We start from the raw sequence: 144179 nt of genomic DNA on the forward strand, positions 1-144179 counted from the left end.
TGACCCGATAACATTCAGCTGTGCTCTAGCTGAGTCCAGACCAGCCCCCTCTGATGATTTGGACGTTGCTCTTGAGTGCTTCTCCAGCTGGATCAAGAGGGCGGTGGACCGTTTTTCTCCTGCGGCCACTGCTAAACTATCCAGGGATTCCCCTTCTAAGCAGTAGTTTTTGCATGAGCTTAAATTACAGAAAAAACATTGCAAAAAATTAGAACACCAATGCCGGCTGGAATATTGCCCCTTGGCGAAGCTTAACCTTAGGAAAGCCCATTAGTTGTATTATGCCTCTATAGCTCAGACTGAAAGCCTTTACTATGCAGATCGTATTGATCTAGCTAGGAACAATTCTAAAGAAATGTTTGCTATTGTCCAGAGCTTCATGGCCCCTAGAGCTGAATCCATCACCCGTCCCTCGTCCTGTCACTGAGGGTCCTTAAGGCATTGAAGTCAGGCTCCCCAACTGATCTCTGTGCAGCCAGACTTTTGACCTCGGTCGCAGAGATAGCGAGCCCTGAAGCCAACAGGCTCATCAATCTGTCCCTTTAGGATGCCCATGTTCCCTCAGTATGGAAGCAGGCCAAGATTCTTGCCCTTTTAAAAAAATCTTCACTGGATCTGCTGAGCCCAGTTAATTACTGCTCCTATCTCCCTTCTCCATTTCATGGCGAAAGCTTGGAAAAAAGTGTTCAACAAACAACTTACCAACTTTGTCAAGGGTGCTGGCCTACTTCACCCATCTCAATCCCGGTTCAGAGCCTCCTATAGCACTGAGTCAGCCTTGGTGGAAGTCTTGGAAGCTTCGGGAGTGTCTAGATTCGGGCACCAGGGAAGCTCTCATTTTGTTGGACCTCTCTGCAGCATTTGATACCGCCCCCACGCTCTGCTGCTTACCCGCCTCGCGAACTTGGGGATCTCAGGTGCTGCCCGAGTTGGCTGAAATCCTTTGTAGAGGGGCGTACAGAACAGGTTTGGCTCCCCACATTCTCCTCCTCACCTCATGAGGTGGCTACTGGAGTGCCACATGTGTCCTTTTTGAGACCCCTTCTTTTTATTCTTTGTCACCCCTCTGATTTACCTGGCTGAGGAGTTGGGAGCCAAAATGATAGCATTCAATGAGGACACCCAGCTCCTGTTTACCTGGGGAAAATCAGAGGGTTCCACTTCCGTGGCCAGAAATTGTCCGTCAACAGTCTTGCAATGGCTTTCCTCAGCACAGCTCACATGCAACGAGGATAAATCAGAAATTCTCCTCTGTGGGACTTTTTCCCCTCAGTTTAGAGAAACTTTATGGCCAGCAGAATTTCCCATGCTTGTCTCAACGGGGCAACCCACTAAGAATCTTGGAGTGTTGTTTGAGGAAAATCTTTCCTTTACCACCCAGATTAAGAAGTTAGCAGGGAATTGCTTTGGGATACTCAAAACCCTTAGGAAATTTGTCCAGCTGCTCCCCAGAGCAGCTAAGGAAACAGTGACTCGGACCCTTGTACTCTCTCGGATCGACTACGCGAACGCTTTGTATGTCAGCTTGCTGGGCTACCTTCTCAATAAACTACAGGTTCTCCAAAATGCTGCAGCGAGACTTGTTTTTAACATCTCGATGAGAAGAAGCATCAGACAGCATCTGCATTCACTCCATTGGCTGCCTTCGGCCGAACGAGTCAAGCTTAAAGCCCTGACCCTGGTCCCATTGTGCACTGCATGCCTGCGGCCCCACCTACTTACAGAAGCGTTTCCTGTTCTACACCCCACCATACTTCCCTTTCATCATCCCGGCTTCTGGCCCACATTCCTCGCTCTGGCTTACAAGAGTGGAGGGCAGTTCACTTGCTGTCAGAGCTGCTACTGCTCAGAACTCTCTGTCTTTTAAAAAAAAATGAAGACTCATCTTTTTGTTTAACATTTGCCACTTTTCCCTCTCCAGGCTCGCGCTGGACACTCCATGGAGTATCTTTGCGTGCTACAAACTCAAATAAGATAGCATAACAGTTGTTGTCTCAAAATGCCTTTATGAACATGAATGCCATGTACTTTTCTTCTTTAAATAGCCTGTATTTCGTATTCTATCCTCAATACAAATAAATGACTGGAATAAAAAAAGAGGTATCTATTTAATTCAAATATAGCACTATACACACTGGAGCAGATTCACGATGGTCATTTTAGTTCAGAGCAAGTTATGCCACACAGAAAATGTTTTCCTCTATAGGGATAAAAGAAGTGTTTCCAATACAGATTGTACTGAGTGTAAACTTCTACACTGGTGAAAGGCCTACAAAAAAAAGGTTGCATGACAGCCAGGTACAGATGTATGCCTGAAACCTGCATCATGGGCAGCTTGCCAAATGAACGATGGAATTTTCTGTGAATTAGAAAAAAATCACATATGTTCATATCTCAGAGTGCATATAAAGGTATAGTTTTAAGATTTTGTTTGTAAAGGCCAATATAGGTATAGTCTTTATGTATTAGATTTTTTTCAAATGCCATACATTATTTCTGCCATAAGCACATTGGGCAAAAAATCTTAAATGGGCATGAAGCAGGACTTTGCATCTGGGATTTGGGTTAGGTACAACCTGACTCGAATTGGGGTTCAAGATGTGTACATCTTTGAAATTCCATTTTGCGTTATATGCACATTGGGTATAGTGTCCCATTCTGGGCGATGGACATAAGAAATAGATGGAAGTTGTACACCAATAAGTACGATGCTCTAGTTAAGCATTTATTTGTGGCTTCGCTATTTGGGCAGTTTGAACCTGCGAATTGTGAGATTAAATTAATCAGGGCTTGTGTGCATGAGATACGCTCTAGGCATTATATTACTATATAAAAGGATATACTGTTGCCTTAGTCAATCAATCATTCCTTTGTTGTTGGTGCAACCACAGTTTTACTATTGGAACGGTAACCAATATTTCTTATTCATGTAGTGCACAATAAAAAACTAACCAATCACGTACTAAATGCTACCATAACCCTGGATATCCTTGTCCATGTCAAACCAGAAGTGACCCGTACTTTTCTGGGGAGAGACGCTCAGTCCTCTGAAGTATCTTACCAGCCTACCATTTAGGCTGTGCAAAACAATCACTTGCAACACATGTGAGCTACACAACTAACAGTGCTGTTTTTTAGAAGCACTAAGTCCCAAATACATCTATATCTTTGCAAGATATTTTCCTAATCTGTGCCTTGAGAGAAGTGTACCATTTGCAGAGCACAGCTTTTTCATAAAGTAAACATCTACACAACCCTTGCAAACACGTTTACCAGACCTGCAGCAAGCTTCTTCAGAACATTTACAATGCCCTCTATCACAAGTTGAAAGGTGCTCCAGTGGACCTGTGCTGTCAGACCCACAGCCTATACTTCAAAAGGAGACAAAAGACAGTTCTATCCACTTCCCACAGAATGTGAGGCCTTGGGGCGTGTAGCTTTGGTCAGGTCTCAAAATCTGCATTATTACACATAAGAAGAGACAATTCGACTTTTCCCCCAACATCTGTCTCCTTCTTTTTACAATGCTAAATAACAGTAGGTGGCATCTTTTGAAAAATGTAAAATGTAATACATTGAGGGTACTTGATATTGCCTTTTTATCTATCATAGTTAAATCACGTCAAACAAACGGACGTATAATGTTTACAAGCACTAAAACAGCAAAATTGCCTCAAGCTACACCGTGTAAAACCATATTATAATTTCGACAGCAAGAACATGCTCGTCATAATACGGCCCTACAAATCAGCTTTAAAGGAAGTTAAGAAATTAAATCTACATCCTTTCTCAGGCGACCGGTCCACGAGCAGGGCGTTAGCAGTTCCTTCTAGGCAAAGCACTTTCCTGGGCAGCCGTCAAAGTGTTAATGTATGCAGATCGCAGCCTTTGTGTTTCGGCTGATCACAGAGGTGAGCCTTTAAGTTAGAAATGAAGGGAACACCTCCCCTCCCCCAACCTCCAAACACAGGTTGATTGCAGCAACGAGAAACACTCTTGAAGCCAAGGGAGCTTATTTACAAGCCCCCTGCGCCGCCGGTACTCACTCTTTTCCATATTAAAAGTGACGCATCGGTGGCGCAAGGGCTTTGTAAAAAAAAGCCCTAAAGTGCGGACACTGAATTTAACAACGCAAACACGGAAGACCCCCTTTTAAAAAAAAGTATTTTGCATGTGACAGTTTGCGCAATTAATAGGTATTTGACAAAGGCTGCCCGATAACAAGAAACTGCAATTTGTTAATTTCTTTGCTGTCTACCAATAACCAAATGTTTATGCACTACAAAGCCCAGACTGATGACGCACAAACTAAAGTCTATAGTATTTGATACATTTTATTTTTTTAAATTTTTGTTAGTAAAGCAAACGAGAGGGAAGACGAGTGCACAACATGCTGACACATAATTCAAGACTCTAGTTATTCACCTTCAATGTAAACGTGTATTTGTTTGCAACTTGTCCACTAGCCCCTGCTCTCCGCAATTCTGGACCAACTCTCGGAAACAAAGTGATAAACAAATACATCCGGTACCCCTACAAACAGTCCCTGTGTTTCAGTGTATGTATAACACAGATATAAAGCAACTATACCCAAAGCTTTGCAGTTCTAACCTTTCAGGGATGAAACCCTTGAAGGTTTATATAGCACGAACTCGCCAGGAAGGTATTGGAGCACTTTAAATGAGCATCAGTTACGTTTAACAAGGACAAGTTCATTTTTGGTAGGCAAGGGGAGGTAATGATTTGCCCATAATTACAAGATGTTGAGCTGATGCCGAGAATCAAACCTGGCTTCCCATTTCGGCAGTCGGCAGCTCTGGCAATAATGCCACATCCTGTTCCTCTCCTTTCAGTTAGTACGAATAACCGAGCGCCTGAAAATAAAGCATTGAGCCTCTAATGTGCATTTCGCCCAAGACAGTAAGAACGGCCCAGGTAAAGGAAGATGGGGAGAGAATGGAGAGGCGAGGAAAACAGCCACATAAAGTAAGAGGAACATAGGGAGATATGGACAACATCAGAGAAAAACAGAGAGAGACGGGGAGAGAACCAAGGTGATTGAGATTTGGGTAGAGAAGGACGAGGTAAAAGACTGAGAGACAAATAAAAAGATAGGCATAGACAGGAGAGAGAGATTTAGAAATAATGAAAATCAAACAAAACCACTGAGATAGATAGACAGGGGACAGAAAGATAGAGATATAGGGGGAGACAGGGGAGGATGCAAGAATGGCAGGAGAGGCAGATATATTAAAGGTAGTGAGAGACATCGAAAGATAGATATACAAGAAAAGAAAGGGAAAAGAAAGACGGAAACAAAGAGACAAGGAAAGAGGGAAAATAGGGATAGATTGGGAGATATGAGACATATGGGTGAGAGTCAAGGATAGAGTTAGAATTGGGGAGAGATAAATAAAGTTAGACAGAGTCATAAGGAGGGAGAGACAGGAAGGGGACAGGAAAGGGGACATAAACAGTGGACAAAAGACAGAAACTGATGGAAAGATAGGAAGAGAGAAAGAGAAAGACAGGGAGAAATATGAAATAGAAATGGGAAGAGGCAGCAGGAGAGACAGGAAAAGTGTAGGACAAGGTGAGGGACAGGTTGAAGAGACATACTAGAAAAACAGGAGGAGTAAAGAAGGAAGGAAGAAAGAAAGGAAAGATAATCTGAACTGAATCTAAATGCATTTCTATTCAGAGCTATATGTCTCTCTATTTACCTCTATACCACCCTGTGTCGATCCCTCTTCATGTAACATAGCCATCTCTAAATAAAATAGATCGATCTTTGTCTATCTTTGTTTCCCCTTCAATCTATCACTAGCATTACATTTGTGCACCTGTCCATCTATGCATCCCTCTCTCTGTATGTACATCTGGCTATCCGTCTATCTATCTATCTATGTACCTGCCTGTCTGTCTTTCGTCTATCTAGCTATCTGATTTAACAAAATTGAATCCACTATTTAGCTGGATGCTAGTTCGAAAGTGAGATCCCTAGCCACACAATTGGGAAAGGGTGAATTTCACCCAGTAAGTGATGTATAAAAGGGGATGGCAATCTCCCTGAGTCGTCAGGTGCAGAGATTGTCGGAAGGGACGAACAACCAGGGTGTACATTCATACTGAGACATCTAAAATAGACAGCACCAGCTTAACACAAGGGGACTCATCATGTTATGCAGTACAATCAATAGATCTCACTATGCGTCAGTACCCTCCATCCCACTCACATGAAGCCATGCACACTCCTGCACCATCAAGTTGGCAAGACCTGTTGTTTTCAAAACATAAAATAACCTTGTAAGAAGGCATTTTATTTCTTCTTTAGAAAAAGGCTACTCTTGACCTTCTCCTAGCTTCAGAACACTATCACTCGTTTAGCAGCAGTGACTTAAAATCTGGAGAACATTTAGGGAGTTCAGAAGCGCATTATTTTGAAAAATCCTCTATATAGTTCAGCGCTATTGATGAAGCAAAGCTTCGCATATTTTGCGGACTTGCTGAAGTCATGAACCTCGTGTATGTGTAATAAGGTAACAAATGTACGTCTTACTAACATTTATATTAAGTTTTGAGTAAAGGTACGAAGCTTGCCTATGTGTATTTCTAATGCATTTAATCCGTGTACTTAAAAATGGCCGCCGCTTGTATTTTAGTTACTGCGCATGCGTCAGCCACACTCACGTGTCCTGACGCGTCTGCAGAAGTGGAGGGAAATTTATGCGCATGCGTAATGCATAGCTGTGCCCATCATGTGGTACTGCTCGTGCCACTGCTCTTGTGCCTGTATCCATGTAGCTAACATTTAAACTGCATAAGTATATTTTATGATGATAAGTAGAAAGTACAAACCCTGTGATGTGTTTTCATGATGACATTATTATGTATTAATTTGTTTTCGCTTACTTTTCATGTACCGCGGGGAATGGGGGTCTGAGAGAGAGGAGAGCCATATTGGAGGTCCCTTCTGCGCCTGCGCAACTCTCTGCGGCACAGTGGACCTTGACTGATGGAACACAGCCAGTTGGCAGTGATGGGCAAGATGCTCCTGAGAAAGTCACCTCTGCCCCGCGAGAACAGCGAATGTGGCTCCTTATATGATACAATGTAATGTTGCACTACTGTTTGCCGTGTAGCTTCTCATGGGAACCCCAATCTTAATAGGCGGTACCCAAGTATGCAAATACAGGCTTGAAATATTGTATTGTGATTGGTGTGTTACCCAAATCCTACCTTAGGACCAATCCGAATTGAAGGATTCTGACACTTTGCAACATTGGGGGGTGGTACACTGCCCTAAAACGTATATCTACCCTGGGTTCACCTAGGGAATCGTCTGACTTGTCTGGTTTAGCTGACCTGTCACTGACCCATCGCACTCAATAGGTGACTGAAGATACAGAGAGCTGCGGAGCACTCTGTCCGAAATTGACCATAGACTAAGGTTCTACTGAACCTTAAAGTGCTGGCGAAGCACTTTGCTGGGAGTTCGCTGACCCAATCGGGGTCTTGATCGATAGCTGCAGAGCGGGTGGAGCGCAGGCGTTGCTTCCGAGCTGTGGGTTCCGGTCCTGTCCTGAGCGGTCCTGTCCTGAGGGTTTGCTGTCCTGTCCTGAGGTCCTGTCCTGATTCCTATTCCGAGGGTATCCTGTCCTGTCTTGGGTGTCCATTCTGCACCTGCTGTCCTTTGAGGGGTATCCTTCCTTGAGGGTTTCCTGTCCTTAACTGACCCGTGGCCAGGGTTTGGTTTCCACACCATTCTAGGTAAATACTGTCCTGAAACTCTTAAATCTTGCACCTTCTGAATTTCTAACTTTTGCTTCAATAAAGTTTCCCATTGCATATGTTATTTTTCCATGTCTTTCCGCAACTATTGAAAGTCATTTGTATTTTTCCATAAGTTTTGTTCCTATGTCTTCTCACTTGTTAGAAATTATATTTTGCATTGCAGTTTGTCATTTTCTAATATGGTCCAGAACCTCCTTACCTAGACTATTCAAGGGCCCGTTCACTTTAAGTTTAGCGTGTTACTCTTTATAGGCCTTCCTATAGTTACCCATGCATAGTCTGTCCATGCTTGAAGATTTTGAGATTGTGTAGTATTCTTCATTTATATTCAATAGCAATTTTCAATGATTACCCTGACATTATTTCTCTATAGTTATATCATTTACATTTTATTAGTCATTGAATGTCTCATTCTCGTGTATTTGATGCAAGAAAACAATGAACTTTAGATAAACATTTTAAAACTTCCAGTTGTCCGTGGTCATTTCAACAGTATTTTGAATGTTATTGGTTGGGTTTGTATTTGGTTTGCCTTTTCTTTTACAGCTAGCTCCCTGATTCATTGTGGTCATTAGGTACCCGCATCGGTGGATGGTAAGTCGGGTGCACTGAGAAATATATGGGCTCTGAAGCCAGAAACGGCGAAACTTATTGGTCGGGTGGCCTCGCGCGCTCTATCAGTTTTACTGGTAGATCAGAGGATGGTTAGGGACTAGCTAAAGGTTAGGTAGAACTAGTTAGACTAGTTAAGTCGGAAGCTGCTAGTACATTAATGCTGCTATAAGAGCGGCTGTTCTGAGGGAACTGATCACTCTCTTGTGAATACGCTGCTGAAATTCATGAATTGTTGTATTGCCATTATTCTTGTTCTTATATTGTTATATGTATTAATCCATGCGTTAGTAAATCGTATTGTTTCGTGTTGTCCGAACTCCCCGGGGAATTGAAAGGGCAAGTGGTGAATAGAATCCATTGTCCTGAGGTCACAGGCTCGAGGAAAGTTAGGTGCAGGTTAGGATAACCGGGAAGCACTAACTAGGGTTTTCTGAATACATGTGTGAATAAATGTCAGTAACGGGGTTCATTGGCAAAATTCCCATAGTGGCGTAACCTAGTAAGGGTCACATCGGAAGAGTAGCAGGTTCCTCGGAGCTAGCGTGAAAGCAGAGGGGTCCGCTGGGAAACCTTAGACTCGGATATATCCCGGAGAAGTGGATGAGTTTAGGGGAATAACAGGTTCACCGATGCTAGAGTGAAGGGTAGGCGGAAGAGATCTACCCGCAGCGCGTGAAAAGTAAATGGAAGTAGTTTACTTGCAGTAAAATAATTCTTTCTCTGTCTAGACACTTGAGCACTGTGGCGAATGTGTATTTGTTGTAAAATAACCAAGCACTGAGCACTTTAAAAGAAAGAAAGTTTCCGTTACCTTGTGAAGGGAGCGAGTCAGTCGCGAAGCGCCTCTGACGTCACTCTGTGCCGCGCTGGGATTGGTGGAAGCAGCGGGCGGGTAGCGGAGCTGGAATTATAAAGGAGGGGTGAGCGCCGGAGCGTGGGAACTGTCTCACGAAGGGGCCGCGCACCCATTGGCAGAGATTATTTAGAGTTGCGCACCCATTGGTTGCACGGATTTCTGAAGCGCGTTCTGATTGGAGGTAGTTTGTAAACAAAGTTAAGCGTAGAAGTCGTATGTGGCACTCGCAGACTACAGGAACTAGACCTGATCCAAGGCACCTAGGGTTTGAAAGGGATCAGTGGAAGACTAATAGATACGATATTATGTACGGAACAAAGAGAAAAATGTCCCTTGTAAGTAAGGTGAAGAATTATTTCAAAACGGACAAACCGATTAAATCTAGAGAAGGTGTTCTTGTCCCACCACCTAATACTCCTGCCTCATTCATGATGTTTGACCGAGGGTACAACACCTGTGTGTGGTTGGAGAATTGGGTGAAGTACACAAAGGATGACGGAGTATTGGCTTTTCCGTTAGAAGGCACTTTCAATGGTAGGATCTTATTTAATTTAAGAACCCGAATGAATGAACTGCATCCCAGACCGAGACTAACGCAATATGAAGCATTAGAGGAATGGGAAATAGAGGCTTTTGAAAGAGAAAGACCCCCAATGGACAAAGGTCTGACCAAATGGTACCCCAGGCAAAAACAGGAGTCCAGGGATAAAAGGATGAAGCAGTGGAGGCAGAGCATGATTGTTGAGGGTCTGTTTCCCATGATGCCAGCATGTCATAACCCTGCAGCGGGTGAGAAAGGTACTGAAAAGTGTAAGCATTGGGGGGCCCTTGGGGAGTCAGATGATGAATTGTTAGATGACATCTGCACTAGAAGTCCGCCACCTTATAATGAGGGGGCCCGTCCTTCCAGTGTAGGAGATGCTCCCCGTCGCCATTTCCTAAAGGAAGAAGACCGATCCCTAGGACTGGGAGGGGGTGGTCAGGTATTGCCCTATTTTGAGAAACCCGAACCGGCGGAAACAAGGGATATATATCCCAAAGTGCCCGCAAGCCAGGAAGAAAAATATTCACGTACGAAAATTTTCTTTCCCAAACCCCTATATGAAAGCGAAGAGAAACCATCGAGTTCAGGACTGCCTTTTGTTCAACCTCCATATGAGGAAGAGCGCAGGTCCTTTAACACCGGAACCTTGTTCCCAAAACCGAATTATGGTGGGGGACCGAGTGAAACGCATCCTACTGCCCCGAGTTTTACTCCTCCATTGACCCCACAGATATTACATGACACGACTTTAAGAAGGATACTAGTGGAAAAGGAGCAAGAGGCTCTAGCTAGGCAAAGGACAGAAATAATTCAGAAAATCTCCCAGTTAAATACCAGTCCTGAGGCGTTGACCATTCCAGTAACTATTGGACCAGTGGTTCCGTTATACGGAAATGGTCAGGGAAATCCGATTACTCCAGTTATGACCCCAGTTATGGCACCCCCGAGACAGGAACCGATAATCATAGATGATCAGTCCAGTGAGTGCGAGTCTGAAGTTGCGTTCTTGGACTTGCCAAACAAACAGACCGGAAAGGGAATGCAGCAGAGGCATAACCCTTTTAATACGAAAGAAATTAAATTAGAATCAGCAACCGGTACTAGGAGTGTGTCTTTGGTAACTCCGGATGAAATTGAAAGTTGGAGTCGCGAACTAGAGAAACAGACTCCGCAAACAAAACCTTTAGACCTCTACAAGCTGAGGGTAGAAATAGAAGAATTAATGGCAGGAAATGTGGGATTGGATCGATTGAATACCTACTCTGAAGAAGAATTGTCGTTTATGTGTAAAAGCCTTACAAGGAATACCAGAGTGCTCCACGAAAAACTGACAGACACCGCAGCTAGTATGGGGGTAGATATTTCAAAATCCAAGCCCTTGCAGAAACCGTACAGAGCAGACTTCTCAGACAAAGATATAGAGCATCTGAATGTGGCAGGAAAAAAGTTGCAGATTAAAGAATTATTAGGGGTACTGCAAAAATGGGAAGATGTGGAAAGATGGAGAAGCAGGTGGGCGAGAAAGAAAGAAGAGGCTCGCTCCCGACAAGTGACTCCTGAGTTTGCTTTAAGGGAGGTAGAAAAACCTGAGCAGTTATGCCCCATGCGCGAAGTACCTGGAGGGAAATATGTGCATGTCCCTTGGTCCAGACAAGATATTGTGTCCTTTACGAATGATTTTCCAAAATTACGAGAGAAACCAGTAGACTGGTACAGGCAGGTGGAAAGGTTCGTGAAGGTACAGAAGTGTCTGTGGAAAGACCTGGATGGGTTTTTCGACATTGTGGTTCCGGTAGATTTATGGACCCAGTGTAAAATAGCCATAGACTGGCCTAGTGAAGAGTACCCAAGGAATAAAGAAACAGGGGAGCCATCGAAGGATGTCATGCGAAAATATGAGCAGGTAATTCAGCATTTGAAAGAAAAGGTGCCCGCAAAGGAAACTGATTGGACCAAGATAGATAGAACACAGGAAAGGGACGAGACAGTGCACTCCTTCTATGAGAGGTTATTGCAGGTATTCAAAACAGGTATAAATAGAAGAGAGGGGCTCGTAATAACCCGTAGGGAAATGGAGCTCCAATATACTGAAAAGTAAAACAAGAAGTTTTTCCCTATGGGAGATATTATTTCCTGCTCATAAATCAGGACTCAAACTGATAAACCCAATCCACAACATTCATTTGTCTTACATCTAGTTGAATGGGAGAACACTTACCAGAAAGGAACACAAACAATCTATTTAAAAAAGTATACAATTTATTATAAATAAAAATACATAGATATCAATGAATAGTCAATTAAAAAACATTAGATACACAAATAAAACCACCTAATGTGGATATGGAGAAAATTATCAAAAAAGACACTGCAATCTGTCTTAGTTATGTCATTTCGGGCCCTCGTTTGACAACAATGGGGGAATAATATTCCTTTAGACCAAATTGTTTGTTGGCAACGCCGAATATGACTTGGTGAAATGGCGTCGACGCGTTTCGGAAGCTTAAGTTGATAATGGCTTCCTTCCTCAGGACAGTCTCTATATGTTTTCTCCACAGAATTGTATCATACCATTAAAATTATGTTTCCAAAAGAAATCTACAGAATGTGTAGTATTTCGGTGGTGAAGGCCTTTAATGTTCACAGGCTCCCACAGTCCTCAATGTGATAGAGGGCGCTTTATTCTCAACTCAAATCTGTATAAAACCGTGTTCAGTAGTAATCTTATCGTCAGATTCCTTGCCTGATTCACAAGGGGCGTAATTATTTCAATGCCTCCAAGCGGATATTTGTACTGTATTCAAACAAGAATTACGGGTCAGATTTGAAAAACGAGGTCCTTTTGCACAGCCGGGTAGTATCGTACTCGTGGCTGTTTTATGCACACGGCTGGTTTTCCCGGAGCTGCTAAACGTGGCGTCTGTATGATCACCGCTCGCATTGCCTTGTGGGGACCTGGGTTCAGGTCCCCACAGTGCAATCAAGTCCCCACAGCGTGAGTGTGTTATCATGCCCAAGTCCCCACAAGGATAGTAACACAAACACAAAAACAAACACACAAAAAAAAAACCACACACACACAAAAACACACACACACAAAAAAACACACACACAAAAAAAACACACACAAAAAAAACACACACACACACACACACACAAACACACACAATACTCTTAATAACTCCATTCTCACCATCTGCGTCCAAATATACTAACATTAGAGTCGATTCCCATGCACAATATCATCGAAAGGAAGAGACAGCCTAACCACGTGACTAGATAGACTTCTTCAAAGAAAAACATCTTGCAAACATCCCAACACAAGATGGCAGGACTATGGAAACCATGTGAATCGACAGCACTACATACCAAGAAGAAATGCTTACTGAGTAAGAGAAATTTTTCATCTGTAAGATCTGTCAGAAGTAAAGAAACATGTTCTCATTGAAGTGAAATGAGTTATTCTAATATATTGAAACTATTTTCACAATTTGTTTACTGTTCTAACAGTGCTTGTGGTCCTCACGTTTAATATTTTGTGCTAGACTGAAACTCTTTTTACAACTTCTTTACTGTAAGATCGACATTTGTGGTGCTCACATAAAAAAACGTGTGATACAATGAAACTATTTTAAAAACTTCTTTACTGTAATATCAGTGTTTGAGGTGCTCAGAAAAAAAAATAAGATACATTGAAAACATTGAAAATATTTTTACAACCTCTTTACTATGATATCGGCGTTTGTGGTGCTTACTATAAAAAATTAATATTTATTTTGGAAATGATTGAAACAAAGTTTGTACTTGTGGAAATTTTGAAAACATTCAATATTTTGTGATACATTGAAACTATTTTAAAAACTTCTTTGCTGTAATAGTGTTTGAGGTGATCAGAAAAAAAAATAAGACACATTGAAAATATTTTTACAACTCATTTACTGTAATATCGGCGTTTGTGGTATTTACTATAAAATGTATTTAATATTTTTTGGGGAAATAAAGGAACAAAGTTTGTATTTGTGGAAATTAATTTGAAAACATTCAATAAATATTTTCAATAAATAAATACGTTATCACTATGCATTGTATCAAGTGCTCTATTCAAAATATGCAGGCAGATGATCCCTTTAATTGTTGTGATGCACACAGCCACACAAGAATGGACAGTGCACTGAAGTGCATTACAGAATGGTAGCAAGCATATAATTTGATGATTGGGTATTAGGATGAAATACGGAGGTCACATATAAACTGGTTTCCCAGTCTTCTTACTTTTTCTCTTGAAGGGTTGCTAAGATCTTTCCAAGAGAATTTGAAAGGAGAAAGTAGGGGGTGAAGAACAGAGGTAGGAGGTTACATCTGACAGTGCAAGAATGGATGAAAAGGGTGGACCAAAGTCTGCAAGTACAATGGCCAGTGGAGGCGTTTTGAGGGCGGGTATGCCCAAGGTGGTGTATAATGTGCAATATCTGGTGACAGTACCACCACACACAGAGTGGACAGGGCAGATGAATTGAAGGATTGTATGGGCTTGGACTATGAGGAGAATACACTGGAGAAGGACCAGGTCAAGTGAAGAGATTTGATGGATAAGGCATAGCAAAAGTAAAGTAAAGTAAAGTCCACATTTGTAAAGCGCACAATCACCCGTAAGGGTCTCTAGGCGCTGGGGGGCCCTCGGGGAGATTAAGCGAGCTATTGCCCAGAGTCACATGGTGCTGGGCTAACCTGCCGCCGGAGCCGGGGATCGAACCGTGATCCCCAGATTCCAGCGTCACTCGCCCTGGCCGCGGCGCCACACCTCTAGCAACAACGGGTAGGAAAGTCCATGGGTGGTAGAGGCTGGGTTTGTTAATCTGTGTCCTACCTGCTGTGTTGCAAGCTTAAGACACAGTAAGAACCAGAGCCCCTTACTTTGAGTACCCCCATTATTTTGTCAATTAGGGTGGAGGGAGGGAATGGAAAGGAGTAAACTACATGTCTACATCTGTACTGGTATGTTCAGAACACTGGATCAAACATTGAAGAATCAAGGTCAGATATAAAAGAAGAAGTTACACAACGGAAGGCTACACAAAAAGATAGGCAGATCTTGTACACAAACAGGTAATTCAGCAAAAGAACAACAAGATTAAGAACACTGGATGAACGGACGCTGTGGAACAGATTGCAATAAGAGGTAGAAAGATACTGTAAACAAAGCAGAGTTCAAATAAAGAAAAGTTTAAAAAAAGAGGTCATATGTGATGACAAAGACGCTGGGGTAACACTGTTGTCCAACACAGAAAAGATCTTGTAGAAATTATGTGTCAGAATGTACACAAACTATGGGAGAGGCAATGCTATTTGCTCTTCATCAACACCAGCCAAACTCTAGTCAACGCACAATGCCAACCTGCAATAGGCCTGTATAAGCTCCCTTTAGACTTAGGGGGTACACAAAACCACGGGAGCAGAAATACTATCTGCTCCCCATCAACACCAGCCAAACCCTAGTCAACGCCTCTATAAGCGCCCATCTGACATAGTCTGTATTATCTCCTCCTCTACATGGATAGAATCCCGGCCCTGAGGGGTGGCAGTCCCCAGGGCCATCGAGGGCTCCAGGAGGGGGGGCCACATGGCCCCCCCTCCCACATTTTTGAGAATTCCCGGGCGGTGGTGGTCCCCGGTGCTGGGAGCACCTCAGAGCCCCCCCACCCAATTTTCCTAAGGCCCAGGGGGTGGTGGTCCCAGGAGCTGGGGGGGGGGGCCTTAGATCCCCCCCACCCATTTGTTTGAAGCCCCGGGGGCGGCGGTCCCAGAGGTTGCGGTGGGCCCCATGAGCCCTCCCGCATATATTAAAATTGATCCTCGGGGAGTAGCGGTCCCCAGGGCTGAGGAGGCCTCAAAGCCCCCCGTTAACATTTTAAAACCCCAGGGGTGGCGGTCCCTGGGGCCCGAGAGACCCCCACCCATTTTGAAGAAGCCCCGGGGGTGGCGGTCCCTGGTGCTGTGGGGGGCCCGTGAGCCCCCCGCATATATTAACTTAGAACCCTGGGGGTAGCGTTCCCTGGGGCAGTGTGCGGGTAATTGGGACCCCTACACACTTTTTCTTTTAATAATGCCCCCGGGATTTGCCCCCCCCCGGAGGCAAATTATAACATTTTGTGCGGGAGACCGCTTTTCTTATTTTTTTGTTATCGATAGGATGCGCGGATCATATGCACATCCCGCAATTTAAAAAAAAAGAAATAATAATAAAATGGGCCCTGGGGGTCCTTGTAGGACCCCCTGAGCAGGCCTAGGGGGTCAGGGTATGTCTACCCTGCACCCTTTTTGCTTTTTGTACACATATTTCACAAACTTCTTCAGCCTCGCTTCTACAGAGGTATAAAATGGCTGCCAACAGTTCCTGGTTTCGAATGTTTACAACTGCTTGACAGCCAATTAGCATTGAGCGCATGATCGGAACGGTGCGCTTATGCTACGATGCCAATCCTTGCACAATCCGCGAATCCACCGTGCCTATAGATATATATGTACTTTTAAATGTAATTTTCTCAAAAACTACAGAACAGATTTACACCAAATAACCAAAAGGCACAAGTCTGAACTAAGGACTACATCTTTGCCAAATCTGGTGCAATTCCGTTCAGCCGTTCGGGCTGTAGCCGTGGCTAAAGGTCCTATGGGAGTCCCCTTTTTCTTGGCCCCTGCTTGACGAATCACTGCCAATTTTTCATGGAAGGAGCGGAACTTAGCTGGCCAAAAGGTTAAAAATTTTTGCACACATTCATAAACCGACGCCAAAGATATTCCAAATAGAATGTTGCGGATTTCCTATGGATAATAGGTCCAAACTATAACTACCTACTGGCGACCGCCAGTAGGTAATATATATCCACACATTCATACACACAAATATACACATATATATACACACACTAGACTAAGGTATATTGCAATAAAGTTGGTTAATTATTGGCTTTTACTCATGGTTCTATGTGTACAGGTCTCCTTCCCCGCTGTACCCTGCCAACAAGCGAATATTACAGCACCTCAGAGCGATAACTAATAGAGACCCCACCTATCCTGTCGCTAGACATTTTCAAGAAAAACACAATAGCGACTTACAATTTTTAACCTACTATCTCATAGATTCAGTGCCAAAAAATAGAAGAGGAGGAGATCGGGAGGGTATTCTGCGTAAGTTGGAGACTAGATACATCAATCTCGATAGCAAGATGCCCAGAGGTCTCAATCCCACAGAAGACTTATACACTTGTATCTAAACGGTTTCCTCTTCCTCCCTCTCTGCGAGTAATAGGTTCCATATAAATGGGAAAAACATGGTTCAATAATGGTTCTCAAGCCAGATATATCAGATGTAAGATAACAAATAGAACAACGGTGGTGAGACAATCATGTATCCACAGGCTGCCGCCAGACCTTAACCAAAACCACTATGGTTTTTTAAGTCCACATTTTTTATTACCACTCCCACACTTATGGGTAGATTTTCTTGCGGGTTTGCACAATTTTAGGTCACTTAATAGGTCCAAACCCAAAGGAGGGTTCAAATTTAATTCGAAAGCACCAAGTTTGCACTTAGATAAGGGAGGAAAATAAGTTTAAAAAAGCACCAATATGGATTATAATAACGATTAAAGACAGGAGTGACATTTTACCAAGATAAACATACAATCTTAATAACTACTACCTTGCATTTATGCAAGAATTAAAGGAATTGTCATGTTTTTATACAATAATTTTTAATTAATATGCTTTCTCCCTAGTGTGGATTTATTGATGCTGCCTTTAGTTATCCTTCCTATGGAAGACTTCATTACAATTTGTACGTACATAGGATTTCTCTCCATGAGGAATTTCTGATGTTGCTTTTGTTTTTAATTTTTTACAAATGCCTTGTGACATTCAATACATTTATATGGTTTCTCTCCTGTGTGAACTTTCCAATGTTGAATTACTTTTTGCTTACAAATAAATCCCTGGTCCCATTCATATGATTTCTCCTCAGTGAGGACTTGTTGATGCTGATTTAGGTTTGTCTTGCTTTGAAACAATGTATTATATCCTGTACATTCATATGGGCTTCTGTGCAGTGTGGAATATCTAATGTTGCTTTAGATTTGTCTTCCTTCTTAACACTTTATTACATTCAGGACATTTAGATGGTTCCTACCCAGTGTGGATTTTCTGATGTTGCTTTAGAGTATTCTTCCATCTGAATACTTCATCACATTCAGTACATTCATAGGGTCTCTCCCCAGTGTGGATTTTCTGATGTTGCTTTAGCTGTGCATTTGTTATAAATGCCTTGTCACATTCTGTGCATTGAAATGCTTTCTCCCCAGTGTGGATTTTCTGGTGTTGCGTTAGCTGTCTAATTGTTATAAATGCTTTGTCACATTCAGTGCATTCATAGGGTCTCTCCCCGGTGTGAACTTTCTGATGTTCCATTAGATGGGACTTTCTAATAAATGCCTTATCACATTCAGTGCATTCATAGGGTTTCTCCCCGGTGTGGACTTTCTGATGTCGCATTAGATGGGACTTTCTAATAAATGCCTTATCACATTCAGTGCATTCATAGGGTTTCTCCCCGGTGTGGACCATCTGATGTAGCATTAGATTTGACTTTTTCATAAATGCCTTGTCACATTCTGTACATTCATGCGGTTTCTCCCCAGAGTGGATCTTTTGATGCCGCTTTAGGATGCGCTTAGTAAAAAATGCCTTCTCACATTCAGTGCAGTTGAATGATCTCACTCCAATGTGAACACTTTGATGTTGCTTCATGTCTTTATTTGTTATAAATGCTTTGTCACATTCTGTACATTGATATGGCCTCTCTCCAGTGTGGATTTTCTGATGTTGTTTTAGCATTCCATTTGTTATAAACGCTTTGTCACATTCTGTACATTCATATGGTTTCTCCCCAGTGTGGATTTTTAGATGCTGCATTAGAAGCGTCCCCCTTCTGAACACTTTTTGACATTCTGTACATTCATATGGTTTCTCCCCAGTGTGGATTTTCAGATGTTGCTTTAACTCTCCATTTGTTATAAATGCCTTGTCACATTCTGTACATTGATATGGTTTCTCCCCAGTGTGGATTTTCACATGGTGCTTTAGCTCTCTATTTTTTCTAAATGCTTTGTCACATTCCGTACATTCATAGGGTTTCTCTCCTCTGTGAACTTGCAGATGTATTTTTAAACTTAGCTTTGCAATAAATGCCATGTTACATTCTGCACATTGATATGGTTTCTCTCCAGTGTGGCGTTGCTGATGGTGCTTTAGCTCTCCATTTGTTCTAAATGCCTTGGAACATTCTGTACATTCATACGTTTTCTCCCCAGTGTGGTCTTTCAGATGTCGATTTAGATTATTCTTCCATCTGAATGCTTTATCACATTCTGTACATTTATATGGTCTTTCCCCATTGTGGATGTTCTGATGTCGTTTTAGATCTCCATTTGTTCTAAATGCCTTGTCACATTCTGTACATCGATATCGTTTCTCCCCAGTGTGGACCTTTCGATGTTGCTTTAGCTCTCCATTTGTTCTAAATGCTTTGTCACATTGCGTACATTGATATGGTTTCTCTCCTGTGTGAACTTGCTGATGTCTTTTTAAACTTTGCTTTATAATATATGCCTTGTTACATTCTGCACATTGATATGGTTTCTCCCCTGCGTGGATTTTCCGATGGTGCTTTAGCTCTCCATTTGTTCTAAATGCCTTGGAACATTCTGTACATGGATATGGTTTCTCCCCATTGTGGTCTTTCTGATGTCGCTTTAGAGTATTCTTCCATCTGAAAACTTTATCACATTCAGTACATTTATATGGTCTTTCCCCATTATGGATTTTCTGATGTTCCTTTAGTTCTCCATTTCTTCTAAATGCTTTGTCACAGTCTGTACATTCATACGGTTTCTTACCAGTGTGGACTTTCTGATTTATCATTAGTTGTGCCTTTCCAATAAATCCCTTGTTATCATCTGGACATTCATAAAGTTCCTCACCATTGTGGATTTTGTAATGCCGCCTTAGATTTTTTTCCTTATGGAACACTTTATTACATTCTGTACATTTATATGGGTTCTCCTCTATGAGGTCACTCTGATGCTGCATTGGGTCTTTCATTGCAAAAAACACTTTTCCACAAGCAGGGCATCAATATGGTTTTTCTCTAGTACGATTGTATGATGTAGTACTTGCTCTGCCTACTAAACGTTTTGCCACATTCTAGATATCAATACGGTTTCTCTTCTGCTTGTTCCTTCTGATACCAGGGTAGCTCTTTCTTCATAATGAGTACATCGGGCTTGCTTCAGAATGTCAGTGGGCTATGTCGTCTATGTATATCAGCTGATGCCTAAGAGTCAAGTACAGACCTCGGTGAGCAGTTTGGGTTTTTTGCTGTAGAAAGATTTAATCTAGGCATTAGCCCTCCAGGGAAGAGATTTAGTGGTATACTGTTTTTACATCATTGCCCACTCCAGTCATAGTTAATGCCTTTACCATGCAAATGTATTACTGCATTTGTTTCACCTGTTAGATTAAGAAAAAGAGACACTTAATAACCTTGAATACAGAGCCCATACAGACAAGTGCGCTGAAAAAAATTCTAGATTACACTTTCAATGTAAAGATACAGTTGGCAGTTAAAGGGCAAACGATCCTTCCATGATACCCTTCTATAAAGGAGTGTGGACTGAAGGAGTAACCAGGACACCAGAGAAGGTACCTTATTCAAAGACCATCTCCCCATGACACAATGCAATGTTAAATCCATAGCGACAAGATGCCCCCAGGCAATGCTCCAATTATCACACAACCTAACAAATAATACAAGGTGGAACATGCAACGCAGAGCATTCCAATAATGGGAAGAAACATAAGCAATTGCTGCAAGGGAGTCATTTATACTATCAGACCCTGGGACAGGATCCGTACTGGTACTATGAGCTTCTTCCACATAGTGTAACTCCAGAGATTAGAGTCTCTGACCAGATCTATACAAGGAAAAGGGGTTTAGAAACATTTTAAACACATAATGACAACATCAATATGTCTCCCCTTTTAGACGTATAGGCTTTCCCAATGCTGCAAAATATCAGAAAAAAGAAATAAAAACTAATGTGCAATAAGGTTGCCGTCTGTTGCATCACTCTGTAGGCATGCACATTTTTCCTCCACAAACATGCACACCTACAGAATTACACATGCACCATTTTCCGTTTAGTCTTTTGTTAGCTAAAACCTTGTATTTTACAAAAATTACATATATGATAAACTTAAGGGTTTTAGCTCTCCATCCATTGGTTGTTTGCTGTGCCATTCACATTTTGAATCCGGCCACTACAGAATACAGCATGGGGCAGTGGGCCTGCCTACTTCAGCTACTGGCTAACCCCAGTGACTGCAGTTTATCAGTTCCTGCCTCCTGCTAATGATGTTATAAATTCCTTCTGGAACTGCCTTTGTTTACACGATTTCTGCTTTATTAGAGTATAGCAGATGGTGTCCATTTGAATAGTTCCTTTATAAAGTAATTCACTTTTTAGAACGCATTTGTAAAATGGAAAAGGAACAGGAATCAGAAGATGAGCATACCATTCCCTGGCATGTTCTATGCTTACCTGAACACTCTTCTCTTCCTCTGCAGCCCGATAGTCATCACGAGGGTCAGACAGTAAAGGAAAACACAACATCAGGAGTACCGGATGGTGCCGGTCACGAGGTCACCACAGAACCAATCAGAGAGTGGGGAGGACCTTTTAAATCCCGAAATACGGAAGAAGGTGGCTTAACAGAAAACAAACACCGCAGGGAAAAGCAGCACTGGTACAGATGCCGGTAAGAGCTACACCTCTGAAGATTCTTTGGAGCCAAAACCAACCAGTTTCCTTGCCAGAGGCTGGAAGCAAGAAAACCAGTAAGGGTTTAATAACTCCATCATCCCAGCTGCCTGGACCTCCACACTTCCTGGTGAAAGGACCAGAGGAGAAGCAGTAACATAATTCCCTGCTGCCACCTTCCAGAATTCTTTCATTACTGGCTGCGAACTCGCAATGGCAGAGTGCGACCGAGTCCCTGACCCGGCACAACACCCGCCACGCATCAGGAGAAAGGTCGCTAAGCCACGTAAGGGGCAGGATCTTGGGGAGACGGGTGAAACCTTAGGTGTAAAAAGCAGAGCGGCAATCTATCGGGTTGTGTTCTTATGTTTTGTATTTCCCTCTTCCTTTTTTTTCCTTTTTCATCGGTCCACTTTTAGGGCTTCAAATATTAAATGTCTATAAGCCTTGTATAAATAGTCAGTTGACACAATAAGTGAAATTTGTTTCTTTCAATCTTCCATTCCTTTTCTTAAGTTGCACAAACTAAAGACAAAGACTTCTCGTCCACCATTTTTGGTGGCTTAATCAGGAGCATGGGTGTTTTACTCTCTGGGAACCAGCCTATCCTCTCTTATACCTAGTATTGGAAAGAAGAGTGACTTACCCTGGCAATCTTTTCTTTTCCGAGGGCATCAAGAAGACAGGCCGAGGACTCTGCCAGGACCTAGAAAAGAAAAATAGACAACGCGTTAAAAAACTTTGTTGCTTTTTTGACTTTGTATAATCAAACTGAACTTAAGTTGACCAGACTAAGTGGTCAACTGGCTTTTAAAGTGAACTTATAAATAAAACCCCTCACTTAACTTCCTCTGTATCTGGATATTGGCCCGTTAAGTGACAGCATGCAATGAAATGCATTTATAATTAAATTCCTGAATGTATTTTAATTGAGGTCTACAGCTATGCTATGCTATAACTTAGTCTGTATGTCCTGCTTGTAGGTCTTTTTAATTTATTTTCAGTGCTCTTGTTTGCTGTGCTTTTATAGGTATTTAATTATTACTTCACTAGCTGAATCTGTGCTGTGTGGTCTGACTTTGCAACCCTATCTATCTCTATATGTCCATCAACTCGTCTATCTACCTGTCCTATGTATGTAGCTACCGGTCGATCAACCTATTTACTGTCATTCTATCCATGCGACTTAGCTTTGCAAATTAATCAATCTTTTTGAATTCTATCTATCTTTGTAAATTGTCATTCTATCAATGTATCTATCTTTTCAAGTTGATCTAGCACTATCAGAAAGGTTATCTTTATCAATCTGTTTTTCCAACCCTGTCCATCTGTCTTTATAAGACTATTTGTTTTGCAAGACTCTACATTTTTCCAAACTTTCAACCATCTGTACCATTTGTAATAAAGACCAACAAAAATATTACAAAAAAGCATTAGCAAAGGCAAAAGGTTGGCAGCCACTATCAGATCAATTACCAAATTTGTGTAAAACACTTCTAATGGTTTTCACTATAATGGTTTTCAGTCAGACGTGATTCATAAGTCTGTTGAGCCATTCACATTTTCCCCTTTTGGCAGCTGGTTGAGCCTTTGTTCCAGGCTCCAGCCCTTGTGAACTTCCCCTCTGGGCAGTCACGGACCGTGTGTTCGCACAGGTCCAGTCAGGTGATCCCAACATTTCCGTATGTGTCTGGAACTCTACCTCTTTCCAAGCATTGTGCTCAAGGTCGTTTCCTAACAGACAGTCGACTGGCACGGCAGGGCTCACTATAACTCGTAGAAGGCCCGTGACCCCTCCCCACTCAAAGGGAACTTCAGCCACGGGAGAGTGACCCACTGTACCGTCGGCCATCACAACTGGGTGGAGTACATTGGGAATCACCTGCTCTGGGGACACCAGCTGTCTTATTACCATAGTCATACTGGCAATTGTGTCCCTCAGAGCCTCCCCCATCTGGCCGTTGATGGTGACCCATTGCCTATACTTGGTGGTATTTGGGGGCACATTGATCTTAGGAACCATCTCACTGTCTCCCAGGGACACTAGGGTCAGCCCTGCCCACTCACCCCCCTTGTCGAGGGGCAGTTCCTCCCCAAGCACTATACTCGCCAACCCTGGGGTTTTTCCTCCAGTGGGAGGGTGTGCTCTCTTTGGATACTTGGGATCTCCTTTATAGTGTCCAACTTCGCCACACTCGTAGCACCGGACAATTCTGGGCTGCTGACTACGGTGAGGGTAAGTGGGTTTTGGTTGCCTAGATTTGGCTGGGGAACCTGATTCCTTCCCATACGAGCTATTTTGGGGGCTTTTATGGAACTCCTTTTTATCTCCCCTCTCTCTTCTGGGCAGAACCCTGTCCAGTTCTTTGGGAGTCTCCCCCAGATCCCTTAGAAGACACCCGGGTACTAGCCCAGGTGTCCGCCTCCTCTGCAAGCTTCCTAGGGTTAGTCAGCTTGCCGTCCACCAGGTGTTTGCGTAGCTCCAGAAAACATTTCTCGAGAAGGTGCTCCTTTAGGAACAGATTGTACAACCCCTCGTAATCAGTAACCTCACTGCCCTGCACCCAGCCCTCTAATGCCTTTCTAGTGTAGTCCAAAAAATCCACCCAGTTTTGCGTCGGAAGCTTGTGGCTGTTCCAAATTTTTTGTCAGTATTTCTCAGGGGTCAGCCCAAACTTCCTGACTAAGGCGATCTTCAATGTGGGGTAATTGGTCTGTTCCTCCTGTTCCAAAGCTAGAAGGGCATCCCTCCGTACTTGTACAGCCCCCCCCCCAATAACTTTCAGGAACCCCATGGGCTCTCAATGAGACCTCATAGGCAGCCAACCACTTGCCATTGTCATCCCCTACGCTAAAACTGGCGACTACATCTTTGGGCAGGTAGAGTCTGGGCTCCCTGGTAACTTCCTTAGGTACACTGCCACCAATGGGATTACTGGAGGTCCCTATCTGCAGGGCTTTAAGATCCAGTTTCCTTAAAGTAAGCTCATGGATAAATCTCCTCTCCTCCCGCTCCTTCTCCAACCGTGCTAGCTCCAATTTTAGTTGACTCTTCTCTCTCCTGTCTGCTAATTCTACTGACAAGCTCCTCCCAGAAACACTACTGCCCGCCCTAGAAGGTGTCCCAGTCCCTGCTAGCAGGTTGCCGCCTTCAGTTTGGAACAGTGGGTCTAATTCTTCGGTGGTGTAAGGCTCCCTTCCTTCCTCGTCCCTGCCCTCATCTGGGTGAACTGCTACCCATGCTCTCAAGCTGGATTGAAGTTCCGCCTTCTTCGCGCCACGCTTAAAGAACACCCTTTTTCCTGGCAAATTCTCTAAGCTGCGTCACTGAGTGAGTTTCCATCTCAGCCAGCTCAAACTCCATCTTGCCAGATGGGCCCTCAGACATTTGCATGGGATACTTTTTAGAAAGGAATTAAATAGGAGCTACCTACAACCACCACTTCAGGAAAGATTTGGAAAAACCAAAAAGGCCAATTGAAGAGACTAACTCTGGGAAGACAAAATTGCCAGTCAGAGAAAGAACAAAAATTAGGTGTAAGGTGCGTGGTACATACTAAGTTGCTGTAGGGTGTATGCAAGCACAAATCTGATCCCACCGCTGAGCACCAAATGTTGGAACCGGGACTACCGGTCCACTTAGGGTAGCATGGCACTGAGTGGGTAGGCTAAATCCAGAAGGCTTTGGCAGCGTACTTGCACAACACACACTACAGCACCTCAGCGCAAACCCCCAAAAAATGATACCACACTGTCTGTTAAATAGAAAATCGTGAGGCTTTATCTCTGTGTATTAAAAAGGAGGAATGAAGGTTCCAATATATAATAGATTAGGACTTAGACATTTCACTTTGTGAATTACTCACATTAATTAAACAATACATCACATTTCCTCACAGTTGTCAAAGCACCAGGTTTCTGAATACATTCAGCTAGGCAATTAGCCAGGTAGTATATCACCCATAAAACAGTAGGAGCATATGACAGGTTAAACCAGTTGGATAAGTACATTCATTTCTACTTTAGTGGGTGTATATATCCACTTGGGGCAAGCATTTTAATAATTGACATTAAGTTTTAGCAGGCTTCTGAATCAATTTGAGTTAAGCTGGAAAATATATTAAGACCAGAGTAATGACGATTTCTTATACTGAGTGCGCTGTTTCTTTCTCACGCCTGCGCAAAGATGTAATCATGGAGGCTTTACTTCAGAGGGAGAAATTGAAATCGGCGCCTTTGTTATTCCTTCTTTGAGGCAAGCTGGTGAGTCCGCACTTCCCCCGCCCTCTCACTCAGGTCTTCTGTTGCTTCACCTGAGGCGGGCGGGGGCCACAGCCGAGCCGCGAATGTACACTCCCGAGGCCCCAAAGCAGACGGGCCTCCGTCGACCCGCTCCCGTCCACTGGAGCAGCAGACGGTGAGTCAATCTGACCTTCTAATGGTCACAGCAGCTTCTGGTCCTAGGAGGAGCTCCAACTTCACTGAGCGAGGCGACGCGCTAGGCGGGAGTCTGGTTACCCAGCGACCCCACCCAGTGTCTCTCAAGGCCTCGCGCCGCTCCCCCTCCCTCACGCCTGACGCTGGGACCGCATGGCTCTCCTCAGCGTCGCACTAACGCCTGACAGCCTCGGCACCACAGGGCTTCAGGAAGGCCACTAGGCAGAGGACGGAAGGGGGGGAGGGCCCAAGTGTTATAGCGCTGGCAGTCTTAGGCAACACACGGCACAGGTATGACCATTGCGCGTTACCCTGGCAGAACAGGGCGAGGGCAAAAGTCAAGGCCCGCTTCTCTTCAGGGGACAAAGGCCTCTTGTTCCTCATTGCCCTATAAGACCACAGCGTCACGCTCCAAGGTTTCTGAGGTTGGGACAAAGTCACTCTCACCAGTAGTTGAAATAAATTAGTTTTCTTGATAGATGGCCACACTGGGATGTGATGCTCACAGATCTTCCCTCATAGGTAGGGCCAGATCAACAGGAAGGAGGGCAGCACCCACAACTAACTCGCAGCCCCTAGGAGCAGTCAGATTAGCCTGAGACACAATCCCCCTGACGCAGTGGTCTACACTCCAGTCAGCCCAGCAGTGACAAAATGGCCGCCCAGTGTCCTCCCTTATATAGTCTGGGCCCAGGTCACTAGAGTGGACCAGAAGGTTCTGGAACCCCCTAATGTTATCCTATGGGCCAGGGCTCTGAGGTAATTTCTAGCAGGGGTATTTCTTGGGAACTCCCTCTACCCACCATTTTAGGAAGATGCAGCTGTGCCTCAGCACTGATTAGCAGTGGTGGGGCACTCTTAGACCTAAGGCCACACAAACAGAATTGGTGGAAAAAGAAATGTGAGGCAGAAAGGGAAATAAAAATAAGGGGAGACCATCCAAAAGCTGATAGGTCTAACACTCCTTTGGGCAGGGTGCGGTGTATTTGAAAGGTAGGACATGTGCTGGTGTGTCATGCCCTGATAGTGGTTGTGGGTTGACTATCCAGCTTTGGAGTGACAGAAGCTGGAGATGTACAATCTCTTCAGACAGCCAACTGGGGGGGTGCGGGTCGAGGTGTGTCCTGCCTTTCCTGGATGAGTCCAGGCTAGGCTGAATAGGCCTGGGCTGCATTTAGAGTAGCGAGAGGAGATTTCCTTGCACCTGAATGGGCCAGGTCTGCCTTGGACAATGCTGTCTCCAACTCCTGCTGGGAAGCTAGGCCAGGGAGGGTAGAACTTGTTCGCACTAAGCACATACACTCTCGGCCAAAGAGAACAGAGAGAAATGCAGTATAAATATTGGGGCCCAGCATTTGCTTGGATCAAGGAACCTGCTAAGAAGAGGAGCTGGAAGAACTACAGGGAGCAGTACTGCCCCATTGCTGTGTAGTTGCTTTGTTGGGTTGGCCTGCAATTGATGCTTCTGCCTTGGGGAGTGAAAGGACTGGAGTGAACTGTTTTCACTTGTTGCTGAGTATCTCCAAGGGCTTGAAATAGAGCGTGCCTCCTGTTCACAAGGTCTCAGGTACAGCAAAGCCTTCCCCTACCTCTGGTTGCCGCCTCTGGAACTACAGTTTCAGTTGCCACAGAGGGGGGAAGCAGCAGTCACGGTCACCGACACTGCTGTGGACTCCATGTGGTGAAGGCACCACAGAGGGCACCAGCGCACTTCACACTGCAACCATGGTCTCACCCACGACTGCCTCCACCACCGAGCAGCTGCTTGCACCGCGGCCTGTGGGCACCACTCTGCACCACCTCGCTTAACTGTGCTGCCCTGGTCTCACCGACGTCGCTGCTTGCGACAGCCGTCACCGCACCGTGGTTTGGGGGCACTGCTCGTAAGTTACATGAAGCACCGCCCCGTTCCACACCGCAGTCTAGGCCGGCTGATACCAGCTCACCTCAACCAGCACTGTTGCTTGCACCATGACCTGTTCGCACCACGAAGAGCACCGCCTCACTCCGCACTGTAGCCATGGTCTCACCGACGGCGCTGGACTGTCAACGAGCCATTGCCTGCACTGAGACTTGAGGGCACTGCTACACTTCACACTGCAACCACAACCGGCTGGAACCAAGGGTACTACTTACAAGTCTGCTGACATGAACACAAATTTGCACCAACGCGGTCGGCCAGAACTGTATGAGTCTGTTATTTTCAGCACTGCGGTAGCACCGGATAGAGCTACCGACTTCAAGGAACTGTGGGGCATATTATCAAGGACCGGTGTTAAAATTATCGCCGTTTTACGGCGATAATGGGCTTGATAATAGGCCCTTGTTAATTCCCATAGAAGCCCATGTTAACACCAGAACATGGGCTTCTATGCTGCCGCTGCCACTGCCTGTTGCTGCTTCATGTGTGTCTTGGGTTTTTCTTTCCGCAGTTGAGACGCGAGGAAGGCAACAAACAGAAGTGACACTCATATGCCTCCTGCCCGGCCAGCGCCCACCGCGGTCTCCTGGGTTCCACGCCGTTAGAGGGGACTGGCCAGGAGTTTGCTGCCCGAACGCATCTGGATGAAAAAAGTCAGGATGACCAAGCAGGGACAGACGGAGCACAAGCTCTCGGCGGTGGCCCCCTTCAGGGAGGGACCGGCCGAGAAGAAGGACGTGGAGCTCATTCTGGTGAAGGAGCAGAACGTCGTGCAGTACACCAGCAGCACCCTCTTGGCGGGGACCTCGGCCACCTCACCCCACTATACTGCGGCCCCCTCCAGCCCGGGGGAGCCCGCCAGGGATACCTGAGGCAAGAAGATCGACTTCCTGCTCTCTCATCGGCTTCTCGGTGGATCTTGCCAACGTCTGGAGGTTCCCCTACCTCTGCTACAAGAACGGAGGAGGTAAGGGAAGCGTCGAGACCTCTGTGATTTCCAGTACATCAGGGGAAACATACACAATGTGTAACTAAAAAAAAAAAATCTTGAAAAAGTTGTTTGTAAAGAAATGCATCGTCCCGACAGACGAAGCCGTCCACATAGTGAATCTGAGATGTAATACTAAATATTGGTGCCTCAGAAAGGGTAGGGCACAGTCAGTCCCGTATCACGCAAGTCTGCAGGGCTGGGGTTGAGGCTGTTGCGTGCCAGGCTGAGCTGACACGCACGCAGACAGTGATGGGTTAAGAGCTGGAATGCCCAGCCAGTCACACACAGGGGCAGTCAGTCATTTGCACTTCAACCAGCCTGCAAGTCAGAATCCAGGTCTTCTGTCCCGTGTTTAGGACTGAACTCTGCTTTGAATCTTACACTGCTCTGCCGCTTCTAAGCTCCAGTGTTTGTCTGTCTCACACTTTACAACTAATGCAGTTGGCTAAAAATTGCTTTGAGAACTGTCTGGCATCCTTTAAACAAGTCAGGTCCCGGGCCGGCAGCCAATCACAGCGCGGCCTGGGAAATGACGTCACGGGGGTGTCCCGGGCCGGCAGCCAATCACAGCGTGGCCAGGGGAATGGCGTCACAGGGGTGTCACGGGCCGGCAGCCAATCACAGCGCGGCCCGGGACACACGGCAACAAGGGGCGGGACTTAAAAAAGAGTCAGAAACGCCCACGATTCGCGTTCTGACCGGGAGAAAGTGATTGACACTGATGTCTTCCAATGGCTAGCCTCCATTTATGGAGCTAGCCAATGGAAGACAGAGGCGGGACCAAAGCCCCATATGTAGGATCATAAGATTTCGCCCTGGGCGGAGCACCTGCTTTGCAGGTGCTACGGCCAGGGCGAAACCTAAAAAGTCATGAAACTAATGCATTGCTATGTTGAAATGAGACACTCCGAAAATGACTTCACATGGACTGTGAGTGACAAATTATCATTCCATGAGTTCTAAAGTATACGATTTGAGTGGATGCTTACACATTATGGGACAGATCTCAAAATTACACAGCAGTATCAACAAGACATTACATTACAAGCGCGACCCGTCTAACAATAAATCTCAATTCCCCACAAGTCACCCCCCAAAAAATTGAATTAGCCCCACAGGGATGTGGGCTCAAATAAGGATTATCGCTGGGGGCCCAGTTTGAACAATGAGTCCAAAGGAACCAAATTCCAAGGCACAATACTATTATAGAAACACACACAGAACATATGATGAAACATCTCCAAATATCAGCTAATTGCGAAATACAGTAAGTGGACTACAAGAAGCATGCCCAGGAATACTACAACTGCCATGAGCCAAGTGTGCAATGTATGCAATGGCTACACTGTTCTGTGTCATCACGTTATGACGAGATTTCACATGCTGCATTGTCCCCATTTAAAAAAACCTGAACGCATGAACACAAACTGTATTGCTGCGGGTACGTGAGCGAGCATTCAGGTTTGAAGGCAGGCACGACCACCTTGATGAGGTACGTGAAGACATGGTGGGAAGGGCTGGCTCACTTACACCACTTTAAAGCAACGGTCTCTCAATTTACGTTGGCCCTTGATATTGTAACGAGCACATCAATATCGGCTAATTACAAAGCTATGCAGAGTGCACTCTTCCACTTAATGTCACCATATTTCCTTGCCCTAATACCAATGCTTATAATTAGGCTGTCCGGTTTTTGGTTTAAACCTATAATAACTGATAAAACCCCACCAAAACGGAAATAGTCCTTATTTTATTTATTTATTTAAAGAGTTTTATATAGTGCTGGCTCGACCCGGAGGTATCAGAGCGCTTTACAAGAGAATCAACAATGTAACAAAGTTCAACAATTACACATTAAATCCCCCCCAAGAAATAGGAAATACAATTAGGAGAGGAGAGAGAGGAGAGAAAAAAGTAGTGGAGGGGCAGGGGAGGTGAGAAAGGGAGGATAAGGGAAGAGCCAATAAAGAGAGACGAAAAGAAAGTCTGTCTAAAGACCGACTAAAGACCGACTGGGTAGGTGAGGACCCAGGAGGGAATCCACGGCACATCTCACCTCTAGCTAAACCAGGAAGCTCCATCGGGAGTTAGTCAAAAAAGTTCTGTCTCAATACTTTTAGAGAGGGGAGAAGGAGAGACATAAATAGAGGGAGGATGCGGGAGGAGACGACAGGAGGGACAAAAGGAAGTGCAACAATGTGGTTTAACAGTGTAACAGAAATAGATCAACAATTACAACATTACATCAGATAATCAGCAATACATTAGGAGAGGAGAGAAAGGAGAGAGAAAGGAAGTGGGGGGTAGGTGAGGTCAGAACGTGAGGATAAGGGAAGGGACAACCGTAGAGACGAGAAGAAGAATGTCTAAAGACCGACTGGGTAGGTGACGACCAAGGAGGGAATCCACAGTCCATCTCCCCTATAGCTAAACCAGGTAGCTCCACCGGGCATCAGACAAAGTAGTTCGGTCTCAGGTGACAAGGGGAGAGGATCGCATAAAAACAGGATGGGAGGGAGATACGGCAGAAAGACTAAGGAAAGTCTGTCCAGAGACCGGCTGGGTAGGTGATGGTCGAGGTGGAAATCCCAAAACTTATCTCCTCTATAGCTAAACATATAAACACTGAAAAAACACCTGCATAACCACAAACCAAATGCCATTCAAAGAAAGGAAAAGGAGAGTGAAAGAGTCCTTTTTTTTCTTCCTGAAGGGGCCAATTCAATGTACCTTTGTTGTACAAGTTAGCAACAAGAAGGTCAGGGCTAACATTGTTTTGCTGTTTAGGGATGCCACTAGAATACTGGTTCGTCTTCCTTTTGCTTTTTTCAGTTTTGTCATCTTTGGTCTAAAGATCCAGGGTTTAGAAGCTTGTTTAACTATTTCATAAACTGCAGAGAATCAGGAAATATCAAAATCATGTTTGATATTTTGGCTGCGTTTAATTCTTTCATTGATAGGTAAAATGGCTGGTTCAGAAGAATCTTTCCCAATATGTGTCATCACATTTACCCACAGAGAATGGGTAAAAACCCTTGATCTATCAGACCTCAGTTTCTAACGAGTCAGTATTGATAGTAGAGGAATTGCCAACACCTCAGGCTTTAAACATTCAATGCAAGGTACAGTGAGAAGTATGCATGAAAAGAGTGCTATCACCAAGCATCTGGGATAGTGGTAAAAACATGACAGGATTGAACATGGAACGCAGTATCACTTAGAATACTGCTGCAAAAAGGTTCTTTCAAAGTTCAACAAAGATTGGAGCGATACTGTTTGTATTTGCAGGGATTCAGCTACGTACATGAAAAAGTTGTGTGATGACCTATCAAAATGTATACCTGAGCTGAAGTGCTTTCCTGTAAGAGATCCTTGCCACTTGTTAGATGGTATGCTGAAAGGATCTTTACAATCTTCAGAGTTAGCATTTTAGTCCGTTCCGGTGCCCTGTTTTGTTATGCATGGAAACTAAAACACAAATATTTATAGTTTTTGTGCTTTCTCTGGAATCAAAGAAAGAGTTATCCCAACTGTGTCACTTAGCTGATGGTTTTCTCCCCAAGGCGCTGTGAATGTTATATTATCCATGTGGCAACCGTTTACAGAATTGTTGCTTAGTGAGGATGCCAAAGGCAAGAAATGTGAGAATCTTTGGTCGCATATTGATAGTGATGTGAAAAAAGTACGCTCTACTGCATTCTTAGATTTTTACAGGAAGACCTAATTGCTGTAGTGGACATAATAAAATAAAACTAGAGTCTGAAAACACCCTTGTCTGCCAAATGTTCAGCATAATTGCTGTAGATGTGAAACATCTCCTTGAGAGAAGGCTGGGCGACACCTTTAGTGACTTTGGCAACGTAACATGTTCCATGTTAGAGTGCTTGCCAATTGGTAAACAAAGTAATGTTGAAGAGCAATTCAGGAACTTTTAATTTTACAATTTATGAGAAATGGCTTGCAATGATACAAAGAATGTTCTCTGTAGTTTCAAAAGTGCTGCTTTATTTTTGACTGCTTCAATAACTCTCAGGGTATAAGTGCCCAGTTCAACGCAAATGTTGCAGAACCTGCCCAGAGAATCGCAATCTTCAAGTGCACCAGTATTGGCATGGAAAGCTATGTCAGTGCCAGAGTTAGAACTTTTGTAAAACAGGGGACCCCTATACATTATTGAGTTTTCTAATCATAGGGACAAACTATGGTTTTTAGAGAAAGGACATTCAAGCAAACTAATATATATATCCAGCCCTTAGTTTTGGTTATAGGTATTCAACACTCAAAACAACAACATATTGTTAACCACAGAAAAGATAATTGATATATAACCACACTTATATTTTTGGTTATTTTTTCAAATCATTTATATTTATAAAAAACTTTTGATATATTATTCACAAATCAATACATATAAACCAATATACAAACATATACAAAATATGTACATCACAGACGAAAAGGAGAGAGAAAAAAGTGTACTACGAATTATTCAGTCGATGTATTTTTGTGATAGGCAAAAGCGGAAGAATGGAACTACGCGCGTTTCGGCCTGTGGCCTTCGTCAGGTGACCGTCATTCGCATTTGACAAGACAGATCATTGTGACACCTAAATCTTAAAAGATAGTATCCAACGTGGGTGGAAATGCCCTCAGAGCACTGCTACCGGACAGTGTTCTCATAGAATATTCAACCGTGGATGCTGTAACTGCTCACTGCAATACCTTTAGATTTGTTCTTTCCGTTGGTGCAATTTATCACAATGCGGATTCTTGCGGAATTTTCATTTAATTAGAAGGCAGAGAAAAATCATGATTCTTATTCAAGACTGTTCATATATTGCAGTTTATCCAGTTGATAGCGATAAATAATAAATGCTTTATAATGGATGCTGCATGGCGTTATTGTTGGCCCATCTATTTTCTGTGATTAAAATAGATTTAGGCAAGGATTGGATCGATTTCTTATGGGAGGTATTATTATATTTCTGAAAGTATAGAATCATCCGGAATAGTGGCCAGCTTAAACATGAGCTTCGAAATATTCTTGTTTATGCAGCGAAGTCTCTCATATGTTGGGGGTCTGGTATAGCGCCTGCCTCAACGCCAGTAGTATAAATGCAAAGGGTCCAGAGTTAGCAAATTGTTTACTGGCTCTTTTGGCGTTGCCTGTCTCACGTGCCAATGCTAAGAGGGCCTTTTGACAGAAAAAAAAGCTTACAAGGGAAGGAAAAAGCGAGCGCACATGACCAAATACTCACTGAAGAAGTATTGTATGGTGTACTACAATAAGTTTAATTTGAAAAAATGTATTTGGACCTCATATACACTGTACTACACTGTCTATATACCATTCTTTATCAGTGTAGAAAACAAGCAATAATAAAAGCAAAATGTTCCATAAACACTGGAAAAACTCCGTTTCTTTTGTTTTTAATGGCGTGAAAACGAGTGACCACTGATAACCACTGTTTTTAAGGTATTGAAATTACTTGAAAACAATGAAAAAACCCACCAGAATTTACCAAAAATAGAAACTGAAAACACTACTTATCATATAACTCAGTGCTCTCTCCCATACAACGCACATATCTGTATGCACAGGTCACTCAAGATAGCGGCATTCCTTTATCTTCTGTAAAGTATGTGACTACAGGGGAATGCCTCCCCGACTGACTCCCATGACTTCTGGATTACCCCTAAGTATGGATAAGCGTATGAATAGATATCTTGCATGAATACTCATACCTATGCATCCCCAAACATGCAGTATAAGTTTGCAAAGTTACAAAAAAGTCTCCCACCTTCAAACATTTTATTTTATTTATTGTTAGATGTTGCGACTGTGATTGTGGAAGAGGTGTGGCGCCGTGGCCAGGGCGACTGACGCTGGAATCTGGGGATCAGGGTTCGATCCCCGGCTCCGCGGCAGGTTAGCCCAGCACCATGTGACTCTGGGCAATAGCTTGCTTAATCTTCCCGACGGCCCCCAGCGCCTAGAGACCCTAACGGGTGATTGTGCGCTATACAAATGTGGATTATTATTATTATTAGTATGATAGAGATGCTAATTAAGGGTGGATGACATTTTTTAACTAAGAGATAAAAATCTAAAAAAATATTATTGAATAACAATGATGTATGGTCATATTGTTTTCTCACGATGTCTCCATCTGTATCTTAACTTCACTATAGGGATCCACCCAAGAAGAGACTTGCATTAGGTGAGTGCCTTTGGATTCATTGATGAAGGGCTCAGACTCGAATGAACTTTAGATGAAGGCGAAAACATGTTGGCAATTTGATCAGGATGGCTGAGCCATTCTTACTCCTTTTCCAAAATCTCTTTTTAATATGTTCAAGGGAATGACCAACAGTGGACACCTGCTTGCATGTATGTGTTTAGTATCATGAAACAACTCTCTGCCTCAATCAATCAATCAATCAGTCAGTCAGTCATTTGTAAAGCGCACTACATACCCGCAAGGGTCTCAAGGCGCTGGGGGGGGCTGCTACTTATCGAACAGCCAGGCGGCAGAGCATAACTGGCAGTTGGGGATGTAGAAGGAAAGCTGTCTGTTGAGGTAGGCTGGGCCGGTCTTGTGGCATGCCTTGTGTGCATGGATGAGGAGCTTGAAGGATATCTTCTTGCTGACGGGGAGCCAGTGCAGGTCCCTCAGGTGGGGGGTGATGTGGCCGTGGCGTCGTACATTGAGGATCAATCGTGCCGAGGAGTTTTGGATGCGTTGTAGTTGTTTGATTTTCTTGGTCGGGGCTCCTGCGTAGAGGCCGTTTCCGTAGTCGAGTCTGCTGCTGACGAGGGCCTGGGTTACTGTCTTTCTTGTATCTGTCGGGATCCATCTGTAGATCTTGCAGAGCATGAGGAGGGTGTTGAAGCAGGAGGAAGAAACGGCATTGACCTGCTTGGTCATTGAGTGCATGGAGTAGAGGATGATTCACAGGTTGTGTGCGTGGTTGGTGGGTGTCGGGGCTGCTCCAAGTGCAGTCTGCCACCAGGAGTCGTCCCAGGCTGAAGGGTTGGAGCCGAGGGTGAGGACCTCCGTCTTGTCCGAGTTCAGCTTCAGACGGCTGGTCTTCATTCAGTCAGCGACGGTCTTCATTCCTACGTGGAGGTTGGCTTTGGAGGTGATGGGGTCCCTGGTGAGGAAGAGGATCAGTTGAGTGTCGTAGGCGTAGGAGATTATGCTGAGGTTGTGCTGTCGGGCGGCGTGTGCGAGCGGGGCCATGTAAATGTTGAACAGAGTCGGGCTGAGGGAGGATCCCTGGGATACTCCGCAGATGATCGAGGCTTTGGACCGAAATGGGGGAGGCGGATGCTCTGGGTACTGCCGGAGAGGAAGGAGGTGGTTCATTCTAGCACCATGTCTCGGATTACTGCGGCGTGGAGGCGTGCGCGTAGTGTGTGGTGGCAGATGGTGTTAAAGGTGGGGTAGAGGTCTAGGAGGATTAGTGCTGTGGTCTCGCCGTTGTCCAGCAGGGTCCTGATGTCGTCGGTGGTGGCGATGAGGGCGGTCTCGGTGCTGTGGTTGCTGCGGAACCCTGACTGGGAAGGGTACCTGATTCTGTTTTCATTGAGGTATTGGGTTAGCTGTCTGTTGATGATTTTCTCGATGACGTTGGCCGGGAAGGGGAGCAGAGAGATGGGCCAGAAGTTCTTGAGGTCTCTTGGGTCAGCCTTGGGTTTTTTCAGTAGGGCGTTGATCTTGGCGTGTTTCCAGCTCTCTGGGAAGGTCACGGTCTCGAGGGAGAGATTGATGATGTTGCGCAGGTGGGGTGCGATGGAGTGCTTGCTTTGTTGAAGACGTGGTGCGGGAAGGGATCTGACGGACAGTCGGAGTGGATTGTGCTCATGGTCTTGATGGTGTCATCGATGCTCGCGCTGGCCCAGACTAGCAGAGGGTTGTGGTTGATGGTGTGCAGAGGGTCTGTTGTGTTGCTCTCTGTTGGGTCTGTCTGGGTGTTGAAGCTGTCATGGATGTCTGCTATCTTGCGGTGGAAGAAGGTGGCGAAGGTGTCGCACAGGGCCTGTGACGGCGGGATGTTGTTGGTGTTGGAGCTGGGGTTGGAGAGTGTCTTCACGATATTGAAGAGCTCCTTGCTATTGTGTGCATTGTTGTCGAGGCGGTCGTTGAACGAGGATCTCTTGGCGGCCCAGATGAGGTGGTGGTGTTTGGGGATGGCGTCCTTGTGTGCTGCGCGGTTGTCCGGAGTTTGTTCGCTGAGCCATTTCTTCTCTAGTTTCCGGCACGCTTGCTTGGAGGCTAGGAGTTCTGGGGTTAACCAGCTGGCCCTCTTGCTGGTGTCTCTGTGGGGGGGGGGGGTTCTTCAGCAGGGCGAGGGTGTTGGTGCAGTCTTTGATTCAGCGTCTGAGGCTGTGGGCAGCGTCATTGGTGTTCGAGGGTTCAGTGGGTGGGCTGAGTGCGAGGTTTGCATGTAGTTGGTCTTCGGTGATTTTTCTCCAGCAGCTGCGGGGTATCTGTTGAGTGTGGTGGGTTTCTGGAAGGTGAAGTGGATGCAGCGGTGGTCGGTCAGAGGAGTTTGGTGGTGTGGCTGACGGAGACGTGTGGGCTTGAGGAGAAGACTGGGTCAAGCGTGTGGCCGGCAGAGTGAGTGGGCATTGTGACGAGTTGCATGAGTCCGAGGTTGGCGAGGTTATCGGTTGTGGAGTTGTTGTTGTTCTCAAGGTGAAAGTTCAGGTCTCCGAAGAGGATGTAGTGGGTGGAGGCTAGGGCATGCGTGCTGATGAAGTCGGCGATGGAGTCGCTGAACTGGATGCAGGGTCCGGGGGTGTCGGTAGACGAGGGTGCCTCTGAGGGTGGAGTTGGGGGCTGTGTGGATCTGAAAGTGCATGTGTTAGGCGGTGCTGAGTGTGTCGTCAGTGCTAGTCGAGACTTTGATGCTGTTCCTGTGGACAATGGCGATTACTCCTCCGACTCCGTTGGTGCGGTCTCTGCGGGGTGATCTTGTAGCCGTCTGGGATGGCTATGGCGATGTCGGGTGCGGAGGAGTCATTCATGCAGGTCTCTGATAGGAAGGTGGTGTCCGGAGATGATGTGTCGAGCAGGTCTCAGAGCTCGGCGGCGTGTTTGCATGCGGAGTGGGTGTTCAGTAGTATGCATCGCAGGTGGGTGCGGTCATTCTTGGTGGGTGATTTGTCGGTTCTGAGGCTGGTGTAGCTGCAATTCCGGCAAGTGAAGGGGCTGTGTGTGCGTTTCAGGGCGGCCATAAAGCAGGTGTGGGTCTGTCCGGGGTTTAGGGCGTGGAGTGTGCTGGTATCGTAGAGCCGGCGGTTGTCGTGGCGGGGGCGCTGGGTGCAGTCCAGGTGCAGATGAGCTTGCCTTAGGCACGCCTTCGGCACGCCAGTCGCGAGGCCGGCATATATGTGGAGGTGGGAGAGAGGAGCAGGCGGGAGGCAGCGAATGGGCAGTGGGCAGTCAGGGGGGCGGGACCGCAAGGGACACAGCGGCGGGGGCGGCTGACGGAACAGAAGGAACAAGCATTTGCAATGTAATAGGTCTCGCATTTACCAGAGTTTGAGCTATTGACATTGCAAATTACAATGCCTTTAATTTTTGTTTTCGTTTGTAAAACATGAATAAAAGGCATTGTCATTTACAGTGCCAATTGCTTACATTCGAGTGAACGCAAGACCTATTGCATTGCAAATGCTTGTTATAACTTGTGCCCTGCATAATATATTGTGCAACACTTTATCCACCGAGTCCTACATCTCAGCGGTGTTAATGTGTCTGCTGCAGAAGGTCACACATCTGAATCCAGGCGCGGCCGCATAATAACACCGTGCTACTCCAAATGTATGAGTGCTGTGAAAGAAGAGGCTGCTGCTGCCCTGCTGTGCACAATAAACTGACCTTGGAAAAAGGTGGCCCACGGGCTGTGTCGAGAGCAAATGGGCGGGGTTCACACTGTGGACAGAGTTTCCTCGAAGCGGACCCTCCCAACTCATTGGGGCGACCCACAAAAGCATTTATGCGCCTGGGCCCGGAATCGTGACCTCCCTATATATCAGTAAAAGTGAAAAGAGGGCACAGTCCTTTATATTTGGGCTAATTGTATTTGTATAATTCTTGAATATTTCGTTTCTTTGCCATTCAGGTGTTTTGTAGCCTATTCACAAAGTCATGTAAAATCACGTCAAAGAGCACTGCTTCACATACTCCAAAATGGTGGTGCGAATAAGCCTTCATGGATCTGCGGCTTGGTTTTCTCGAAATTACCCTGTCTACATCACGTGCATTAACTCAGAACATGTCCAGGTTCCTGAAGACAGAATAACTCGGAAATACTGAGTGGTAATTAGCGCTCTGTGCTTTTCGAGCGGTACAACCAGCGTCACTGACTTCTTTACACTTCTCTCAATGTCCTTACGCCTCACTACGAGAACAAGGGGTGATCAATGGAATATTTGAGGCCTCCGAACAACTTCTGGTGACTGATTCATATGCAAATGTTCCAACCATCTCTTTGTGTTGCTTTAGTGTAATGCCCTATGTGTATCTGGGTATTCCCAGATGTGGGCAGGCGCACACTGTGCCATAGGATCCAAGCTGCACTTCATTGATGACATCCAACTAGGCTCAAACCGGTCTAGCGTTGTTGCGTTCCCATTCACAGGGGTATTACACTATATTTCTTTCACGCAATAAAGTGTTGTGGCAGGGTTGAGAGACTGATGTATGGATCTGGACAAGTCCAAAATAATGTGTTGTTTGGCAAATTGTAACTGCAGTGTGGCATGTTGTGTTGGGACTTTGTAAGAGGTGTCTTAGTGGGGAAACAACCTTTACAACGCAACTTTTACAACGCACTACCATTACAACGAAACTTTTACAACGCAAGACCCATTACAACGCATGTCATTACAACGCAACCATTACAACGCATGACAGTACAACGCATGACAGTACAACGCATGACAGTACAACGCAGTCATTACAACGCAGTCATTACAACGCATACCATTACAAAGCACACCATTACACCGCACACCATCACAACGCATAGTACCCTTACACTATCCAACACTTACCCTACTGTTGCACCCCCTGGAGTTAAAATAGTAATTTTTACCCCTATACTATCCCATACTTACCAAACATGCGTTGTAATGGTATTTGTTGTAATGGCATGCATTGTAAAGGTAGTATGCATTGTAATAGAATGCGTTGTAATGGTAGTGTTTGGAAATTCGTTGTAATGGCATGCGTTGTAACGTCATGCAACCGTCTTAGTGGTACATGCTTTTGGGAGCCCAGTGGCAGCTTGTTTTATGGCAAAGCTGTGCTCTGTTGGCTATATTTTTTATTTTACATCATTTATTGTTTGTGCAGTACTAGGACATTCTAGAGCCTGCTTCAAAGCACTTTCACAGGGAGGGTTGCAGGGAGCGAGTCATGGATACGAACAAACAAACAGAATTACCAGATATACGTCTGTGCTGTCAGCAGAGATGGTGATGGTAAGGGTGTCTGAAGCCAGGTGTGTGTTGCATGCTCCGTTTAATGTGCTGTGATGGAGGTTTGTGTCTTTATTTGATTGTAAGTGCTGCTGGAAGCTGTGAAGAAGTCTATACATCAGCGGAGCTGCAAGAAAAGGGTGATGACAAAGGTTAAGCTGTAACTTACCTTTAACATCAACAAACCGGGTGATAATTACAGCTCATGATTTACCTTTTCCCACCACATGATTTAGTCACCTCTGCTGCATAATTGGAGCCAGCCATGCCGCATAATTCCAGCGGACCTGCTCATTTTTTCATTAAACGACACTGGCCCTTTCACGAGTAAAGCTTCGAGAGTCCGCCAGTGAAGCTTCAAAAGTCCACCACCACCAAGCGAAAAGGAAAAGCAAACGGCAGTCCGAGTGCAGAGAAGTACAGTAAATATTCACCACTCTTCAAAGCAAACAGTTTCTCTCTTATCGAGCAGCGCCAGAAAAAGAGTGATTAGGCAATGTGGGCATTAGTTGATGGAAGGGAAAGCCTTATCTGCAGAGTTCAGTCCCTGCGAGTCCCGGACCAGGGCATGCTTGGGGTGTGCTTGCGTAGACAGCTAGTGGAACAGTACAGTGGGTTGAGCGCTTGCTGTTGCGACATGCATGCAACTTGCAGACCACTGGCTGGAATGTCGCCACGGATGGTTCAGCCGTTCATTCTGCTACAACAGTTAAAGTTGAACACTGGAGTTGATACATTATTAATTATTCAAAATAAAATTTAATCTGTGAAGGACATGGAGGACTCTCGCAAGCAATAGTTCACCTTCCCCAGTAAAATAATTAAGACTGTGGGGGCTCAAGAAATGTATGTTTCATACCATGGCTCCAGCAGTATTTTACAGCAAGAGCGTCAGTCATGTGACACAATACTAAAGCACAATATCACATTGAAAGCACTTAAAGGAAAGTAATAAGACAAAAGTGTACCCTTCACCAACTGATTCTAACGTTCCATATAGCGCTTACTATTGCAGTCTTCCATCTTTATAGAGCTGTAAAACTCAGGTGTCAATGAACGTAAGGATCATTTTATCACATCAGAAAGTTGAAAGGCTATGTCGGCCTCACTAATCAAACTGGTGACTTGCGAAGCGAGCACAGAGCTAAGCCTCAGCAGGCACATTAACTTGTCAAAATACTTTTCAGACAGAATACACGGCATGCTCCTAAAGATATGAGCGCTCCAGAGGCCCAGGCCTGCTGCTCCCCGGTGGGTGATGTGCAGAGCCTTGGGGAGCAGGACCGCCCTGGAGAGGAGGCTCAAGGACACATTTTCCCTGCAGATATCGTTAATGAGATTTTGCTAATTATTAGCGCCCGCTGAATCCTACAGTGCTGGTGTCCTCACATGCCTCGCTGATGTACACTGAGCGCCTGTGGGAAGGGGACGCCCAGGACAGAGGCCCAATGTTAACAAGCGAAGAACTAGGATAAAAAAAAGAAGGAGGCGTAGATTTATTAGAATCAGTCTCTACAGGAGCCGGTGAATTAAAAAACGCACAAAGCCAGTCTCCGCTTTCAAATACTGAACGCTTCACAATAAAAAGATCTTTTGTTTTCTAAATGGACGTCAATTTAGAATCCCTAATGCTTATTTTGTAACTGCTGCATGAAAAAATGCATGTTATTATTCTTTGACAAATGCTCTCTTGTTGTTCCAAAAGGAAACAGTCTATATTTGATCACGCAGCCTGCTCCCCCTCACCAGAAAGTATTCACACTAGCATCAACGCTTTTAAAAAAAAGTGCTGGGACCGTGTAAAAGCTAGCATCACTAGAGAGGAGACGCCAGGGGAGGGAAACAAAGTGCGCCATGCGGGCGCTGCCAGCCTCCGGGGACAGATGTGCATGCGTGCGGAGTGCACAGCTCCTGTCAGCCCGTGCCACTTCCTGTCTCCCTTCCAGCACCAAAGTGGCAACAATAGAGTCTCGCTAGCAATGCAGCACATGCGCTGCATTCGCTAGTGAGACAAAGGAGCACAGAATAGGGCAAAAGGGCACATAAATAAATAAAAAAACAAGTGTCACAGAAGGCAAAGGGGCACAAAAACTAGTGGGGAACGAGTGGCACAGAAAGCAAAGGGCCCAGAAATCAATAAATAAAAAACGAGTGTCACAGAAGGCAAAAGGGGCACAAAAACAAGGATGGACGAGTGGCACAGAAAGCAAAGGGCACAGAAATCAATAGAAAACGAGTGGCACAGAAGGCAAAAAGGACACAGAAATACGGGGCAGCTGGGAAACGGAAGGCAACAAGCATTTACAATGCAATGGTCTCGGCTTTGTTAAAGCTAGAGCTTTTTAAACAGAAATAAATGTTATTGTCATTTAAAATGGAAAAGGTGAGCATTAGAGAGTAGTAGAGAGTATTAGCGGACACAGAGCCACACACACAGACAGAGCCTCACACACAGACAGAGCCACAGACACACACACACACACACACACACAGGCACAGGCACAGGCACAACAAGCATTTGCAATGCAATATGTCTCGCATTAGGAAAGTTTGAGCTATTGGTTTTGTAAATGACAAAATATTTTATTTTATGTGTTGGTTTTGAAAATAGTGAAATTAATAGCTTTGTCATTTACGATGCCAATGGTTTTAACTTTTGCAAATGTGACACCTATAGCATTTGTAATCCAATATGTGTTGTATTTACCTGACTTAGATGTATTGATATTACAAATAACAATGGCTTTTAGTTTTTTTTATAATTAATACTTAAATAAAAGTTATTGTAATTTATGGCAATAGCTTAAACTTTTGTAAATAACTTTTGTGAAGATTATGTTAAGTGTATTTTATTGTGACGAAAATCCAAGAACAGAAGTGAAATATTAACATCTTTTTGTGACATTTGTAATAAAGCTTGAAACATTGAGAGAACGTATTTGAACCAGTTGTTGTTGAATGGTTGCACAGATTGATGCTGTGGTGGCGCTGAGTGATGTTGTGGCGGCGACGAGTGATGCTGTGGCAGTCAGTGGTGCTGAGTGATGCTGTGGCATTCACTGGTGCTGAGTGATGCTGTGGCGTTGAGCGATGCTGAATGATGCTGTGGCGTTGAGCGATGCTGAGTGTTGCTGTGGCATTCAGTGGTGCTGTGGCGTTGAGTGGTGCAGTGCCCATGTAAAATGTAGCAAGGCGAGAGCTGGAGGGGCCTTGTGAGGAACCAGAAACATTTGAAGCAAACGAGGATGGCAGAGAGCTGATGAAATGGACGCTTGTGGATGCCTGACACTTGTGGATGCCTGGCGCTTGTGGATGCCTGGCGCTTGTGGATGCCTGGCGCTTGTGGATGCCTGGCGCTTGTGGATGCCTGGCGCTTGTGGATGCCTGACGCTTGTGGATGCCTGACGCTTGTGGATGCCTGACGCTTGTGGATGCCTGACGCTTGTGGATGCCTGACGCTTGTGGATGCCTGACGCTTGTGGATGCCTGACGCTTGTGGATGCCTGACGCTTGTGGATGCCTGACGCTTGTGGATGCCTGACGCTTGTGGATGTCTGACGCCTGTGGATGTCTGACGTTTGTGTCTGCCTGGTGGAAGCGTGCACTGACAGCTAGTAATGAGTGTGCATGGTGGAAGCATGCACCGACGACTGGTGATGATGGCAGGTGGTGTGTGTGCCTAGTGGAAGCGTGCACTGACAACTGGTTGTGTGTTTGCCTGGTGAAAGCGTGCAGTGACGGATGGTGGTGTGTGCCTGGTGGAAGCATGCACTGACAACTGGTGGTGTGTGTGCCTGGTGAAAGCGTGCAATTATAGCTGGTGGTGTGTTTTTCTAGTGAAAGTGTGCACTGACGGCTGGAGTGTGCCTGTTAAAACGTGCACTGACAGTTGGTGGTGTGTGTATGCCTAGTGAAAGCGTGCACTAACGGCTGGTAGTGTGTGCCTGGTGAAAGTGTCCACTGACGGCTGGTGGTGTGTATGCCTGGTGAAAGTGTCCACTGACGGCTGGTGGTGTGTATGCCTGGTCGAAGCGTGCACTGGCGGCTGGTGGTGTGTGTGCTTGGTGGAAGCATGCAATTATAGATGGTGGTGTGTATGTTTGGTGAATATGTGTACTGACGGCTGGAGGAGTGTGCCTGTTAAAACATGCAATGACAGCTGGCGTTGTGTGTCTGTCTGGTGAAAGCGTGAACAAACGGATGGTGATGTGTGCCTGATGGAAGCGTGCACTAACGGCTAGTGGTGTGTGTGCATGTTGGAAGTATGCACTGACTGGTGATGATAGCTGGTGGTGTGTGTGTCTATAGGAAGCGTGCACTAACGGCTAGTTGTGTGTGTGCCTGTTGGAATCGTGCACTGATGGCTGGTGGTGTGTATGCTTGGTGAAAGTGTACACTGACGGTTGGAGGAGTGTGTTGGTTAAAACCTGCACCGACAGCTGCCGTTGTGTGTCTGCCTGGTGAAAGCGCGGTGATGTGGAGTTGAACAGGATCAAATACCAAGCTGCTGGGAGAGGGAATGGGAATGGGAGGAGGACGGCCAGGAAGGACGCAACAAGCAGTCTGTCTGAAAGCTGCAGGCAGAGAGCTCTGTGACTGCACCGAGGAGCTCTTCACAAAACTAGTGGCCACCTTCAGAAAACATATAGAAACAAAGCCCTCCAATGTGCATAAACTTCCCAAAAACCGAGGCAAGCTTCCCAAAATGTATTAAAACAAAGCCCTACAAAACATCGTGCACAAGGGTCACGAATCACAAACAAGCTCTTGGCATTGCTGTGGGGAGGGGGGGGGAGAGAAATGCACGGCCTGGCGGCTGTGAAAGTGAAGTGAATAATTAGGGGAGGAGAGCGCACGCTGGGGGAAGCTTCAGATGCCAGTGGGAGGGAGGCTGATTGCTTTGATGTGGACTCACAGATGGTGCCTGTGGGGGGAAAAGCGCCTGCTTGTTCTCTACACTGCAGTCACTGGTTCACAGCACAGGGGTCTGATGTAGACTAAGTGGTGTCTACAGTTTGTGAAACATTCGTCAATTGTGATTAAAGCAGCATCAGTTTGCAACACTTTTTTAAAAGCATTTGAAGTCATCACTTTATTCAGCTCAAAAACGAGAAATCGGGGGACCAGATGAAAGTCATGTATGTGTATGTGGAGTTGAGCGGTGATGTGGAGTTGAGCGGCGATGTGGAGTTGAGCGGCGATGTGGAGTTGAGCGGCGATGTGGAGTTGAGCGGCGATGTGGAGTTGAGCGGCGATGTGGAGTTGAGCGGCGATGGATATTTGAGCGGTGATGTGGAGTTCAGCGGTGATGGGGAGTTGAGCGGTGATGGGGAGTTGAGCGGTGATGGGGAGTTGAGCGGTGATGGGGAGTTGAGCGGTGATGGGGAGTTGAGCGGTGATGGGGAGTTGAGCGGTGATGGGGAGTTGAGCGGTGATGGGGAGTTGAGCGGTGATGGGGAGTTGAGCGGTGATGGGGAGTTGAGCGGTGATGGGGAGTTGAGCGGGGATGGGGAGTTGAGCGGGGATGGGGAGTTGAGCGGTGATGGGGAGTTGAGCGGTGGTGTGGAGTTGAGCGGTGGTGTGGAGTTGAGCGGTGGTGTGGAGTTGAGCGGTGATGTGGAGTTGAGCGGTGATGTGGAGTTGAGCGGTGATGTGGAGTTGAGCGGTGATGTGGAGTTGAGCGGTGATGTGGAGTTGAGCGGTGATGGGTATTTAAGCGGTGACGTGGAGTTGAGCGGTGACGTGGAGTTGAGCGGTGACGTGGAGTTGAGCGGTGATGTGGAGTTGAGCGGTGATGTGGAGTTGAGCGGTGATGTGGAGTTGAGCGGTGATGTGGAGTTGAGCGGTGATGTGGAGTTGAGCGGTGATGGGTATTTGAGCGGTGATGGGTATTTGAGCGGTGATGGGTATTTGAGCGGTGATGGGAATTTGAGCGGTGATGTGGAGTTGAGCGGTGATGTGGAGTTGAGCGGTGATGTGGAGTTGAGCGGTGATGTGGAGTTGAGCGGTGATGTGGAGTTGAGCGGTGATGTGGAGTTGAGCGGTGATGTGGAGTTGAGCGGTGATGTGGAGTTGAGCGGTGATGTGGAGTTGAGCGGTGATGTGGAGTTGAGCGGTGATGTGGAGTTGAGCGGTGATGTGGAGTTGAGCGGTGATGTGGAGTTGAGCGGTGATGTGGAGTTGAGCGGTGATGTGGAGTTGAGCGGTGATGTGGAGTTGAGCGGTGATGTGGAGTTGAGCGGTGATGGGTATTTGAGCGGTGATGGGTATTTGAGCGGTGATGGGTATTTGAGCGGTGATGGGTATTTGAGCGGTGATGTCGATGTGGGTGCCGAGCCCCGGAAACCACCGACTTAAATTAAGCACTGTAACCAACCACATTGTGGCCATCCTTTTGCATTTGACCAGTGCACTTTTTCAGCTCTGCTGTCTACACCCACAACTGCCGCCTCCCGACAGCCTGGTCCATCAGCTTGACTGGAAGGCGCGCTGCCAGCTGAGATAAGGGTTTCAAGGCCTCACTACTGGCGTTATCTGTGCACGTGCTAGCAGAGCCCCTGTTTCTGAGCGATGGGGGTCGGGGAGGTGGCGGCCTGCTCCCCGGTTGCTCGTTTTATTTGCAAGATTCCAGAATTAAGTGTTCAATTTATAATTAACATATTAAAAAATGCCTGAATGTGCTCAAATAGTGGAGTGCTAGACAGGAGGGGCGCCAAAAGAGGTGGAAAGATACGGGGAAGGGAAGGCGGTCAGTAGTTAGCATCATGGTGGTCAGCAGGGAAACACCAGGCTATTACCTTGAAAAGGGTTCACAAATGGAGCAGCGCTGCAAACTGCTTCTCTGGCAAGCCCTTGCAAAAGTGCAAAGCTGGATGTGTGCCGCGGGAAAGGGCCACATAGGAGTATGCCAAACAAGCATTGGCAATATGAAATCATTTTAAAAAAATAAACGCGAGTTGTGCGAGGAAGAGGGGAGAGGGAGAGGGAGAGTGAGGGAGGGGGAGGGGGGCGGGCGGGTTGTCGCAGCCCTAAAAGGATGTTCTTTGAAGGAGAACATCAAAGGGGCGCTGCTAAAGAGATTGCGGAGCAAGCGAAGGGAAAACAAGCATTGGCAATATTAAATAATAAAATAACAAGCTGTGCGAGGAAGAGGATAGACATGCGTGAATAAAGGGTAACAGTAAGGTGGGAAGACTGTCAATGGAATGAGTGATGCAGGGGAGATTGTGGAAGAGAGGGAAAAACATTCGGCGAGAGAAGAGAAATTAAGGATAGAAAGATGTTGTAAGGGAAGTAGGAAAGAGTGGGGTAAAGAGTGTAATTCCACCCAGTTTGAAATTGTGTCCCTTGTAGTGAGTGCCAGTGAGGAGAGGTAATACGGGGGCAATGGAAGGCTTTGGGAGTAAATGGAAAGGGAGAGTGGCGAGTAGAGGAGATGCTTCAATAGGGATAATCAATGGACGACGGCTGGGGAGATAAGCAGCACTCGGGTAAACCATGATTTGAGAGTAGTTTGGAAGTGCACTTTGGGATACAGTGGTTGAGTCTGGGGGTGCGTAGAGGATTTGGAAACGAAGGTGAGGAGCGGAGCTTTAAGTGAGGGGCAAAAGGCCCACTGGTGAGCTGTAGCTAATGCATGGCGAGTGACTGGTCAAGAATGGGGTAGGTGGGTCACAATAAGGAGGGTGAGTCACTAACATAACAAGTAAAGTGCCAGGTGAAAAGAGGAGCGCTGAGTGTGGGGCAAACAGGGACCAGGTGAGGGGTTACTGCAAAGAGGGTGATCCACTAACAGATGAAGTACAGTAAGGGGTGAAGAGATCAACTAATTAAGGGGTTAGGACAATGACGTTGAGTCACAAACAGAAGAAAACAAGTGGAATGGCAGGGGTGTAAAAGGAGGCGAGAAAGGAGGAGAGCGGAGAGAAGAAGGGAGGGGGGGCAACGTGGCGGGAAGAAGAGAGAGGGCATGAAGGAATCGAAGGCAAGGAAAAGTAAGGGAAGATGGACGAGATTAGGAGGAGCCACAGATGGACTTTAGAACAAGGCAGCGCTGGGAGGGGGGCTGGGCACGAAGGAAGGAAGGAGAAATGCGAGTCACGGCCGCCACGAAGTGTGAAGCAGTGGGCGGGGAAGCACATCCCTTTGAAGCTCTCGGAGACAGGAGCAAATGGTAAGGGGAGGAGAAATGCTGCTGGAAGGCTCGGGCAAGCTTGTGCATCTACATGGGCTGGGGGGAGTAGAAATGCGAGTCACGGCAAAAGTGAAATGAATAATTAGGGGAGGAGAACTGGCAGAAGCCAGTGGGAGGGAGTCTGATGCCTTTCATGTGGGGAAATGCGCGTGCTTGTGATTCTCGTGAACTGTTGAAAATCCTCTTTTGAGAGCCTTTTGAGAGCCTTGAGTTGAAGTCTTGGTTTAGCGGTGGTTTAGCGGCATTAGACTCGCATATTCATTCCTGCGGAATGGAATAGGCGAGACCTAAAAACCGGATCACAAGCAGGGAACAGAGGCACAAAAACCGGGACCAGAGGGGCACGAAAACCGGGACAAGAGGGGCGCGAAAACCGGGACCAGAGGGACGCGAAAACCGGGACCAGAGGGACGCGAAAACCGGGACCAGAGGGACGCGAAAACCAGGACCAGAGGGACGCAAAAACCGGGACCAGAGGGACGCGAAAACCGGGACCAGAGGGGCGTGAAAACCGGGACCAGAGGGGCGTGAAAACCGGGACCAGAGGGGCGTGAAAACCGGGACCAGAGGGGCGTGAAAACCAGGACCAGAGGGGCACGAAAACCGGGACCAGAGGGGCACGAAAACCGGGACCAGAGGGGCACGAAAACCGGGACCAGAGGGGCACGAAAACCGGGACCAGAGGGGCACGAAAACCGGGACCAGAGGGGCACGAAAACCGGGACCAGAGGGGCACGAAAACCGGGACCAGAGGGGCACGAAAACCGGGACCAGAGGGGCACGAAAACCGGGACCAGAGGGGCACGAAAACCGGGACCAGAGGGGCACGAAAACGGGACCAGAGGGGCACGAAAACCGGGACCAGAGGGGCACGAAAATCAGATTACAAGCAGGAAACAGAGGCACAAGCAGGGAACAGAGGCACAAGCAGGGGGGGCAGCACAATGAACGAGGGAGCAGGAAAGCAAGCACAACAAACGCGGGGGGCAGCACAACGAACGAGGGAGCAGGACAGCAAGCACAACGAACGAGGGGGGCAGCACAACGAACGAGGGGGGCAGCACAGCGAACGAGGGAGCAGGACAGCAAGCACAATGAACGAGGGGGGGCAGCACAATGAACGAGGGAGCAGGACAGCAAGCACAACAAACGCGGGGGAAGCACAACGAACGAGGGAGCAGGACAGCAAGCACAACAAACGTGGGGGGGCAGCACAACAAACGAGGGAGCAGGACAGCAAGCACAAGGAACGCGGGAGGGGCAGCACAACGAACTAGGGGGCAGGACAGCAAGCACAATGAATGCGGGAGGGGACAGCACAACGAACGAGGGAGCAGGACAGCAAGCACCACAAACGTGGGGGGGGGCAGCACAACAAACGAGGGAGCAGGACAGCAAGCACAACAAACGCGTGAGGGGCAGCACAACGAACGAGGGGGCAGGACAGCAAGCACAATGAATGCGCGGGGGCAGCACAATGAATGAGGGAGCAGGACAGCAAAGAGTACTCACCGGAGGACTCGGCAGCTTCTCGACTTCTTCCAGCAGTGGTCGGGCAGAAATGGCGTCAGGAAAGCGGCACCATTTTCGCATTCGGGGGCGTGTTTTTGCAGTTGAGTGACGGATGACATTACAGACTTAAAAACTGCAAATAACACGCCCCCGAATCCGAAAAAGACGGGGCTTGAACGAAGTGATGCCCCTCTCCTCCAATGGCTGGCCTCCGAGCCAGCCAATGGAGAAGAGGGGCGGGTTCAAGCCCATACACTGTGTTGACATAAAATCTCGGCTGTGCAAACACTGCTGCGCAGTGTAACGCTAGGCCGAGACCTAAAAACGGGCAGAGAGGCATGGGGGCAGCGAGGGATACAGAAAGGAAAACCAGGCAGGGAGGGGTACCGAAGGAAAGAAAACAGGCAAGGACCACTTGCAGGCAGTGGGGGGAAGACAGACACCAGCAGTCACAGGCTCAACAAAGAAATACAGGCAGTACAGTAAAACAGTAAAGCGGAAGATGAACAGACATACGTTTCCTCAGCAGTGGCAGCTGGGACAGGGGCACACAGGTGGAGCTGCGCGGAGGGGGAGCGACAGACCTTGTGGGTCACGGGTCGGTCCTGGGAGCGAAAGGAGCTTCACAGTGATGAGGAGACCAAGAAACCTAGAGGCTCAGCTTACCCTCTTGGAGATTTAGGAGACAAAGCTGGGGATCAAACCCCATAGATATGGTGGCAACTGTAAAGAGGCAACTGCAGAGGGTGCCTATGACCCCAGGCAGCCTAAGAGAATTGTGCCCAAATATTTAGGGGGGAGTTGGCCTTGATAAGTGGCTGCCATATATGAGAGCGCTCTTAGGATTAGATGGGTGGGTGTACAACATTGGCGGTCCTTACTGTGGAAGAAAGAAAGAGAGAGAAAGAGAAAGAGAAAGAGAGAAAGAGAGAGAGAAAGAGAGAGAGAAAGAGAGAGAGAAAGAGAGAGAGAAAGAGAGAGAGAGAAAGAGAAAGAGAAAAAGAGCTTGTTGCAGGTGTGACTACAAGTGATATCATCTTAAACCTGTATTTCCGGAACCCTCCAGGGTATTTAATATATCACGGTCTCTAAAAATAATTAAAAATATAATCTATTTTTTTAAATTGGTATCTTCTTCTGTATGTTGATTTCTTATTTCATTGTTTGTGTTGTTGAAATGCTTTACACATAGTTCCTTATCCTCAGCTACAGCGCCCAGGCTTGGGCTTCAGTGAAGTAAACTAGTAAATTTGAACGCAGGACAAGGCTTGGTAAATGCTCTTGAGTTTCTCGGATTAAGAGTAATAAATGGCAGAACTCCAGATGACTTCCCACCTAAACATACATTTCACGGGGGAAAGATAAGATCAAGATTAGACTACACAGTCATTTCAGTATAATTGATGCCATTCCTCTCCCACTTTTCTATTGAGTACACAACCAAGAGTGATCACTCATTACAACTCATACACTTTAGCCTAAAAATCACTAAATATCAGGCAAATACAATAGTTGAAGGAGACATACAAACGGTTGACCTAAAGCGCCTCAAATGGTCAAATGAAACAATGGAAACACTTCAGCAACAACTAAAAAAGAAGATAGGTGCCTGTAAAGTAGAAACCCAGACTATCACCCAAGCCTGGGAAAAATTTACAGCAGACTTATCTTCTCTAATGTCTACTGGACAAAGGCAGACAAGATATCATGGCCAAAAAGAGTACCCCGTAAAAACAACAACTGCAGGACGACGAGCCTTGAAATGTAACCTCAAAAAAGAAATAAGGAGGCTAAAAAGAATAGTACCTGACACAGCAGCCTGGGACAGCGTGCGGCAGCTAAGGAAACGATATAAAAAAGAACTCTGGGAAGAAAAAAGAAAAATTAATGAAAAATTTTGGGAAAGAACTGCTTTGTATCTCCAAGAAATCAAATTCAAAACAGTTTTGGCTTACCATAAATAAACTGCAGAGACCAGTGAACGTATTATCGTCAAATATTCAAGAACGTGAGTGGGCGGAATTCCTGACCTCAAGGTTTTTCGAAATAAATACCCAAGATACAGCAGAAAGAAACTGCCAGACTTTAGCAGAGGGAAATGACAATCCCATCAGGATCAAAGGAATCACCAGCTCAGAAGAAGACAAAACCTCATATAAAGAAAATATATCGATTGATGAGTTAAAGTACACAGAGGATAATGGCCCATTGACACTAGCAACAAGTCACTCGTTCCTTTCAAGCGAAGGAGTTAGACGTACAATCAAGAAAGCTCGAAATGATGGCGCTCCTGGCCCCAACGGAATTCCCCAAGCAATTTTTAAACAGGATACATCGTTTTGGAGTAATTATCTACTTGGTCTATATCAAGAGGTAGAGCTCTTAAACTACATACCAACAGATTGGCAAGGCTCGATACTGACCCCTATATTTAAAGGTGGAGACAGATCAAATCCAGCAAACTACAGGCTGATAGCTCTCCTGGATGTTGAAGCCAAATACTATGCTTCTCTGGTGTTAGAAGAGCTTAAGGCTTGGTCTGATAATCTCAATCTTTTCCCAGCCAACCAGACAGGCTTCAGGCAAGTTATAGGGACGACAACAAACATCTTAGGTCTATCAATTATGGCAAACAAATGTAAGCAGAGGAAACAACATCTCTACCTCTGCTTTATAGACCTAAAAGCTGCTTTTGATAGTGTTGATCGACACCTCCTATGGAAAAGCTTCGAGCATGGGCCATTCCTGAAAGGCTATTTAAGGGCATATTGCTATCTTATTCAAACACGTGGCTAAGAATCAAGATAGGTGATGGATCCAGGCTATCAAGGAAACTAACAACTAGAGGCCTCAAACAAGGGTGTGTCCTGGCCCCTCACCTTTTTAATTTGTTTTTGTCAGATCTTTCACAAAGGCTGGACCGTACCAACTCCCATCCACCAAAACTCGGAAATTGAGACTCTCTCATCTCTCATATGCCGATGACTTGGTGCTAATGAGCAACACAAAAGTTGGTCTTCAAAGAAGTGTGAATGAAATGTCAGCTTACATTTCAGAAAACAAACTTGAAATTAACACATCGAAGACCAAAACAATGGTGATTGGGAGCCAACTGAGACGTAAACAGACAATCTGGCTTAACAGTAACCAACTAGAGGAGGTCAAAAAATAAAAGTACCAGGGTTTTTATATCGATAACTCAAGAAATCACACAGAGCAAAAAGGGTATATGGCACAGAGAACAACCGCCCTTACATTTGCCTTCAGTCTATTGGCGAAGAAGCTGAAGGGTCCTTCATATAAACCTCTGCTTGCCGTAATGAAGGCAAAAATTCTACCAATAATAACGTATGCCAGCGTTGCTTTCCATGGAGAAGACAGAGAGGTTTTAAACCAACTGGTAGCTTTCATCTACAAAAAAACATTTCAGATACAAAGGTCGGCCTCCCCGGCCCAAGTGCGCCTGGAATTCGGCATACTAAATGAAGATTTGGGCAGAATGTATGCGATAGTCAAAACCTGGTATAGTTTGAAACTAAACGTAGCTACTTCGCAAATCAATGAAGCACTTTGGGTGGAAGTAAATGAGGACAAAACTTCCCCTTTTCATCAATACCTATTCAAATCTCTCTCAATGACATGTACAACAGAATTATGGAATAAAAACCTCCCATACCAATCATTTAAACAAGCAATAAATAAAGCTTCAAAAATTCATTCATCGCAGCTAGACAAAAACATCTTCAGAACAAGGTCACACGCTTGGATGGTGATAAATAACTATAAGTCCCTTGTTCCGACACCTTATTTGAGCATACCATTCTCAATGACTGTAAAAAAACAATTAATGACATTACGCTTTGGTAAACTCCCATCTTTGGCAGACCAGCCAGCCTGGGTGTGTACAGGTTCTAACCTATGCCTGTGTAACTGCCAGAAAGAAGATTTCATTCATATAATCTGTATATGCAACAAACTGTACAATGAACGAGTTATGCTCCTAAAATCAAGTTTTAATGTAGGAGGTATTAGGTCATGCAGAGCGACAATAACAGCGTGCCTAAATCCGGAAGATCCCCCTCTGTACGGCAGACTGATTAAATTCCTTAAAGCGTTTACTAAGCTCTGTTAAAAAGACTGGAAACTCGGTTAAAGAGGAAGACGGTTGATCTTACTGTACTGTATTTTTTATAATGAATTTTAGAACAACCAGAAGAGATGAAATGAATGTATGCAAATCCGGAAGATCTCACCCTCTGAACGGCAGACTGATTAAATTCCTTAAAGCATTTACTAAGCTCTGTTAAAAAGACTGGAAACTTGGTTAAAGAGGAGGAGGGTTGATCTTACTGTACTGTATTTTTTTATAATGAATTTTAGAACAACCAGAAGAGATGAAATGAATGTATGGTTATTTCTCTTGAACGACAATGATTTGCTTTTTATTTTTTGTTTTGAAATGCTGGTTTTAAATTGTTATGGTTTTAACTAACTAAACAATAAACTTTGAGTAAATTTGCATCACTGCAAAACATGCACACGTGCAGCAGATAATTGAAAACTGCACACCACTGGACAGAAAAAAGATACTATGTGGAAAGGAAACAAGGAGTCATGTTGGGCCCAGCAAGGTGCAACAGACTCACCAACTGCAGGAGAGTGAGAGCAGGCCCCTGAGTAAGCAGGGAGTCCATTGAAGGCAAATAAGACGCTCAAGAGGACCCACAGGCCGAAGGCACGGGAGTCGCAAGAGAACCTCAAGCAACTCACTATAGATGCAGGCCCACGGTGCAAAGGATGCGGCGGGGACAAAGATCTTGACAGGAAGACATGCTGGAGGCAGGAGCTTCTTGTAGCCCGAAGATCTCTGGAGTAAGTGCCAACAAACCTTGGCAAGGAGCAAGTCGATACAGTGCTCAGGGGTTCGGCACCAGCGGTTCTGACAAGGAATACAGGCCTCAAACTGGCTGGGAGGACAGGGCAGGCCTCAAAGAAGTTGCAGAACCATCACCTGTGTAGCGGGGACTTTCGGAGTCCGTAGGACATCAGGAGCAGCAGACAGGTCAGCTTTGTTGCGGAGAGTACAGATGCAGGGGAGGGACTCCTTCACTCCAAAGGGAGATTACTGTGGGTGTCCTTAATGCCAAAAGGCCTGGGGAGGAACCTGGAAGAGGCACAGGCACAGATGACTAAGAAGCTTGCAGAACAGCGAGACCAGGAGCAGCAGGAGTCTTCATAGGCGCAGTCTTGGTTCCAGGCAAAATGCAGCGAAGGTGCCCAGGCGGTTGAAGTTAAAGTAGTTTCAGATCTGAATCCTGTCCTGCCACGAATCTGAAGAGCCACCCACAGGTAAACCCTTAAGTATCCTAGAAAAAGGGTTAGGATGATTCAGGGGTCCCTCCCAGAGAAGGGGATGGGCAGATTGGAGAATTCTCCCACATCCTTTGTCCAGTTTCGCAACAAAGCAGGAACCAAGGGCTGCCTGAACTAGCTCAAACTGGAGTATGCAAGGAGGGACCCAAATGTGCCCTTCAAAGCAGTCTGGTGGCCCCCACCCCAGCCTAATACAGTAAGTCCTGTCTGGGAGGTGGTCACACCCCCAGTGACACGAAACCTATTCTCCTGCCTTCCTGTGCTCAAGAGTAGCGCAGCAGCAGGAGGGCAGAATCGAGTCTACGGTTTGCAGCAGCACTAGCTTATTGTCAAACCCTGAAAGGCTGTAACCGGTAGTACAGTGGGTGGGGGGAGAATACCCCCAAGGGAGCACCCTGGTACATGGGATCATACTTCCAACACGGGAATCACAGTTGGGGTATGATTACTACATGACCGGGTGTAGCCACTATATAGTGAGACATCTTGTAATGACTGATGTCCCCTATATGTTTTTAAATGGCTGAACGCACCTACAAAGCCTGGAGAATCGACTGTGTGGTTCGTAGGGGTGTCCTGCTCATGCAGTGACACCCTCACACTTACAAACAGAACAGCCTGACCTCAGAACTGGGGAGCCTACTATAGAGGTGACATACATTTTAAGTGTAGTGACCTCTGATATAAGAAGAAATACCTGTCATAAGTGGTGCCAGCACCAGCTCACAGAGGCTGCAAAGGCAGGCTTTAGTCACAGTTTGAGTTGTCTCCAATGGGTGACATAATATGCGCTGCAGCCCATGGAAGACCCCTGGTGTACCTATGGCCTGGGTACCTTAGTACCATATACTAGGGACTAACAAAGGTACACCAGTAGCCAATTGGAAAGGTACCAAAGTACTTGCCATAATCAAATTTAGGGAGGAAGCACAGAGACTGGGGTCCTGATTAGCAGGATCCCAGTTAGACTAGTCAGAAAACAAAACAGTGGAACAAACGAGCAACGGGGGACCAGGATAGCCGCACTTCCCTGCAATATTTCCTATGTGGTAGATCCAAAACTATTTCGGATTGGTAGGCACATGCAACTCCTGCACCTGCCGTTCTTGGGTGCCAGCTGCAAAGCAGAGAGAGAACTACACCAGAATTTGGAGTGGTGCACTACCCAGGTGGTCAGTTCAATAAGTAAGTTCACTTGTAAAGTTGTATCGAAAAACAGTTCTTTATTTTCAAAGTCATCCGACAAAACTGAGTTCCAGCTAACGCGTTTCATTAATTTCATAATGAACTTCTTCAGGGCGTTCGTTGTTCGGTTGTAGGGTGGGAGCAAAATGTACTTTCTAAAATTGGTCCTTTGGTCGCTTGGTGCTATTCCGCTCCGTTGAGTTTGTCAGTTCGACATGACTAAGCACAAGTATTAAATAAATAAATAAAAAAATCTAATAATACAAAGAGCTTACATAAATAAAGAAACCCATGAGGGAGGGGGAAGAGAAAAATCTTGTGAGGCGCCACAGCAGATGCCCTAGCAACTACAATGAAACAGAGTGAAAAACTAAAAATGGCCAGAAAAAAAAAAATCCCTAAATCAGATTGATGTGGTTCTAGAGAGATCCACATCAGCAAACCTTTCTTTGATAATTAGGGCTCCCGGTTTTATGGTATTCATTTTTTTACCATTTCCGTCTGTATTTATCAATATTTATTTTTTTGTCATTTTATCTGTATTTATCCACATTTCTTTTTGTCACAAGCAAAAGAAGATGCTGCAGCTAGTATTTTTTCTTATTTGTGTGAGAGAGGGGCTATGGAGAGATTGGTAACTTTCTAAGTGTGTGCAGTCGTTACAAACAAAACTGAAAATACTGAAAGGCAGACATTCTATTTCAAAGAAAAAGGTGCACATTTATTGTACAGAATTCCAGGGAACGTTCAGCGAGTAACGTTAGGCACCGTGTTCGAAGAGGGAGTGATGGGGGAATGCAGCCTCTCTTTTGGCAACATTTGAAATTTTTGTTATTGGGATGGCATCAAACTGTGTTACAAAATCTCTCTTGAAAGTTACCTGCAACCCGTTCTAACCTTTCGTGATTCAAAGAGCAAGCGCAGCGTTATTGAGGAAGATTAGAAAAGGAATAAAGGCATGAAAGCAAATGGGAAATTATTTCTGCAAAGGCAACATTAAAGGAAGGAGACTGGATCCACACATCTCGCTGGAGAGGGCTAGTTGCACAGAAACAGCTGGCATTACACAAGCAAACAGTAAAAAAAAAAAAAAAAGAAGAAAGAAAGAATTTCATGTTTTCTTGAAACAGGTCACAATCATGTGTGTACACTAGCGGTATGTAACTTTTTTTAATTCCTCAAGGCCTGCCACCTGCAACCGAGCACGCTGCTACCTCCTAACAGGTCTCTGCCTTGTGCCAATGATTGCCATTCACCGGCTACCTTATTGGCACTGACCCCAGCAGGCCCCGCCTGATGAGCCTAAAGCTTTCTATCAGTACACCGGTGTTCCATAACCCGCTGCCCCCCATGTGGCAGTGCCCCCCCCTGTTTTGCGCATGCGCACATTACGGCCGATGACGTGGTACCACACCCAGCATCATTCCGTGTCATCATCATTGCGCATGCTCTGTTCGAACATGGCTCGCTTCTCGGGCAGACAGCGCCCGCGGGGTCCTTGTGCCAACACAGCCCGTCTCCGTACAAGCAGGACCCCCCACCTGCAGGCCGGTATTGCCCCGCATTAAAGCTGCTACGTATTTATTTAAAATGTAAACTGTGTATCCGGGAAGCGTGTTAAACAAATTATACGAATGATCACAGTGCATGTTGCGATGCTAAGCTGCCTGCATTACAACAACATCAGCGTGGCTCTTACCAGACCCCTGTCCCTTTCCTGCTGTAATCAAATCTCCAACATAGATGGTGATTAACATGACATTCATTAACATGAATTTAGAACTGTTCCAGCCTCGTACACCGCCTCGGGCTGCTGGTGGCTCGAGGCTGTGAACAATGTTGGCACAAGGACCCCGCGGCGCTCTCTGCCCTTCTCCACCCCGTGACGTAGGGGGTGCAGCCATACACGGGGATACAGTGAATATCGGAACACCGGCCTGCTAATGCACATATGAACACCTTGTGCTCGGCAATTAGGCATTCAATGATGGACACAGTGTTGTTTAAAACCTTAAGTACTCGCACTTCTTACTGCGACCCCTCCCCCTTAACGTGCCTCGTCTACAGCCATCTGCTGCCTTGTGTACCTTAGCAGTTCTCTTAAATGAGCCGTAGTGGTGTAGATTACTAGGGGGGCTCTCGCCGAGGTAACCAGGGCAGGAGTGGGGCTGCGGCGCACAGTTTGTTAGTATTTTCCTGTTTTAACTTATAAATACAGACAGTGGAAAATAGTTTTCTGTCTGTATTTATAGGTAGAAATTCAGTTTAAACGGAAAACCGGGAGCCTTATTAATGATACAGTAGAGACGATTATGTCAAATTCAACAGCTAGTAACATCAGCCTCACACAGAGGGTAATAGATAGATAGATAGAGGGAGGGTGATAGACAGATAGATAGAATGAGGGAGGGCGATAGACTGAGGGAGGGCGATAGATAGACCGAGGGAGGGCGATAGATAGACCGAGGGAGGGCGATAGATAGACCGAGGGAGGGCGATAGATAGACCGAGGGAGGGCGATAGATAGACCGAGGGAGGGCGATAGATAGACCGAGGGAGGGCGATAGATAGACCGAGGGAGGGCGATAGATAGACCGAGGGAGGGCGATAGATAGACCGAGGGAGGGCGATAGATAGACCGAGGGAGGGCGATAGATAGACCGAGGGAGGGCGATAGATAGACCGAGGGAGGGCGATAGATAGACCGAGGGAGGGCGATAGATAGACCGAGGGAGGGCGATAGATAGACCGAGGGAGGGCGATAGAGCAAGTGAGGGCGATAGAGCAAGTGAGGGCGATAGAGCAAGTGAGGGCGATAGAGCAAGTGAGGGCGATAGAGCAAGTGAGGGCGATAGAGCAAGTGAGGGCGATAGAGCAAGTGAGGGCGATAGAGCAAGTGAGGGCGATAGAGCAAGTGAGGGCGGTGGAGTGAAGGTGGTGGAGTGAAGGCGGTGGAGTGAAGGCGGTGGAGTGAAGGAGTGAGGGCGGTAGAGTGAGGGCAGTAGAGTGGAAAAGTGAAGGTGGTAGAGAGAGAGCGGTAGAGAGGGTGGTAGAGTGATGGCAGAAGAGTGGTAGAGTGAGGGGGTAGAGTGAGGGCAGTAGGGCGTTAGATTGAGGGCGGGAGAGTGAGGACGGTAGAGTGAGGGCGGGAGAGTGAGGACGGTAGAGTGAGGGCGGGAGAGTGAGGGCGGGAGAGTGAGGGCGGGAGAGTGAGGGCGGGAGAGTGAGGGCGGGAGAGTGAGGGCAGGAGAGTGAGGGCGGGAGAGTGAGGGCGGGAGAGTGAGGGCGGGAGAGTGGTAGACTGAAGGTGATAGAGTGGTAGAGTGAGGGCGATAGAGTGAGTGAGGGCGATAGATAGAGTGAGTGAGGGCGATAGATAGAGTGAGTGAGGGCGATAGACAGAGTGAGGGCGATAGATAGATAGAGGGAGGGTAATAGATAGATAGAGGGAGAGTGATAGATAGAGGGAGGGTGATAGATAGAGGGAGGGTGATAGATAGAGGGAGGGTGATAGATAGAGGGAGGGCGATAGATAGAGGGAGGGCGATAGATAGAGGGAGGGCGATAGATAGAGGGAGGGCGATAGACAGATAGATAGAATGAGGGAGGGCGATAGATAGAGTGAGGGAGGGCGATAGAGTGAGGGAGGGCGATAGAGTGACGAAAGGCGATAGAGGGAGGGAAGGTGATAGACAGACAGATAGAATGAGGGAGGGCGATAGATAGACAGATAGAGTGAGGGATGTCGATAGATAGAGTGAGGGAGGGCGATAGAGTGAGGGAAGGCAATAGAGTGAGGGAGGGCGATAGAGAAAGTGAGGGCAATAGAGAAAGTGAGGGCAATAGAGAAAGTGAGGGCAATAGAGAAAGTGAGGGCAATAGAGAAAGTGAGGGCAATAGAGAAAGTGAGGGAGGGAAGGTGATAGACAGACAGATAGAATGAGGGAGGGCGATAGATAGACAGATAGAGTGAGGGATGTCGATAGATAGAGTGAGGGAGGGCGATAGAGTGAGGGAAGGCAATAGAGTGAGGGAGGGCGATAGAGAAAGTGAGGGCAATAGAGAAAGTGAGGGCAATAGAGAAAGTGAGGGCAATAGAGAAAGTGAGGGCAATAGAGAAAGTGAGGGCAATAGAGAAAGTGAGGGCAATAGAGAAAGTGAGGGCAATAGAGAAAGTGAGGGCAATAGAGAAAGTGAGGGCAATAGAGAAAGTGAGGGCAATAGAGAAAGTGAGGGCGGTGGAGTGAGGGCGGTGGAGTGAGGGCGGTGGAGTGAGGGCGGTGGAGTGAGGGCGGTGGAGTGAGGGCGGTGGAGTGAGGGCGGTGGAGTGGTAGAGTCATGGCAGTAGAGTGGTAGAGTGAGGGTGTGAGGGAGGTGGAGTGGTAGAGTGAGGGTGGTAGAGTGATAGAGTGTGGGTGGTAGAGTGGTAGAGTCAGGGCAGTAGAGTGGTAGAGTGAAGGTGGTAGAGTGGTAGAGTCAGGGCAGTAGAGTGGTAGAGTGAAGGTGGTAGAGTGGTAGAGTGAGGGCAGTAGAGTGAGCGCAGTTGAGTGGTAGAGTGAGGGCAGTAGAGTGAGGGTGGTAAAGTGGTAGAGTGAGGGCAGTAGTGTGAGGGCGGTAGAGTGAAGTCGGTAGGGTGGTAGAGTGAAGGCAGTAGGGTGGTAGAGTGAGGGCAGTAGAGTGGTAGAGTGAGGGTGGTAAAGTGGTAGAGTGAGGGCGGTAGAGTGAGGGCATGAGGGCAGTAGGGCGGTAGAGTGAGAGTGGTAGAGTGAGGGCGGTAGAGCAGGTGAGTGAGGACGGTAGAGTGGTAGAGTCAGGGCGGTAGAGTCAGGGCGGTAGAGTGGTAGGGTGAGGGCGGTAGAGTGGTAGAGTGAGGGCGGTAGAGTGGTAGAGTGAGGGCGGTAGAGTGAGGGTGTAAGAGTGGTAGAGTGAGGGCAGTAGAGTGGTAGATTGAGAGTGGTAGAGTGAGAGTGGTAGAGTGAGGGTGATAGAGTGGCAGAGTGAATGTGATAGAGTGGTGGCGGTAGAGTCAGAGCAGTAGAGCGTAGAGTGAGGGGGTAGAGTGAGGGCGGTAGAGGGAGGGCGGTAGAGGGAGGGCGGTAGAGGGAGGGAAGTAGAGTGGTAGAGTGAGGGCGGAAGAGTGGTAGAGTGAGGGCGGTAGAGTGAGGGCAGTAGAGTGAGGGCGTGAGGACAGTAGAGTGGTAGAGTGAGGGCGGTAGAGTGTGGGTGGTAGAGTGAGGGTGTGAGGGAGGTGGAGTGGTAGAGTGAGGGTGGTAGAGTGATAGAGTGTGGGTGGTAGAGTGATAGAGTGAGAGTGGTAGAGTGATAGAGTGAGAGTGGTAGAGTGGTAGAGTGGTAGAGTGATAGAGTGATAGAGTGAGGGTGGTAGAGTGAGGGTGGTAGAGTGATGGCAGTCGAGTGGTAGAGTGAGGGCGGTAGAGTGGGGGCTGTAGAGTGGTAGAGTGAGGGCGGTAGAGTGGTAGAGTGAAGGTGGTAGAGCGAGGGCAGTAGAGTGAGGGCAGTAGAGTGTAGAGTGAGGGCGGTAGAGCGGTAGAGTGAGGGCGGTAAAGTGATGGCGGTAGAGTGGTAGAGTAGTAGAGTGAGGGCGGTAGAGTGAGGGCGGTAGAGTGAGGGCGGTAGAGTGGTATAGTGAGGGTGGTAGTGTGAGGGTGGTAGTGTGAGGGCGGTAGAGTGAGGGCGGTAGAGCGGTAGAGCGGTAGAGTGAGGGCGGTAGAGTGAGGGCGGTTAAGTGGTAGAGTGAGGTCGGTAGAGCAGTAGAGTGAGGGCAGTAGAGTGAGGGCAGTAGAGCGGCAGAGTGAGGGCGGTAGAGCGGTAGAGTGAGGGTGGTAGAGTGGTAGAGTGAGGGCGGTAGAGTGGTAGAGTGAGGGCGGTAGAGTGGTAGAGTGAGGGCGGTAGAGTGGTAGAGTGAGTGCGGTAGAGTGAGGGTGGGAGAGTGGTAGAGTGAGGGCGGTAGAGTGGTAGAGCGAAGGTGGTAGAGCGAGGGCGGTAGAGTGAGGGCAGTAGAGTGGTAGAGTGAGGGCGGTAGAGTGGTAGAGAGGGCAGTAGAGTGGTAGAGAGGCGGTAGAGTGGTAGAGTGAGTGCAGTCGAGTGAGGGTGGGAGAGTGGTAGAGTGAGGGTGGTAGAGTGGTAGACTGAGGATGGTAGAGTGAGGGCGGTAGAGCGAAGGTGGTAGAGCGAGGGCGGTAGAGTGAGGGCAGTAGAGTGGTAGAGTGAGGGCGGTAGAGTGGTAGAGTGAGGGCAGTAGGGCATTAGATTGAGGGCGGTAGAGTGAGGGTGGTAGAGAGGTAGAGTAAGGGCGGTAGAGTGAGGGTGGTAGAGAGGTAGAGTAAGGGCGGTAGAGTGAGGGTGGTAGAGAGGTAGAGTAAGGGCGGTAGAGTGAGGGAGGTAGAGAGGTAGAGTGAGGGCGGTAGAGTGGTGGGCGGTAGAGCGGTAGAGTGAAGGTGGTAGAGAGGTAGAGTAAGGGCGGTAGAGTGAGGGAGGTAGAGAGGTAGAGTGAGGGCGGTAGAGTGGTGGGCGGTAGAGCGGTAGAGTGAAGGTGGTAGAGTGAGGGCGGTAGAGTGAGGGCGGTAGAGTGAGGGCGGTAGAGTGAGGGCGGTAGAGTGAGGGCGGTAGAGTGAGTGCAGTCGAGTGAGGGTGGGAGAGTGGTAGAGTGAGGGTGGTAGAGCGAGGGCGGTAGAGTGAGGGCAGTAGAGTGGTAGATTGAGGGCGGTAGAGTGGTAGAGTGAGGGCAGTAGGGCATTAGATTGAGGGCGGTAGAGTGAGGGTGGTAGAGAGGTAGAGTAAGGGCGGTAGAGTGAGGGTGGTAGAGAGGTAGAGTAAGGGCGGTAGAGTGAGGGAGGTAGAGAGGTAGAGTGAGGGCGGTAGAGTGGTGGGCGGTAGAGCGGTAGAGTGAAGGTGGTAGAGTGAGGGCGGTAGAGTGAGGGCGGTAGAGTGAGGGCGGTAGAGTGAGGGCGGTAGAGTGAGGGCGGTAGAGTGAGGGCGGTAGAGTGAGGGCGGTAGAGTGGTAGAGTGAGGGCGGTAGAGTGAGGGCGGTAGAGTGGTAGAGTGAGGGCAGTAGGGCATTAGATTGAGGGCGGTAGAGTGAGGGTGGTAGAGAGGTAGAGTAAGGGCGGTAGAGTGAGGGTGGTAGAGAGGTAGAGTAAGGGCGGTAGAGTGAGGGAGGTAGAGTGATGGCAGTAGAGTGAGGGTGGTAGACTGAGGGTGGTAGACTGAGGGCGGTAGACTGAGGGCGGTAGAGTGGTAGAGTGAGGGCGGTAGAGTGGTAGAGTGAGGGCGGTAGAGTGAGGGCGGTAGAGTGAGGGCGGTAGAGTGGTAGAGTGAGGGCAGTAGGGCATTAGATTGAGGGCGGTAGAGTGAGGGTGGTAGAGAGGTAGAGTAAGGGCGGTAGAGTGAGGGTGGTAGAGAGGTAGAGTAAGGGCGGTAGAGTGAGGGAGGTAGAGAGGTAGAGAGGTAGAGTGGTGGGCGGTAGAGCGGTAGAGTGAAGGTGGTAGAGAGGTAGAGTAAGGGCGGTAGAGTGAGGGAGGTAGAGAGGTAGAGTGAGGGCGGTAGAGTGGTGGGCGGTAGAGCGGTAGAGTGAAGGTGGTAGAGAGGGCGGTAGAGTGAGGGCGGTAGAGTGAGGGCGGTAGAGTGAGTGCAGTCGAGTGAGGGTGGGAGAGTGGTAGAGTGAGGGTGGTAGAGTGGTAGACTGAGGATGGTAGAGTGAGGGCGGTAGAGCAAAGGTGGTAGAGCGAGGGCGGTAGAGTGAGGGCAGTAGAGTGGTAGAGTGAGGGCGGTAGAGTGGTAGAGTGAGGGCAGTAGGGCATTAGATTGAGGGCGGAAGAGTGAGGGTGGTAGAGAGGTAGAGTAAGGGCGGTAGAGTGAGGGTGGTAGAGAGGTAGAGTAAGGGCGGTAGAGTGAGGGAGGTAGAGAGGTAGAGTGAGGGCGGTAGAGTGGTGGGCGGTAGAGCGGTAGAGTGAGGGTGGTAGAGAGGTAGAGTGAGGGCGGTAGAGTGGTGGGCGGTAGAGCGGTAGAGTGAAGGTGGTAGAGTGAGGGCGGTAGAGTGAGGGCGGTAGAGTGAGGGCGGTAGAGTGAGGGCGGTAGAGTGGTAGAGTGAGGGCGGTAGAGTGGTAGAGTGAGGGCGGTAGAGTGGTAGAGTGAGGGCGGTAGAGTGGTAGAGTGAGGGCAGTAGGGCATTAGATTGAGGGCGGTAGAGTGAGGGTGGTAGAGAGGTAGAGTAAGGGCGGTAGAGTGGTGGGCGGTAGAGCGGTAGAGTGAAGGTGGTAGAGTGAGGGCAGTAGAGTGATGGCGGTAGAGTGAGGGTGGTAGAGAGGTAGAGTGAGGGCGGTAGAGCGGTAGAGTGAAGGTGGTAGAGTGAGGGCAGTAGAGTGATGGCGGTAGAGTGAGGGTGGTAGAGAGGTAGAGTGAGGGCGGTAGAGTGGTGGGCGGTAGAGCGGTAGAGTGAAGGTGGTAGAGTGAGGGCAGTAGAGTGAGGGCGGTAGAGGGAGAGCATGAGGGCGGTAGAGTGTTAGAATGAGGGTGGTAGAGTGAGGGAGGTAGAGTGAGGACAGTAGAGTGAGGACGTGAGGGCAGTTGAGTAGTAGAGTGAGGGCGGTAGAGTGGTAGAGTGAGGGCGGTAGAGTGGTAGAGTGAGGGCGGTAGAGTGGTAGAGTGAGGGCGGTAGAGTGGTAGAGTGAGGGCGGTAGAGTGAGGGCGGTAGAGTGAGGGCGGTAGAGTGAGGGCGGTAGAGTGAGGGCGGTAGAGTGAGGGCGGTAGAGTGAGGGCGGTAGACTGAGGGCGGTAGAGGGAGAGCATGAGGGCGGTAGAGTGTTAGAATGAGGGTGGTAGAATGAGGGTGGTAGAGTGAGGGAGGTAGAGTGAGGACAGTAGAGTGAGGACGTGAGGGCAGTTGAGTAGTAGAGTGAGGGCGGTAGAGTGGTAGAGTGAGAGCTCGGTTATTGCATAGCAGATGGTAATGGTATGATATACTAGTTTTTCACTGACCATTCTATTAGTTTAAAAACTAAAGGGGTTGGGGAATTATTTTTTGTTTTTTTTTGTCTCAATAATAACATTAACTTAATTCAACTTTACAGTTTGTCAGTGCTGATTTCATTGCTCCTTTTCGTCCTTCAATGACAAGCCAGTTAGTTTGATCCCAAAGAGATACTTCTCCAGTTGCTAGCCCAAGAGAAGTGGCTTCAAGCATGCACACCCCATGTTGACACCATTGCACACACACACATGCATAGTCTCCACACCCATTCCTTCCTAGAGAGCTGTGCTTCACACCGACAATGCCCCTATGGAGCTTGAGGTTAAATTTTGTTCAAAATAGTGACACCTCACACAGATCCCAACAGAAACATAGCACTTTGCAGACACTTCTACAAAAGAACTGCATCTCTCAATTGCACCAAGGAAGAGTTATTCCTTTATGAGACACTGCCTGTTGGTGCTACATAATTAGGGCGACATGGTGCCTGCAAGTTACGGGGAGAAATACTTGTCCTGACCCGGGTTTTTACTTTTACATTATTAGCTAGAGTGTTAGACCAATTGATTGAAATGAAATAATCTAGGCTACAGCTCCCAGAATGCACTGGTATGGCAAATCAAAACTGGAAACGTTGAGCCCTGGTGAGTCTTCTGGTCACGCTATACATATGATTGATCCTGGCCCGAAAAAAATGTATATTCGCAGACAGTGCCCAACCACCCCAATGTCACCAAAGCTCTGCTGTTCACCCAAACAAAGATTCACATAAAGGGTGAGCCTCACACCAATACTTATTTCTTCCAAACATTAATATCGACACCCACAAAAAGGTAAAACAACAATGCCACGGCAAGGGGTACTTAATACCAGCCCAGTACTCCCAGAGACATAGCCCAGACAAGTGGCTTTAGCTGCAACTCCCTGAGGAGGCCCTCCTCAGAAATAACCCCCAAAGACCACACACAGAAAAGAGTGGAACCCCACAAATATGCCACCACAAGCAAAGAGAGGGAAGCCAGTTCTTGGAGTCACGTTTTTCAGCAAGTGAGGAGCTAGACAGAAAACAGGAGAGGTTATGCTTACTTCAAGCTGTGGGAGCAGCCCGGCCGGGCCTTCTCCTTTGCCGATCAGCAGCAGTTGTCCCACTCATCAAGCAGGGCCGTTGTTACAAGTGTTTTCTCGCGCTCTTAATATTGACGGCCCTGCAGACAAACACAGCGGTGGGGGCTGTCAATAATGACACAAGTAGTTACCGTAAGGCGCGTCCCCTTGTGTCTTAAAGTAACTACTTGTATCATTTTGTGTGAGCCTGCTGCCGCATAGTTGACAGTGGAGGCTGACTTGGTGGAGGCCGAGAGGGGCGAGTGCCTGAGTCTAAGAAACCAGGCATCTGAATTGAAACGAGTCGCACCATCTAAGTTACCACCTGTACGGCCCGCATTGGACGTACCGGCGATCCGGGGGTGGAGGGGGCCAAGCTCCCCTCCTGCCCCCGTGCGGACGACCATGCTTATGAAGCAGGCCTTGTGATGATGAAATAAACGCTGCAGTGTACTAAACGCACACACAGTATAACACAAGTAGTAAATAAAACAAGTAGTTCTCAAAGGAACATCCATAGTGTAAGGAAACTGTACTTGGTCAGTGCTCCTCAGCGAGAAATGGAACTGATTTATCTGGAGCACCAACGAATAAGGATACAGCAAAGGAGAGGGAAGTAGGAGTAAGCCAATGGCAAGTTGCAGGCGGGATTAAACTCCATATAGAGATTACAGCAGGTCTTCCAAATAGGGCATGTGTGCTGCCTAGGCTCGACTTAAAAAAGTGCATTAGCTCCAGTGACGGCATAGTGCTTTTTCAAATTAGTTTTATCCACAATGCTGTAGAGCATGGCTTCAAAACATTGATAAAACCAATCGCTTTCATAGGCGAGACCTATTGGCTTGGACAATGCTTGTTTAGGTCGGAGGACTGAGAAATACCATGTAGGATATTTTATTCATGTTAACAACACTGTAGAAATAACTTGTCAAAGACAGGGTTGTGCGTTTCTGCAAAGATTTTTCAAGCCTGCTGTATTGCCAGAGCCACTGTGCTTAATATGAAACTTGTTGTGGTGTGGACCCCGGGCTATGCTGCATCCGTGCCCACGGGCTATGCTGCATCCGTGCCCACGGGCTATGCTGCATCCGTGCCCACGGGCTATGCTGCATCCGTGCCCACGGGCTATGCTGCATCCGTGCCCACGGGCTATGCTGCATCCGTCCCCACGGGCTATGCTGCATCCGTGCCCACGGGCTATGCTGCATCCGTGCCCACGGGCTATGCTGCATCCGTGCCCACAGGCTATGCAGCCCGCACAAGCACACGGAAATAAGGTGTGTCTCACAAAGCAAAAGTGGAAATTGAATCACGAATCGTAATCAGTTAATCAGCTTCCTTGACACCGCGTTCCCTGAATAAACAGTGATTGAAATAATACAAATAAGTTTAATGTTACTTCGATGTGTCTTATGTGAAGATAACAGACTGCTGGCACAACACTCTAACACATACTTACACATTAAAGAAAGGGAAAAAAAGCAGATCTGAAACACACATGCTGACCAGACACAGGGGCTTGAAATTATCTCTGCGAATGTCAGCGGAGAGTGGGAAGGTTAGCATGTTTTTATTGCTGTGAGTGAAACACTAAAGTCTCTTTCACATTTTTCCCCAGATGCATCAAGCATCCATTTTGCGATTCCTTATTAGCGAAAAATAAGGATTCGCTAATAACAAATAGCAAACTATGCATGAAGAACTCGCTTAAAAAATAGCGATTTCTTAAAATTCCTTAACTGCGACTCGCAAATTGCGAATCGCAATTAAGGAATACCTCCCCATTCATTCCTATGGGCCTAGAGGCCTATAGGAATGAATGAGAAGACAATCTCAATTTGCGATTCTCAATTAGAGAATCGCAAATTGAGATTGCGATTTCAAAGGTGCCAGGGTGTCAAAAGGACACCCTGTTGCACCCCTGAAATCTGCATATGGGTACATCTTGCACACACACATGCCCTAAGGGCTATGTTTGTGTGTAAAATGGAACTTTGAAAAATGCACTTTAGTGCATTTTTCAAAGTTTTTGCAAATTACCATGAAGTTCAACTTCACGGTAATTTGTTCCCCCTATTAGCGAAATCGCTAGTATTTTTACTTTAATGCATTGCATTTAAGGAATCTCAATGTGAGATTCCTTAAATGCAATAGCAATTTAAGTAATCGCAATTTTGCGATTGCTTATAATGCGATTTTTGCATTTGGGATGATGCATTCCAAATGCAAAAATACTGGGCGCGAAGTGACAGATTTTGAGAATCTGCCCCTTTGCGACCAGATTTTCCTTTGATGCATCCGGGCCCTAGTCTCTAAACCCTGCAATATTCTTCCAGCTGGGGAAACTCCACGCTTTTCACGGAGATGGGAGAATAACCTATTTACTTTGGCTCAAGGTGAAACGCAGTCGTTTGCACAGATTTTGTTGGCTTTGCAGAATACTTGCACTTTCACAGAAGTGTGAAAGTGCCCCCGCTCTGCTGTTCATGTGGCACAGCAAACGTGGCGAGCGCCAGGGGCAGATGCATTCCCGGGGCATCTTCCTGACACTCCCCAAGATGTATTGGGCAGCTGTGTGGCAGGCTGGGACCGAAAAAGAAAAATCAACACTTCTGGACACCCCCATACCCCTCCCCCCACCTCAATGCCTGGATCCCTCCCAGAGGAAAAATGACACTTTACCCCACATTTGCTTACTGCAGGAGAGCACGTGCATGGAGCCCCGCCCACAATACCCCTGCGTTTGACCGGACAGCCTTAGGGTGGTCTTCCCTCAACATTTTGCCTGCCTCCCTCAAACTGTTCTGTACCCGTTTCTGCTGTCTCTAGGACTCGCTTCTCGCTAAAGTGCTTGTACCCTCTCCCCTAAAAAACTGTACCATTGGATCGGACCCAATTGGCATATTGGATTTGCTTATAAGTCCCTAATAGCGTGCACTACAGGTGCCCAGGGCCTGTAAGTTGAATGTTACCCATGGGCCCGCAGCACTGATTGTGCGGCCCACGTAAGTAGCCCGATAGCCATGTCTCAGGCCTGCCGTGACAGGACATGCGTGTGCAGTTCATGGTCATTGTGACTTGGCAGAAAAAAACACTTCACAAACACAAGGAGATGATGAACGGAGCGCTGAAACGTTTCAGAACCCCCCCCCTCCTCTCCTCCCCCCACCCCACCCCACCCGTCACTGATCTGGGTTGAATCCACCATCATTCTTTAGCTCACTCAGCCACCCCAGTTGAGACCCGGCTATATGCAAATCAGTCTGACCCTGTGCCTCATGGGAACAGTCCAGCTCGAACTGCCAAGCCATGTCTTCCCTGGGCCGGAAACAAGCATCCTGGGACCGGTTTCGGGGTGGGTTGGCAGGGGATGCCCAGACGTGGGTCCCTTGCTCACTTTGCTACTGGATTCAAGCAAGCCTGGCTGGTGAAGGGTGTTACCCAGAAACCGGTCCCAGGATGCTTGTTTCCGGTTTAGGGAGGCAGAGGGGAGAGAGGGATGGGACGTCAGAACAGCCGTATACGGCCCACTTTCACACACGGGGGAGATGCCGCGGGAAAAGATCAAATCCCGTTTTAATTCGCTTTATCCAGGTGAACTCAGCCTGAGGGTACTGGAGGCTTTTCATAAGCGCCAGCCACAGAGCTGACAAACGGAGCCGAAATATCCCAGTGTGAGGAGGGTGGTAGAGTGGTAAAGTGAGGGCGGTAGAGTGAGGGCGGTAGAGTGAGGGTGGTAGAGTTGCAGAGTGGTAGAGTGAGGGCCGTAGAGCGGTAGAGAGGGCGGTAGAGTGAGGGCCGTAGAGTGATTGCAGTAGAGTGGTAGAGTGAGGGCGGTAGAGTGGTAGAGGGAGGGTGGTAGAGTGAGGGTGGTAGAGTGAGGGCCATAGAGTGGTAGAACGAGGGTGGTAGAGTGAGGGCGATAGAGCGAGTGAGGGCGATAGAGCGAGTGAGGGCGATAGAGCGAGTGAGGGCGATAGAGCGAGTGAGGGCGATAGAGCGAGTGAGGGCGATAGAGCGAGTGAGGGCAATAGAGTGAGGGTGGTAGAGTGAGGGCAGTAGAGTGAGGGTGGTGGAGTGAGGGCAGTAGAGTGGTAGAGTGAGGGCGGTTGAGTGGTGAGTGAGGATGGTAGAGTGGTGAGTGAGGATGGTAGAGTGGTGAGTGAGGATGGTAGAGTGGTGAGTGAGGATGGTAGAGTGGTGAGTGAGGGTGGTAGAGTGAGGGCAGTAGAGCGGTAGAGTGAGGGCGGTAGAGTGAGGGCGGTAGAGTGAGGGCGGTAGAGTGAGGGCGGTAGAGTGAGGGCGGTAGAGTGAGGGTGGTAGAGTGAGGGTGGTAGAGTGGTAAAGTGAGGGCGGTAGAGTGAGGGCGGTAGAGTGAGGGCGGTAGGGTGAGGGTGGTAGAGTTGCAGAGTGGTAGAGTGAGGGCCGTAGAGCGGTAGAGAGGGCCGTAGAGCGGTAGAGTGAGGACTGAGGGCCGTAGAGCGGTAGAGTGAGGGCCGTAGAGCGGTAGAGAGGGCCGTAGAGCGGTAGAGTGAGGACTGAGGGCCGTAGAGCGGTAGAGTGAGGGCCGTAGAGCGGTAGAGAGGGCCGTAGAGCGGTAGAGTGAGGACTGAGGGCCGTAGAGCGGTAGAGTGAGGGCCGTAGAGCGGTAGAGTGAGGGCCGTAGAGTGATTGCAGTAGAGTGGTAGAGTGAGGGCGGTAGAGTGGTAGAGGGAGGGTGGTAGAGTGAGGGTGGTAGAGTGGTAGAGTGAGGGCCATAGAGTGGTAGAACGAGGGTGGTAGAGTGAGGGCGGTAGAGTGGTAGAGTGAGGGCAATAGAGTGGTAGAGTGAGGGCAGTAGAGTGAGGGCGGTAGAGTGTGGGCAGTAGAGTGTGGGCAGTAGAGTGTGGGCAGTAGAGTGTGGGCAGTAGAGTGTGGGCAGTAGAGTGGTAGAGTGAGGGCAGTAGAGTAAGGGTGGTAGAGTGAGGGTGGTAGAGTGGTAGATTTAACAGCAGTGACAGTTTTTCAAAGTTTCAGAGGGGCTGGGGCCATGCAGTGGTGGTAAACAGAGCTCCGGTGTGGCAGGGCGATACATGTGAAGAGCGTAGATCTGTGGTGTGATGTCGGGCACCGGTTGAAGCTGAGCAGCAAAAGAGATGACAAAAGGATGCATGTGCCATGAACGCTGGGAGTGGGGCTGGGCAACCATGTCAGCATTCCGATTCACGAGCAGATGGTCCTGTTTATGACCTGCGGAACGCGTGAAGGGGCTGGTGGCAAATGGAACCAGAGCGGCCACGGTCGCTTTGATGTTCTTGTCTTGTCTTGTCTGGTCTTGCTTTGTGGGAGGGGTAGGGGGAGCGAATTCCTGTGCACGCGCCTGGCTCACATGAACTGTACGCGATCCGCAGTGGGTAGACTTTTTAGGTCTCCTTACTAAAAATCTCGCCTATCATCCCTACGGGATGGAATAGACGAGACCTAAAAAGGTGATGTGGTGAGAGTAAAAAAGTACTGTAGATGGGGGTGGAGGGTGAGGGAGGTTATGAGGTAGCCCAAGCTCTTTCTGGTGTTGCTAAAGCTAGGACACAGATGTCCAAGGCTAACAGATACATTTAGGAGAAAAGTAATCTGCTAAAGAGGCAGGTCCAGAAGCGATAAATCGTATCAAGTAAGACTGGCTGGGGATCGATGAGAGATGACCAAAGGTGGAGATAGACGAATACTGTTGCTTCTAGTTTTAAGAAAATGGGGGTGGGGTAACCAGTCAAGTGAACATTCTACCTCTTAATTTGTCTCAAATGCACCAAGGAAGAGTTATTCCTTTATGAGACACTGCCCGTTGGTGCTACATAATTAAGGCGACAAGATGCCTGCAAGTTACGGGGAGAATTACTTTTCCTGACCCGGGTTTTTACTTTTACATTATTAGCTAGCGTGTTAGACCAATTGATTGAAATAAAATAATCTAGGCTATAGCTCCCAGAATGCACTGCACTGGTATGGCAAATCAAAACTGGAAACGTTGAGCCCTGGTGAGTCTTCTGGTCACCTTATACATATGACTGATACTGCCCCGAAAAATGTATATTCGCAGACAGTGCCCAACCATCCCAATGTCACCAAAGCTCTGCTGTTCACCCAAACAAAGATCCACATAAAGGGTGAGCCTCACACCAATTCTTATTTCTTCCAAACATTAATATCGACCCCCGCCAAAAAGGTAAAATAACAATGCCACGGCACGGGGTACTTAATACCAGCACAGTACTCCCAGAGACATAGCCCAGGCAAGTGGCTTTAGCTGCAACTCCCCGAAGAAGCCCTCCTCAGAAATAACCCCCAAAGCACACACAGAAAAGAGCGAAACCCCACAAATATGCACCACAACGAGCTGTCAATTAAGTCATTCTATACTGCCCGCCTCCCCCCCAATACAAAACGACAATCCTATTTGTGTTCATGAAATGGGGGCTAGCTCACTTCACATTCGCCACAGGTACTAAACCAACTTCTAGGCAGAGTTGCATCACAAACACACAATGTGCCTCCTCTCAAGTTTCGCATAACCAACTGAAACCCTTACCCCTAATAAAGCACCGTACATAGCATTCCTCTATGTATCAATATTTCACACAGCCCGAGATGCACTTTATCAAAAATCGACACCTTCCCCAATTAAATAAACAATTTATCATACCGACACTTTGAGGATACCAAAAAATGAGCGAAACGTGCCGTAATCTGACTGCTAATTTAAACAACATTTTGTATCTGAAAGGTGTAAACATGCTCCAAAAGCAAGAACGTCAATATAGTTTCAGTTACGGCCCTTGTGCACTCACTGTTCAGAAATCAACAAGGGTTTTTGCCTGAAAAGCAAAGGACATGACTACAGGTCCCAGAAGGGACCCGTTTCAATGTCCATTGCTTAAATCCTTTCAAAACATAAGGAGTATGGATTTAAAAGAGCAAATTCATGAACATAAAGCTGCAGCGCACATTTTAGAAACCAATATAAGGAAAACAGTTGAAAAAGGATCATATTAAACATTTTCTACACCACACATCAACCAGATATCGCATTACCTCCAGGAATGGTAAACTTGTTCACCTGAGGAAAACAATGCTATTCAAAGGCAAGAAAAAATGAAAGTAGAGCTTCACTGGCAAAGTCTGTAAAGTGGCGCTAATGTGTTTAGGTGTGAATAAAACCAAGCTAGCCACTTTGTGACCACTCTGTCTCGCTTTATTTAGTTAGTTATTTTTTGTATTTTTAACATTTTGGTGTCTCTCCATCCCGAGGCTGCACTTGGGAATAGAAAAATGTCAGAAACAGACGTTTCCAGCAAAAATAGTATTTGTTTTTTAGATCCATATCAAAGGTGAACGAAAGACGCAAAGGAGAGGAAAGAGAGGGAAGCCAGTTCTTGGAGTCACGTTTTTCAGCAAGTGAGGAGCTAGACAGAAAAGAGGAGAGGTTATGCTTACTTCAAGCTGTGGGAGCAGCCAGCCCGGGCCTTCTCCTTTGCCGATCAGCAGCAGTTGTCCCGCTCATCAAGCAGGGCCGTTGTTGTTACAAGTGTTTTCTCGCGCTCTTAATATTGACGGCCCTGCAGACAAACACAACGGTGGGGGCTGTCAATAATGACACAAGTAGTTACCGTAAGGCGCGTCCCCTTGTGTCTTAAAGTAACTACTTGTATCATTTTGTGTGAGCCTGCTGCCTCATAGTTGACAGTGGAGGCTGACTTGGTGGAGGCCGAGAGGGGCAAGTTACGGAGTGCCTGAGTCTAAGAAACCAGGCATCTGAATTGAAACGAGTCGCACCATCTAAGTTACCACCTGTACGGCCCGCATTGGACGTACCGGCGATCCGGGGGTGGAGGGGGCCAAGCTCCCCTCCTGCCCCCGTGCGGACGACCATGCTTATGAAGCAGGCCTTGTGATGATGAAATAAACGCTGCAGTGTACTAAACGCACACACAGTATAACACAAGTAGTAAATAAAACAAGTAGTTCTCAAAGGAACATCCATAGTGTAAGGAAACTGTACTTGGTCAGTGCTCCTCAGCGAGAAATGGAACTGATTTATCTGGAGCACCAACGAATAAGGATACAGCAAAGGAGAGGGAAGTAGGAGTAAGCCAATGGCAAGTTGCAGGCGGGATTAAACTCCATATAGAGATTACAGCAGGTCTTCCAAATAGGGCATGTGTGCTGCCTAGGCTCGACTTAAAAGTGCATTAGCTCCAGTGACGGCATAGTGCTTTTTGAAATTAGTTTTATCCACAATGCTGTAGAGCATGGCTTCAAAACATTGCCAAAACCAATGGCTTTCATAGGCGAGACCTATTGGCTTGGACAACGCTTGTTTAGGTCAGAGGACTGAGAAATACCAAGTAGGATATGTGATTCATGTTAACAACACTGTAGAAATAACTTATCAAAGACAGGGTTGTGCGTTTCTGCAAAGATTTTTCAAGCCTGCTGTATTGCCGGAGCCACTGTGCCTAATATGAAACTTGTTGTGGTGTGGGCCCCGGGCTATGCTGCATCCGTGCCCACGGCCTGTGCTGCATCTGTGCCCACGGGCTATGCTGCATCCGTGCCCACGGGCTATGCTGCATCCGTGCCCACGGGCTATGCTGCATCCGTGCCCACGGGCTATGCAGCCCGCACAAGCACACGGAAATAAGGTGTGTCTCACAAAGCAAAAGTGGAAATTGAATCACGAATCGTAATCAGTTAATCAGCTTCCTTGACACCGCGTTCCCTGAATAAACAGTGAATTAAATAATACATATAAGTTTAATGTTACTTCGATGTGTCTTATGTGAAGATAACAGACTGCTGGCACAACACTCTAACACATACTTACACATTAAAGAAAGGGAAAAATAACAGATCTGAAACACACATGCTGACCAGACACAGGGGCTTGAAATTATCTCTGCGAATGTCAACGGAGAGTGGGATGGTTAGCATGTTTTTATTGCTGTGAGTGAAACACTAAAGTCTCTTTCACATTTTTCCCCAGATGCATCAAGCATCCATTTTGCGATTCCTTATTAGCGAAAAATAAGGATTCGCTAATAACAAATAGCAAACTATGCATGAAGAACTCGCTTAAAAAATAGCGATTTCTTAAAATTCCTTAACTGCGACTCGCAAATTGCGAATCGCAATTAAGGACTACCTCCCCATTCATTCCTATGGGCCTAGAGGCCTATAGGAATGAATGAGAAAACAATCTCAATTTGCGATTCTCAATTAGAGAATCGCAAATTGAGATTGCGATTTCAAAGGTGCCAGGGTGTCAAAAGGACACCCTGTTGCACCCCTGAAATCTGCATATGGGTACATCTTGCACACACACATGCCCTAAGGGCTATGTTTGTGTGTAAAATGGAACTTTGAAAAATGCACTTTAGTGCATTTTTCAAAGTTTTTGCAAATTACCATGAAGTTCAACTTCACGGTAATTTGTTCCCCCTATTAGCGAAATCGCTAGTATTTTTACTTTAATGCATTGCATTTAAGGAATCTCAATGTGAGATTCCTTAAATGCAATAGCAATTTAAGTAATCGCAATTTTGCGATTGCTTATAATGCGATTTTTGCATTTGGGATGATGCATTCCAAATGCAAAAATACTGGGCGCGAAGGGACAGATTTTGAGAATATGCCCCTTTGCGACCAGATTTTCCTTTGATGCATCCGGGCCCTAGTCTCTAAACCCTGCAATATTCTTCCAGCTGTGGAAACTCCACGCTTTTCACGGAGATGGGAGAATGACCTATTTACTTTGGCTCAAGGTGAAACGCAGTCGTTTGCACAGATTTTGTTGGCTTTGCAGAATAATTGCACTTTCACAGAAGTGTGAAAGTGCCCCCTGCTCTGCTGTTCATGTGGCACAGCAAACGTGGCGAGCGCCAGGGGCAGATGCATTCCCGGGGCATCTTCCTGACACTCCCCAAGATGTATTGGGCAGCTGTGTGGCAGGCTGCGACCGAAAAAGAAAAATCAACACTTCTGGACACCCCCATACCCCTCCCCCCACCTCAATGCCTGGATCCCTCCCAGAGGAAAAATACACTTCACCCCACATTTGCTCACTGCAGGAGAGCACGTGCATGGAGCCCCGCCCACAATACCCCTGCGTTTGACCGGACAGCCTTAGGGTGGTCTTCCCTCAACATTTTGCCTGCCTCCCTCAAACTGTTCTGTACCCGTTTCTGCTGTCTCTAGGACTCTGCGCGCTTCTCTGCTGCTAATCAGTGCTAAAGTGCTTGTACCCTCTCCCCTAAAACACTGTCCCATTGGATCCCACCCAATTGGCATATTGGATTTGCTTATAAGTCCCTAATAGCGTGCACTACAGGTGCCCAGGGCCTGTAAGTTGAATGTTACCCATGGGCCCGCAGCACTGATTGTGCGGCCCACGTAAGTAGCCCGATAGCCATGTCTCAGGCCTGCCGTGACAGGACATGCGTGTGCAGTTCATGGTCATTGTGACTTGGCAGAAAAAAACACTTCACAAACACAAGGAGATGATGAACGGAGCGCTGAAACGTTTCAGAACCCCCCCCCCCTCCTCCCCCCACCCGTCACTGATCTGGGTTGAATCCACCATCATTCTTTAGCTCACTCAGCCACCTCAGTTCAGACATGGCCATATGCAAATCAGTCTGACCCTGTGCCTCATGGGAACAGTCCAGCCCGAACTGCCAAGCCATGTCTTCCCTGGACCGGAAACAAGCTTCCGAGGACCGGTTTCGGGGTGGGTTGGCAGGGGATGCCCAGACCTGGGTCCCAGGCTCACTTTGCTACTGGATTCAAGCTAGCCTGGCTGGTGAAGGGTGTTACCCAGAAACCGGTCCCAGGATGCTTGTTTCCGGTTTAGGGGGGCAGAGGGGAGAGAGGGATGGGACGTCAGAAAAGCCGTATACGGCCCACTTTCACACACGGGGGAGATGCCGCGGGAAAAGATCAAATCCCGTTTTAATTCGCTTTATCCAGGTGAACTCAGCCTGAGGGTACTGGAGGCTTTTCATAAGCGCCAGCCACAGAGCTGACAAACGGAGCCGAAGTCTCCCAGTGTGAGGAGGGGGCGGGGCCCGAGGAGGGGGCGGGGCCCGAGGAGGGGGCGGGGCCTCGTGCAGAGAAGTATCCAAGAGGCACTTTTGCCCCCACCCCCCTAAGCCCCCTAAAAGAAAAACTCGGCAGGTCTGAGTCTCTGCAGCGCTTTTCATCATTTTAGCCCCTTGAGTGGTCAGGCCGCAGTTACATTACACACGCACATTCACATTCATTTCAGCCGCCGGGAGGGAGGGTCTGTGATTTGCCCCGAATCACAGGAGATGGAACAGACGCCGAGACTCGGACCTGGACTCCCAGAGTCGGCAGCTCAGGCCCTTACGCCACAATTCCATGCAAACAGAGAAGGCGGGAACAAAACCCCCCTCACTCAGTACCTTCCCCGGCTGCATCCCGCCCACACTTGCAGCTTACTCACCTGCAGCAGATCACACGGCGCTGCAGCAGATCACACGGCGCGCTCGCTTCGGGATGATAATAACTCCCCTGTCTGTGTCTGGCATCCAGGGCTGCTGTGGTCCCACCCCTGCCATTACTAGTGACGTCAGAGGCGGGGGGAGGGATGGGGAGCCCCAGAACCCCCTCCAATCACCTCCATCGGAACCGATGATGAGAGATTGCAGGAGGAGGGATAAGAGGCGGAGCCGACAGGAAATGCTTGTCTTTATTAATCAATTCAGGATTAATCTATAAGCGTGTAGATGTCATTATGGATAAACATTGAGGCAGATCTTCTAACGCCCCCAGACCCCTCACTCAGTACCTTCCTCCCGGCTCCATCCCTCCCACACCCACAACTCACCTGTAGCAGATCACACGGCGCGCTCACGGTCACCTGCAGCAGATCACACGGCGCGCTGTTGTCGCCAAAATAAGTGGACTGTCTGTGTCTGGCATCCAGGGCTGGTGAGGTCTCATCCCCGCCATTGCTAGTGACGTCAGAGGCTCTTTATACAGCGGGGGAGCCCCAGAGCCCCCTCCAGTCACCTCACTCGGAACTGATGATTTATTTATTTATTTTATTTATGCATTTTTATACAGCGCGGACTTTACCCGAAGGTGTCAGAGCGCTTCACAAAAGGAACAGGACTGATACATGAGAACATTACAAGTGAACAAAATACAAAAGCAAACGTTACATTAAATGAAGCAAAAATGACGAATGTGAGCCAACAAAATACAAGAGGAGCAAACGGTGCATTGCAGGAAGAAAAAAGTGACGTGTGCAGGTTACAAAAGCGTACAAAATAAACATAGAGGAATAATACTGCAATATATGGAGGGCACTTGTAGAAATGCTGTTTAGCAATAAATCGATGACCCAGTTGTGTGGTATTACGCTTCTTTATTTATACAATCAGCTTATCTGAAGAGCGCCGAGCCGGCGCTGTGCCTATGTCGGATGTCGCGCCCTTTCTCCTGGTTGCGCGCGCATCATCTAAAATGGCCGCCGCACGTCACGTCGTGACGTGACGTGCATAAACTAGTAAGCGCCACTACAGCACTCAAGCACAAGAACAAACGTTACGTAGGCACTGGTGGCACTTGTGCGGGTATCGAAAATAAACAAATGTAAGAGGTAGAAAACTGTGTTACAAGAGAAAGTGACGGGTGCATGTTACACACGAGTACCAAACATAGGTAGAAGGATAATACTGCAATAAATGGTGGGACACTGCAGGACGGAGGGATGAGGGGCGGAGCCTATAAAAAGCTTTTTATTTACTAAACAATTCAGGAATAATCTATAAGCGTTTAGATATCATTAAAGATACATTGTATACATTGAGGCAGATCTTCTAACGCCCCCAGCCTCCCTCACACTCTGATTGACAGGAGTGAGTGAGCCCCAGCCTCCCTCACACTCTGATTGACAGGAGTGAGTGACTCCCCAGATTCCCCTCACACACTCTGATTGACAGGAGTGAGTGAGCCCCCAGCCTCCCTCACACTCTGATTGACAGGAGTGAGTGAGCCCCCAGACTCTCTCACACTCTGATTGACAGGAGTCAGTGACCCGGGTAATAATAGATACATACATTGTATACATTGAGGCAGATCTTCTAACGCCCCTAGACACCCTCACACTCTGATTGACCTCCCTCACACTCTGATTGACAGGAGTGAGTGAGCCCCAGCCTCCCCCACACTGTGATTGACAGGAGTGAGTGAGCCCCAGCCTCCCTCACACTCTGATTGACAGGAGTGAGTGAGCCCCCAGACTCTCTCACACTCCGATTGACAGGAGTCAGTGAGCCCCCAGCCTCCCTCACACACTCTGATTGACAGGAGTGAGTGAGCCCCCAGACTCTCTCACACTCCGATTGACAGGAGTCAGTGAGCCCCCAGCCTCCCTCACACACTCTGATTGACAGGAGTCAGTGAGCCCCCAGACTCTCTCACACTCTGATTGACAGGAGTCAGTGAGCCCCCAGACTCTCTCACACTCCGATTGACAGAAGTCAGTGAGCTCCCAGCCTCCCTCACACTCTGATTGACAGGAGTGAGTGAACCCTGGTCATTATATATACATACATTGCATACATTGAGGCAGATCTTCTAACGCCCCCAGACTCCTTCACACTCTGATTGACAGGAGTGAGTGAGCCCCCAGACTCCCTCACACTCTGATTGACAGGAGTGAGCGAGCCCCCAGACTCCCTCATACTCTGAGTGACAGGAGTGAGTGAGCCCGGGTCATTTCTATTTACCCGTGAGGTTATGTCTTGGCAGGGGATGTCTGCTCGAGTTTGACGCTTTAGTCGGATACTCTCATAGCCGGGTTGTACCATAGAACCAGCCAGGGACGGGACAGCAGCGAGCACATGCTCGGCCATGAAGGGGCAGCCCCGGACGGGGATCGGCGATCGCGGCAGCTGCCACGAGAGCCTTGAGGCCAGCGCTGAGGCGCATCTGGTGTCGAGGAGCGCGGGGCTCCCTCCATGGAGCCCGGGCCCGAGGTACCGCCAGAGCCGTACGTTAACACCGCCTGAGGCCCACCGTCTACTACTTTCACTTTCAGCCGTCTCGCCCTCAGCACAGAGATGCCAAATAACCGTGAGGCGATAAGAGGACGCTTCATCTTACAGCCACTCCGCTGCTGTTTCCTTTCCTCCCCCTGCCTATCGATGCTTCGGTGATGACCGGGCATCGTCGGAGCACTCTCTCGGCAGGGCTGATGCCTGGGGGCTTTTCTCCGGCTGACTATTGCTGAAATGGGATGAGGTCTCCCAACCCGATGCTATCCGGGTTCGATTTTTGCCACTTCCCCCGCAGCTTACCCTCCTGCTTTGCCTCCTGAGGGAGGACCGGGACCCACGAGTCGTATTGCCAGGTACAGGAGTGCAGTTTTTGGGGAGAATCTCAACACTACAGCGTGAAGCCCCCGGGCTTTTCTTTGCTGTCTGAACCGGGTGGGGGGGGCTTGCCTTCTTGGACTGCGTCTCTGGCACCCACACGGACTTCCACAGCCTGAGGGGCACTGCTGCCCTTGCAACCCAGAGACTGTGCCTTTGAACAGACAGATTGTCAACATCTTCGACGACTCTGCTGCCCAGTAACCCTCTAATTGACTCGTTTTAGTATCGGTGGTCCCCGATCCCTTTTGATCCTTGCTCCTGTGGCTGCCCCCCATTGCTCTGCTCCTTTATTCCAGCGCCCGTCTTGTTTTGCAAATTGGTTCTCGTGAGTTGCCCCGCCATTTTGTGACTTTGCAAACCGTGCTCGTTTCCCGGGTCATCGATCTTGGAGGACCCATCCGCCTCATTTGCTGTTCAACTACGCCCTTTGTAGCCCGACAATTTCTTCCCCTGTGCTGACCCCCCCCCCCTTTGCGGTCTCCCTCCTCCCTCCTTCCTTTTCATTCCCCTCGCCTCCTGACGTTATTTCTTTTTATCCCCCTTCTGGATTTTTCCTTTTGTCCCCCTTGAAGCAACTCCATCCTTGCCGGTGCCACCTGGTCCGATCCTTTTCCTCCCCCTTTTCCTCCTCACTACCTAACATACCCCTTTGGACATGTCCTTTGTGTATATATATATATATATGTGTGTATATAGAGATAACTCTAACCACTAGTATATGTAGTAGACCCTTGTACTCACTACCATTCCTATGTGATTTTTAGAGTTTATCCATTTGTATCTCTTCTTTGAGTGACTTTACAACTTGTACATTTGCAATTTTTTCTGTTTGTATCTCTTCCTTATGTGACTTTACAACTTGTACATTTGCAAAAAACTTTTTCTGTTTGTATCTTTTATGTAACTCATTTAATCCTAAGTCCTTATGTATTGCAACTGGTTCTTTTGTAAAGCGCTCTGACACCTTCGGGTAATGTTCGCGCTATATAAAATCACATTAAATAAATACATTAACCTTTTCCGTGCTGATGACGGAACCGCTCCGTCATCAGCCGTGGTGGCGCTGTGCTGATGACGGAGCGGTTCCGTCATGGCCCGCCCGACGCGCCTGCGCGGTGCTGATTTTGTGCCTGTGCGGCGCGTTCTATTAAGCGGGCGGGGCCATGACGGAAACCACTCCGTCATGAGCACAGCTCAACCGCGGCTGGTGACGGAGCGGTTCCGTCACCAGCGTGGGCGCGCAGCGCGGCTCCCCGCCCCCCTAGCGCTGCGGCGCAATAGCCGCCGCAGCGAAGGTGTTAAAAAAAAGAGAAACAGATATGTTCGGCGGCTGCTCGGGGGGAACAGAGACAAGAAAAGCTGAAAACAGCCCCCAGAAAGCACTCCCGAGGCGGATATTTCACCCTCGCACAGCTGCACAATACTCCTGGCTGTGAGAAGAGATACAAACAAGCATTGGCGCTGTGATTACAGACTCTGTAAAGACAGGGCTCGAGCACTGGGGACTGAGCTGGTAATTCAGAGCCGAGACAATGAGTCTGATCTGATCTCAGTTGTTTATTCCTGGATCTCCTGCTGAATTACAACACACAGGGAGCTCCGATACACGGATTACTGCCTGGCACTCCAAGGGACCGAAATAACCAAGTTACTTCCAGTTACAATCTGAAAATATGAAACTTCCGCATTAAAAACCCGAACAAGTACAAACTGCAGCTGGTGCCCTCAGGGGGTGGGTCACCCACAATTAATGCAGAGTCTGAGCAAGGTAGAGGTTCTGTGTCTTCCAGCATCTGGCATATACGTCAGACACCTGCAGAGGTATTTGCAGGGTTCTGATATACTGACATATCTATGTCAGACACCTACAGAGGTACTTACAGGGCTCTGATATACTTACATATCCATGTCAGACACCTGCAGAGGTACATACAGGGCTCTGATATACTTACATATCCATGTCAGACACCTGCAGAGGTACATACAGGGCTCTGATATACTGACATATCTATGTCAGACACCTGCGGTGCTTTCCATAGGGTTCTGATATACTTACATATCTACGTCAGACACCTGGGGTGCTTTCTGGTGGCGTTAGTGTGGTTAGCCCTATGTCTGCTTGTGGCAGTCCCTGATTTTGTCGCCCGTGTGGCTGGAGTGAAGAACAGGGGATGGGGGGGGTTGGATGTGCTGGCGAGATCTCAGATTGGTATGCCATTCCGTGGCCGATCAAAGTGCGGGGGGGGGGGTGCCCCAGGTAAGAGCAGTGGGAGGCCACCGCCCCAAAACTCATGTCCCACCACTGTCTGTAGGGTTCTGATATACTTACTTGTCTATGTCAGACACCTGAAAGGTTTCATAGTACTCTGCTATAGTTACATATCTACTTTAGAGACGCACAGTGCTTTCGACAGGGCTCTGATATACTTACATGTCTACATCAGACACCTGCAGTGCTGTCCACAGAGTTCTGATATACTTACATATATAGGTCAGACGCTCACACTGCTTTCCACAGGGTTCTGATATACTTACATATCTACGTGACACACATGCAAAGCTTTCCACAGGGTTTTGATGTACTTAAATATCTGTGTCAGACACCTGCACTGCTTTTCATAGGGTTCTGGTATATTTACATATCTACGTCAGACACCGCAGTCAGGCCCGGTACAGGACTTGGGAACTGGGAGGCCATGGGGAAGTATGGGTGGGCCATAAAGCTACGTGGGTTCGTCCAGAGTCTCCCAGGTGTGCTGTCTGAGGCGGGGTCAGGGCATGCGGATGGTCTTGTGAGCTGTATCTAAACACAAGAAAAGTTGATAGCCTGCACTCCCATGTTATACGAAAATATTCTCAAACCGTTACTCAAGTGGTAAGACTAATCTAGGTGCAGTCCCACTACCTACTAGCTCCTGCCGGTTACTGAAATCTCTAGAATGAACAGAAACTGCTCTTATAGGACGCACCGTACACAAGCCCCGTGGGTGCTTACATCTTAGACATTTCTAACATTTCTGTTATACTTTACTTCATTACATAAACTGTTGAATTTTTTCAATTTGTATTCAATCATAAAACTTAGTGAACACATATTCTTCGATTCCTCTTCACAAAAACACTTTCAACATTTACTCAATCTTTCTTGATCTTCTTTTATTTCTTCATACAATTGCTTCTTATTTTCTCTCTCCAAACATTTAATTCAAGACTGCCTTATATTTCCCAGTGCATGCTGGACTCTCCACCTCACTCTGGACTCTCCACCTCACTCTCTCTCTCTCCACCTCACTCTGGACTCTCCACCTCAGTCTCTCTCTACCTCACTCTGGACTCTCCACCTCACTCTGGACTCTCCACCTCACTCTCTCTCTCTCCACCTCACTCTGGACTCTCCACCTCACTCTGGACTCTCCACCTCCCTCTCTCTCTCTCCACCTCACTCTGGACTCTCCACCTCACTCTGGACTCTCCACCTCACTCTGGACTCTCCACCTCACTCTGGACTCTCCACCTCACTCTTCTCTCTCTGCACCTCACTCTGGACTCCCCACCTCACTCTTCTCTCTCTCGACCTCACTCTGGACTCTCCACCTTACTCTTCTCTCTCTCCACCTCACTCTGGGCTCTCCGTCTCACTCTGGACTCTCCACCTCACTCTTCTCTCTCTCCACCCCACTCTGGACTCTCCACCTCACTCTTCTCTCTCTGCACCTCACTCTGGACTCCCCACCTCACTCTTCTCTCTCTCCACCTCACTCTGGACTCTCCACCTTACTCTTCTCTCTCTCCACCTCACTCTGGGCTCTCCGTCTCACTCTGGACTCCCCACCTCACTCTTCTCTCTCTCCACCTCACTCTGGACTCCCCACCTTACTCTTCTCTCTCTCCACCTCACTCTGGGCTCTCCGTCTCACTCTGGACTCTCCACCTCACTCTTCTCTCTCTCCACCCCACTCTGGACTCTCCACCTCACTCTTCTCTCTCTCCACCTCACTCTTCTCTCTCTCCACCTCACTCTGGACTCTCCACCTCACTCTTCTCTCTCTCCACCTCACTCTTCTCTCTCTCCACCTCACTCTGGGCTCTCCATCTCACTCTGGACTCTCCACCTCACTCTTCTCTCTCTCCACCTCACTCTTCTCTCACTCCACCTCACTCTGGACTCTCCACCTCACTCTTCTCTCTCTGCACCTCACTCTGGACTCTCCACCTCACTCTTCTCTCTCTCCACCCCACTCTGGACTCTCCACCTCACTCTTCTCTCTCTCCACCTCACTCTTCTCTCTCTCCACCTCACTCTGGACTCTCCACCTCACTCTTCTCTCTCTCCACCTCACTCTTCTCTCTCTCCACCTCACTCTGGGCTCTCCGTCTCACTCTGGACTCTCCACCTCACTCTGGGCTCTCCATCTCACTCTGGACTCTCCACCTCACTCTTCTCTCTCTCCACCTCACTCTTCTCTCACTCCACCTCACTCTGGACTCTCCACCTCACTCTTCTCTCACTCCACCTCACTCTGGACTCTCCACCTCACTCTTCTCTCTCTCCACCCCACTCTGGACTCTCCACCTCACTCTTCTCTCTCTCCACCTCACTCTGGACTCTCCACCTCACTCTTCTCTCTCTCCACCTCACTCTTCTCTCTCTCCACCTCACTCTGGGCTCTCCATCTCACTCTGGACTCTCCACCTCACTCTTCTCTCTCTCCACCTCACTCTTCTCTCACTCCACCTCACTCTGGACTCTCCACCTTACTCTTCTCTCTCTCCACCTAACTCTGGACTCTCCATATCACTCTGGACTCTCCACCTCACTCTGGGCTCTCCATCTCACTCTGGACTCTCCACCTCACTCTTCTCTCTCTCCACCTCACTCTTCTCTCACTCCACCTCACTCTGGACTCTCCACCTCACTCTTCTCTCACTCCACCTCACTCTGGACTCTCCACCTCACTCTTCTCTCTCTCCACCCCACTCTGGACTCTCCACCTCACTCTTCTCTCTCTCCACCTCACTCTGGACTCTCCACCTCACTCTTCTCTCTCTCCACCTCACTCTTCTCTCTCTCCACCTCACTCTGGGCTCTCCATCTCACTCTGGACTCTCCACCTCACTCTTCTCTCTCTCCACCTCACTCTTCTCTCACTCCACCTCACTCTGGACTCTCCACCTTACTCTTCTCTCTCTCCACCTAACTCTGGACTCTCCATATCACTCTGGACTCTCCACCTCACTCTTCTCTCTCTCCACCTCACTCTGGACTCTCCACCTCACTCTTCTCTCTCTCCACCCCACTCTGGACTCTCCACCTCACTCTTCTCTCTCTCCACCTCACTCTGGACTCTCCACCTCACTCTTCTCTCTCTCCACCTCACTCTTCTCTCTCTCCACCTCACTCTGGGCTCTCCATCTCACTCTGGACTCTCCACCTCACTCTGGGCTCTCCATCTCACTCTGGACTCTCCACCTCACTCTTCTCTCACTCCACCTCACTCTGGACTCTCCACCTCACTCTTCTCTCTCTCCACCCCACTCTGGACTCTCCACCTCACTCTTCTCTCTCTCCACCTCACTCTGGACTCTCCACCTCACTCTTCTCTCTCTCCACCTCACTCTTCTCTCTCTCCACCTCACTCTGGGCTCTCCATCTCACTCTGGACTCTCCACCTCACTCTTCTCTCTCTCCACCTCACTCTTCTCTCACTCCACCTCACTCTGGACTCTCCACCTTACTCTTCTCTCTCTCCACCTAACTCTGGACTCTCCATATCACTCTGGACTCTCCACCTCACTCTTCTCTCTCTCCACCTCACTCTGGACTCTCCACCTCACTCTTCTCTCTCTCCACCCCACTCTGGACTCTCCACCTCACTCTTCTCTCTCTCCACCTCACTCTGGACTCTCCACCTCACTCTTCTCTCTCTCCACCTCACTCTTCTCTCTCTCCACCTCACTCTGGGCTCTCCATCTCACTCTGGACTCTCCACCTCACTCTTCTCTCTCTCCACCTCACTCTTCTCTCACTCCACCTCACTCTGGACTCTCCACCTTACTCTTCTCTCTCTCCACCTAACTCTGGACTCTCCATATCACTCTGGACTCTCCACCTCACTCTTCTCTCTCTCCACCTCACTCTGGACTCTCCACCTCACTCTTCTCTCTCTCCACCCCACTCTGGACTCTCCACCTCACTCTTCTCTCTCTCCACCTCACTCTGGACTCTCCACCTCACTCTTCTCTCTCTCCACCTCACTCTTCTCTCTCTCCACCTCACTCTGGGCTCTCCATCTCACTCTGGACTCTCCACCTCACTCTTCTCTCTCTCCACCTCACTCTTCTCTCACTCCACCTCACTCTGGACTCTCCACCTTACTCTTCTCTCTCTCCACCTAACTCTGGACTCTCCATATCACTCTGGACTCTCCACCTCACTCTTCTCTCTCTCCACCTCACTCTTCTCTCTCTCCACCTCACTCTTCTCTCTCTCCACCTCACTCTGGGCTCTCCATCTCACTCTGGACTCTCCACCTCACTCTTCTCTCTCTCCACCTCACTCTTCTCTCTCTCCACCTCACTCTTCTCTCTCTCCACCTCACTCTTCTCCCTCCCCACCCCACTCTGGACTCTCCACCTCACTTTTCTCTATCTCCACCTCACTCTGGACTTTCCACCTCGCTCTGGACTCTCAACCTCACTCTGGAGTCCCCACCTCACTCTCTACTGTTAGCCTCACCCTCACTGCTGAGATCACCCATGAGCTGATGATGGATCATGTGGCAAATGTGACAAATCCATAAATACGTATAAAATGCTATGCTGCCGCATACTTCCGGCGGGTCAACCATAATCAATTTCTATCTCTATGACATAGTGAGAGAATTTGTTGGGAGAGGAGAAATGCACAGTGACCTGGAGTGATCAGTTTCCAAGTAAGAGTCAGGAAAATGAAGTTTATTGGAGCAAAGGAACCCCATGTCATCATCACAGGCTGCAGCTACACAACTGATAAAGAACCCCACATTCCAGCAAGAGACATGATACAAAAGGTAGAGGCAGAAGACAGACTAAGGCACATTTTAACATTACTGCAGCCCCAAAGATGGGTGTATTTTCTTTAAGTTCCTTCTAATGATATTAGTTGTCTCCTCCTCTCGAGAGCACCTCTAGAGATTGAGATTCTAATGATATAAGGTGTCTCCTCCTCCCGAGAGCACCTCTAGAGATTGAGAGTCTAATGATATTAGGTGTCACCTCCTCTTGAGAGTTCCTCGGGAGATTGACAGTCGAATGATATTAGCTGTCTCCTCCTCTTGAGAGCACCTCGGGAGATTGAGAGTCTAATGATATTACCTGTCTCCTCCCCTTGAGAGCACCTCGGGAGATTGAGAGTCTAATGATATTAGCTCTCTAGTCTAATGATATTAGCTGTCTCCTCCTCTTGAGAGCACCTCGGGAGATTGAGAGTCTAATGATATTAGCTGTCTCCTCTTGAGAGCACCTCGGGAGATTGAGAGTCTAATGATATTAGCTGTCTCCTCCTCTTGATAGCACCTCGGGAGATTGAGAGTCTAATGATATTATCTGTCTCTTCCTCTTGAGAGCGCCTCGGGAGATTGAGAGTCTAATGATATTAGCTGTCTCCTCCTCCTGAGAGCACCTTGGGAGATTGAGAGTCTAATGATATTAGCTGTCTCCTCCTCTTGAGAGTTCCTCAGGAGATTGACAGTCGAATGATATTAGCTGTCTCCTCCCCTTGAGAGCACCTCGGGAGATTGAGAGTCTAATGATATTAGCTCTCTAGTCTAATGATATTATCTGTCTCTTCCTCTTGAGAGCACCTCGGGAGATTGAGAGTCTAATGATATTAGCTGTCTCCTCCTCTTGAGAGCAGCTCGGGAGATTGGGAGTCTAATGATATTAGCTGTCTCCTCTTGAGGGCACCTCGGGAGATTGAGAGTCTAATGATATTAGCTGTCTCCTCCTCTCGAGAGCACCTCGGGAGATTGAGAGTCTAATGATATTAGCTGTCTCCTCCTCTTGATAGCACCTCGGGAGATTGAGAGTCTAATGATATTAGCTGTCTCCTCCTCTTGAGAGCACCATGGGAGATTGAGAGTCTAATGATATTAGCTCTCTAGTCTAATGATATTAGCTGTCTCCTCCTCTTGAGAGTACCTCGGGAGATTGAGAGTCTAATGATATTAGCTGTCTCCTCCTCTTGAGAGCACCTCGGGAGATTGAGAGTCTAATGATATTAGCTGTCTCCTCCTCTTGAGAGCACCTCTGGAGATTGAGAGTCGAATGATATTAGCTGTCTCCTCCTCTTGAGAGTACCTCGGGAGATTGAGAGTCTAATGATATTAGCTGTCTCCTCCTCTTGAGAGCACCTCAGGAGATTGAGAGTCTAATGATATTAGCTCTCTAGTCTAATGATATTAGCTGTCTCCTCCTCTCGAGAGCACCTCGGGAGATTGAGAGTTTAATGATATTAACTGTCTCCTCCTCTTGATAGCACCCCGGGAGATTGAGAGTCTAATGATATTAGCTGTCTCCTCCTCTTGAGAGCACCTCGGGAGATTGAGAGTCTAATGATATTAGCTGTCTCCTCCTCTTGAGAGCACCTTGGGAGATTGAGAGTCTAATGATATTAGCTGTCTCCTCCTCTTGAGAGCACCTGGGGAGATTGAGAGTCTAATTATATTAGCTGTCTCCTCCTCTTGAGAGCACCTCTGGAGATTGAGAGTCTAATGATATTAGCTGTCTCCTCCTCTTGAGAGCACCTCTGGAGATTGAGAGTCTAATGATATTAGCTGTCTCCTCCTCTTGAGAGCACCTCGGGAGATTGAGAGTCTAATGATATTAGCTGTCTCCTCCTCTTGATAGCACCTCGGGAGGTTGAGAGTCTAATGATATTAGCAGTCTCCTCCTCTTGATAGCACCCCTTGAGATTGAAAGTCTAATGATATTAGCTGTCTCCTCCTCTTGAGAGCACCTGGGGAGATTGAGAGTCTAATGATATTAGCTGTCTCCTCCTCTTGAGAGCACCTCTGGAGATTGAGAGTCTAATGATATTAGCTGTCTCCTCCTCTTGATAGCACCTCGGGAGGTTGAGAGTCTAATGATATTAGCTGTCTCCTCCTCTTGAGAGCACCTCTGGAGATTGAGAGTCTAATGATATTAGCTGTCTCCTCCTCCTGAGAGCACCTCTGGAGATTGAGAGTCTAATGATATTAGCCGTCTCCTCCTCTTGAGAGCACCTCTGGAGATTGAGAGTCTAATGATATTAGCAGTCTCCTCCTCTTGAGAGTACCTCAGTAGATTGAGAGTCTAATGATATTAGCTGTTTCCTCCTTTTGATAGCACCTCGGGAGATTGAGAGTCTAATGATATTAGCTGTCTCCTCCTCTTGAGAGCACCTCGGGAGATTGAGAGTCTAATGATATTAGCAGTCTCCTCCTCTTGATAGCACCCCTTGAGATTGAAAGTCTAATGATATTAGCTGTCTCCTCCTCTTGAGAGCACCTGGGGAGATTGAGAGTCTAATGATATTAGCTGTCTCCACCTCTTGAGCGCACCTCTGGAGATTGAGAGTCTAATGATATTAGCTGTCTCCTCCTCTTGAGAGCACCTCTGGAGATTGAGAGTCTAATGATATTAGCTGTCTCCTCCTCTTGATAGCACCTCGGGAGGTTGAGAGTCTAATGATATTAGCTGTATCCTCCTCCTGAGAGCACCTTGGGAGATTGAGAGTCTAATGATATTAGCTGTCTCCTCCTCTTGAGAGCACCGAGGGAGATTGAGAGTCTAACGATATTAGCTGTCTCCTCCTCTTGAGAGCACCTCCGGAGATTGAGAGTCTAATGATATTAGCTGTCTCCTCCTCTCGAGAGCACCTCGGGAGATTGAGAGTCTAATGATATTAGCTGTCTCCTCCTCCTGAAAGCACCTCTGGAGATTGAGAGTCTAATGATATTAGCTGTCTCCTCCTCTTGAGAGCACCTCTGGAGATTGAGAGTCTAATGATATTAGCAGTCTCCTCCTCTTGAGAGTACCTCGGTAGATTGAGAGTCTAATGATATTAGCTGTCTCCTCCTCTTGAGAGCACCTCAGGAGATTGAGAGTCTAATGATATTAGTTCTCTAGTCTAATGATATTAGCTGTCTCCTCCTCTTGAGAGCACCTTGGGAGATTGAGAGTCTAATGATATTAGCTCTCTAGTCTAATGATATTAGCTGTCTCCTCCTCTTGAGAGTACCTCGGGAGATTGAGAGTCTAATGATATTAGCTGTCTCCTCCTCTTGAGAGCACCTCGGGAGATTGAGAGTCTAATGATATTAGCTGTCTCCTCCTCTTGAGAGCACCTCTGGAGATTGAGAGTCTAATGATATTAGCTGTCTCCTCCTCTTGAGAGTACCTCGGGAGATTGAGAGTCTAATGATATTAGCTGTCTCCTCCTCTTGAGAGCACCTCAGGAAATTGAGAGTCTAATGATATTAGCTCTCTAGTCTAATGATATTAGCTGTCTCCTCCTCTCGAGAGCACCTCGGGAGATTGAGAGTTTAATGATATTAACTGTCTCCTCCTCTTGATAGCACCCCGGGAGATTGAGAGTCTAATGATATTAGCTGTCTCCTCCTCTTGAGAGCACCTCGGGAGATTGAGAGTCTAATGATATTAGCTGTCTCCTCCTCTTGAGAGCACCTTGGGAGATTGAGAGTCTAATGATATTATCTCTCTAGTCTAATGATATTAGCTGTCTCCTCCTCTTGAGAGCACCTCGGGAGATTGAGAGTCTAATGATATTAGCTGTCTCCTCCTCTTGAGAGCACCTTGGCAGATTGAGAGTCTAATGATATTAACTGTCTCCTCCTCTTGATAGCACCCCGGGAGATTGAGAGTCTAATGATATTAGCTGTCTCCTCCTCTTGAGAGCACCTCGGGAGATTGAGAGTCTAATGATATTAGCTGTCTCCTCCTTTTGAGAGCACCTTGGGAGATTGAGAGTCTAATGATATTAGCTGTCTCCTCCTCTTGATAGCACCTCGGGAGATTGAGAGTCTAATGATATTAGCTGTCTCCTCCTCTTGAGAGCGCCTCGGGAGATTGAGAGTCTAATGATATTAGCTGTCTCCTCCTCCTGAAAGCACCTTGGGAGATTGAGAGTCTAATGATATTAGCTGTCTCCTCCTCTTGAGAGTTCCTCAGGAGATTGACAGTCAAATGATATTAGCTGTCTCCTCCTCTTGAGAGCACCTCGGGAGATTGAGAGTATAATGATATTAGCTTTCTCCTCCTCTTGATAGAACCTCGGGAGATTGAGAGTTTAATGATATTGGCTGTCTCCTCCTCTTGAGAGCACCTCTGGAGATTGAGAGTCTAATGATATTAGCTTTCTCCTCCTCTTGAGAGCACCTCGGGAGATTGAGAGTCTAATGATATTAGCTGTCTCCTCCTCTTGATAGCACCTTGGGAGATTTAGAGTCTAATGAATGATATTAGCTGTCTCCTCCTCTTGAGAGCACCTCGGGAGATTGAGAGTCTAATGATATTAGCTTTCTCCTCCTCTTGATAGAACCTCGGGAGATTGAGAGTTTAATGATATTAGCTGTCTCCTCCTCTTGAGAGCACCTCGGGAGATTGAGAGTCTAATGATATTAGCTTTCTCCTCCTCTTGAGAGCACCTCGGGAGATTGAGAGTTTAATGATATTAGCTGTCTCCTCCTCTTGAGAGCACCTCGGGAGATTGAGAGTCTAATGATATTAGCTTTCTCCTCCTCTTGAGAGCACCTCGGGAGATTGAGACTTCAATGATATTAGCTGTCTCCTCCTCTTGAGAGCACCTCGGGATATTGGGAGTCTAATGATATTAGCTTTCTCCTCCTCTTGAGAGCACCTCGGGAGATTGAGAGTTTAATGATATTAGCTGCCTCCTCCTCTTGAGAGCACCTCGGGAGATTGAGAGTCTAATGATATTAGCACTCTAGTCTAATGATATTAGCTGTCTCCTCCTCTTGAGAGCACCGTGGGAGATTGAGAGTCTAATGATATTAGCACTCTAGTCTAATGATATTAGCTGTCTCCTCCTCTTGAAAGCACCTCGGGAGATTGAGAGTCTAATGATATTAGCTGTCTCCTCCTCTTGATAGAACCTCAGGAGATTAAGAGTCTAATTATATTAGCTGTCTCCTCCTCTTGAGAGCACCTTGGGAGATTGAGAGTCTAATGATATTAGCACTCTAGTCTAATGATATTAGCTGTCTCCTCCTCTTGAGAGCACCTCGGGAGATTGAGAGTCTAATGATATTAGCTGTCTCCTCCTCTTGAGAGCACCTCTGGAGATTGAGAGTCTAATGATATTAGCTGTCTCCTCCTCTTGATAGCACCTCGGCAGGTTGAGAGTCTAATGATATTAGCTGTGTCCTCCTCCTGAGAGCACCTTGGGAGATTGAGAGTCTAATGATATTAGCTGTCTCCTCCTCCTGAGAGCACCTCAGGAGATTGAGAGTCTAATGATATTAGCTCTCTAGTCTAATGATATTAGCTGTCTCCTCCTCCTGAGAGCACCTCTGGAGATTGAGAGTCTAATGATATTAGCTGTCTCCTCCTCTTGAGAGCACCTCTGGAGATTGAGAGTCTAATGATATTAGCAGTCTCCTCCTCTTGAGAGTACCTCGGTAGATTGAGAGTCTAATGATATTAGCTGTTTCCTCCTCTTGATAGCACCTCGGGAGATTGAGAGTCTAATGATATTAGCTGTCTCCTCCTCTTGAGAGCACCTCGGGAGATTGAGAGTCTAATGATATTAGCAGTCTCCTCCTCTTGATAGCACCCCTTGAGATTGAAAGTCTAATGATATTAGCTGTCTCCTCCTCTTGAGAGCACCTGGGGAGATTGAGAGTCTAATGATATTAGCTGTCTCCTCCTCTTGAGAGGACCTCTGGAGATTGAGAGTCTAATGATATTAGCTGTCTCCTCCTCTTGAGAGCACCTCTGGAGATTGAGAGTCTAATGATATTAGCTGTCTCCTCCTCTTGATAGCACCTCGGGAGGTTGAGAGTCTAATGATATTAGCTGTGTCCTCCTCCTGAGAGCACCTTAGGAGATTGAGAGTCTAATGATATTAGCTGTCTCCTCCTCTTGAGAGCACCGAGGGAGATTGAGAGTCTAACAATATTAGCTGTCTCCTCCTCTTGAGAGCACCTCTGGAGATTGAGAGTCTAATGATATTAGCTGTCTCCTCCTTTTGAGAGCACCTTGGGAGATTGAGAGTCTAATGATATTAGCTGTCTCCTCCTCCTGAAAGCACCTCTGGAGATTGAGAGTCTAATGATATTAGCTGTCTCCTCCTCTTGAGAGCACCTCTGGAGATTGAGAGTCTAATGATATTAGCTGTCTACTCCTCCTGAGAGCACCTCGGGAGATTGCGAGTCTAATGATATTAGCTGTCTCCTCCTCTTGAGAGTACCTCAGTAGATTGAGAGTCTAATGATATTAGCTGTCTCCTCCTCTTGAGAGCACCTCGGGAGATTGAGAGTGGGCAGGACAGGGGCAGCACATGCTGCCAGTGCTGACATGGAGTTGGTGCCAGTTCTTCTCTTTGTAGAATTGCACAAGTCTTTTCAATTGGAACAGTCAAAACTTTGACATTATCAGTGTTTTTTTTTACTTAATGTGTAAAAATAATGATTTTGAACTTTCACAAAATGTGCCACATTAGACTGAGTAATTCGACTTAGTTTGCCTCAAAATTTAATCAATCCTGCCACATAATTTGGTTTACCCCAGCCGCATAAGTCCAGTGGCCTTGGACAAAAGGTAGGAATAATGCCTAGCAGAAAGAAAACATAACCAACCACTACTAAGATGTATATCCTGGGCGTATGTTTATTTTCACTTACTTTTCTAGCAGTGTCAACATCCTTCACACTGTTTCTACAATGAAACCTTTTTCATCTGTTCATTATTGCGTAACAGGCGCTTGCGGTGCAAATATAGTGGGGTGTCTCGGGTACCCCATCTGTTTACACGTGCCCAAAAATAGTAGCTATCCCGCCATGACCTCTGCCCAGGCACTTAAAGTAGCCCAAGGCATTGGCCTATAAATACAAGTTAGAATGAAAGTTAGGCTTTGATTGCGAGCCTGCAGGCCTGCATGATTTTTGCATTAAGAACAAAAGATGATAGTTTCTGCTTGTGAAAGGACCTTGGGTGGGCAACAGAGCTACTTTGGGTGGGCCTGGCCCACCCTCTAGAACACGGCCAGCCCACAGTGCTTTCTATAGGGTTAGGATATACATACATATCTACGTTAGACACACAAAGTGCTTCCCATATGGTTCTGATATACTGACATACCTATGTAACACACCTGCAGTGCTTTCCGCAGACCTCTGACATACTAACATATCTGTGTCCCACACTTGCAGTGCTTTCTACAGAACCCTGATATGCTTACATATCTAGAGCAGACTCCTACAGGGGCGTCCATAGGGTTTTGATATGCTTACCTATCCTCGTCAGACACCTACAGTGTGTTCCGTACTGTACTGATATACTTACATATCTATGTCAGACATCTGCAGTGTGGTCCATAGAGTTCTAATATATTTACATATCTAAGTCAGACACCTGCAGCGCTTTCCACAGAGGTCTTATATGCTTACATGTCTACATCAGACACCTGCAGCACTTTCCATAGGGCTCTGATATATGCACATGTAGGAAAGTGCCCCTACTTTGCATGGTTACCCCCTATTTTTGCCTGACATCTAAGGCAACCCAACTGTATGTGCCCTGGGTCCCTGCCAATCAGGTTCCCAGGGCCTGTGTTCTTTCCTAAAATTATACCCCCTGTATTCATTATTGGCACAACCCTGGCCACAGGCAAGCCACTGGTAAAAGGTACCCCTGGGTACCAAAGACACTGTGACCAAGGAAGGCCTCTGAGGGCTGCAGCACCATTTTGCCACCCTTAGAAGCCCTGCACTTTAACGCACACACTCTGCCACAGCAGGCTGCGTGTTTTGGTGCAGAGTAAAATGTGCCATTCCTGCGATCCGCAGCCTAAGGCCTAGGTAAATCACCCCTCTAGCAGGGTGCCCTCATCCTAAGGTGAGGGTACAGAGGCATAAGCCCTGTACCCCTACAGTGTCTAAGTCCATTCCTAGACATTGTGAGTGCAATAATGCCATTAAAGAATATATGGTCTGGGAGTTGGTCACTACGAACTCCACAGCTCCACAATGGCCTTACTGAAAACTGAGAAGTCTGGTAGCAAACTTCTCAGCACTTTAAACCTACACTGATGCCAGTGTGGGGTTAAATGTAAAATGTACTCAGGGGGCACATTAGAGATGCCCCTGAAAATGACCAGGCCTGGGGTGGTTCCTGAATGGCTGCCTGCCATTACCACCACCAGACAGATTTCTGGACACCTGGGTAGAGGGCCGCCACTCTCTAGGTCCAGAAATAAAGCTCATCCTGGGTAGAGGTGTGGGGCCTTCTCCCCCAGGATGCGCGGCACCATGGAAGGGGAGTCTTTAAATGCCTGCTACCTTTGGATGCTGTCCCTGCCTTTTGCTGCCCCCGGCAACTGGCTCCTACCGGTTCTGACATCCACTTGGGTGGGAGAATCGGAGGAAATCCAACTTAGGAAGAGAGGTTTGCCCACAGTTGCCAACCCCACCCCTCAGGTGAGGGAAGCGAGGTGAAGCACACATCTCAGTATCCTCCAGCTTGAAGATGAAGTCACTCAGCCAATTAGGAAGAGGCTCATGCCCCTCCCCTTGGGAGGGTAGCACAATAAGGGGTGTACCCACCCCAAGGAAAGGACATATTGGTCCCAACCTACACACCTCTTTAATGCCCCTATGTTTATTATTTAGGGGTGACCCTGAACCTTCCCTCCTCAGATTAGAGGAAGAAAATGGAAGGACTGAAGAGCCATATTGACCCAGGAAGAAACCGAGGACACCAACAGACTTGGCCCCAGTTCTACGGGCCTGCTCTAACCATGACTTGCCTACAGAGAAGAAACTGGTGTGTCCCACAGCAGCCAACCCCCAGGGCCCAGAGGACCAGCCCTGCTCTCAACTAACACACTCTGTCTCCAGTGAGCATCGGATTTGGTCATACCAAGACTAACCATCAGAGTTAAGACTCTGTGATCTGTACCACTCTGCACCGGGCCCCCACGGCTTGAGGTCCAGTGTCCGGATACTATAAAGAGGTCCCCCCGGCGATCCTAGGTTGGGATTCGGTGATCTCTGACCTCCCACAAGCTTTGAAACTAAACCTGCAGCCTTTACCAGGAGAGTCCCCCAGATGCAACCAAAGGCGGTAAGACAACTGCTCCCTTGACGAAGTGGTCCAGGAAGTCTGACTGCATCTGTCTGACTGATGCTGACTGCAACCAATCGCAGCCTAAGGAAACCAACACCTAAGACAACCCAGTCCTCGCACCTTCCCGTCCTTGGGTGGCCCAACCGATGGTGTCGAACCATCCTCCCTGATCCCCAGTCGCCTTCCTGGTTGCCTGTCATCTCCAAGACGACCTCCCAACCGAGCTTGCAGCGTTCCAAAACCGACGGTCTCCACTGAGAAGCCCAAAGACTGCGACATCTGCTTTACCTCCTTTACCCGGCTGCCTCGTGCGGTTGGCAGTGCAGATCTTGTGTCGGTTGTTGGCCACGGTGGTGCAGACCGCAACCTTAGGAGCTTTGCTCCCTCACTCAAGTGACCTGCTTGCCAGCAGACCGCAACCAAAGCCCCCCTTAGCCCGTTGGGCCCCTGCATGCTGCACCCGGCTGCCCCAGTGCCCCAGGTGGTGTAACTAGAGTGTCCACTTGGACCTTGGGGAACCTTGGTCCTAACCCCGAAACCTCAACCTTGTAAGTCCAATACTTACCTCTGAGATGGATAACCATTTTCCTCTCACAGGGACTCATTGTCCCTGTCTATATAAATACTCTACATTGTATGACATTTTTGGGTCTAGAAAGTGTTCTATGTAGAACTGCTAATGTATGGGGATAAATGAGCACTATTGTAATGTAATCCAAAAGTAATCAAAGAGTATTTACTGTGTAATGCCAAGTATACTGAGAAGCAACATCAACCTGTAACTGTTACAATTACAAGAACAGCGGCATTTCCATGAATAGTTTTGCATTTGTGAGTTTTTATTGTCTACCTGTAACAAGCCCTGCTTGGTTCTACAATTAAACCATAAGTATAGCTTTTTTTACTTACCTATTTGGTCTGGATTCTGTCTCTGAGTGTGTGACATCAGCCTCGATTGAGTGAATACAATAAATGCTTAACATACCCTCCTGATACGCCTAACTGCTCGATTATGCTACCACAATGATGATCTACTTTAGCCTCTGCTATACCTCTGGGGACCCACTGGACTCTGTACCCACTATACCTCACTTTGGTATAGTATATGCAGAGCCAACTTCCTACATTGGTTGATCAGCGGTGGGATGTAATGCCTTGCATTTATTGGACTAACTTACTCAACCCCTGATAACATGCCAATAAGCAAAAAAAAATGTCTTTAATATAAATACATTTTTTAATTTCACAAAAACTCTAAAAGTCTTATTAGGGCCTGGTGTCAAGTCCCTGTAGCATTTGTTTTAGAAAACTAAAAGTCACCAAAGCTAGGGTGAGTATCTAGAACTATTAGTGTAGGTCTTCCAAAAAAGAACCCCACTTTAGAAAGGTAATGAGAAATCCAGAGAATATGGCCGAAGAGCTCGACCTCACTCCTTACTCCAACCTAGAGGTTAGAGAATTAAAGCTTCTCTGTACAGCTAAACAGAAAAGAACTGGGTCCAGCCCTACAAGACTACAACTTCTGGAGATCCTGACAGGGCATCCTTGACTAATCCCACTCCAGGAGGATTGGGAAGGTAGTGAGGAAGATGAAGTCTGAAACCGACCCTCGTCACTACTTAGGGAGGAAGGGAACTTTGCGTCCTACCCTCCACACCCAAGAGGTACAGACGCTGGAAACTACAGAGGTACGGCCAGCTCCCTACCAGACAGTGAGGACATCCTCACTGAGGAGGACCTCCTTTTAGCAAGGATGGCCAAGAGACTAGACCTAGAGACCAGGCTCCTAGCTCTAGAAAAAGAGACAGCAGAGATCTTAAAAGCTTAGAAAAAGAAGGTTCTTATGATCTTTAAATCCCCAAAGGGATTGTTCCTAAATTTGAGGAAGGTGTTGACACTATGGTGAGAGATGTACTGGTTTCCCCAGCGCAGTACTTAACTGGAAAGACCTATCCAGTTACCAATCCCGACAGTGTCACGACTTACCATGCCATTGCTATGGTGATATTACACTGGGGGTCGGGGTGCTGACCTGAAACAGTAAATGATCTCTCCAAAGCTCACTGCCACCTGTCTGCTTGAAAATGACCTGGAGACCCCAGCATGGGCTGACGTGGAAATAAAGACACATGCAGCCAAGCTGCAAATCCCCGAGATAGTGTGTGTGAAAACCCGAGCACAATGCCTAGCACAGGTTAAAAAAGGAGAGTTGGAACCTGAAATGATGGCCCAACCTCTCAAGAGAAAAGGTAGGAAGACTGGTGTAACAGTTTCCCCACAGCAAAAAGATCAGGACCCCTCTCCTCAGGGAGAGCACTTGTCAGCCCCAGAAGGAACTGAGCCCATAGAGCTTGAACCTCATGAGGGAGAGCTCTTGAGACCAGGTGGACCCTCTTTGGAACAGCTGTGCCTTGGGCAGCAGGTCTGCCCCAACCTTGAAGGCCAGAGGCAGCAAGCTGCTTCACAGGAGAAGGAGATGTCAATGGTTCCTACCAAGTCTGGGAGGAAGGGCTCCTGTACACTGAGGCCAGAACCCCAAAACTGGAACCACTAGGAGAGTGGGAGTGCCTCAACTGTATAGGGAGTTTCTACTCACCTTAGCACATTACATCCCCGTCACTGGGCATCTGGGCCAGAGCAAGACTTGGGAAAAATTGGTCACCCAATTTTTTTGGCACCAGATGTCCCAAAAAGTGAAGGAGTTTGTAAGCTCCTGTGCCACCTGACAAGCCACTATAATTTCAAAAAGGGGGTGGTGATGGACAGAGTATCTGAGTTAATCAGAACACTCCTACCCAGTCAACAGATCAGGGCTTGATCCATCACCGTTTTTTAGCTCACTGCACCATCCCAGTTCAGAACCTGGCTATATGCAAATTAGTCTGTCCCTGGCCTTTGAGAGGGTAAGAGTGGAAATAGTGGTCCCACTTGAACCTCCAACAGCCTCAGGAAAAAAATTATACTAGTAGTTGTGGATCATGCTACTAGGTATCCTGAAGACATTTCCCTTATGACTACTACAGCCCCTGTGGTAGCCAAGGCCCACATTGGTGTCTTCACTTGGGTAGGTTTTCTTAAGGAGGATAGTAAGTTGGAACCGCCTCGCGCTAGCTCCGCGCTGAGAAATAATGCAACCTTGTATTTTTACCTTTTAAATAAACGGCACATAACTAAATCTGCATTTTTTACCTGTATTGCTTCTGTTCTGTTGCTTTCCCCGGTCCACCGCAGCAATCTCGTGCTGTTTGTGTGGAGGGAGGCACATTAGCTACACTTCCTGGTGAGCACGTTAGAGCGGCCATTGTGGCAGGGTGACGCTCTAGTGCTCCATCAGTTACGTGCTACATAAACCGCATCATGAAGCTAACGCGCAGCGGACGCGCCGATAGCGTGCCGAAGGCGCGTCAATGGCAAGCCGGTCTGCGCCCGTCCGCGCCAGACCGGGCCCAAGGGCCACAGACTATGGCCAAAATACAAATCTAACTTACTCATCTAGGGAATTAAAATCACTGCGGCCTCCTATACATCTTTGCCCTTCTCTAGATCCTAGCATTCACAATAGCATCTACATGAATGGTATTTCCTTGGTCCAATCAGAGCATGCCTTTGCTGAACCCAACCCTGCTCCCCCTGCTGTCGCCAACCCCACTATAAATCTGCATCTGGATCTTCACTGTTTATACCTCAATACACGATCTCTTGTAAAACATCAACTTGATATTTTTATGTTACTTTCTTCAGAAAAGCCTGATATATTATTAGTTACTGAAACGTGGCTAACTCAGGACTCATTACCTGATATTTTAGCGACTCTCCCTTCAGACTATTATATTCTATCTGTAAACTTCACTCTGGGTAAATTGGGAGGAGGGGTGGCAGCTATTATTCACAAAAACCATAAGTTTGTTGCCCTATCCCCCCTTGTCGTACCGCAAACTGAGAACCTAGTAATTAAACTCGACACAGATACAGGCTCAATGGCATTAGTGTTGATCTATCGTCATCTCGACATCCCCATACTGGATAAACCTTCAACAATCCATTGATCATATCACATTCAAATTACTTAGGAGTGCTGTGTTACTTTCATTGATTTGTTCTATTATATTTGCCTGCTGTTGAACTTTGATGCTCGCTGGAGTTTGCATATTGTCACCTCTGTGGGAAACGGGTACGTTGTCCTGGAACCTTTTCTTGACTAATCCTTCAGCACCTAAGATGACTGCCACAATTCCTTTTCCTTGCTCAACATTTTTTTCAGGCATTTCATTCCCTATATCAGTGTACAGGTGTGGGTTTTTTGATGTGGCAACTGATGACAGTTCCAAATGAAGGACTTCACAATCAGTACATCTTACACCCAGGTGGCCTTTTTGATGCCTTGGTAGGAAATTCTCTTTCAAGTTTATAATTTCTGTTCAAGCGTTACCTATTCCTTTGTAATGAATGTCTTGTCACACTGAATACATATACAGTTTCTCTCTGGAATGCATGCTGACAAATTGTAAAAAAATGCTTTGCAAGAAAAAGTTGTTTCTGCCAACATGGACTATGATGTCATGTTAGGTCTTTCGTTTTTGACAAATGCCAGGACACATGTGTTGTGATATGCGTTCTTCGTGTCATGACTTTCTTCCCTGTTGCATTCAGTACATTCACATCATTTCTCTACCGTGTGAACTTTCTGAAGTCTTATTAGGTTTTGTCACAGGAGTGGACTTTGATGGTTCATTGGCTGTGCCTGTCTAATAAATGCCTTGTCATTTTCTGTACAGTCATGAACACATGGGCACAAATACAGAATGCCACATGCACCCTTTCCCGTTATTTGTCTGGTGTTAGCCAAGCACTTTTATTTTACAAAATGTTAAATGTATAACATACTTCTGCAGGCTGGATAGGATGTGTCGAGGAGGGCACACTGACGGACTAAGCTTCTCTTCTCTAATGAAAGGAATAGTAATACCGCACCTCAGCCCAGACCTATGAAGATCTTCTAAAACAGTAACTAAGGACTGGACAAAGAGTCCCATATGACCAAAAAAGAAGATTAAAACTTCAAAAGGTGGAGGGAAAGTGTCCCATTAATTTAATTTGACTTCATGAAGGGATACAATAAAAGTACCTTTCAGTCCTGACGAAAGCCATCGACCCATAGGGCGCAAAGTTCGTTGAAACATGTTGACCTGGTTCTTCAAGCGATAGATGTGAGAGACACCCAATACCTCTTTTGAAATCTCACATTTTTTAATCAGACCACTATCTTTGATCTTTTTTAATTAAAAAAAATATTTTTATTGATTTTGTCATAACCACAAGATGTCATAGGTGCCAACATAGTATATTATACATTTCTACATTTTATATTGCAGCAGTATCTTTTCCAATCTAGCACCTATAAGGTGTGATAGGTAACAGATACAGGAGGGATAGAAACAAATTAAGGCAGTAGTAGGTGAGATATCCTGAAAAGTATGGCTGTGGACGTCAATGACCCAACGGACTGGGAAATCTAGCAGCATATTAGGGATGGCTGTACATGGGTTTGGGGGGGGGGGGGGTTAGTGCATAGCAGTGCCTTGCTCAAGGGTTCATAGATAATCACACATGGGTTGCCAAAAATCAATGCATCGCGACGACGGGGCTGAAGGGAGCATAGTCCACGCTGATCCTCTCAAAATAAGACATGCATTTTATCCAGGTGGCTGAAGAAGGAGGCATCGCTCCTCCCCAGTGTACTGCATTCAATCAATCAATCAATCAAGAAATTTGTATTGTGCGCTACTCACCCAGAGGGTATCAAGGCGCTTGGGGGAGGGGGGTCCGCTACTGCTCGAACAGCCAGGTCTTGAGTTGCTTCCTGAAGGAGAGGTGGTCTTGGGTACGACAGAGGTGGATGGGGAGGGAGTTCCACGTCTTGGCTGCCAGGTAGGAGAAGGATCTTCCTCCCATGGTGGCTCTTCGGATGCGTGGAACTACGGCGAGGGCGTGGTTGGTCGATTGTAGCTGGCGGGTGGGAGTGTAGAAGGTCAGGCGGTTGTTGAGGTACCTGGGGCCCAGGTCGTGGAGGGCCTTGTGTGCGTGGGTAAGGAGACGGAACGCGATTCTCTTGCTGGCGGGGAGCCAGTGCGGGTCTCTCAGGTGTCCGGAGATGTGGCTGTGTCGGGGGATGTCCAGGATGAGTCGTGCGGAGGCGTTCTGGATGCGTTGGAGTCTTTTCTGCAGTTTGGTTGTGGTTCCGGAGTAGAGGGTGTTTCCGTAGTCCAGTCGATTGGTGACGAATGCTTTGGTGACCGTCTTCCTGGTTTCAGTGGGGATCCATCGGAAAATCTTTCGGAGCATGAGTAGGATGTTGAAACACAATGATGATACGGGGTTGACTTGTCTGGTCATCGAGAGGGAGGAGTCCAGGATGAAGCCCAGGTTGCGTGCATTGTCCGTTGGTTTGGGTGCGCTGCCTAGGGCCGGGGGCCACCAGGAGTTGTCCCAGGCAGAGGGTGATGATCCAAGGATGAGGACTTCCGTCTTGTCTGAGTTCAGTTTCAGGCGGTTGTTCTTCATCCACTCGGCTACTTCTTTCATCCCTTCGTGTAGGTTGGTTCTGACGGTGGCAGGGTCGTTGGTGAGGGAGAGGATTAGCTGTGTGTTGTCGGCGTAGGAGATGATATTGAGGTTGTGTTGGCGTGCGATGGCTCCGAGGGGGCTCATGTAGACGTTGAAGAGGGTGGGGTTGAGTGATGATCCTTGTGGTACGCCGCAGATGACTTCGGTGGCCTTGGATGTGAACGGGGGGAGGCGGACTCTCTGGGTTCTTCCGGCGAGGAACAAGATGATCCACTCCAGTGCCTTCTCTTGGATTCGATGTTACTGAGGCGTTGTACTAGGCTGCGGTGGCAGACAATATCGAACACTGCGGAGAGGTCCAGGAGGATGAGGGCCGCTGTTTCTCCATTGTCGAGCAGGGTTCGGATGTCGTCAGTGGCTGCGATGAGGGCGGTCTCGGTGCTGTGGTTGGCTCGGAAGCCGGACTGTGAGTGGTCGAGGGATCCGTTCATCTCGAGGAAGGCAGCAAGCTGACTGTTGACGGTCTTCTCAATGACTTTGGCGGGGAACAGGAGGAGCGAGATGGGGCGGTAGTTCTTGAGGTTGGTGGGGTCTGCTGAGAGTTTCTTCAAGAGGGCGCTGAGTTTGGCATGCTTCCAGCTTTCCGGGAAGGTGGCGGTGTTGAAGGAGCAGTTGATGATGTCCCGGAGTTGGGGTGCGATGACGGAGTCGGCCTTGTTGAAGACGTAGTGGGGGCATGGGTCGGTTGGCGATCCGGAGTGGATGGTGTTCATCGTGCGGATGGTGTCTTCGGTGTTGACAGGGGTCCAGGCGCGGAGAGTGGTGGTGGGGGGCGTTGGTTCTGTGGTTGGGTGCGTGGTCTGTTCGCCGAAGCTGTTGTGTATGTCGGCGATCTTGCTGTGGAAGAACGAGGCGAGAGAGTCGCAGAGGTCTTGTGAGGGAGTGATGTCGTTGTTACCGGCGCTGGGGTTGGAGAGCTCTTTGACGATGCTGAAGAGTTCCTTGCTGTTGTGTGCGTTGTTGTCTAGTCGGTCCTTAAATGCTGACTTCTTGGTGGTGTGGATCAGCTGGTGGTGTTTGCGGGTGGCGTGCTTGAGGGCAGTCATGTTGTCTGTGGTCGGTTTTTTCGCCAGGCTTTCTCAAGGGTAGGGCAGTTCTTCTTGGAGTTCTTGAGGTCGTCGTTGAACCAGGGGGCTTTCTTGCTTCCGGGCCTGCTGGGATGGTTTTTCAGGGGTGCGAGGTCGTCAGCGCAGTTGGTGATCCACTGTGTGAGGTTTGTGGCTGCTTGGTTGGGGTCCGTTGATCTGGTGGGAGGGTTCTGGTTCAGTGATGTGGTGAGCTGGTCGGTGGTGATCTTGTTCCAGCTCCTGCGTAGAGCCTGTTGCGGGTGATGATGGGTCGTGGTCCTTTTGAAGCTGAAGTGGACGCAGCTGTGGTCCGGCCAGTGAAGTCCGGTGGAGTGGCTGAAGGAGATGTACTTGCTGGAGGAGAAGACGGGGTCAAGCGCGTGGCCGGCGTAGTGGGTGGGGGTGTTCACCATTTGCTTGAGTCCAAGGTTGGCGAGGTTGTCCAGCAGGGTGGTGGTGTTGTTGTCGTTGTTGTTCTCCAGGTGGAAGTTGAAGTCCCCTAGGAGAATGTAGTCGGCGGAGGGGAGGGCGTGTGGGCTGATGAAGTCTGCTATGTCTTCGCTGAATTGTGTGCGTGGTCCTGGGGGTCTGTAGATGAGGGTGCCTCTGAGGGTCGTCTTGGGGTCGGTGTGTATCTGGAAGTGGAGGTGTTCGGCGGCGGTGAGGGTGTCGTCGGAGTTGGTCGTGATGCGGATGGTGTTCTTGTGGACGATGGCGATGCCTCCTCCGGTCTGGTTGACGCGGTCCCTCCTGGTGATCTTGTACCCGTCTGGGATGGCGATGGCGATGTCGGGGGCTGAGGAGGCGTTCATCCAGGTTTCCGTGAAGAAGGCGACATATGGTGATGTTGTGTCGAGCAGGTTCCAGAGTTCAACGGCTTGTCTGTGGACGGAGCGGGTGTTGAGCAGGATGCACTTGAGGTGGTTCTTGCTGGTGCTCGGCTTGGCGGGTGCGGTGCAGGTTCGGAGGCAGGTGAATCGGCAGGCTTGGCAGATGAAGGGTCCGTGGGTGCGTTTCGGGGTGGCTCGTTAGCAGGCAGGGTTCCGGCCGGCATTGAGTGCGTTGAGCGTGGTGGTGTCGTAGGTCCATCGGGTGGTCTTGCATCGGCGGGGGCCAGGGGACCTGGCGCTGGGCGCGGTTCAGGCGCGGACGGGCGCCGACGGGCTTGCCTTTGGCGCGCCTTCGGCGCACAACGGCGCGCCCGCAGCGCGTCCGCGCGGTCTCCATTTAAGGCGAAGTGGGAGGGAGGAGCAGCTGGGAGGCGGGAGTGGGGAGAACACGGAAGAAAGGGGGCGGGTCCGCGAGATCACGGCGGCGGGGAGCGGGGGTTTCACCAGGGGAGGCAAGACCCTAGACACAGAGATACAAGTATAACAAATTAAAACAGCAGGGTAAACAGTAAACAGTAAGTGACAACAAGGCAGATACCAGGGAAGAAAATGACAGCAAAGCAGATCACAGGGAAAAAACGGCAGACCAGCACAAAGAGCAGCAGCGAAGGGGCACACACACAGCTGGGGGGCCGTGTGGCGTGGGGGTGTCCTGAGAACAGGTCACACTCACCTGCCCCGCGCGGTCTCCATTTAAGGCCAAGTGGGAGGGAGGAGCAGCTGGGAGGCGGGAGCGGGGAGGACACGGAAGAAAAGGGGGCGGGGCCGCGAGATCACGGCGGCGGGAAGCGGGGAGCGGGGGTTTCACCAGGGGAGGCAAGACCCTAGACACAGAGATACAAGTATAACAAATTAAAACAGCAGGGTAAACAGTAAACAGTAAGTGACAACAAGGCAGATACCAGGGAAGAAAACGACAGCAAGGCAGATCACAGGGAAAAAACGGCAGATCAGCACAAAGAGCAGCAGCGAGGGGGCACACACACAGCTGGGGGGCCGTGCGCCGTGGGGGTGTCCTGAGAACAGGTCACACTCACCTGCACCGCGCGGTCTCCATTTAAGGCCAAGTGGGAGGGAGGAGCAGCTGGGAGGCAGGAGCGGGGAGGACACAGAAGAAAAGGGGGCGGGCCGCGAGATCACGGCGGCGGGGAGCGGGGGTTTCACCAGGGGAGGCAAGACCCTAGACACAGAGATACAAGTATAACAAATTAAAACAGCAGGGTAAACAGTAAACAGTAAGTGACAACAAGGCAGATACCAGGGAAGAAAACGACAGCAAGGCAGATCACAGGGAAAAAACGGCAGATCAGCACAAAGAGCAGCAGCGAGGGGGCACACACACAGCTGGGGGGCCGTGCGGCGCGGGGGTGTCCTGAGAACAGGACACCCCCTTCTTCCTCTTTCTTTGCTGCTCCGCAGCCGAGATAATTGCCTCTCTATTTTGTTTCACTCTGAATGTATTGCTTGTTAATCGATTGCTTTATTAATCGATTGCGTTGTTAATAGGTTGCTTTATGGCTTATTGGCTTTATCTGGCATGCCTCGCACTTTCCGTAATCAGGTTTTCAAGGTTTTCAGCGAGTGTGTGGCAGCGCTCGTAATTGCCTTTTCTCTTTCAGACCGGGTTCACTCTTTGCTTCAACGCGTGCCCATAAATTTACTGTGCTTCTCCTTCAAGCGCGTGTTGAGCTTTAGATTTCCCCGTTGTTTGACTTTCTTACTGCCGCCAGCATATCTGGCTTACTCGCTCGCTCAGAGCGTTGGTGCAGGGTCCAGCGCCTCCCGCAGGGAGCGAGACACATGCCGGAGCCCGGCCAGGCAGCTGACGTGCGTCTCGGGAGCTCGCATGCGCTTATGTGCGCGCGCAGCTCCCTCTTTTCACTGCCGGAGAGACGCCTTGCCCCAGGCTGAATCGGGGTTTCACACAGCAGGCATTGGAGCAGTAAAGGGACGTTTTTACATCAATTAAGGCAGCGCTTCCAGTCCTGTGCACGTGAGCTCTAACAATTCAGACTCTTCATTGACAGGAATTAATTTTTGGGCATCCCTGCAAGGCGCAGGCTAGTGGGGGTTATCTCCCTCCATTAGTCCTATAACCTTGCAGTTTGTTACTGAATCTCTGTTTTTTCCTCTGCTCCTTTGCCCCGGCTTTGCTCCCAACTGACGCCCCAAATTAAAGAAAGTGTGGGCTGGTAATTGTGCTTCACACTGGGGAATTTTTTGAGTGAATATTTTTTGATATTCGGTTGAGACATGGCAGATTGCGATTTCTACCAAGAGGAGGTAGCTGCGTGTGATGACCAGGGGGATGAGGAATATTATCATGACGAGTCTATGGAGGACATTATAGACAAAAAGTTGGATGCCAAACGGGATAAGGTGCTCCCCTCCGCCTTATTACCTATAGTCCAGTGACTAGACCTACTGGTACCATCTAACGCTTTGCCCTCTGGGCCCTCTGCCATCCCAGCACCCTTTCCTCCCTCGGAACCTCCTGGTCTTCCATGGGCCCCTGTGCACACTTACTCTAAACTGTACAAATCCAAACAACAGGCTCAAGATCGCGCCCTGTCCCTCCCCTGCCTGGCTCCCCTCCTACCCAGATTCCAGATACCACCACCGATACTGACTCCTCCAAAGAGTCCAGACACGGTAAAGGCGCTAAGAAAGGCAAACACTCTTCTTCCCCCGTCCAGCCCTCTCCCTTTATGTTTGACCCTTCCGACATTGTCCACCCCCGCTCAACTGACTGGGTCCCCCCCGCAGTGACGGAATACATGCAAACTCATCTGCAAAAGGGTTTTGACAAGGAGGTGAGAGCTTGCCTCAAATCGGAGTGCCCATGCCCTGATTTACCGCACAAGGTGGCAGTTACTCCAGACATAAATTCTTCAATGACCACCTTCCTGAAGAAATAATAAAATACCCAAAGAAAGGGATCGACTGCACCCTCCAGGCATGTCAGGATAATGTATTGGACATTGCCGTCCCGTTGGCCAAAATTCCCGAGCTAGCCCTCCAGGCGCAAGAGACCGGGGCCGCTATACACCCCGAAGTGTTGGCAGGGTGGGCCCAAAGGGCGATCTGTTGCTTGCAATGCTAACTGCGCCTTGGCCTCCGAGCGGCGAAAATCTGTCCTTCTTAGGATTGATCCGCAATTGGTGGAGCTAGCCTCGTCTGAACCATGCCCGCTAGCTGAGGGTAAACTTTTTGGGGAAAAGTTGGTAAAAGACATTGCCAAGTTTGTGAGTACCTTCGCCTCACTGTATAAGTCACAGTCCTCGTTGAAGAGAGTGTTTCATCAGGTCTCTGGTAGGGCCGGGCATGGCAGAGGACGCTCGACCGGCCGCTACACCAACCCCAGTTCTCAGAGGGAGTTTGCTCCCAGACTCAGGGGTTATACCCAAGAGCCAGAGCAAGCCGGCTTCTATCCCACCAGGTCTCGAGGCTACAACAGAGGTGTTAACCGAGGCTACGAAAACTTTGACTCCCAGTCTTCTGGTAAGTCCTGTGTGTCCAACGATTCCCCTAAGGGGCAGATTGTTGCATTTTGCTGTAAATTGGACACACCTGACCACGGATGCGTGGATCCTTCAGGCTGTTCAGGGTTATCAGATAGAACTTCGGGATTCCCCGTGTCAGATGACTCCTCCTCGACCTCTCCTTTTTTCCCTTCAAGAACAGAATTTTATAGACTCCAAAATTCAAGAGCTTTTAGCCAAGCAGGCTATTGTCATAGGATCCTTCATTCCCGGAGGATTTTGCAGCATCGTCTTCCTGGTACAAAAGAAAGGAGGAGGTCAGAGACTGGTATTAAACCTCAGAGATTTCAACCCCTTTGTAGTCTACAGGCATTTCAAGATGGAGGGCATCCATCTTCTGAGAGATATCCTGTTGGAGAAGGACTGGATGGTCCGTTTGGACCTGAAAGATGCCTACCTCACGTTCCCAATTTGCCCCTCTCATCAGAAATTCCTTCAATTCCAATGGAAAGGGCAATGGTAGTGCTATTGCACACTCCCCTTTGGTCTGTCATCAGCCCCGTGGGTTTTCACCAAGCTCTTGAAACCAGTAGTTTCCTGCCTTCGAGAAATGGGAGTGCTCATGATTGTCTACCTCAACGATATGCTGCTCCTGGCTCAAAATCGGAATCTTCTCCTCACTCATTTGGACTGGACGATGTCCCTTTTACAGGAACTGGGCATTGTGATAAACATCAAAAAGTCAATGATAATTCTGAGCCAACAGATAGACTTCCTGGGCTTCCAAATAAATGCTGTCTCTGCGCAACAGATCCTCCCTCTGACCAAGATTAGATCCATCAAAAGGGAAATCAAAACCACTTTGTCCAAACAAATGATTTCGTTGAGAGTTTTAGCAAGGATAGTGGGTCTTCTGGCCTCATCCATCCAAGCCATCTTTCCAGGTCCTCTACACTATCGGGCCCTTCAGCGCCTCAAAATTCATTACATACAGAAGAGGTTTCATTACGATAATCTAATTCCTTTATCTTGAGATGCTTGAGAAGAGCTTCTTTGGTGGCTGGAGCACATGACGGCCTGGAACGGAAGGGTGATTTTTGGCGCCTCTCAAAATGTCATTGTCGAGTCAGACGAAAGCCGCTTGGGCTGGGGTGCTCAATGTGGAGACTTTGCCACAGGCAGATGCTGGTCTGCCGATGAGTTAAAGTTGCACATCAACTGTTTTGAATTACTAGCAGGATAATTTGCTTTAAGATCAATATTTCCTCTGAAGAGCAATTGTTGCATCCTCCTCCGGATGGACAATGTGTCGGCAGTGAGATATATCAATCGTCTAGGGTTAACGAGATCCTGGATGCTAGCCAACATCGTGAGGGAGTTCTGGCATTTCTGCCTAGATAACAAGATCAATGTCATAGCAGAATATTTACCGGGCAAACTCAACCAGGTGGCAGATTGGAACTCCAGGTTCCTCACCATTGGGGACCACAGAGGAATTATGCATTTCCCCTTTTTGCCTTGACCCCGAGAGTGGCGGCCCTGGTCCGTCCTCATGCGGCCTCAATAGTGTTGGTGACATCGTTGTGGAAGACTCCGTCCTGGTTTCCCACACTATTGGTGCTGTCTGTGGATCTTCCTTTTCAGCTTCCGATATTCCCGACGCTTCTCCAGGACCCAGTGGGAGCTTGCCATTCACTGGTCCTGCAGAACCAGCTACCTCTCATGGTATGGACGCTCTCAGGAGACATGAGAGCATTGAAGGCCTTTCACAGGCAGCTGCCGGATTGATACAACAAGCTTGGGCTCCATCCACCCGGAAACGACATTCAGCTTCCTGGAGGCGATGGGTGGGTTGGTTTCCTTCAACAGCAGGTGGATCCCATGGGATCAGATGTAACAGAGATTTTGAACTTTCTGTCTGAGTGTGCAGAATCGGGCTTTTCCTACAGGTTGGTTAACAACTTCAGGTCCGCAATTTTGGCAGGTCATGATGCTATTGATGGTAAGCTGGTAGGGATGCATCCCCTGGTATGCAAGTTACTCAAAGGTGTCAGGGTGGCTAACCCCCCCGTCCCAGATGTTCAACGTTATGGGAAGTTTTTAAGGTTCTCTCATTACTTGAGTCTTGGCCAGTTAATAAAGAACTTTCCTTGAAACAGTTATTTGCCAAACTCACCATGCTGTCATGTTTTGTAGTGTAGTTCCTATATCCCTGATAGGCTCTGCGCATTGGAATAATATACACTATAGATTTGACATAGGACTGAGGTCAGTATGTCTCTATCAAGTACATTAAACTTAATTGTGTGTGTGCCAGCTAACTCAGAGGTCACTAGAAACTTTCTCGAATGACAAGAATGGATTAGTTTCTGACAACCGCATAAACATGACAACTTTGTTTCACTTAGAGTCGGAACAATATCTTCAGAGTTGTGTAAATAATAGATTACAGTTTCACTCAGTCAATCGTGCATGCTTCGTTTCTACAGAGTTTGCACAGAAATAGAGAGACAGGCGTTTCAATAAAAAGGGTTTATTGAACAGTCTTCTTTCTCATGCAAGAGATATGACTGCTACTTTCATAAGACAGAATGCGAAGTATAATGCATACAGTGTTAACAGTAATATAAAATAATACTGTAATAGCATGGTCTGTAGCTATGACATATATAAAAATACATACATAAATGACACAGGCTAAAATACTCAACTGGTGCTTCTAAAATAATCCTACCCCAGTGTACCTAACCTAAGTCTAGTACGAGGGAAGAAGTAGGTGCTGTTTTAGATATAGTCTAGTTTAGTTTAGTTGTGCCAAGAATTGGCAAAAGTTGCTCCAGGTTCTAATCAGCTCCATACCTTAGAATGAGAGAGGTTGGTATCTCTTTCCCGGGACTCGATCTCTAACACCCCGCAAGGGGAACCAGAAACACTGGAGCTGGAGTCTCGGCGAGGAGGATTGCAGCGTCTGGCCAGTGCATTAGTTGGGGACTTGACTTCCTTCGGGACTTGCTGTGGTGAGCAGTGTCGTGCAAGTAGGTAGTCGAACTGCACCGTGCCTTGCCATAGCAAGTGAAGGTATAATTATACCTTGAGGAGTTTTGGAATGCCAGTTCTGATGTAAAGGTCAGGCTTAAGAATGTCATGAATGAACCCCTAAGGAATAGGTGTTCATGCATAATCAATATCCAAGCAAGGGGAAGTCCTAAAGGCTTAAGAGTCTGTTTTTCCAAAAATACGTTGTGACGTAGATGAACGGATGTAAGTAGCCATGCCTGTATTTAGTTAGGATGGACAATGCCTAAATAAGGACTGGATTTCTATGCCTATACAAGGGCAATGTGAATTGTACCTATATAAGGGCATAAATAGGGAAATTCATATGGAATCTAAATCGATACACAACACCCACTCCACTTTCATTTGAACGACATTACTAGATTCTAAACATGATAACATATCTAAAATATATCAACACACGAAGTGCTACAAGCATGTTTCAAACACATTGTAAATAATGCATTAGAACTGGCTGCAAGAATAAAACATGTATTGGTGCTGTACACATTAAAGCAATGTTTCATTCTAAGCATATATTGACATTTGAATGCTAATTGAATGAACCACGAAAATATACATTTATGAAATGGCTCGTAAATACAGAAGAAAAAGGTCTTAAACCTTTTCATGTCAGATTACATAATCATTCGGTTGTGGACAAGGTCATTGTAGACTGGGCAGGTTGCTCAGGACTGCTGTGAAAGGGGGTTTGTGGATGTGGATCAGGACCAACTGACGGAATAGGTTGCAAACCAGGGAGGAGAGTGACACCAGGTCTTGCAGGTAAAGAGGGTTTTATTGGGATAACACGTTTGGTATTGAGCATCAATGTTCTCCGTGTCCTAAATGTGAGTCTCTCCCTGGCGAATTGGCTGGGATCCGTCTTTGCAGCGCGGGTGTCCTCTCCAGGGTCTTCGGGTCTTCCTCGCTTGACTTTAAGGGATGATCACGGAGGCAGGTCACCGCTCCGGAGCCCATGCAAAGGAAGCCAACAGAAGCGCACCGTTAGTTCAATGTCCTCAAGGGGGGGGTGCACCTTTGGGGCCGTGTGAGGTGAGGCTGGGAGGAGGCCACCCGTGTGTACCGTGCACTAAGATACTGTCGGTGACGTGGTGGAAGGGCAGACACATGGTGAGGGATAAACGCGGGGAAAAGAACACAGAAGGGAGGGGGAAGACGCGGGAGACAAACGCGGGTCTATGTACAGTATTTACACACTCTTCCTTCCTGCCCACACTGCCATACGCTGCCGTACCTGGGTCAGCCACGCTCCTCCCCTGGGAGAGTGGCACGGCGGCTCGCGGGGTCGTTGGCCTCCAGGCACTCCGTATCTCTCTCCTTCTCCTCCGAGATGTTCTTCGGGGCTTTCTCGCTGTTCTTTGTAATCTCCTTCTCCGCTCCGTTCAAACCGCTCTCCGACGCCGCTCCTCGCCTGCTCTTCCTCCGGGGTGATGTCACACCCCCTGTATCTTGCTTCCGGGAGTTTATCCAGTCCGGGCGTTGCGACGTAGGTAGGGGGAGTGGTCTCCTCCTCCTCCGAGAACGCCCACTTAAAGGCGCTGGGTCCCTCGTCCAGCTCATCGAGTCCTGTCTCCCAGGGGTCCGTCTGCAAGGAAGGAGGCACAACAGGGTCATTCCTGGGAGTCCACCACTCCTCATTAGCGCTCCGCCTCGCCTTGTTACATTCCACCCCCCCTGGTTTCTCACGATCGGGGAGAACCGGCATGCGGGAGAGGAAATCGGCGTACCCGTTGTCCTTCCCTTTCCTGTGGACCACTGTGAACGCAAAGGGTTGGAGGAAGAGAAACCACCGAAGTACCCGGGCATTCTGAGTCCTGTTCCACTGCATCCACTGCAGAGGGGCATGATCAGAGTACAACGTGAATGCTCTGCCCTCCAGGTAATAACGTAGCTTATCAACAGCCCATCGAATGGCCAAACACTCCTTCTCGACGGTGGGATATTTCCGTTCCCGGGGGTGGAGTTTACGGCTGATGTACAGCACAGGATGTTCAGCATTGTCCACCCCGATCTGTGACAGAACAGCCCCGATACCCGTCTCTGAGGCGTCCGTAGCAAGGGAAAAGGGCCGTCCGAAATCAGGGGGCATAAGCACCGGACTGGTGGTGATGGCTTTCTTTAACATAAGGAAGGCGTCCATGGCTTCCTTCGCAGGGGGTAGTGGCAGCGCGTTTCGGACGGTCTTTTGTAGCAGGGTCGTCAGGGGGGTGGCTATGTCCGCAAAGTTCTGGATGAACCGTCTGTAGTACCCCACTAGGCCCAGGAAGGCTCTTAGCTCTCTTTTTGTGGAGGGGAACGGTGTTTCGGTGATAGCCTTTATCTTCTCCTCTTGGGGTGCTATGACCCCATCTCCCAGCATGAACCCCAGGTACTTCACCTTCGGGAAGGCGGCTCGGGATTTCTTGGCATTGACGTGTAGACGAGCCTCTCCTAGGGAGGACAGCACAGCGGCCAGGTGTTCTAAGTGCTCATTCCATGACTGACTAAAGATGACGATGTCATCAAGATACACAGAACTGTACCTGGTATGTGGGGCCAACACTCTATTCATCAGCCTCTGGAATGTGGCGGGTGCCCCGTGGAGTACGAAAGGGAGGACGTTGAATTCATATAACCCTTCCTCGGTGGCAAAGGCGATTTTGTGTCGGTCCCCCTCCCTTAGGGGTACCTGCCAGTACCCCTTTGTCAGGTCCAGGGTTGTTATGTATCTCGCGTCCCCTATTCGCTCGATGAGTTCGTCGACCCTGGGTATGGGGAACGCATCAAATGTGGACACAGCATTCAACGCCCTAAAGTCCATGCAAAAACGGGTAGACCCGTCGGGTTTGGGCACCATGACGATGGGGGATGACCAACTGCTCTTTGACGGTCTGATGACCCCCAGATCCAACATGCTTGCGACTTCCTTTCGTACGTCTGCTCTTTTCGCAGCAGGGATGCGATAAGCTCTTTGTTTGACTATACTCCCTGGGGTCGTGTGTATCTCGTGTTCAGCTAGGTGAGTACACCCAGGAGTGTCTGAGAACAAGTGCGAAAATGGTCGGAGACCATCCCATAAGGCCTGTTTCTCCCCTTCGGTAAGGTCAGGATTGATGGGTAGGCTTCCTAGGGTGGTCTCTGATCTCTCTTCAGGTAATACGAGATGGGACGGCTGGGGGCTCGGTCCTAACCACTTCTTCAGGAGGTTTATGTGGAAGGATTGCGTGCGTCTGGGCGACATTCTTATTTTATAAGTCGTACCACCATATTTCTCCAGGACCCTGAACGGTCCCTTCCATTCACTCCGGAACTTCTGAGTGGACGTAGGCAGTAACACCAGAGCCCAGTCTCCTACGTTCAGTTCCCTCCTCCTTTTCCCTTTGTCATAGTATCGCTTTTGGCGACTCTGGGCCGACTGTAGGTTTGAGTAAGCCAGATCCCTTAATTTACCCAATCTGGACCGCAACTGCTGGGTGTAGTCAAGCAGGGAGTGCTGTTCCTGTGCCTCTTCCCTTTCCCAGGCTTCTCTGGTTATTTCCAGGAGGGACCTCGGTTGTCGGCCATACAAAAGCTCGAACGGGGAACATCCCAAGCTACTCTGGACTTGGGACCTTACTACATACAGTGCTAAGGGGAGCATTTTGTCCCAGTCTTTGTTCTCTGAGCCCAACAGCTTCTTCAACGTGGATTTTAGGGTCCTGTTATAGCGTTCCACTAAACCATCCGTTTGGGGATGGTAAGCGGAAGTGCGGATGTGGGTCAAGTTCAGGGTCTTGCACACCTCTCCCATCATTCGGGACACAAAGGGAGTCCCCTGGTCAGTTAATATTTCGCGGGGGAACCCCACTCTTGAAAACAGTTCCACCAGTTTCTCCGCTACGTTCTTGGTGGTCGGGGCGGTTAGGGGGAAAGCCTCAGGGAACCTGGTGGAATAGTCCACTAACACCAAGGCGTAGGTGTGGCCCCTAGTGGTGCGTGGCAGTGGCCCTATGATGTCCATCCCTACACGTTCCCAGGGATTACCTATGATGGGCAGGGGTTGTAAGGGGACTGCCGGGGGTTTGGACAGGTTTTTTCTCTGGCACACCTCGCACCGCTGACAGTAGGCCTCTGTCTCTTTATAAATGCCGGGCCAATAGAATAGACGCAGGATATTCCGAGTGGTCTTTTCGGCCCCACTGTGTCCTGTGGTTAGATGTGTATGGGCAAAGAACAAGATCTGTTCGCGGAAGTCTTTCGGCACCACTAGTTGTCCCTGGTCTCCCTCTTCCCCTTCTCGATATAGCAGATCGTCTCTGATACTGAAGCGGGGGTATCGTTGCTCCGTGGCCGTGGTTTGGGCCACGTGGGCCGCTTCCCACGCATTTAAGAGGGCGGGGTCATTGGCTTGGGCGAACTTGAATCCCTTGTCTATGACCCAGGGCTCGGCAGATAAGAAGGCACCCACTGGATGTATGTCTAACTCCCTTTTAAACAGGGCCAGGAAATGAGGATTGTCCACCCCTAGAATCAATTCCTCGGGCAGAGACGCCACCACCCCCACCCTCACTGTGCAAGGCTCTCCCTCTACGGGTTTGATGGAGATGCGTGCGATGGGATAAGACTTAACGTCCCCGTGGACGCACCGGATGTGTACCGTACCCTCCCACCCTATCTGGGAAGGGACCAGTAGAGACTCCCGTATAACCGATTGCCTGCACCCGGAATCCAATAGCGCCTTAACTGGGGCTTGATTCACCAGCACTCTTACGTAATATGATGGTCCCATTTCGGCGGTGTACAGTACTGCCTTGGGGATGTACCCGACTTCCATGGGTTCCTCGACTGGCTTCTTTCGGGGGCACATACGGGCTATGTGACCCCACTCCCCACATTCAAAGCACTGGGGACCCCTCATCGGTGCGACCTCCGGTCTGAAGGGTCGTGGCTTTAGGGGTTCGTAGACTGGTTTCTTCTTCTCAGTCCTAGGAGGTGGCACAGGCCTTTTTGTGGTTTTCTCTGTTTCCCAGGGAAATGATCTGGGTGCCGCTCTGGTATAGTTGGCCGCCATCTCTATGGCCTGGGCCGCGGTTAGACCTGGGTGTTGTCTTAGCCATCTTTGGGTCCCGTAGGGGAGGGCCTCCATGAATTGCTCAAGGACTATGCTGGTCATGACTTCCTCTTTGCTCCGGTCGTCGGGGCGCAACCATTTCTCTGCGGCCATCTTCAGGCGCAAGTACAGCGTTTTGGGGTTTTCCCCGGTAACCCCCTTTTCCTTCCGGAACCTGATGCGGTATGCTTCGGCGTCCATCCCAAGGTGATCTAGTATCACCTCCTTGATGGCGGTATAGGAGGATGTACCGGCATGGTTTGCAACCTGGTAGGCCGTCTGCGCTTCACCCGTCAACAAGGGGGCGAGAAAGAATGGCCACTTCTCTTCCGGCCACCCGCACGCACGGGCGGCTCTCTCGAAATTAACCAGGAAGGCATCCGGGTCTTCCCCCGCGACGTACTTCTGTAAGGCAACCCCGGCTGGGTGAGGATCCGCCGGTCTACGGTCCCCCAAGACAGCGGGCCCTGGAGTCTGCACCGCTTTCTGTAAGCTGTCCATCTGCTGTGTCATGGTGCTGCGGAACAAGGCCCGATCCGCGTCGGCTGTGCTAATCTGTTGGCTGATGGCCCACTCCAACTTCTGTTGCCCGTCGATAAGGGTCTGGATGACCTGATCCACCATTATGTCACTGTCCGAGGGAGTAGATCCCACTTCTGACACCACTGTAGACTGGGCAGGTTGCTCAGGACTGCTGTGAAAGGGGGTTTGTGGATGTGGATCAGGACCAACTGACGGAATAGGTTACAAACCAGGGAGGAGAGTGACACCAGGTCTTGCAGGTAAAGAGGGTTTTATTGGGATAACACGTTTGGTATTGAGCATCAATGTTCTCCGTGTCCTAAATGTGAGTCTCTCCCTGGCAAATTGGCTGGGATCCGTCTTTGCAGCGCGGGTGTCCTCTCCAGGGTCTTCGGGTCTTCCTCGCTTGACTTTAAGGGATGATCACGGAGGCAGGTCACCGCTCCGGAGCCCATGCAAAGGAAGCCAACAGAAGCGCACCGTTAGTTCAATGTCCTCAAGGGGGGTGTGCACCTTTGGGGCCGTGTGAGGTGAGGCTGGGAGGAGGCCACCCGTGTGTACCGTGCACTAAGATACTGTCGGTGACGTGGTGGAAGGGCAGACACACGGTGAGGGATAAACGCGGGGAAAAGAACACAGAAGGGAGGGGGAAGACGCGGGAGACAAACGCGGGTCTATGTACAGTATTTACACACTCTTCCTTCCCGCCCACACTGCCATACGCTGCCGTACCTGGGTCAGCCACGCTCCTCCCCTGGGAGAGTGGCACGGCGGCTCGCGGGGTCGTTGGCCTCCAGGCTCTCCGTATCTCTCTCCTTCTCCTCCGAGATGTTCTTCGGGGCTTTCTCGCTGTTTTTTGTAATCTCCTTCTCCGCTCCGTTCAAACCGCTCTCCGACGCCGCTCCTCGCCTGCTCTTCCTCCGGGGTGATGTCACACCCCCTGTATCTTGCTTCCGGGGGTTTATCCAGTCCGGGCGTTGCGACGTAGGTAGGGGGAGTGGTCTCCTCCTCCTCCGAGAACGCCCACTTAAAGGCGCTGGGTCCCTCGTCCAGCTCATCGAGTCCTGTCTCCCAGGGGTCCGTCTGCAAGGAAGGAGGCACAACAGGGTCATTCCCGGGAGTCCACCACTCCTCATTAGCGCTCCGCCTCGCCTTGTTACAGTCATATATTGTCTCTGGAAGTATTCAAATAATTCTTGTTCCACATGAATAGTTGTACTATAAGCAGATTACTTGTGCCAAAAAATGAAAAATACAAATTTGGAGAAAAAAAATTAATTATAGGAAACATTTCCAAAGTTAGTACCTTGTTTTGACAAATGAAGGTCGAATTCATTGTCTCTCAGTACACTGTGTGCCAAAATCAAAAGTCAGTGTTAGGGCTTGGAGAAAACATGAAATCTTCAATGTCTGTAGACAAAAAATCATCTACTGTAGTAGGTGAAAGTTGGAATGAATACCTTGTTTAGAATATTAACCGCACATAGATATGAACTATCGCCTTCAGCATTGGTTGCATCAGCAATGTTCGAATCGGATGTTACCTGTGCGCCTGTTGATTACTCTTGTACTTCAGCAGTTGCAATTTGCGTCTGTGAGATCTCAATGAATGCAGTCATCAGAATTGGTAGCCACTGGGGACAACACAGAGCATGAGCCGTTACAGGGTCCAGCAGATTATCGACATCCGTAGGCATGCCTGATGGGAGTGTTAGACAGATGTCTAGCATGCATTCTTCACCGCAAAGCAGGCAGCGTAGAACAGGTAAGATGCAATCTTGCCAGATTGGTCTGAATGACAGAAACCATTTGGTATTTAATTCTCATAGATGAGGTAAACCCAAAATTCGAACTATGAGATCACAACACTTCATCTCTTGTAGAGCTCTCTCCATGGTGAATTGGGTGTCGCTGGTGATTTGGCTTGTCATATCGTAGCTATGTATGGGCGGAAAATTCGTTCCGCTCGCCGAATTTGCAGATTTTCCACGATTTCGCGATCCGCGAATCGCGCGAAATCGCAGCAAAATCCACGAATTCGCGAGAGGGACGAATTTTGCTCAGGAAGCACTTACAGGGTTACAGCAGGTGCCCAAGTTGAAGCTAATTTCTTTGTAACCATTTACAAAATGGTTACAAAAAAATTAACTTCAACTTGGGCACCTGCTGTAACCATGTAAGTGCTTCCTGGCGCCTCCTTGCCTAATTGCAACTATTCCCTGACCCTGCTCTGACCCTCGAAGCAGGGTCAGAGAATAGTTAAAAGTAGACAAGGTGGCTCCGTGAACAGGAGAACAGGAAGCACTTACAGGTAAAGCAGGTGCCCTAGTTGAAGGTCAAATTCAGTCAGCCCCAAAAAATCACTGGAGATTCATTCTCCCCATCTGCTGCTCTGATCGTGCCTGACCTTTTATACACACAAGAGGCATGTGAACTCGCATGGAAGCTTCGCCCATTTGGCCCCGCCAAGACACTAGCGGTGTGCACCGTCTTCCTGCCATTTACCCACTAATGTGGACAGCTCACTCAAGGGACCCCTGCGCCCTTCGGCGCGATGGCATAGTAACACACATGGTCACTGGAGCTTCATTCTCCCATCTGCTGCTCTGATCGGTCTCTGACCGTTTATACACACAAGAGGCATGTGAACTCGCATGGAAGCCCCGCCCACACACTAGCGGTGTGCACCGTCTTCCCACCATTTACGCACTAATGTGGACAGCTCACTCAAGGGACCCCTGCGCCCTTCGGCGCGATGGCATAGTAACACACATGGTCTCTACAGCTTCATTCTCCCCATCTCTTTCTCTGATCGGTCTCTGACCATTTATACACACAAGAGGCCTGTGAACTCGCATGGAAGCCCCGCCCACACACTAGCGGTATGCACCATCTTCCCGCCATTTACCCACTAATGTGGACAGCTCACTCAAGGGACCCCTGCACCTTTCAGCGCGATGGCATAGTAACACACATGGTCACAGGAGCTTGATTCTCTCTATCTGCTGCTCTGATCGGTCTCTGAACATTTATACACACAAGAGGCATGTGAACTCACATGGAAGCCCCGCCCACACACTAGCGGTGTGCACCGTCTTCCCGCCATTTACCCACTAATGTGAACAGCTCACTCAAGGGACCCCTGCGCCCTTCGGAACGTTGGCATAGTAACACACATGGTCACTGGAGCTTCATTCTCCCCATCTGCTGCTCTGATCGGTCTCTGACCATTTATACACACAAGAGGCATGTGAACTCGCATGGAAGCCCTGCCCACACACTAGCGGTGTGCACCGTCTTCCCGCCATTTACCCACTAATGTGGACAGCTCACTCAAGGGACCCCTTCGCCCTTCGGCGCGATGGCATAGCAACACACATGGTCACTGGAGCTTCATTCTCCCCATCTGCTGCTCTGATCGGTCTCTGACCATTTATACACACAAGTGGCATGTGAACTCGCATGGAAGCCCCGCCCACACACTAGCGGTGTGCACCGTCTTCCCGCCATTTACCCACTAATGTGGACAGCTCACTCAAGGGACCCCTGCGCCCTTCGGCGCGATGGCATAGTAACACACATGGTCACTGGAGCTTCATTCTCCCCATCTGCTGCTCTGATCGGTCTCTGACCATTTATACACACAAGAGGCATGTGAATTCGCATGGAAGCCCCGCACACACACTAGCGGTGTGCACCGTCTTCCCGCCATTTACCCACTAATGTGGACAGCTCACGCAAGGGACCCCTGCGCCCTTCGCTTCGGCGTGATGGCATAGTAACACACATGGTCACTGGAGCTTCATTCTCCCCATCTGCTGCTCTGATCGGTTTCTGACCATTTATACACACAAGAGGCATGTGAACTTGCATGGAAGCCCCGCCCAAACACTAGCGGTGTGCACCATCTTCCCACCATTTACCCGCTAATGTGGACAGCTCACTCAAGGGACCCCTGCGCCCTTCGGCGTGATGGCATAGTAACACACATGGTCACTGGAGCTTCATTCTTCCCATCTCTTTCTCTGATCGGTCTCTGACCATTTATACACACAAGGCATGTGAACTCGCATGGAAGCCCCGCCCACACACTGGGAGGTGTGCACCGTCTTGCCGCCATTTACCCACTAATGTGAACAGCTGATTCAAGGGACCCCTGCGCCCTTCGGCGCGATGGCATAGTAACACACATGATCACTGGAGCTTCATTCGTCCCCATCTGCTGCTCTGATCGGTCTCTGACCATTTATACACACAAGAGGCATGTGAACTCGCATGGAAGCCCCGCCCACACACTAGCGGTGTGCACCGTCTTCCCGCCATTTACCCACTAATGTGGACAGCTCACTCAAGGGACCCCTGCGCCCTTCGGCGCGATGGCATAGTAACACACATGGTCACTGGAGCTTCATTCTCCCCATCTCTTTCTCTGAACGGTCTCTGACCATTTATACACACAAGAGGCATGTGAACTCGCATGGAAGCCCCGCCCACACACTGGGAGGTGTGCACCATCTTCCTGCCATTTACCCACTAATGTGGACCGCTCGCTCAAGGGACCCCTGCGCCCTTCGGCGCGATGGCATAGTAACACACAGGGTCACTGGAGCTTCATTCTCCCCATCTGCTGCTCTAATCGGTCTCTGACAATTTATACACACAAGAGGCATGTGAACTCGCATGGAAGCACCGCCCAAACACTAGCGGTGTGCACCGTCTTCCCGCCATTTACCCACTAATGTGGACAGCTCACTCAAGGAACCCCTGCGCCCTTCGGCGCGATGGCATAGTAACACACATGGTCACTGGAGCTTCATTCTCCGCATCTCTTTCTCTGATCGGTCTCTGACCATTTATACACAAGAGGCATGTGAACTCGCATGGAAGCCCCGCCCACACACTGGGAGGTGTGCACCGTCTTGCCGCCATTTACCCACTAATGTGGACAGCTGATTCAAGGGACCCCTGCGCCCTTCGGCGCGATGGCATAGTAACACACATGATCACTGGAGCTTCATTCTCCCCATCTGCTGCTCTGATCGGTCTCTGACCATTTATACACACAAGAGGCATGTGAACTCGCATGGAAGCCCCACCCACACACTAGCGGTGTGCACCGTCTTCCCGCCATTTACCCACTAATGTGGACAGCTCACTCAAGGGACCCCTGCGCCCTTCGGCGCGATGGCATAGTAACACACATGGTCACTGGAGCTTCATTCTCCCCATCTCTTTCTCTGATCAGTCTCTGACCATTTATACACACAAGGCATGTGAACTCGCATGGAAGCCCTGCCCACACACTGGGAGGTGTGCATCGTCTTCCCGCCATTTACCCACTAATGTGGACAGCTCATTCCAGGGACCCGTGCGCCCTTCGGCGCGATGGCATAGTAACACACATGGTCACTGGAGCTTCATTCTCCCCATCTGCTGCTCTGATCGGTCTCTGACCATTTATACACACAAGAGGCATGTGAACTCGCATGGAAGCCCCACCCACACACTAGCGGTGTGCACCGTCTTCCCGCCATTTACCCACTAATGTGGACAGCTCACTCCAGGGACCCGTGCGTCCTTCGGCGCGATGGCATAGTAACACACATGGTCACTGGAGCTTCATTCTCCCCATCTCTTTCTCTGAACGGTCTCTGACCATTTATACACACAAGAGGCATGTGAACTCGCATGGAAGCCCCGCCCACACACTGGGAGGTGTGCACCATCTTCCCGCCATTTACCCACTAATGTGGACAGCTCACTCAAGGGACCCCTGCGCCCTTCGGCGCGATGGCATAGTAACACACATGGTCACTGGAGCTTCATTCTCCCCATCTCTTTCTCTGAACGGTCTCTGACCATTTATACACACAAGAGGCATGTGAACTCGCATGGAAGCCCCGCCCACACACTGGGAGGTGTGCACCATCTTCCTGCCATTTACCCACTAATGTGGACCGCTCGCTCAAGGGACCCCTGCGCCCTTCGGCGCGATGGCATAGTAACACACATGGTCACTGGAGCTTCATTCTCCCCATCTGCTGCTCTAATCGGTCTCTGACAATTTATACACACAAGAGGCATGTGAACTCGTATGGAAGCACCGCCCAAACACTAGCGGTGTGCACCGTCTTCCCGCCATTTACCCACTAATGTGGACAGCTCACTCAAGGAACCCATACGCCCTTCGGCGCGGTGGCATAGTAACACACATGGTCACTGGAGCTTCATTCTCCGCATCTCTTTCTCTGATCGGTCTCTGACCATTTATACACAAGAGGCATGTGAACTCGCATGGAAGCCCCGCCCACACACTAGCGGTGTGCACCGTCTTCCCGCCATTTACACACTAATGTGGACAGCTCACTCAAGGGACCCGTGCGCCCTTTGGCGCGATGGCATAGTAACACACATGGTCACTGGAGCTTCATTCTCCGCATCTGCTGCTCTGATCGGTCTCTGACCATTTATACACACAAGAGGCATGTGAACTCGCATGGAAGCCCCGCCCACACACTAGCGGTGTGCACCGTCTTCCCGCCATTTACCCACTAATGTGGACAGCTCACTCAAGGGACCCCTGCGCCCTTCGGCGCGATGGCATAGTAACACACATGGTCACTGGAACTTCATTCTCCCCATCTCTTTCTCTGATCGGTCTCTGACCATTTATACACACAAGGCATGTGAACTCGCATGGAAGCCCCGCCCACACACTGGGAGGTGTGCACCGTCTTCCCGCCATTTACCCACTAATGTGGACAGCTCACTCAAGGGACCCCTGCGCCCTTCGGCGCCATGGCATAGTAACACACATGGTCACTGGAGCTTCATTCTCCCCATCTCTTTCTCTGATCGGTCTCTGTCCATTTATATCAATCAATCAATCAGGAGTTTGTTAAAGCGCGACTACTCACCCGTAAGGGTCTCAAGGCGCTAGGGGTGGAGGGGGGAGTTGGGGGGGTGCAGGTTCCATTCCATCAAGGAGGGGGTCTGTCGAAGAGCCAGGTTTTGAGGTTTCTTGCGAAGATGGGGAGCGATGTTGTCTGTCTGAGGTGGAGCGGAAGGGCGTTCCATGCTTTGGCCGCGAGGAAGGAGAAGGAGCGGCCTCCCGATCTGGTCTTTCTGGTGCGGGGGACCACAGCGTAGGAAAGCTGGGCTGATCGTAGGGTCCTTTGGGGTGCGTGGAATTTGAGTCGGCTGTTCAGGTATGCTGGTCCGGTGCCGTGGAGGGCCTTGTGTGCGTGGGTGAGCATCTTAAAGGTGATTCTCGCCTCGACGGGGAGCCAGTGGAGTGTGCGCAGGTGCTGGGAGATGTGGCAGTGTTTTGGCAGGTTGAGGACCAGTCTTGCGGCGGCGTTCTGGATGTTCTGTAGCTTGCGGATGAGGTTTTTGTTTATTCCGGCGTAGAGTGCGTTGCCGTAGTCGAGTCTGCTGGTGACCAGGGCGTGAGTGACTGTCTTTCCGTGTTCGAGGGGGATCCATTTGAAGGTCTTACGAAGGAGGCGGAGGGTGTGGAAGCAGGAAGATGAGACAGAGTTGATTTATACACACAAGAGGCATGTGAACTCGCATGGAAGCCCCGCCCACACACTGGGAGATGTGCACCATCTTCCCGCCATTTACCCACTAATGTGGACAGCTTGCTCAAGGGACCCCTGCGCCCTTCGGCGCGAAAGCATAGTAACACACATGGTCACTGGAGCTTCATTCTCCCCATCTGCTGCTCTAATCGGTCTCTGACAATTTATACACACAAGAGGCATGTGAACTCGCATGGAAGCCCCGCCCAAACACTAGCGGTGTGCACCGTCTTCCCGCCATTTACCCACTAATGTGGACAACTCACTCAAGGAACCCCTGCGCCCTTCGGCGGCGATGGCATAGTAACACACATGGTCACTGGAGCTTCATTCTCCCCATCTCTTTCTCTGATCGGTCTCTGACCATTTATACAAAAGAGGCATGTGAACTCGCATGGAAGCCCCGCCCACACACTAGCGGTGTGCACCGTCTTCCCGCCATTTACCCACTAATGTGGACAGCTCACTCAAGGGACCCCTGCGCCCTTCGGCGCGATGGCATAGTGACACACATGGTCACTGGAGCTTCATTCTCCCCGTCTCTTTCTCTGATCGGTCTCTGACCATTTATACACACAACGCATGTGAACTCGCATGGAAGCCCCGCCCACACACTGGGAGGTGTGCACCGTCTTCCCGCCATTTACCCACTAATGTGGACAGCTCACTCAAGGGACCCCTTCGCCCTCCGGCGCGATGGCATAGTAACACACATGGTCACTGGAGCTTCATTCTACCAGCTGCTGCTCTGATCGGTGTCTGACCATTTATACACACAAGAGGCATGTGAACTCGCATGGAAGCCCCACCCACACACTAGCGGTGTGCACCGTCTTCCTTCCATTTACCCACTAATGTGGACAGCTCATTCAAGGGACCCCTGCGCCCTTCGGCGCGATGGCATAGTAACACACATGGTCACTGGAGCTTCATTCTCCCCATCTGCTGCTCTGATCGGTTTCTGACCATTTATACACACAAGAGGCATGTGAACTCGCATGGAAGCCCCGCCCACACACTAGCGGTGTGCACCATCTTCCAGCCATTTACCCACTAATGTTTACAGCTCACTCAAGGGACCCCTGCGCCCTTCGGCGGGATGGCATAGTAACACACATGGTCACTGGAGCTTCATTCTCCCCATCTCTTTCTCCGATCGGTCTCTGACCATTTATACACACGAGGCATGTGAACTCGCATGGAAGACAACTCTTCTGGCACTTTAGGCAGCTGTAGTGCAGGAAAAGCACTATACATTTACCCAACGAGGTAGCACTTACTGATTAGCCAGTAGAAAGTACTCCAGTTAAGTCTGGTCCAAAATCGCAAAAAAAATCCACGATTTCATGGGGAAATTCGCAAATTCGCAGATTTTTTGGGTGATTTCGCGCGAATTCGTGAACCGCTGATTCGCATAATTCGCCCATACTTAATTGTAGCAGTAGGAGCAAAAGTAGTATCCCTGCAATGATTCCCAGAAGGAGGAGCAGCCTGCCAAACACAAAGTGCACAAAATTTGGAATGATTCCTAGGACTGCTTGACAAGGTGCTACCAGTACGGAAAACACGTTCTTAAATACATGTACAATACCGCTAGTATCAGACATGTTTAAGATAAGACTTAACATTTCTGAGAAATGTATAGGGCAGTTTGTATTCAAACGGGCATGTATCTCGGCAGAAGTCCTTGCGACATGTAGATCATAGGTCTCTTTGGCCGAGGTCAGTGGCACAGTTTTTTGCAAAAGAATGGCGTTTCATTCTGCTTAGAGTATCAATTAGTATAGAAGAGATGTTCAGTGAAGGCCATAGAGGCGACTCCCTGGCTGTCTTTGTTTGTGGAAACAATACTTGGATACAGCAAGTGACCCTGGACGTCACAGTCACTAGATATGGAATACCTGGCAACATGCCACAGCAGCTGTGATCGTTCAACATGAGGTAACTTCCATTTGAAAGTTGTCCAAAATTTGGATCAATCACTGCAGCTGGTGAACCTTGCAGGTGACAGGATAAGTTGTTAGAGGAACCATCGCAGGCCCCGTGTAAATTAATACCCTGGAAAAGGAGAGTACCGCTTAGTGCGTTTTCACAGTTTGAACGCTAAGAAATACTTCACGTCCCCGACTCCAACATTTGTGTGTGTATGGTAAATCCCAGTATGTCTTGATGTATTCTTTACCCAACCTTTCATATTTGCCTGCTGGTATATGTTTTATACAATACTGGAAATGGAAAATTGTAACCGGCAGAGTGATTGTTCCATGTATTATCCATTCAGTAGCTGGTTTTTCTGCCACTGTGAATGGTATATTTTCCAGTTTTTCAATGCTCAGCACCGTATAGTAAGCTCTCCTTTGTGACAGTTTGATCTGTTTATCAGTGAGATTGAATTCTGAAAACAGTGACGTAGTATTGATTAAACGCCAAGGCACATAGCCTGAATGCATGTTTTGGAGCGTCCAACCTAATAGCATGATAGAACGTAGCTGAGACTGACCATGTTGCAACATGATCAAGTCTTGTTCCATGATGTCTATGGCAGAAGACACAATGCTGTCCAATGAATATATCCTGGACGACAAAGTCGTTAACCCATTGCTTACTACAGAGAGAGATTTCTCTAAATTAATACAATCAATTTCACGTATTCATTCTGCAGTCTCTGCTTGTGTACCCTTCCATATTTCGTTATATGTAACATATATACTGGCATATATGACAAGTTTTTGATGTGGTTTTCTTGGTCCTAGCAAGAGTTCCCCAAGGTCTGTGCCATCTTTAAGTAAAGATAAGTGTTGCTTTACATCCTGTAGTGTAGCTTTCTGTAGCCAATCAAGGCATAGCTTCCCTACACTATGTTTGTATTACCAGGATGGTGTCTTTGAACATATCTTGGGTCTGGCCTATTGACATTCAAACCTTGAGTTTTGTTCAGGAATCGATCTCGACAGTTATTTTTGTCTATGGGCCAGAGCAACCATTAGTTCCAATCTGGATCTGATCTGTTGTGATGCAAAATATTATGTATGTCGACCTACCCCCATGTAGTGCTATTACTTGCAGCTATAGGTATGGTCGGTGTGTTCATGTCCTTGATCTTGGCTAACCCAAGGCAAGACGTTTGTTGGACAGCGTCATTCAAAAAACATAATTTGCTCAGGGATGATGAAGGCTCTAAATATAGCTTCTACCCCCTGCACTTACCAATCTTTTGAACCCCAGACAGTTTTTGTCTCAATGTTGTCTTTTCATAAGTCGAAACCCTGTCTAGACAGTTGGGCATAAAAGGCTGCAGAATAAATCTGTTTTGTATGGGTCGACATATTTTTAATTCCTGTTCTGTTCACAATTCTAAAGTTTAAACAATTCTGCATTGGATACATTGAACCCTGAAAAATATGGAAACTTATTCACAAATGTTTCTGAGCTACCCTTTGGAGGTGTAGGACAATGTTCCCATTGGTTATACATATATACACTTCTAGACATTGTAGATTTGTGCAAGAAATGATGACCATAATGATTATAACAATACATTTGTTCATAGTCTGATGAACCTTATAAATATTCATGATTTGTGAATACTGCAGACAGCTCTAGCTCAGACATCATATTATAAACAGTCTTGAAGTCCCAATCATCAGAAAAGGTACTAGAGGTAATAAAAAACCTTAATGAAATCTTGCATAAGTGTGGAATCTTCAACAGCTTCGACGGGCCAAAATGTCATATTCTGTTTTGTCCCAAGCTATACCATCTTGTATAGGAACGGCTGTGATGTTCACTGCTGACAAGTCTCTTTGTTCATGATGGGATGATTTGTGTGGTTTGAGAAGTAAGTGGGCTTCCTTACTTGCTGTGTCCGTTTTGACATATCTTCCATTAATCAGCATACCCAGAGTTATTAACAGAGTTAACCAAAGTAGAAGAAAAAGTATTCCGAACACAATCCATAGTTCAATCCATGGTGAAACCAGATAAGTCTTTTCCAGGTGATGAAAAAAGTATTTTGCTTGTTCTTTGAAAGTTCTTTTCACTGGAGTCATTTCAGGTTCACTGAGATCCTCAGAAAATGTATCACAGTTAATGAAATAGCCAGAGGCAGTTCGGTCAATGGTTGGAATTGCATCCAGATTTTTTAAATCACTGGAACCACTTGATCACTTGTTACTTCATTGTAGACAGGTGCTTCAGGACAAACTGTTATTTGGGTCTCAAGAGGAACGAGTTCCATAGCTTTGTTGCTTAGTCCTTCTCTTCTCATTGCAGGTTCCTCAATGACGAGTCTCTCAGTTTGAACCTCTTGGATTGTAGCTAGAGGAGTGCATCTATGCTACATTGTCGGAGTCCAATTGGCCTACTGCTTAGTATCGGCCACATAGTGTGGTTTGATCAGGTTGATAGACATAAATCAGTTCTCCTTTTTACCAGCAAGGGGCGGCAGTATCACTGTTCTTGTTCTGTGGATTGCTAGGACAGGTACTGGTTGTCTGTACGAAGGCCCAAATTCCTCCTTTTCCGTGATCTTTTCTCTGACTAGATCACCAAGTTTTGGGATCCAGACAGGCCTTGCTGGGACTGTTGGTTTTTCCCCAGTGGTGGTTGGCTTCAGGAACACGTTGCTTTGTTTAGTTCTTAGTTCATTTAAGTCTTGTAAAACACCCAAACCATCTTTGATATCAAATTTCTTATTTTCGACCACTGTTCCATGACAATCAAGGCCTGGTACCAACATTCTTGTCCCAAATAGGACCTCATATGGAGTGACACCCCCTAGAGAACTTCTTGGCAAGTTGTAAAGAGCACATTGAACCCCCATTGGATGTTTGACCAACCTGTCACCCGAACCTAATACCCTAGCTGTTATAGACTGCTTTATGTCCCGTTTTTTTCTTTCCACAACAGAATTTCCCTCAGGATGTAATGGAGAAGAGTACCGCAATGCAACGCCCAAACTGGCCATGGCTTCTTTGTAAGCTCGAGATCTAAACGCAGGGCCCTGGTCAGAATATACTGTGTCAATTGCGTATGTGCCGATAAAGACTCGCAAATCTTTTATAACAGTTCGAGCGTCAGCCGAGCGCTGAGACCACATCCAAAGGAACCTTGAACACAAATCCACTGCCACCCTTATGTAATTATAGTTACCATCCCTCTGAAAGAGACTGCAGTGGTCCAGGTAAACGCAAGCTAATGGTTTATCTGAAATTAACGGGGGCGTCTGCGCAGGACGTTTCACAGTAGAGACTTCATCTTTGGAAATATTTCACAATCCAAACATAGTTCCGGGTCTGTTTCCTAATGCCTGGCCACCAGTACCTCTGCTTCAATAACGATACTGTGGTGGAAACACCTGCATGAGCAGAGGCGAGCCCTTCACGTGCAGCTAGGATTAGTAATAATCTATGTTCCATGTTTGGAATTACCCTATCCCCCACTCCAGGGATTTGAGCATACGGAACATTGTTTGTATCAGTTATATACGAGTATTTGAGTGGAAATCCTTTAGGTAACGTTGCACCGCTGCCTTTGCTTGAAGCATTGACAGACAGTATTATTTCACTGTCTATTTTTATTTTTGAACGAGTGATTGCAGCTACGGGAGCCGTTTGCACAGCCCCTTTCGCAGCTTCATCAGCTAATGAATTCCCTTCAACGTGAACGCCATCACGTTGATGACTCAGCGTGTGTATCACGTGAGTGTTCTGTAGTTCATCTTGCAACTGAACTACTTTTTCCCAAAGCATTTTATGCTTGATTGTGCCACCTTTTTCATATTTGAAACCATTTTGAAGCCAATTCAGTAAATATTAATTGTAAGATTGAACACAATAGAAAGAATCGCACACTATGAGTGTGGGGAATTCGTGATCCGTATTTTCAAGTGCCATGATGAATGCTTGTAGTTCAGCTCGCTGAGCTGTACAATCTCCTAGAGATTGTGTTTTTGTGACCATAGGTCTGAATTTGACATCGCACATACGACCTTTAACGATCGCGCATGCTGCACTATAAGCTTGTTTACCCCCTGTAGCGGGTTGTGCTGATCCGTCAGTATAATTATACATTTATACTGGTCTAGAGGTAGAATTTCAGTAGGCAGAGGACATTCTTGTTTGCTTTTCAGGAATGCTTGTGTTTTCAAATAAGGATCAAAAATGTATTCAACATCAGTTGTAGCAAGAGAATTAACCCATTGTCTCCATCTCAGATGTAAAGCTTTTGCATTCGGAATGCTCACTTTTGTAACTGCGTCTAAGGCTGGTACAGGTGTCACAACTATAATGCGTTTTCCCTGTGCTAGGGCTCTTTCTTTTGCTACAGCGGTTTGAACTGCTGTCAGAATTTTTTCTGTAGAAGTAATTTTCATTTCTGCTTGTGTGTACAAATGTGATTTGTATGCAATCTGTACTTTTTCACCTTCGTTAAAAGTTAAGTAGGTGAATCCACATTGACCCGGAATGATTCGGATCACTAAGTTGCGTATGTTTACGCATGTTTGTAAGTGTTTTGTTCCCAACATGTCTTTTTGTAGTGAAGCCAAAATTTCTGTGTTTTTGTGTCCAATTTACTGTTTTGAAATCAGCTTTGATTAATTCGTAGAGAGGTTTAACCCTTTCTGTGTAGTTTAGAATGTAAGTTCTTCCAAAATTCAAGAAACCTAGAATCGAATGTAAGTTTTTCAGCATTTTTGGAGGTTGGAGCAGTGCACATTTTTCTAAAAAGTTGGCTGCCAGGCACTGTTCCCAATAAGCTGCGCGGCCGCGCACTTCCCTACCCCTAGGCGCACAGAGGGCACTTCCCGCGAAAATATTCACGCTTGTGGTATATAAATAATTAATACCGGATCTATTTTTGAATGAATGAATGAATAACAGATAGCTCAATAAATAAGAGTCAAGATTCGAGGTAGTAGGAGTTTTGCAGGTTTAATACAGCATAAGGACAGGAACAGGACAACCTGCATAGGAATAGGATGACAGGGCCCAGCAGCTGCTGGGGCTGGGTCTGGGATGAGCGCGCTGACTTTTAATAACAATACATGAGCATATATACATAACGCAAACACATAGCATTACATTGCAGTAGGCGTAGCAGTGGGTGGAGCAGAAGGCGTGACGCGTAGCAGTCGCGAAAGATAAGAGTAAAAAGAAGGTGTAACTCAGACATGTGATACAAACGTAACAGAATATGTCATGAATGGGCGGAAACATAGGAGGGGGCTACCTAAGGAGCCGGGACCTCTAACCTGGTGGTGCGCGCAAACTGGCAATGACGTGTTACGAGGAGAAGCTGGGGGCTATGAACTCTGTGCTAGGAGCAGAGACTAAAGTCTGGAGGGTCGGAGCGACATGTACCTAAACCCTATCTAGTATCTGATGTTTTAGGGAACATGTTGATATAAACTAGAAGTCATGAGGGGAAAAGCTAACTGACTCTAAGACTGGAGCATGCATTTATTCTACATATAGTGCGTGATGAAGAATATTAAATGACCATTAAATACAGTATTTCTCTTAACATGGAGCCGCATAGGCTAGACAATGACGGAAACTATTGATGCAGTTCAGTAGCTTAGGAATGCAGAGAAGGAGGACTAAACTGATAACTGGAATCATAACATAGTCTTGGCAGACTCAGAGGCTGAGCCAAGCTGCACCGGGCACTGCGAGGCAGGAAGTAAGTGAAGGGTCGAGGATACAGGTGGGGGCTGTATCGCTCCTCAGCGAGGCTTCAGGAGACAGGAGCTGAATCTGGTGTCCAGGCCCTTTTGAGGCCTAGAAACGGGGACTTTATAATAGAATAACGTGCACACTGGGAAACGTGGCAACGTAGCTTTACATAGGCCTGATATTCGTAGTATTCACGAGGACTGGAAACTGGCATACTAGAGGAGGACACAACTGTAATTGCGTCTTGAATCGGACATGGGGAATAACATACGCATATTGGTCATGCACACATAACATATGATGGATGACACGTAGAGACACAGAACATGGCAAAATTTACTTTTCCACATTCCCTCCTTGTCACTACGTTTCCATCAGGAAACATCAATATTCATGATACCATCTATCATTTCATACAGTACCATTTGTTCATCTCGAATTGTCTTGGAACGGGATTTAGAACGGGGCTTGGGACTAGGAATACAAGAGGTAGCACACATGCCGCAAATCGCAGGGCCACATTGTATACAGAGGCAGCAGCTGAATATGATCGCTACTGCGATACCTAGAAAGGACAGGACTTTCCATCCCCATGCAGAAATTATATTCCAGAACCAACCGGACCATGTCCAGGTGCCTGGATCCTGGTGTAACAGATGGGCAATTTTATGGAGTCTGGTTATAGCTGAATAAACAGACGGCGCGTTATTTGGAATGAAAATGCAACAACTGGATCCGATGACTCTACAGGCCCCGCCCCTATCGGCCAGTATGACGTCAAGGACGAGACGATTCTGGAGCACAACAATTCTCATAAAGGATTGCTCTTCGGTTAAGTTACCTAGAGCGGAGGCAGTCTCATCTACTACAGCTTCAAGGGTTCTTGTTAACCTACGGATTAGCTTACTGTTTACAACTGTACCTAAATAAGGGAACACACCTTTATCAATATCAATGAATTGCTCTGCAGCAGTTTCAGTATAATCGACAATCGGGAGATTTCTCTTGTGTCTAGTATGTACTAGATGTGTATTTCTATGATAATCAGGTGGGGCTAGGAAAACAGGTGGCAGTAGGAAGGCAATGTAACAGGTTCCCTCCCAATCGAGGGGCAGACGAACATATGCGGTTTGACCACAAACAAAATAAGAATGACGTGAAGCTTTAAAAATAGATTTCCCACTGTCACTATACTGGATAATAGTAGTACAATCACTATGTCCTACGTGTACAGAACCATAATTACGGACACATAATTCGCCTTTGACTGGTAATACTGAAATAGCAGGTGAGTCTGGAGTAGTATCAGACTGAACATTCAGGACCATGAAATTCGACGAATAGTTACCTAAATTATACACTTCATTTTCTAGATCTAAACCTGTTCTGTGGGGGAAACCTTGCTTGTCTGGGAAACATGTGCTGTTAAGAAAAGACATATCTGTTAAGGATGACGTTAACGTGGACCATGCTCCACACGAACCATTATGTGAAAAAGGATAAGGAAAAAGTGGCATAACTCCCTTTGACGTCTGGAAAGGGGGGAGTCGACCACACACCCAACAATTAGTGGCATTGCTGGTTTGATGTGAATAATGCAACATGCGGATAAATGTATTGTTACGCATAGCGAGGCGGTATGAATATTCGTGAGGAGGCAGATCACTAAACGTGTGCTCTACTGTAACATTAGAATGCTTATTTACATGAGGAACTGGAAAACACAGGAAAAATGCGTAACTAGTGCAGGAAATCAAAAGGCTGAGAAATAATATGAAACTTAGAAAAACGATACATCGGATTGAGTTTTGACTGACTCTCTCACTATGGGGGTCTATTTTATACATGTCAGAAACAGTCTAACCGTTTCACCTAGGGGAGGACTTATACAATCAAACTGACTGACTTATTTTACTAGACCTTAATTTCTGTTTATACTCCTGTTGCGGAGTTTTCTCTAACAGGGGAGGGGTTGTATCAATGTCATTTGCGGGACAGTCCTTAGGAACAATGTTTTGACAAGTCTTGATATCCTGGGAAATGTTCTTAGAGATCGGTTTCAATCCGTAGAATTTCTTGACGTGCGAAAGGTGCACCCAGCCGCGGCGTCCTTCCAATTTCACAGCTGTACGGGTGGTGAGGAGGACCTGATGGGGCTCCTTCCAACGTGGCTCCAGCGGACTTGATCTGTCAAAGTTGCGTACGAGCACCATCGAACCTGGAACGATTTCATGCGGTGCCACCTCGGTATTGTCTGGAAATGCGGCGGCAACCTGTGAACGACATGAGTTGAGGGCAGACATCAAGGAAGCTAGGTAATCTGTCAGCATATTACATGAAACATCAGTAATACTTCGGGGTCTAGGAGTACCCCACATGTTAGGGGGGCGGCCGAATACGACCTCATACGGGGACAGACCTGATCTGGAATGTGCGACCATGCGCATATAAAACAAAGCGACTGGCAGAGCTACTAGCCAGTCCACACCCTTATCTTTACATATTTTGGCAATTCGAATTTTCAGAGTCTGATTATGTCTCTCGACTAGACCGGCTGCTTCAGGATGGCGTACACAATGAAACTTCCACTGGTACCCTAACAACAGGGAAACGTGCTTCATCAACTCAGATGAGAATGGCTGACCGTTATCAGAATATACGACTCTAGGGAGTCCATATCGAGGGAAAAACTCACGAACCAACTGCTTGGCAGTGGTCGCGGCTGTGTAATCTGGGACTGGATATGCTTCTGTCCATCTGGACAAAGCGCATACAACTACAAGAACATACTTGAAACCTCGACATCGCTCCATCTGAATATAATCCATCTGGAGGACCTCAAAAGGGTGGTCAGGGGGCTGGAAACCACCTTGTTCCACCGGGACACTTTTACCTGGATTAAACTGACAACATATCATACAGGTACGGACTTTCTGCTTGGCTGCAGCTCGTAAATGCTTGTTGAACCAAATGTTCTGGATACTGTCTAACATAGCTTTTTCTCCTAAATGTGCTGGACTATGTGCGGTATTAATGATGACTTGAACCATAGAGTCGGGGAGAAACCATGCGGTCCTACCCTTCGTCACCCATCCTTGATCTGTCTGGACCCCTCCTTGTTCAGACCATTTCTTGATTTCATCGGGAGTAGCATGTAACTGGATATCTATGACATCTTGGGTAGGGTCCTTAACTGTCATACATGTAATCGGATCTGGAGTATGTGTCATGTTAACTGGAATGTCTAGAGTCTGTGCTGTAAGCTTGGCTGTGCGATCTGCTAGATCATTACCTTGAGAAATAATGTCAGTAACTTTCGTATGTGCTTTGCATTTCATGATAGCGATAGATGTCGGTAAATGTATTGCATCTAACAGAGCTTGGATAAGGAAACCATGCTGAATCTTGGTTCCATGAGAGGTCATGAAACCTCTCTCCTGCCAGAGCACTCCAAAGTCGTGTACAACTCCAAATGCGTAACGTGAATCTGTGTAAACATTAACTTTCAGGTTCTTGGCGTGTATACAGGCTTGTGTCAGAGCAACTAGCTCTGCTGCTTGAGCGGACAGGGTATCAATACGGTGTGTTTCAATAACTTCGGTGTCAGTAGTCACTGCATACGCGGCGACTAGTTCTCCTGTACTAGTTCTCATACATGAACCATCCACATAAAGTGTCAGGTCAGGATCTGGTAACGGAATGTCTGTCAGGTCTTGTCTTGGCTTTGTCGTAATGTTGACTACTTCCACGCAATCATGTGTGGCTGGATTTGAATTAACTGATGGTAACAGTGTAGCAGGATTCAGGATGTTGCAGCGTCTAATATCTATGTGTGGCTGGAACAGTGTCAATTCATAACCTGTTAAACGTGCAATTGTCAAGTGCTGTGTTTGTGTTCGGTTTAAAAGAACTTCCACGGAGTGTGGGACTTGTACTGTCAAGGAGTGTCCTAAGACTATGGAATCACTTTGTCTGATAGCTAGTGCTGTGGCTGCAACTGACTTGAGGCACGCAGGCAGAGCCTGGGCGACTGGATCTAGTGTGCTCGAAAAATAAGCACAGGGCTTGTATTGTCCTGCTTGATCTTGTGTAAGAACAGATAATGCTGTACCTTCGCGTTCTGTAACGAAAAGTGTAAAAGGCTTACTGTAGTTCGGTGTCGCTAGAACTGGAGCTTGGCATAAAGCTTTCTTTAACTCGTTGAAACTAAGTGTATGTTCAGATGTCCAAGGGAGGACAGTCGATACGGCTGCCTCCTGTGTCGTTAACTGTATCAGTGGCTTGGCTAGAAATGCATACTGAGGAATCCATTGTCTACAATAAGAAGTAAGGCCGATAAAGGCTCGTACCTCCTTCTGGGTCTTGGGCTGAGGAAGACTCGCTATTAACTGGATACGGTCTGGTGTCAACTGCCTACCCCTCTTGGACAGTAAGTGTCCTAAGTAGACCACTTGCTGGACACAGAATTGAAGCTTCGAAGGGGACACCTTGTGCCCCATCTCGGCTAGGAAATACAGAACCGTCAGTGACGCTCGCTCGCAGTCACGTTCAGAACGGGCTGTGATCAGTAGATCATCGACATACTGGAGCAGGGCAGTGTCAGTTGGCATGTGAATATTATCTAGTTGTCTCTTAAGTGCTTGACTGTAAATACTAGGGCTTTCTGTGAAACCTTGAGGAGCTCGTGTAAACATATAGCTCCTTCCATTTAAACAAAATCCGAAAAGAAACTGGCTGTCTGGATGGATGGGAACACTAAAAAATGCGTTCTTGAGGTCTATGACAGTGAAGAACGTGGCTTCGGAATCAATAGCAGTTAACAGGGAAGAGATATCTGGGACAACTGGGTACTGCGGAATAATACATTTGTTAAGTTCTCGTAAATCAATCACTAATCGATATACTGGGGGTGCATTTGGATCAGTACGTTTCATGACTGGAATGATCGGAGAATTACATACATTGGAGTCAGTTTCTACAACTACTCCTTGAGCCATGAGCTCGTCTATAATTTTGGATAAGGCTGCTACAGCCTCAGGTGGCAATCTATACTGCCTGATTCGTGGTAACACTACACCTGGTTTGAGAGTCACACGATGGGGTGTGATTTGCATGTAACCTACATCAGTTGGACCTTGCGCCCATAAATGCTGCGGAACTTTAGACAGTCTGGAATCAAAATCTCGTAATACATAGTGACCCTTAAAGTCACGTAGGAACAGACGTATTCCCTCTGGGGAACAACATATAACTGCACCTAACTCTTTCAGTGTTTTAATGCCTAATAGATTTTCTGGACATGACTTAGTAAGTAACAGATCAGTAGTGCGGGACAATGGACCTACTTCTAGAGTGACTGGCTTTGAAATCTCATTAACGATAGGCTTTCCTGAAAATCCAAGGGAAACATTTCTTGAGCCTGAGAGCGGAGCCCCTGGAACTTCGGCATGACTAATTGTGGTCCTACTTGCCCCTGTATCAATCAAAAACTTTCTGTCTTTCCCTAATACTTGACTGTGAACATAGGGACCTTCTTGATCTACAGGTATCTCGATGAGAGGCAAGCCTACCTCCCTCTCTAGGCTGTTTCATGAATATGGCTGGTACTCTGGATACTCAGACTGTGCATACTGGTACATCTGCGATGTAACATGCTGTGTTGCAGCAATAGGCTGCGGTACTGTAACTGTCTGTTGTGCATTCTGTGGCTGAGGAATCTGTGAAACTTGTTCCTGTCTAGGCGGACGTGGTCTTTCTTTAGTCTTACCAGTAGCTATGTTGTGTTTCAGAACTGCACACTCATTTATAAAATGACCTGGCTGTTTACAATAATTGCAGTTCCCTTTAACGGGAGCTGCAGGATGACTGGCTTGATTCGGACCCCTCTTCTGACTGTCTTGGGGAACAGATTGTGCAACTAGCACTTTCATTTTCGTGTCTTTCATACGTTTTCTCTCATGTTCTTGCTCTTCCCTGATTCTATTCTGGTGGTACTGGAGCATCTGGAGCATCTGGGACGGAGTATTTGCTTGCCAGGTACTTTCGACTTTCAGAACTCGGTTTTTAATTGATGGACTTGAATTCTCGACTAATTTAGTAACGAAAAGGTGAGGGTATGACTCACTACTTGTCTTGAGACCACTGTTGATACTAAAACATTTTTCAAACCTAGAATAAAAATCACTAATATCTTCATCTTGTTTCTGTTTACAGGCTGAGATTGCATCCCAGTCTTCTTTTCTCGTTGTTAATAATCTGGGTAAAACTTGAATTAATAATTCTGGTAATTCTTTACATTTCTCTCCAAGACCAGTACCTGGTACACGTATCTTATCTTCTGCTTCTAGGACTGCCCAATCTATCTTTTTCTCTCCCACCTCCCATTCTTTTTCCTTTAGCTTTTCATACACCCCTGCGGGCAGCAGGACCTTTAACATTTTAATGATATCTGGGTAAGTGTATTCTCCCATACGGAGCATGTCTTTTAATTCTCTATGGAACCCTGCTGGATCTTTGTCATGACAGGGAATTAATTTCTTCATTTCGAGGAGTTCCATCTTTGTGATTGGAGTGTATACAAACACTCGCTGCATTTCGCCACCCGCTCCTCTGACTGGGTGGACTTCTCGTAACGGATTCTGTCTATCTATGTAGAATGATTTACTTTCTGGGGGTGAGACATGAACAAAATGCGGGTTCAAGAATGTTCTATATTTGTGGCGCTGTTCTAGAATGACACTAATTAAATCGGTACCTAGACCTCTCCATTTGTACTGGAGTAACTCGTTCAAGATATCATGTAACGGGCCTGGATCAGAATGTTGACCCTCATACAGAGTAATGAGGTGCTGAATCATATACATACCCACCAGTCGCTGCTCGGCTGGGGGCATTTTCAGAAACATTTGTGCCACTATTTCGTCTGGAAAAGTGGTAGAATCAGTAATCCATCTGACTGCTGATCGGACTAGTTCTTGTTCATGCATAGTACTTAACTCACTATAACCGATTCGTGATTTCAGAATGTGATCGGTAGCTTGAAATACTTGTTCTAGGGAACCTTGTTCTGGTGCTGGATGATGGAACATAGACTTGGGTTCTAGTCGTAAATGGCGATCTGGAAATCTAGATTTTCCTACATACGCTATTCTGGCGGTATTCTCATCGTCTTCCTCTTCAGGATCAGAGATACTTTCTTTCTCGCTTACTTGTGCTGCTTTACGCTGTTCGTGTATCTTTATTATCTCTCTACGGATTTTCTTGTACATACTTTCCATGGCACCAATGGTATTGTGCTTTCCTTCGGCTATATTATCACTCCACTTTGTTAGAGTTTTCATTTCTTCCGGGTCTTTAGACGGGTAATCCTGTTCTCTTATTAGACAGTTAATTAAGAACTTTAATATCATGCGCTGAATCTCGGCTTTCCTTTGAGACATGGCATCACTAATACTTTGTGGGTCATCCCCTGTACGGATGAAACGATATATCCTGTCTAGATCTTCTTTCATATTCGGCAGGGTGACTAGATACTCGGTCACTCTCCTTACGCGTACGGAATATAAAACCATATTAAACTCGCCTGGAACTGGGTCATAGACACATTCGCCAAGGGTTTGCCTGATCTCTGCAACAGACTTATTACTTTTAGGAGTACGCTGTGATGCTTGAGCATGTAATTCGAGTGCTGATAAACGCTTGTATGGCGGCGGGGTTTGAGGAAGACCTCCTCCTGCGGCCCCTAAACTAGAATCATCAACTGATGCTTTCCGTCCTGGCAGGGTCGGTAATTGTAACGTGGGCTGGACTTGTATGGCGGGCTGACCCGGGGGGGCTGTTAAGGGCACCCCGGTGTCTGGAGGAGCAGGAATTACCTGATTTACAGGGACTGGCGGAGCGCGAACAGGATTTGCATATTCGGGGACTGTGTCGTCCAGATAGGACGAAATAAAAATATCAGCTGCGGTCGGTTTGTGACGTAGCTTGGTCGGAACTAATGGTGGCGGGAAATTACTGGATGCCTCTGGGGTCGCTTTTGGCAAGCCCTCAGCAAGAAGAGGATACATACCCTTAATGAGGGCATTCCTCTGTCTGTCTGATTGCTCAGTTCTAACTCGTTCACCTATCTCGATTAATTCTCTTTCTTGGGCTCGTTCTTGGGATTCTTTACTTAGTTCTGTCTTTCTGATTTCTTTTTCGGTTCTTTTATGAGCTTCTTTGCGCCATAACTCGATGGCGTCTTTCTGTGATTGTCTGGCTTTCTTTTTCCATAATGCTTCTTCTACTCGCATGATGCATTCGGCATCCCATGTACCCGATACGGGCCATCTATACTTTTCTTCTAACTGTTTGGTATACTCTACCCATAAATCTAGATACAATATGGCGCTTATGCCATGCTTCTGATACATAAAGTGACCTGGACTGTCCCTGGGCAGGACGGGAACTGCTGCTTCCAGCAGACCCTTTCTAGTTTTTAACTGACGTAATTTTGAGAAGAGCGGCATGACTGGACTATAATCTGGACATAATACAATACACAATGAAAACACGAAATCACGTCGCACTCATACCACAACATTAAAATACATGAAGAACATTATGAATAACAGTTCGAACAGAATACCACCTGAAAATACTTGAAATTTCTCGAGAACAGAACTGACTAGAACAGAAACTAGATGCACTGCTGAAACAGTACGAAACTTACCGGTCTCTTTAAAGAGACACGTCAGGACCCGCATCCACCGAAGTGGACACTTCGTTTGTGGGACTGTGTACCACCAACCCACAGACCAGAGTCAATTAAATTGACCCTGTCTAGATACCACCCCAGTAACGGTACTCACCGGGCAGCAAGAACGGAAGGCCTCGGACTGGACTGGACTGCTACGACGACGAACTTCGGACTTCGGACTTCAGTTACGGGTGGACCTCCGGATACCTCGGACCTTGGACTCTTGGCTTGGGCTCTGGTCGGGACTCGCCGCGTTCCTCCACCGTCTCGTCTGGATGCTGGACCGCCTCCTCCGTCTCCTCCGTGGGCCTGAGGGATACTTGAGCAGAAATATCTGCCACTGCGCAGAAGAGTTCCGTCACGACTGCAGAGGGTCAGGGGGTCGGCGTGGCTTCACCGACGCGTGGGGAAAGGGCAAGTCCCTGTTCGGGCGCCATTATGTGGTATATAAATAATTAATACCGGATCTATTTTTGAATGAATGAATGAATAACAGATAGCTCAATAAATAAGAGTCAAGATTCGAGGTAGTAGGAGTTTTGCAGGTTTAATACAGCATAAGGACAGGAACAGGACAACCTGCATAGGAATAGGATGACAGGGCCCAGCAGCTGCTGGGGCTGGGTCTGGGATGAGCGCGCTGACTTTTAATAACAATACATGAGCATATATACATAACGCAAACACATAGCATTACATTGCAGTAGGCGTAGCAGTGGGTGGAGCAGAAGGCGTGACGCGTAGCAGTCGCGAAAGATAAGAGTAAAAAGAAGGTGTAACTCAGACATGTGATACAAACGTAACAGAATATGTCATGAATGGGTGGAAACATAGGAGGGGGCTACCTAAGGAGCCGGGACCTCTAACCTGGTGGTGCGCGCAAACTGGCAATGACGTGTTACGAGGAGAAGCTGGGGGCTATGAACTCTGTGCTAGGAGCAGAGACTAAAGTCTGGAGGGTCGGAGCGACATGTACCTAAACCCTATCTAGTATCTGATGTTTTAGGGAACATGTTGATATAAACTAGAAGTCATGAGGGGAAAAGCTAACTGACTCTAAGACTGGAGCATGCATTTATTCTACATATAGTGCGTGATGAAGAATATTAAATGACCATTAAATACAGTATTTCTCTTAACATGGAGCCGCATAGGCTAGACAATGACGGAAACTATTGATGCAGTTCAGTAGCTTAGGAATGCAGAGAAGGAGGACTAAACTGATAACTGGAATCATAACATAGTCTTGGCAGACTCAGAGGCTGAGCCAAGCTGCACCGGGCACTGCGAGGCAGGAAGTAAGTGAAGGGTCGAGGATACAGGTGGGGGCTGTATCGCTCCTCAGCGAGGCTTCAGGAGACAGGAGCTGAATCTGGTGTCCAGGCCCTTTTGAGGCCTAGAAACGGGGACTTTATAATAGAATAACGTGCACACTGGGAAACGTGGCAACGTAGCTTTACATAGGCCTGATATTCGTAGTATTCACGAGGACTGGAAACTGGCATACTAGAGGAGGACACAACTGTAATTGCGTCTTGAATCGGACATGGGGAATAACATACGCATATTGGTCATGCACACATAACATATGATGGATGACACGTAGAGACACAGAACATGGCAAAATTTACTTTTCCACACGCTGCCACCGCTTTAAAAAGGCGCACGGCGCGAAAAACGGGCATTTCCATATTGCGGAGGTTAAGTGTTTTGATGTGACCACTTGCGTGTGCTTTATCTATTGCCCTGAAACGCATGCACTGTTTGCTGCAATGTTTGCTTAGT

At 47.8% G+C, this 144179-nt stretch overlaps 1 protein-coding gene across 4 annotated transcripts; it reads right to left on the minus strand.

Moving 5' to 3' along the window:
* Positions 1–13436: 13436 nt before the first annotated feature.
* On the minus strand, positions 13437–78493 carry LOC144764051 (uncharacterized). Of its 4 annotated transcripts, none has more exons than XM_078650202.1 (3): positions 78380–78493; positions 22329–22388; positions 13437–20372 (listed from the first exon to the last, which is right to left on the minus strand). In XM_078650202.1, exon 3 carries the CDS (start codon positions 19962–19964, stop codon positions 17991–17993), a length of 1974 nt encoding a protein of 657 aa, XP_078506328.1. In that variant the 5' UTR covers positions 19965–20372; positions 22329–22388; positions 78380–78493; the 3' UTR covers positions 13437–17990. The 4 variants fall into 4 exon arrangements, with proteins under 4 accessions (XP_078506328.1, XP_078506329.1, XP_078506326.1 ...); XM_078650203.1 differs by lacking the exon at positions 78380–78493 and adding an exon at positions 74353–74474; XM_078650200.1 differs by lacking the exon at positions 78380–78493 and adding an exon at positions 66865–66983.
* Positions 78494–144179: the final 65686 nt, after the last annotated feature.

This window comes from Lissotriton helveticus, chromosome 6, assembly GCF_964261635.1.
Source record: "Lissotriton helveticus chromosome 6, aLisHel1.1, whole genome shotgun sequence".
NCBI classification, from domain to species: domain Eukaryota; kingdom Metazoa; phylum Chordata; class Amphibia; order Caudata; family Salamandridae; genus Lissotriton; species Lissotriton helveticus.

Bases quoted from the DNA above. Each gene is read 5' to 3' on its own strand.
- LOC144764051 (XM_078650202.1), bottom strand. From the start codon at position 19,964: ATGAAAGACCCAATGCAGCATCAGAGTGACCTCATAGAGGAGAACCCA.